The sequence below is a fragment of the Bos indicus genome, chromosome 10, assembly GCF_029378745.1.
Source record: "Bos indicus isolate NIAB-ARS_2022 breed Sahiwal x Tharparkar chromosome 10, NIAB-ARS_B.indTharparkar_mat_pri_1.0, whole genome shotgun sequence".
In the NCBI taxonomy this organism is placed as follows: Eukaryota; Metazoa; Chordata; class Mammalia; order Artiodactyla; family Bovidae; genus Bos; species Bos indicus.
In genome coordinates, this window is record NC_091769.1 from 27,004,536 (window position 1) to 27,148,714 (window position 144,179).

A 144,179-nucleotide genomic window follows, 5' to 3' on the forward strand; every position below is an offset into this window, starting at 1 on the left:
ACTTCTTGGCTGAATGCTGAGAAGAGGTTCAGGGATGGAAGATTAAATATTACTCCATGGAGCAAAAGGCATGTGAGGGACTTCCAAGAAACTGGATGATCCAGTTTGTAGTCTTTTAAGGGTTGCAAAGGGTGAATCCTATAAGATATTTCTTCTTGAGTTTCAAGGCACATGTTTGTGCTTAAGACAAATGCATGGATGAAGGAAATATATATGCATACTTCCTTGCATCATAATCTTTGGGGATTTGGGGTTTTCTCTCTCAATGATCTATTAGATTTGTTTAAAAGAGGAGATAATTTTGAATTTTCACTTGTATATAATCAAACATCAAGTCCTAGTATTCTCCAAAGAATAGTGAAGATTTGGAAATAGATTTTATTTATTTATTTTTATTCTCTAGTATCCATGTATAGTTGAAGTTTCCTGGGGAATAATTAAGTAATAATTGGAACTGTCATAATAGCTACAATAGGAAGCTTTACCACTGGGTTCCTGATACCAACTTTGAAGAAGAAGAAACCATTCTTCTTGTCCATCAAATATCTGTTCTTGCATAGCTTGTTAGAGACATTTAAGCTGCATTTTTTTACAGTAAAAAGAGTTGACAACTCAAACTCACAGAAGTATTGGATTGGCCAAAAATTTTTTTTCAGGTTTTTCTGTAAGGTGTTATGGAAAAATTCGATGAACTTCTTGGCCAAAGCGAGAGAATGGTGATTGCTGGGAACTCTGGAGGATGAAGGAAATGGGTAAAGGTTGGTCAAAGGGTGCAAACTTCCAGCTTTAACATGAATAAATTCAAGTGTACAGCATGGTGGCTATAGTTAAACTATATTACATACTTGAAAGTTGCTAAGGAAGTAGATCTTACATCTACTAATGTAGTATATTAATTAATTTTCATAAGTTGAACTCTCCTTGCATTCATGGGATAAATTCTGCTTAGTCATGTGTATAAGCCTTTTAATATGTTACTGAATTCAGTTTTCCAGTATTTGTTGAGAATTTTGTGTCTATATTCATGAGGATATTGGTCTGTAGTTTTCTTATCTTGTCATATCTTTTACTGGCTTTGGTATTTGGATATGACTAGACTTTTGAATAAATTAAAAAAATGTTTATTCCAATGTCAGCATTAAAAGTTTGGCAATTCTGTTGATATTTTCTATATTTTTTCTTTATAAATCACTTATGATTCTTAACACTTTTTTCTCCTTTTTCTTTAAAGCCAAATGAAATGCTCTAAACAATTTATAATTATTAATTCACATTAATCCTATAAACTATTGTTAGTAGTTTCAGAATCAATAATATCATTTATTTGAATCTGTTAAAGACAATCTCAGGCACATTGTGGTATGGCTTGAAATTCAAGAGGAAAATTAGGAAAAATTCCTGGATATAGATAGAGAGGCCTGGAAGAATATGGGAAAAGCCAGACACAACTATTAAGGAAGCTAAGCTTGTTGAAATACACAAATCCTGCCACTACCCCATACACAGGGCTGATACAACTCTGAGAAAATTGCCTTAGGAAGACAGTTTCAAAAGCCTGAGACTCACGGGACTAAATCTCTCTGAAAATACCTTTTCTAGTGCACTCTCATCCCAGAAATAATATCATTGGCATTTTTTGCACATAAAAATTTTAATTATTTTACTTTTCATACCAATTGTAGGTATTTGCTCTTTGACTTGTTACTAGACATTTACACTATGTCAGAAAATTATGTGACTAATTTATAAAATAAAAGTAAGAAAAATAGTCTAATGTGAAAATATAAAGCAGAGCGACTGAACTAAACTGAATACTGGTAAAATATTCTATCACATATACATACTAGGAACTTCCCAAGTGATGCTAGCGGTAAAGAACCTGACTGCCAAAGCAGGAGACATAAGAGATTTGTGTTTGATCCCTTGGTGGGGAAGGTCCCCTTGAGGAGGACGTGACAATCCACTCCAGTATTCTGGCCTGGAGAATCCCCATGGACAGAGGAACTTGGCAGGCTATAGTCCACAGGGTCACAAAGAGTAGGACATGACTGAAGCAACTCAGCATGCATGTGTACATACTATAGTGGTCTTAATTTATTTATTGGTGCATATGTAATTTATTGACAGTTTCAGATATTCTCCAGGGATGACTTCGTATGAGAAAGCTTGAGGAACTGAGATACATAAGAGAAAATGTAGATGATAGAAAAGAGAACTGGTTTGAGGAAAGAGCACAAAACCAAGAAGAGGAAATTTTGGTAATAGTTGGGGTACTTATGTGATTAGTCTATAACACTGATGTTATTAAGGGGACACCGATGATGTCCCCAAGACTACACATGCAGCAATTGTGTCTTAAGTGAGCTCTAGGTAGCAAGTAAAATTTCTAAGAACAGTTATAGGAAATATAAGACATAACAAGTTGTGTATTTGTGTGTTTTACATAGGTTTTATTTTGTTCTTGAAGTATCAGGTATGCATTTAGCACACTGGTTTTGAACCAGTTTTAGTTTTGGAGATAGAGTCTATTATAGAAATTCTTTCCAGATTTTGCTGCAAAAGGTTTATCAGTGGCTACTTCAGTCAGCAATGTATAAACTCTGGATCAAAGCCCTAGTTTGTTGGCTCGGCTTCAGTTCCAGAAATTTCCCCCATTTCATTCTGAGGGAAGAATTCAGTTCAGTTCAGTTCAGTCACTCAGTCATGCCTGACTCTTTGTGACCTCTTAGATTGCAGAATGCCAGGCTTTCCTGTTCATCACAAACTCTTGGAGCTTGCTTAAACTCATATCCACTGATTCAGTGATGCCATCCAACCATCTCATCCTCTGTCGTCCCTTCTCCTCCTGCCTTCAATCTCTCCCAGCATCAGGGTCTTTTCCAATGAGTTGACTCTTCATACCAGGTAGCCAAAGTACTGGAGCTTCAGCTTCAACATCAATCCTTCCAATGAATATTCAGGACTGATTTCCTTTAGAATGGACTTGTTTGATCTCCTTGCAGTCCAAGGGATTCTCAAGAATCTTCTCCAACACCACAGTTCAAAAGCATCAATTCTTCTGCACTCAGCTTTCTTTATAGTCCAACTCTCACATCCATACATGACTGCTGGAAAAACCGTAGCTTAGACTAGACAGGCCTTTGTTAGCAAAGTCATGTCTTTGCTTTTTAATATGTTGTCTAGGACTGCAAGGAGATCCAACCAGTCCATTCTAAAGGAGATCAGCCCTGGGTGTTCTTTGGAAGGAATGATGCTAAAGCTGAAACTCCAGTACTTTGGCCACCTCATGTGAAGAGTTGACTCACTGGAAAAGACTCTGATGCTGGGAGGGATTGGGAGCAGGAGGAGAAGGGGACGACAGAGGATGAGATGGCTGGATGGCATCACTGACTCGATGGACGTGAGTCTGAGTGAACTCTGGGAGTTGGTGATGGACAGGGAGGCCTGGCGTGCTGCGTTTCATGGGGTCGCAAAGAGTTGGACACGATTGAGCGACTGAACTGAACTGAACTGAGGTTTGTCATAGTTTTTCTTCCAAGGAGCAAGCGTCTTTTGATTTCATGGCTACAGTTACCTTCTGCAGTGATTTTGGAGCCCAAGAAAACAAAGTCTGTCACTGTTTCCATTGTTTCTCTATTTATTTGCCGTGAAGTGATGGGACTGGATGCCATGATCTTAGTTTTTTGAATGTTGAATTTCAAGCCAGCCTTTTTCACTCTCCTCTTTCACTTTCATGAAGAGGCTCTTTAGTTCCTCTTCACTTTCTGCCAGAAGAGTGGTGTCATCTGCATATCTGAGGTTATTGATATTTCTTCAGGCAATCTCGATTTCAACTTATGCTTCATCCATCCCAATATTTCATATGATGTACTCTGGTTATACATTAAATAAGCAGGGTGAGAATATACCATCTTGACATACTCCTTTCCCAATTTTGAATCAGTCCTTTGTTCCATGTTCGGTTCTAATTGTTGCTTCTTGACCTGCATACAGGTTTCTCAGGAAGCAGGTAAGGTGGTCTGGTATTTCTATCTCTTGAAGAATTTTCCATAGTTTGCTGTGATCCACACAGTCAAAGGCTTTTGAGTAGTCAGTGAAGCAGAAGTAGACATTGTTCTGGAATTCTCTTGCTTTTTCTATGATCCAATGGATGTTGTCAATTTAGACATAAAGAATAAGCCTTTTTTAACATTGTCAAGTTGAGATTTTTGAATTAACTTTAAAAAGACTTTGGTAAGAAAATTTAACAGCAAGCTTATCATAATAAATTTGTAAAACACTTCAGGAAGCAGAACAAAATCTCCTATAATTTTGCTAAAAGATGGCAGCTATAAAATGTTCTATAAAATTCCTTCTTTTAATTTCTTAATTAAAAAATATGTTTGGAAACAATTATGTAAGTCCACTCTATTTTGGAATAAAAGTTTAGATTTAGCATTATATTGTTAACATATTTAAATGATATCCTATAATTTAACTGTGTTATAATTCACTTTTTCTGTAATTACTAAACATTTGGATATGTATGACTTTGATGTTATTATCATTATTTTATTTTCATTAAACTAATAAAATTATTTGTATTGAAACAACAGATTTACAACATTTACTTGTTACATCCAGAAAAATGGTAGATATCTCTGCCTATTCATTGTTTTTCCTGTTTAGAGCCAAGTATTTGCAGTTTTCTTTTTATACACTTTACTGATTTTTGATGTATTTATTTAGAGTTGTACTGCATTTTTGTTGATATTATCAATGACATTTTCTTTTATTGTATTTTCCTCCTGATTATTATCTTTTCTATACTTACTTTGCAGGAGGCCACCATTTAAAGTTTTTTTTTTCTTGATTTTAATCATTTTTGAAATTATTTTTATGAAAATTCACATCAAATATCTGCTAGTGTTTGATAAAGAAAAATAGGCAGAAAAATAAGTTTTTGGATGAGAGTAAATTTCTGAGTTTTAATTCAAGAGCTAATTGATGAGTATGATGTGCTATATTTTAATCCCTATCTTCTCCTTCTTTCTTTTGGGAGAATTGGAGGGTTAAACACTTGCCTTCCCTTTTTCCAGTACTTTTAATGAGAGAAGGTGGGGAAGGCTCCATGTGGCTTACTTCTTCCCTCCACTACCAAGGGATATTGTAAGGCTCTGCAGGTTGTTCCTGACATAAGGGAGCCTGTCCGAGAGAGGGAGTGGGGGCTGTCACTCAGCCTGTGCCCAGGGAGTAGAAGTGTGCACCCTGATGTGCATGGGAGTCCCCCCTGAGGAAGGGGTGCATGAAACCACCTCTGGTCAAGACTTGTAGCTAAGGGGCTGCTGCTTTGTGATTTGATAATTTATGCAAAGGGCTTCAGAGACTAACCTGAGGCCCTGCACCCAAACTTTAAATTAAGTCATACTATCACCTCACTTAGATCCTGATTTTACCTCCTTTGCATAGCTAAAATGAAGATATATTAGTGAATCTGGTCTTTTTGTGCTTCTATGGAACTGGCTACAATTTCACTAGTAGACAAGATTATGTCACTCAGAATGAAATTTATTTACTAAGATGCAATATGCTGATTCCAGGCTTCTTTGAAAATTAACTGCAGAGTAATGTATCTCATTTCAGACATTGGCTAAACTATCTTATTTCTGTCTTCAGACTTTTACACACTGTCCTTGCTGCATGATTAATATCCATTATTATATACACAGGGGGAAAAGCACTTTAAAAAATCTTAAAGTACTTAAAATATGAATTATAGTGGCCTTAGTAATTTTTTCCAGGGAATCTTGTTTCCAGGTATCACTTGTATTCTGTTTAAGTACATTTATTCTTTTGTATTGCATGCTCCCAGGTGGTACTAAAATAAAGATGTAATATATCAAGTTATATGATTTTAAAACAATCCCCAAACTAAGGAGTTGGAGAAAACTATTTTCACCAGCAAAAATTGACTTTGCTAAGAAGAAGTTTTTTGACAAACTTATCTGGGGGAGAAGCTCAAACTCCAAAGAGCCTACATATAGACAAAATTATTCTGAATATTAAAGGGAAAGACGTTCTGGTCACTCTTGTGGGTGATGGGGAGAGGGTGAGAAAGAAAGAGATAGAGATAGCACCAGGTATAATATGAGAACTTGATGGTGTGTTCAGCACAAAGATCCTTCCTCTTACTTCCTAACTCCATCCTGTAGTCAGGTATATTAAACCAAAAAAAGCTGGAATCAGTTTGATTTTGGATAAAATGTTGCTGGGGATTAGTCTCACACTCAGACTGATGTGATCAAAACAAGATAGCAGGCAGACTAGGAGTGAGAGGAGAGAAGCACACATGAACCTCTTGTGTAGTGTATATCTAGGAAAATAGTGGTTGTATGGTGCATATGTAGGAAAACAGTGCTTATATGGCACATGTATAGGGAGATAGTGGTTGTATGGTGCGTGTGTAGGGAGATAGTGATTGTATGGTGAGTGTGTAGGGAGATAGTGGTTGTATGCTGAGTGTGTAGGGAGATAGTGGTTGTATGGCACCTCATGTGTTGGGCACATGTGTAGGGAGACAGTGGTTGTATGGTGTGTGTGTAGGGAAATAGTGATGGGGACTCTAGACATCTAATCACTATAGAGTTAGGGGTCAGAGACAAGTCTACTTAAATTTGCAAAAGAGAGAAACTGAGCAGTTGACATCTGGGTTCAGTTCAGTCACTCAGTCATGTCTGACTCTTGGCAACCCCATGGACTGCAGCATGCCAGGCTTCTCTGTTCATCACCAACTCCCAGAGCTTACTCAAACTCATGTCCATTGAATTGGTAATGCCATCCAATTATCCCATCCTCTGCTGTCCCTTTCTCCTCCTGCCTTCAATCTTTCCCAGCAATGGCATTGTCTTTTCCAATGAGTCAGTTCTTTGCATCAGGTGGCCAAAGGATTGGAATTTCAGCTTTAGTGTCCATCCTTCCAATGAATATTCAGGACTGATTTCCTTTAGGATTGACTGGTTTGATCTCCTTGCAGTCCAAGGGACTCTCAACAGTCTTTTCCAACACCACAATTCAAAACCATCAGTTCTTTGGTCCTCAGCTTTCTTTATGGTCCAACACTCAAATTCATACATCAGATCAGATCAGATCAGTCGCTTAGTCATGTCCGACTCTTTGCGACCCCATGAATCACAGCATGCCAGGCCTCCCTGTCCATCACCAACTCCCGGAGTTCACTCAGACTCACATCCATCGAGTCAGTGATGCCATCCAGCCATCTCATCCTCTGTCTTTCCCTTCTCCTCTTGCCCCCAGTCCCTCCCAGCATCAGAGTCTTTTCCAATGAGTCAACTCTTCGCATAAGGTGGCCAAACTACTGGAGTTTCAGCTTTAGCATCATTCCTTCCAAAGAAATCCCAGGGCTGATCTCCTTCAGAATGGACTGGTTGGATCTCCTTGCAGTCCAAGGGGCTCTCAAGAGTCTCCTCCAACACCACAGTTCAAAAGCATCAATTCTTCGGCACTCAGCTTTCTTCTCAGTCCAACTCTCACATCCATACATGACCACTGGAAAAACCATAGCCTTGACTAGATGGACCTTTGTTGGCAAAGTACTGTCTCTGCTTTTGAATATGCTATCTAGGTTGGTCATAACTTTCCTTCCAAGGAGTAAGCGTCTTTTAATTTCATGGCTGCAGTCACCATCTGCAGTGATTTTGGAGCCCAGAAAAATAAAGTCTGTCACTGTTTCCATTGTCTCCCCATCAATTGCCATGAAGTGATAGGACTGGATGCCATGATCTTAGTTTATGGAAGCTTGTTTTAAGCCAGCTTTTTCACTCTCCTCTTTCACTTTCATCAAGAGGCTCTTTAGTTCCTCTTCACTTTCTGCTTAAGGGTGGTGTCATCTGCATATCAGAGGTTATTGGTATTTCTCCTGGCAATCTAGATTTTGGCTTGTGATTCATCCAGCCTGGCATTTTGCATGATGTACTCTGCATATAAGTTTAATAAACAGGGTGACAATATATGCCTTGACATACTCCTTTTCCAATTTGGAGCCAGTCTGTTGTTCCATGTCCGGTTCCAACTGTTGCTTAAACTTAAATTTGCAAACTGAGAAGTTGACTTAGAAACTTAGAAACTGAGCAGTTGACATCTGGGTTATATATGTTTTTTTCCTGGAAAAATATAAGAGAGTGGCATTTTCCAGTTTCCATACAGTACACACAGGAACACTAATACAATAAAGCCTAGTACAAATGATTTATGTAAATTCTAATGCCATCTTACTTGTTATTTGCTTCATTGAAATGCAACCTAAAATATTTTAGGGAATATAGGAAACATTTCTCTCAAATTTATTAAAACTATTAATGTCTGGAACTTTTATATTCCTATATGTCCTACATATATATAGATTCTAGTTCTTGAGAGGCTTTCTTTGACCAAATATCGCGTTCCTGAACAGTTTTCTCAGAGCCTCCTTCATTTCCTTATTCCGGAGGCTGTAGATCAAGGGATTGAAAAGTGGAGTCATCACAGAATAAAATAAGGTCACAATTTTCTGAATTCCTGCTGGATTGCCTGCAGTTGGGCTCACATACATCACCATGATGGAGCCATAGAACAGAGACACTACAGCCAGATGGGAACCACATGTAGAGAAAGCCTTATGCCGGCCTTCTGCTGAGGGGACCCTAAGCACAGCTCTGATCACCAGGGTGTAGGAGCTGGTAATGAACAGGAAAGTGGAAAAAATTAGGACTGAGTTAAAGGTGGCACAGATAATCTCAGTGGCAGGAGCTGGCACGCAAGACAACTTCATAAGGGGTCCTGGGTCACATAGGAAGTGATCAATAATATTGGGGCCACAAAAAGGAAGCTGGGAGATGAGATAAACTGGGAGGAGAAAACAGGAGAAGCCACACACCCAGCAGCAGGCTCCCATCTTGATGCAGCGTTGCACTGGCATGACAGTGGGGTAGTGAAGGGGCCTGCAGATAGCAAGGTACCTGTCGAAGGCCATGGCAGACAGGAAGAAGGTCTCAGTGGTGCCCATGGAGAAGAAGAAGTAGAACTGCAGAAAGCAGCCAGAGAAGGAGATGGTCTTGGTCTCAGAGAGAAAGTTGGCCAGCATACTGGGGACAGTAGAAGTGACATACCACACCTCCAGGAAGGAAAAATTGGCCAGCAGGATGTACATGGGGGTGTGGAGATGGTGGTCCCACCACACTGCACAGATAATGCACAAATTTCCAGTTAGTGTCAACACATAGATCACAGAGAAGAGTGAGAAGAGGAAGATCTGAACCTCCCAGGTACAAGGGAATCCAAGGAGAATGAATTCACTCACAGGGTCTGAGTGATTATTTCCTTCCAGGTTTTTCATTTTTTTTTTTCTCCAGAAAACTGCAACAACAAGACATTATCATGTTACAAATGATTTTACAGAAGTTTTCTCATTAAGATGTTCTCTGAATGTCTTTACAATTCAATAAGCAGCATAATTTTAGATTGCTTAAAGATTTCCAGCATTCTTTGCCCCAGTGTGATACTGGGAAGAAATGGAATTTGGAGGTCGTTTGCTTATTGTTGCTTTATCTTCATGATCATCATGCCCATCATGGTCCATTGAATACCTGCCTCTGTGTAATGTCCTCAGCACTACATAAACCAAAATAGGTAGTCCTTGCCATTTAGAGGCTTTCAACCTGGTTCAGAAACAACCATCTGGGCCAAACCTATATAAGGAGACATGGAGTTTTCATTGTTGTTCAGTCAGTAGGTCACGTACAACTCTTTGTGACCCCATGAACTGCAGCACATCAGGCTGCCCTGTGTGTGCAAATACACTATCTCTGTGTTTGCTCAAACTCATGTCCATTGAGTCAGGTGGTTCTAGTGGTAAAGAACCCGGCTGCCAATGCAGGAGATGTAAGATGTCAGGAAGATCCCCTGGAAGAGGGCATGGCAATCCACTCCAGTGTTCTTGCCTGGAGAATTCCACAGACAGAGGAGCCTGGTGGGTTACAGTCCATAGGGTCACAAAGAGTCAGATGTGACTGAAGTGACTTAGCATGCACAAACATGGAGTTTTAAATAATAATAATAATAATAATAATAATAGTTCATGATGTGTGTAAATGGAAGAAAACATTGCAAGAATTCATAGTTGTAAATTAAGAGTTTATTACTATAAATTTAATAATAATATGTATATCATTTTAGATGGGGATTCTGTACTATTGGAAATTTTGGATACAGAAGTAAGGAAAATGATGTTTTATCAATGATTGCTTACAGCAAGTCCAATTGTATTTGCATTCTCTCTTCTTTTTAAAAATCTCCCTGAAAAAAATTCCACAATTTGCATTGTTAATTTCTCTCAGGGTTTAGTGACATATGCACAATTCTCAAAATACTCTTTACTTTTAACTTGGTCCTCTTTGTAATAAAAAAGTTTGCAGAAGAAGAGTAAGCTTCATATATTTTCAACTAGAATAAGCATTTAAAAATGAAATTGGTATGCATGAAGGAGGGTCACACTGCAAACTAATATAATTCTCTTTTAACTGAAATTTACCTTAAGTAGAGGACACAAGCTTCAGTGCCCAGTTGAAATTTATCATATGCTGGGAAAGTACCTTATGATGGTACTCTCAATATATATTTTGCCACATAGAACAGAAATAACTACAGTGGTATGAGTCATTAAAGCACTTTTGAGTTTTGAATTACATTAATTGGAGATCTGTTCATGGACTATTCGTTCTCATTATTCTCTATCTCTTTTACTCGAGACTTCTATGTTAGAGTTCCTTCTGGTTGCCTTGACCTATAAATGTTGTTTTAGGACCTAGTCCTTGATATTTTTCCTTTTCTAATTATGCTCTCTCTGTAAGTGATGTGACAGCTAGCCCTTTGACATAAAAACTACTCATGTAAAATGAAGCCACATTTTCTCTAACTGTGAAGTCTATCTTCTGTAACCTGGATTTATCTACCCAATTTCTTACTCAGCATCTCCATTTTCTATTGAAGGTAACTAAAACAAGAAGCCCATGACAAAACTCTTGATTTTTCTCACCACAAACTGGCTGATCCTTACTTCTTTGCCATATCACCCAACAGCACCTCCATTTACTCAGTTGCTCAGGTCACAGACTTTGGCCACATCCTTACCACTCCTCTTAATACTCCACATCCAAACCATCAACAAATGCTCTAGGCCTCCTGTTCAAAATATAATTAAAAAAAAATCTGATCATGTCAACTACTTGCTCTCAATCTTTCAAACATACTTACAAGAGAGTCTAAAGCTCTTCCCTCAGTCTGTAAGGCCAAGGAGACCTAACTCCAGGCCCTCATTTCCTAGCACCTTTCCCTCTACTGACCCCACTCCAGACACACTGATACTTGCCCATACCAAGTGTGGCCAGTATCAAGGTCTGGAATGTCCTTTATTCCTCTTTGCAATATTCATAGGCTTTAACTTGTTCCTTTGTTCAGGTATCTGGAAAAATCAGAGACTCAGAGAGGCCTTTCTTAAACTTACACGTGTGAAGGCTCAATCGCATCTGACTCTTTGTGACGCCATGGACCGTAGCCCACCAGGCTCCTCTGTCTGTGGAATTTTCCAGGCAAGAATACTGGAGTGGGTTGCCATGTCTTACTTCAGGAGATAAGAATATCTCCTGAAGTAAGGGATCAAACCGTGTCTCTTGTGTCTCCTGCCTTGGCAGATTCTTTACCGCCTGGAAAACCTTCCTTGATTTAGCCCATCTTTACTATTCCATTTCCCAATTCTGCTTTGGTTTTCTACAAAACACATATCACCACCTGGCATTGTATTATATACTTAGCATGTATTTTCTATCTCAATTGCTTGAATATAAGAGGACATCATTTTGCTCACTGATGTATTCCCAGAATCTCAGATAGTGTTCAAGACATATTTTTTGTTGTTTAGTCTCTCAGTCATGTCCGACTGTTTGCAACCCCATGGACAATAGCCCACCAGGCAAGGCATATTAGGGATGCTCATTAAATATTTGTCATCTCAATCAGTGCCTTGCCCTAATAGTAACTAAACAGGAAAACCATTCCTTTAGACAGGGAAAAACGTTTAAGAAAATGTAAAGACTGGTTTCTCCAGTTTGTTAAAAACACAAAAGCAAGGCAACACCTTTTGTATGGGGAAACAACCTCAGCCTTCATAAGCAGGAGATCCATGAGAGGACCCCACTCAAGACAGTCCTACCAAAGCCACCTCTCTCTGTGAATCACACTGTCTCTATGTTCCTTTCATCCACTCTGCTTTGTGCTCTGTGCTTTCTTCTTGTTGCTAAGTGAAAATCATGCTCCAAGGGGTGTGTGTGTGTGTGCATGCACAGTTTTCTTTATCTATTCTCTCAATCTATTTCTATATCTGATTGTCCATATTTTAAAAGAATGATTTTTATAATTCTTTTTTTTTCTTATTTTTAAATAGGTAAGTGAACTGTTTTTGATTTCTCCTGCCTAAAATCAAAAGAACAGCTTAAAGAAAATGTGGCTGTTCAAGTTACTTTAACAGAAAAATGCTCTTACTCCCTGATTTTTCTTCCGTATCATATTCAGGGTCAGGAAATCTGGTACATCTGACTTGAATATGTAATAAGATATAAAATAAACTTGTCATCCACAGTTTATTCTTGGCCCATGTGGTTTTGTGATATAGATAACATATTCATTTAATAAAAATATTATTTTGTTCAAATATGTTTACCTATAATTTATAAATGAAACACACAAAATCTAGCATTTAATCAGACCAGTTCTAATACCAGAGGCAATGTTGTATAATTGAGAATCTAATCACTTTCCATTATGAGGAAGCTATTCTAATTTACATTTTCATATGGAGAAACTACAACATAGGGTTAGAGGAAAGTGAAAAAGTCACTACAAAGAAATTTGAGCTGTATATTACCTGAAGATCTTGTGTGAGAATTACAGAATCTGGCAGAGAGCAGAGTTCAAATTTAGGTTTTTCTCTCCTGGAATATGCAGTCAGCCTCAGTCTCCTTGTTCTCTCATTTCAGCAGAAGAAATGTGCAGCAGAGCCAGACAGTGGGGCTGGCATCCGAGTATCTGATGGCTTCTAAAAGGGGGTGAGTATTGGAAGGTAATATTATCAAACATAGCAATTATTTGAAGGCCATACAATGACTATATTGCTTAAGCAACTTGAAAAGGTGGTTATATGCAGTTGTAAAGGACACTGGTCTTTTCTGGTTTGGGAAGAACCAATTCCATTCCTGCCTCTAAAGGAGAGTATGTTAACAAACACATTCTGAGTTATGGCTGATCTGTTCCAGGCAGTCCATCTTGGAGGGAAGGTGATCCAGGGCACTCTGTGTAGTCAGCTCTTAACCATGAGCTCCTGTTCCCCACAGAGTTTTTAATAATATGCGAAGATTGTCTCTGACCATCCTGGATTACTGAACTTCTCCCTGTGGCCTCATCTGGGGATAACAATGAGAAAGTTTTGGCCAGACCTCAGAAAGTATTTCAAGTGTGGTCTAAATTGGTCCAACCTCTAGAGGAAAAGGGAAGGATGATGAAGCCTGGGTCTAAGGTGAAAAATAATTTGGCCTTAAGCCTTGGATGAGAATATTAACTATAACCAGAAGCGTCTATATGCATTTTTTATAGTAATGCAGCTTTATTTTCCCATGTTAGAGATGATACTGGGTTTAGGAAAGAAAATGTAAGAGCAAAGACTCCTATGAAGCCAAAAGATATGCAGACAAGTTAGTTGTTACAAATAATTAAAATAAACCTTCAAAGCCTTTCTTTTCCACAATATTCCTTTCTTTCCACAATTCTGCATATGTACCAGCCCCACATATACTATGGTAATGTTGAGATTTTTGGATCTGTAACAACTGCTCCATTCATTCTTGACTATAAACTATAGCTCCACTTGTTTTGTGAATTTGTCCTTTCAATCTCACTTCAGCCAGAGAAAGGTAAACATTTAAATCAAAGTAACAACTCCAATGTCTGAAATTATGGCAAAATAATTTATAAAAATCTTTTCTTTCTCAACAAAGACTGACTTTACAACTGTTCTTTGAATGACAAAATTCAAATGATCTAGGGAACTAGTTCACAGGAGTGTGTCATAACAATTGTGCAAATTGAAAATGTGCAAAGTCACTAATTTATTTTCTTAAATATTATATTTTCTTAGTCATATAAGTAGATAGAAACCAGGATTAATAATGTAAAGTGATATGAAATGCAAAATACAAGTAATATAAACTTGGAGAAGAACTGGAAAATATCTCTATGTTAATCAAGTAAGAGGTTATTACTAACCTTTGAGACTTCAGAGTCAGAATAGCACCAGTGAAAACCAGTGTATGAACTGGCCAAATGAATAGTGCATGATGACAAAGGGAGGCAACTGGTATTTCACAATTTCTTTTTTTTAAAGAAAAAAATGTGGCAAATAATTTGCAAGATTCTTAGAGTTAAGGAATGTCTTCAAGTTTGGATGTGATCTAAACAGCTTTCCTCTCTGAGATGAAATAGCATATGAAAAAGAAAATATTGAAATTTCAAAAGGAAGTGCTTGGTCAAAAGAACACATGGCATCAGGGTACAGAAAGAGAGGTTGGCAGAAGGGCAGGATCATTCTAATTTAAAGATTTTTTTTTTGGTGTGGACCATTTTTAAAGTCTAATTGAATTTGCTACAATATTGCTTCTGTTTTTTTTTCGTTGTTGTTGTTAATATTTTTTGGCTGCAAGGAATGTGGGATCTTAGCTCCTAGATCAGGGACTGAGCCCACAACCCCTGCATTGGAGGCAAAGTCTCAACCACTGAACCACAAGGGAAGTCCCAGGGCAGGATCATTCTGGATAAGAGAAAGTCCACAGCTTTTGACAGAAAATAAGGAAAGCAAAAAAAGTAAAGAAAGATTTTTCAGTTTGTTAATCTCTTTATTTTCATCCAGTTTTCACTATGACACAACCAATTAGATAAATATTAAGGATGTATGACTTTTAAAAATACTTCAAAAGAACTATGATTAGTACAGGCCTTTTTAAGCTGCAGTCCACTTTATCGCTATTTCTAGCCCTCAGTCTTTAAAAACTAATACAAATACAACTTAAAAAATAAATTAACATTATGATTGCCATAATTACTAATGTGACTAGATATTTAAATGAAGGTAAAGATCTAATTCTGTTTGATTCTATCTGTAGATATCAGAGATAGAACCCTTCATAAGTCCTGGATCTCACAGTTTAAGAAGAACATGGGCAAAGATCAGTGAATTTGGAAAGGGGCTTACAAGTATCTAAAAGAAGTAACAGTGGAAGGAATTAGAATTTTAAATTGGAGTAAAAAGAACAAAAGAACCTCAGAACAAAGGAAGGATCATTGTTTAACAGAGCAATTGCTTTTGTCTCATTTAATACCCCCAATATAGAATTTAAAATAATAGTTTTTAATAGAAGTTATCCCCACTCCAGTACTCTTGCCTGGAAAATCCCATGGACGGAGGAGCCTGGTGGGCTGCAGTCCATGGGGCCGCTAAGAGTCGGACACGACTGAACGACTTCGTTTCACTTTTCACTTTGATGCACTGGAGAAGGAAATGGCAACCCACTCCAGTGTTCTTGCCTGGAGAATCTCAGGGACGGGGGAGCCTGGTGGGCTGCCGTCTCTGGGGTTGCACAGAGTCGGACACGACTGAAGCGACTTAGCAGCAGTAGCAGCATAGGGAGATACAGGCTTTCCTGGTAGCCCAGCTAGTAAAGAATCCACCTGCAATGTAGGAGACCCTGGTTTGATTCCTGGGTTGGGAAGAGTCCCTGGAGAAAGGATAGGCTACCCAGTCCAGTATTCTCAGGCTTCCTTGGTGGCTCAGCTGGTAAAGAATCCGCCTGCAATGCGGAAGATCTGGGTTAGATCCCTGGGTTGGGAAGATCCCCTGGAGGAGGGCATGGCAAACCACTCCAGTATTTTTGCCTGGAGAATCCCATGGGCAGAGGAGCCTGGTGGGCTACAGTCCATGGGGTCAGAAAGAGTCGGACATGACTGAGCCACTAAGCACAACACATAGGGAGACACACTGTAATTAAATGTGGAGAATAACTTTGAAAAGGATTCCTAGCCAGTGATGAATAAGCTGTTTCAGAAGACTACTTTCTATCATGGATTTCACCAGATAAAGGCTGAGAAAATGGTAGAGCAGGTTTAAACATCAGATGCAAATTTCTCTTACAACTGAAATTTGGTTATATGCATTTAAAATGTATCAAAAAAAGAAAAAAGGAATAATGTGAAATATTAAGTTTAATGAGAACTTGAGCTTTTCACATTAACGTTGATAAAAAGGAATAGTATATTCTAATGGTCAGCTAATGACATTAGCTGATAGCAGACAACGGGGGCAAAAAGGGAATTCTGGACTGCAGCTTGGTCAGCAAAGTCCTGGAGTTATATACTGGGACTACAAATAGTCTAATCCTATTAACTGAAGAAATTGGCATTTTTTTACAATGCCAATTTTTCATGCACACACTGAAAAAGTGTGTGTGGAACTCTTTCACTCTTTGAGCCTAAAATTCAGTGGCTCCTTGGTTTGGCCAAAGATAGTTCTGCAAGGTGGGTGTAAGTGCTCAAGGGACTTCAGGGCTGGACAAGGAAAAAGATATGGCCTCAAGGTGGCCGTGGTACACATAATTTTGTCTGGTGACACTGCTTTTACAGATCAGCTTGCAGGAAATCCCTCAGAGCAGGAGACCTTCCAGAGGCTTATAGACTTGGGGGCCACTAAGAAGGGAAGGAGAGCTAAGGAACTTCTAGGAGAAAGAGGGAGAACAGAGAGAAGGCTTACTTGTCTAAGTGATGTCAGTCTGGTGAGGGTGAGGACTCTGTGCCAAAGACTTCTGAAAGGCAATAATTTGGAACATTTACCCGTGGCCAGCAGGTGTTGGGCACAGTTTTCTGGAATGTGCAAAGTAGGCAGGCTCTAAATGGCTAAAAACTTGCACATCTGGGCCACGAATGAAACTGCTGGATGAGTAACAATTTTGTCCTGTGTGAGTCTTTGAGCTAGTAAAATACAGTTTGCTGTGAAGAAGTAAATAACCTCTGGGCCAATAAGTGGAAGCCATCTTTGGCTCCTTTATATGACAAATGGTCTTTGAAATCGGTGGTTTGTAATGGCTTTTCACTCTGTTTCCTCCATTTACCCAGATTTCAGCATTCATGCTTTCTCTAAAGCTCCCATTGTGTCACCATAAGGTAGAGATTACTTAATTCAGTTTGTATTAAATGGTTTCACTTTTGAAAGAGATTTTATTTTATTTTTATTATTAGGAAGTAATACCTGTTTATTTTTAAGAAAAAATGAATAAAAAAGAAATATATAAGAAGTTTAAATTATCCACAATTCCATTTCTGGGGCCATTTCTAATTTACATTTCTAATCTTCTCTCTTCTGGTGGTGGTTTAGTCACTGAATCGTATCTGACTCTAGTGACCCCTTGTAGCCAGCAGGCTCCTCTGTCCATGGGATTTTCCAGCCAAGAATACCGGAGTGAGCTGCTATTTCCTTCTCCAGGGGATCTTTCTGACTCAGGGATTGAACCTGGGTCTCCTGCATTGTAGGGGGATTCTTTACCAATTGAGCCACCTGGGAAGTCCAGTCTTCTCTCTTCCACATATTTCCTATCTTAGGTACATATGCAACTTTTTCAAAATTGGATTATAGTATAGGCAGTTGGTAAATTTTTAAAACATTTTAAAATTGAGTAGAATGTTGGTTTCAGGTGTACAGCAACATGAATCAGTTATATATATACATATATCCACTATTTTTTAGATTCTTTTCTCATATAGGTTAATGCAGAATATTGAGTAGAGTTCCCTGTGCTATATGCTGTGCTATGCTCAGCTGTTTCAGTCGTGTCCAATTCTGAGGCCCCATGGACTGTAAACCCCCAGGCTCCTTTGTCCATGGGATTTTCCAGGCAAGGATACTGGACTGGTTTGCCATGCCCTCCTCCAGGGGATCTTCCTGACCCAGGGATCAAACCCGCATCTCCTGTGTTTCCTGCATTTCAGGCAGATTCTTTACTGCTGAACCATTGGTGAAGCCCCCTATGCTATATAGTAGATCTTTATTAATTATCTATTTTGTATAGAGTAGTGCATATAATGGAGAGGGCAATGGCAACCCACTCCAGTACTCTTGCCTGGAAACTCCCATGGAGGATGGAGGAGCCTGGTAGGCTGCAGTCCAAGGGGTCGAGAAGAGTTGGACATGACCGAGCAACTTCACTTTCACTTTCATGCACTGGAGAGAGAAATGGCAACCCACTCCAGTGTTCTTGCCTGGAGAATCCCAGGGACAGGGGAGCCTGGTGGACTGCCGTCTATGGAGTCACACAGAGTTGGACATGACTGAAGCGACTTAGCAGCAGCAGCAGCAGCAGCAGTGCATATATGTTAATGTTATGTTACAAGTCTTCCCCATAAAAGTACGTATCCTTTAAGCATGATTTTTAATGGGTGCATGATATTCCATTTTAATCAATGTGGTTAAACTATCTTCCTCTTTGGGAACACTTATAACATTATATAATCTGGTGATTTTTAAAATTTTTATTTCTTTAAAACATTTTGGGGAATTGATCCTATATTTGCATATTTTTAAGATGTTATCCATGTTTGCCTATTTTAACTTTGTAGGAGGCCAAGTGGTCGTAGGTTAGAGATCACGGAAGGCAGTAGAGTGGAGCTAAGGAGCAGCCTCTAAGAGAGGCCCAAGTCTCTGAAGCGGGAGATGGAGTGTTCCTGAGGTTCAGATTTCTCAGTGCCAGCACCTGGAACTTTAGAGGCAACTCCTCCAGTAGCATCTCCAGCTTCACTGAACTTGGTGCATAGCACATCCAGGTCCCCCAGCTCCAACACTTGCGGCCTGGGCATCACAAATAGACATAGACCTTCTGTACCTTCATGATCAGACCAGAAGTGCAACTGCTCCAGAAGCGGAAGCTATGGGAGGAATCTCTAGATTAATGGCTAGAGAAGATGGAGGGGATGCAGCCTCTCAAAGTGAGGTGACGCAGGGTGGACAGTGTCATCTGGATGCAGCAACATATGTGAAGGTTGCAATGTGAGATTCTCCAAGAACAAGAAGGGGTCTTTATAAACTCACTGCAAACTTCTGACCAGACCTCCAAACAGTGCTATGATGCTAAGGAGACCTCAGTCCCTCCAGGTTCTTGTTGGGTAAGTTGGAATTATTGTTACCACTCAGCCAGAGCTCCTGGAGTTGAGGGAGAAAGGAGAGGACCCAAGAGTTTGTTGTGGGACAGATCTACCACCCTCAGGTGCAGCTGAACTGGCACACTGGAAGCCTTCTGGGCCCAGTTTATTCTTTGACAGAGTGAGCCTCTGAAGCTGGGCCAGGGCACTCAGGAGCCTGGAAGGAAGTGACTGCAAGCCATTGGCATGAAGGCTGAGGTGTTTCAGGGAGCAATAGCTCAAGAAATTCCTGTCCTTTACAATTTGAATTTGGTCCTTCCCAAGGTCAAGTATACAAAGCTGGAAGCAGTAGAAATAAGTGGTAATCGCACATCGCTCATCCCAGCCCAAGAAAGATAGAAAGAGACAGGCGACCAGACTGGTGCCCTGAGAGACCAGATGTCAGTTACAACAGTGAAGACACCCTCCTGAGAGGGATTTAGCTTTTTCAGTAACTCATGACTTTGGGCAAAGGAGGATTTGGTATTGAAAGAAATAGACTTTTCCTCCTTCCCTTCGGTTGCCCATGAAGACAACATGTCTGGGTGATCACAAAAGGGCTGACTCTGAAAGCACTAAACTACCTTTCCTCGAGCAACACAGTTGTATGTGTCTCGGACTTCAGTGAAAAGTTCAGAGGAGGCATGAGGAGAAGGGCCTGGGCATATTCATCTAGGTAACTTGACTTTGCAAAACCACCAGCCTCATATGTCACTCAACATACTTCATGCCGAGTGCTTCTGTCTCCGTGGCTATTCCTTGCATTTTAGAAAGACTGCTTCTTGAGCTCACCCCCATAGTCCTCTAAATGTCAAGTTGCATGCCAGAGCCTAGGATAGATCTCAGACTAGGAACACACAGTGACCTTAGAATAGAGATCCAAGGAATACAGAAGAGTTCTGGGCTGTGGAATGTCCTTTTGTCCTTAGGAAATCAGCCTTGTTGGCATCACTTAGATTGTCCACAAATGATGGTTCCTCATTTGGCCAGTTAAATGTTGCTAGTTTTAACCCAAATGGTCCCCTTAAGCTCTGCCCATCCCCTGCCTAACTTGAGGCTTCTGGCCTCCCTTGGAGAAGTCCAGGATCTCTATGTAGGAGAGAGTCTCCATTTTTGCTTTCATCCTTGTTTGTTTTCACTACTTGCTCTTCCACACTGTCCACAAAACTTACCTGGCACTGGAGCAATTTTTTACATTTGAACAGAGGAAATGAAGATCAGTGGAGACAGAGTTGACATTTCTGAGGAAGGATTTTTTTCTCATCTTCTTTTCTATTTTTTTGGGCCTCATTGGATCTTTGTTATGGTGCGTGTGCTAGTTGTAGAGTGCAGGCTTCTCTAGTTGTGGTGTGCGGGCTCCTCTAGTTGTGGTGCGCGGGCGTCTCTGGTTGTGGTGCGCGGGCGTCTCTGGTTGTGGTGTGCGGGCTTCTCTGGTTGTAGAGTGCGGGCGTCTCTGGTTGTGGTGTGCGGGCGTCTCTGGTTGTGGTGTGCGGGCATCTCTGGTTGTGGTGTGTGGGCTTCTCTGGTTGTGGTGTGCTGGCGTCTCTGGTTGTAGAGTGCGGGCGTCTCTGGTTGTGGTGTGCGGGTGTCTCTGGTTGTGGTGTGCGGGCGTCTCTGGTTGTGGTGTGCGGGCGTCTCTGGTTGTAGAGTGCGGGCTTCTCTGGTTGTGGTGTGCGGGCGTCTCTGGTTGTGGTGTGCGAGCTCCTCTGGTTGTGGTGTGCGGGCTCCTCTGGTTGTGGTGTGTGGGCTTCTCTGGTTGTGGTGTGCGGGCATCTCTGGTTGTGGTGTGCGGGCGTCTCTGGTTGTGGTGTGCGGGCATCTCTGGTTGTGGTGTGTGGGCTTCTCTGGTTGTGGTGTGCGGGCGTCTCTGGTTGTGGTGTGCGGGCTCCTCTGGTTGTGGTTGTGGTGTGCGGGCTCCTCTGGTTGTGGTGTGCGGGCTCCTCTGGTTGTGGTGTGCGGGCTCCTCTGGTTGTGGTTGTGGTGTGCGGGCTCCTCTGGTTGTGGTGTGCAGGCTCCTCTGGTTGTGGTGTGCGGGCTCCTCTGGTTGTGGTGTGTGGGCGTCTCTGGTTGTGGTGTGTGGGCTTCTCTGGTTGTGGTGTGCGGGCGTCTCTGGTTGTAGAGTGCGGGCGTCTCTGGTTGTGGTGTGCGGGCGTCTCTGGTTGTGGTGTGCGGGCGTCTCTGGTTGTGGTGTGCGGGCGTCTCTGGTTGTAGAGTGCGGGCTTCTCTGGTTGTGTGTGGGCGTCTCTGGTTGTGGTGTGTGGGTGTCTCTGGTTGTGGTGTGCGGGCTTCTCTGGTTGTGGTGCGCGGGTGGTCTGGTTGTGGTGTGCGGGCGTCTCTAGTTGTGGTGTGCGGGCTTCTCTAGTTGTGGTGTGCGGGCGTCTCTGGTTGTGGTGTGCGGGCGTCTCTGGTTGTGGTGTGTGGGCTTCTCTGGTTGTGGTGTGCGGGCGTCTCTGGTTGTAGAGTGCGGGCGTCTCTGGTTGTGGTGTGCGGGCGTCTCTGGTTGTAGAGTGCGGGCGTCTCTGGTTGTGGTGTGCGGGCGTCTCTGGTTGTGGTGTGTGGGTGTCTCTGGTTGTGGTGTGTGGGCGTCTCTGGTTGTAGAGTACGGGCGTCTCTGGTTGTGGTGTGCGGGCTTCTCTGGTTGTGGTGTGCGGGCGTCTCTGGTTGTGGTGTGCGGGCTTCTCTGGTTGTGGTGTGTGGGCTTCTCTAGTTGTTGCGTTCTGGCGTCTCTAGTTGTAGAGTGCGGGCTTCTCTAGTTGTTGTGTTCTGGCATCTCTAGTTGTAGAGTGCGGGCTTCTCTAGTTGTGGTGTGCGGGCGTCTCTGGTTGTGGTGTGCGGGCTCCTCTAGTTGTGGTGTGTGGGCTCCTCTGGTTGTGGTGTGCGGGCTCCTCTGGTTGTGGTGTGCGGACATCTCTGGTTGTGGTGTGCGGGCTCCTCTGGTTGTGGTGTGCGGGCTCCTCTGGTTGTGGTGTGCGGGCTCCTCTGGTTGTGGTGTGCGGGCTTCTCTGGTTGTGGTGTGTGGGCTTCTCTGGTTGTGGTGTGCGGGCGTCTGTAGTTGTGGTGTGCGGGCTTCTCTAGTTGTGGTGTGTGGCACTCTCTTACTGTGGTACCCAGGCTCTGGGGCATGCAGACTCAGTAGCTGCAGACCAGGAGCTTAGTTGCCCCGTGGCATATGGGATCTTAGTTCCCTGACCAGGGATAGAACCTGCATCCCCTGCCTTGGAAGGTGGATTCATAACCACTGGACCACCTGGGAAGTCCCTCTTTCTCATCTTCATTTCCTCTGTGATCTTTTCTTCCTCTCATCCACAAGTGTGACACCCTTTTCAACTGAAGGTGGGAAGTTGTCAGGGCAAAGAGTAGAGTGCTTTGTTAACCTCTTTGTTAACTTCTCCAACTTACAAGGTTTTCTTTCTCTTTTCCCTCTTAATAGCTTTTTCTATTTCATGATTTCTCTTTGCCAATCTGGTTTGGGGGTTTCAGTTCTCACTACTTTTGTGTCATACCTCCTGATGTCTGAAATAATGAGATGCTTCTCTGTTTTCCAGGAGAGTTTATGTTCTTCCTTATTGTAAGTACAATCCACTATCTTTACCATTTCTATCTCTTTCCATTTAGTCCTTCCACTAGTCTTAATATTGAGTCCCTTTGTATTAGGAAGATTAAAGATGGGCCCATGATTTTTCTGGAGAGAACTTGACCATCAAACTGTAGATTGGGAGTGTAGAGGAGGAAGGAAGAAGAAATAGAATGGTAGATTTCTACTTGAATGGTATTATCTCCTTATCCAGAGGATGTAGGCTATTGAGATAGTTCTGTGAGGAAGTCATGAAATCAGAACCAGGGTTGGGTTTTGGTAACTTCATGTCCCAAAGAGAAGGCTCCCTCAATTCATATCATGCTTGACTTGACTGAAATTCTTTTGGGATTTTTTTTTTTTTTTGCCTGTTTTTGGAGTAACAATTTCATAAATTTGAATATGGATATCTTGAAATATTTCTTTTACCACTTGTATCAATAATTCATTTTTTTTAAAGTACTGTATGAGGTGATTTTGTTTGTTGAGGGTCAGGGAAATAAAAGTTTATTTTTTCCACATACATTCATGACTTTTTACTGCTCTACAACCCTTGCACAGTATAACATTATAATTTGTATATGACATTTTTTCAAGGCCAAACTGTATCCCAAAGACAGAGCAAAAGAGAGAGATGGAGGGAGAAAGAGCACTAGGAATAACAGTAAGAAGATAGTGTTCTTTTTGTTTGTCTGTTTCTGAGTACTTAAGCTTTCAAAAGAACACAGAAATGTGATGTTTAAAAATAACTGTGTTGGGAGAATGGCATTGAAATATGTATAATATCATATATGAAATGAGTCGCCAGTCCAGGTTCGATGCATGATACTGGATGCTTGGGGTGGTGCACTGGGACGACCCAGAGGGATGGTATGGGGAGGGAGGAGGGAGGAGGGTTCAGGATGGGGAACACATGTATACCTGTGGCAGATTCATTTTGATGTATGGCAAAACCAATACAATATTTTAAAGTTAAATAAAATAAAATTAAAAAAATAAAAATAACTGTGATGGTTAGTGGTTTCCTCAGGGGAAATAAAAAGAAAAAGTCAGTATTTTTTTTACCTTTAATTTGAGTCATCATATTTATTAGCTGCCTTTAAACCCTTGTTAAGCTGACCAAACATTGACTCTCCTTCAATGCTGCTAACTCCTTTGCAAAGTTAAATTTATTTATAAAATCATACATTATTAATGTTCCAGATTCCAGGAAAAATAAGGGCATGTAGGACATGGGAAAATAACATTGCAAGAAAAAAGAAAGTGAATTTATGAGTTTAACAAGTTTTGCATGTGCAAATTCACCACTACAGGGCTTGTTGTTGTTGACTACTTTGAAAAGAAGAATAATTAACATTTTGAGCCACTTGTTTTGTGTCAGGCACAATCTTAAGTTCTTTACATATATTAATGAATAAATGAAGCCAATCAAAATAGCATATTATACATGATATTATAGAATTGATGTCACTTTGTTGTTCAGTCACTCTGTTGTGTCCAGCTCTTTGTGACCCCGTGGACTGCAGCACGCCAGGCTTCACTGTCCTTCACTATTTCCTGGAGTTTGCTCAAACTCATGTCCATTGAGTCAGTGATGTGCTGCCATCCAGACATCTTGTCCTCTGTTGCCTGCTTCTCCTCCTGCCTTCAATCTTTCCCAGCATCAGAGTCTTCTCCAATAAGTTGGCTCTCTGCATCAGGTGGTCAAAGTATTGGAGCTTCAGCTTCAGCATCAGTGTTTCCAATGAATACTCAGGATTGATTTCCTTTAGGATTGACTGGTTTGATCTCCTTGCTGTCACTTAATTTTATGAAACTCTTCCATTAGCAAAGCTCTTTAACATTTACAAAACACTTTGACACAGTGACTGCAAGCTTTTGCAAATTATTTGACCTTTCTTTTTTACTTTTTAATCTATAAAATTGAGCTAATGAGAATACTTTCATTATGTTTGGGGTTATAAGAAGAGGTCATTGAAAACCAGTGGCTGCAGAAACATATTAACTTATTAATATAATTTTAATGTGTTAAATCAGTTAGCATATTAACCAGGGCAGGGTGGAAATATTTCCTGCCTCAATTACTTCTTCTTGAACCCATTTCTTACTTGATTTCAGAAAACTTAAAAGTCATGTAGCCTGGAAAAAGGCATAGAGTTAGAAAGCATCTCAATGGACTAGAGAAGCCAGAGATTATATGGCAGAGTTGTGATAAGTAAGAATGAGTTAGGAGCTTGAGCACCCCTCACATCAAAAACAAATAGTTTTCTTCCCTGGAATGTCCACTTCAAAACTCACAAATGCATTCCTATGTTTTGAACTGAGTCATCGTCTCTTTCCCAGGAATAAAACAGGGAAAATTGTTACATAAACAAAATATTCTTACATCCTGGATTTTCTGGGGCAGTTTTTTTGAGGTTAAGTAATGAGTCCTAAATTAGGTTTGCAATGTATCTCCACTGCAAATCTTTATAAAGGTTTTATTAAGGTACTATTTTTTACAATAAAATAATGAAAATAATATTCAAGAAAAGGATTGATAGTGGATGGAACAGGAGTCTGATTCCCTGACTACTAATTCTGTAAGCAGTCATTATTATTTAGTGGTAACATATATTTTTCTCTTAATCTACGTTCTGAAAATTCCTTTAGATCCTTCACAAGTCAGCTACAAGGGACTTGGAGGAACAATTTTCCTTCTGGAGAATAGTCACTTCACTACGTAAAAACTTACAATCCATGACACATATTTGAATGGAATATTATAGTTTCTAAAAATAATTATAGACTCATCATAATATGGAACAAATTTGACATTATATTAAATGAAGCATATATACAAATGAAAATAGCTTTATTGCAGGGATTGAATTCTGGATGCTTTTCTTTAAAGTTGTCCCTCAATGTTATTTTAACACTGTTTTAGTAACAAATAACCTTGAAATGTCACTCATTTCTTTGATCTTAAGTAGTATATTCCCAAGACCATTTCTCTCTCCAGTTTCTAGGTGGAGATGTTATGTTACCTAAAACCCCATTATAGGAACAATCAAATTTTTGGCGACACTTTGATGAAGATATTAGTATTCAGAATACTACATTTCTGAATACTTTGATTGATGCTGCTATGTAGGCATTAGAACCTGCCCTTTAAGGCTTCAGAAAGGGGTAATATGTAAAGGAAACAACATATGTCTGGATGTCATTAGGCTAGCATTGACCATTACTATTCAACAGAGTGAAAAAAAAAACTTCTTTTTTAAAATTTGTACTGGCGTATATTGCTAGTGGTAAGGAAACCACCTGCCAATACAACGGATGGATCATCTACTATGTCTTACATTATGTTGAAACTCCCAAGAAGTTTCCTCAAGGCTGCTTTTATCTCCTTATTCCGGAAGCTATAGATAAAGGGATTGAAGAGTGGGGTCACCATAGCATAGAACAAAGTTGCAACTTTCTGCATCCTAGCAGAATGTCCAAGTCCTGGGCTCACATACATTACCATGAGAGAGCCATAGAACAGGGATACCACAGCCAAATGAGACCCACAGGTGGAGAAGGCTTTCTGTCTCCCAGTAGCTGAAGGCATATGCAACACAGCTGTTAGGACAAGAGTATAGGACCCAAGGATGAAGAGGAAGTTACCAAAGATAACTATTGAGCTTAAACTGTAGCAAAGCAGTTGGGTTTGGGGGGCAGAGACACATGCCAATGCAAACAGTGGCCCTGGGTCACACACAACATGGTCAATGATGTTTGGTCCACAGAAAGGCATCTGAGAAATGAGAACAATGGGGATCATGAACCACAGAAATCCACAGACCCAGCAGATAAGGACCAGTTTGATACAGAGATGCCCATTCATGATATTAGGATAGTGCAAGGGACGGCAGATAGCAAGGTACCGATCAAAAGCCATGACAGCCAAAAGTAAGCATTCAGTCGTTCCCAAGGAAAAAAAGAAATAAAATTGTAGGAAACATCCAACAAAGGAGATGGTCTTTTTATGTGAGAGGAAGTTGACCAACATCTTGGGGACTGTAGAAGAGACATACCAGATCTCTAGGAAGGAGAAATTCCCCAGGAATATGTACATGGGGATGTGGAGTCGCTGGTCACACCATAAAGCACAAATAATGGCCCCATTTCCTGTTATGGTCAGAGCATATATTGTAAGGAAGAGTGAGAAGAGGAGGCTCTGAATCTTCCATTCATAAGAAAAACCTAGGAGTATAAATTCTCTTACGAAAGCAAAGCTGGAATCTGGCTCAGAGATGTTCATTGGATCAGTAACCTGAAAGTTCAAAAGAGATGTATTTATTATTTAGAATTAGTTTCAAATGTGTTCTTGTTTGAGAATGAGGAGAAGATATTTTTCCAAAATTCATCATTTGGGAAGAGAATATAGTCTGCTTGTTCTTGGCTATATACTCTGAGTTCTGGGCATAATAGGTAACTGGTGGCACAGAAACAAACTTTTGCCTGCTTCTGAATCTCTCCCTTACTTTGATAGAACTTGAGAATTTTAAACATATTTTGTAAGCTTGTTATTTTGGGGACAGAGATGATCTGTGACAGTTTCTGTATAGCATGTAACACAAAGTTAACACCATAAATATACTAGTTTTTTTTTTTTTTTTTTTACTAAACCCATCTTATGGTCAAATAGCAGAGAAGATTTTACAATTTACATCTCAGTTGAATATATTCCTTATCATATCACTAAAATGTGAAAAATAAATGGACATATTTTACAGTAAGTTGGCAGTAACCATTTTAAGGGCAATACCTCTGTTTTTCTGCAACATAAAAATATAAGAGCATAATGTTACTTACCGACATTGGCTTTTGTGATGTTACAGTGATTCGTTAGAAATCAGTGGCTTTCAGTTTGCACTTAGTCTTTTACTTAAAATTGTGTAGAAAAAAGCAGCTAGGTATGGGACTGTATTTTGTAGTATTTTTTTTCTGGGATTTTTGGGATTGATTTTACTTATAAGCTAGTTAAAAGTAAAACATTTCCAGGATTCAAGAGAAGGCAAATGCTTTCTTTTGTTGTAAGCAAATTTCTTTTTACTCTACATTCTCATGGAAAGGATGCCAGATATCTGAGTTTCTTAAAAATTTTTTTTGTGGCAATATGCAGGCATGTGAGTCCTAAAAGTTATGAAGGCTTATATTTTCAGCACAAACACAAAATTTTCAAAAGTAATTTTCTTCCACTTATTTTCCACATCAGTGTTCTGAGAAGTCTTTCATAATGATTTGGTAAAAGTGTGTGCATCTTTTAGTAATCTAAATCCTTTTAAAATCACTCCAAGTCCAAGAGCATTAGGAAATCATAAGGAGATGGGGATAAAAGGGGATTGGCGTAATGGTGTCAAGACTCTCTGCTATGCTTGAAAGAAAGACCTGTGGTTTTAATGTTGACCAGATCTCTAAGACCTGTTTAAAAAATCATATCCTTCTGTCTCTAGCCGGATAAAGAGTTTATTGCTTCACAAAATTAAGATTTCACTTTCTTTATCACAGGTTCTCCTGAGACGTGGCCTCTGTAGCTTTAGAGAAGTTCTCTTCCAAGCCAAAGTTTCTTTATAAAGTTAAATTAGTGCACATTCTCTGAGGGATCAGTAAAGAGAAGTAGCAACTTCTCTGAGGGCCCATTATTTACAAATAACTTGCCCATCTGAAATATAGATTCCAAAAGTTTCCAGAAAACACTGTTTGTGGAACAAAAAAGACACACCATGTCAGCCAAAGTTCTGATAGGAATATTTCAAATATCATTGTGCATATTTTGGAGAATAGAGAGGGGATGTTCAGAGACCCCAGTGAGGCAAATGTTGAGATATAGAAACTGTAGGACACTGATGACAAAAATTTGGAGAATTTGGAAGTATCGTTTAGAAAGGCAGTATGGTAGAAGTCTTTAGATTTGAGAGAAAAGAGCGAGAAATATCAATATTTAAGCTTATTGACTAAAATACTTCAGAGGAATGTGTGACTTCCCAATTAACATATAAAAGCAAACTCTTTACACTGAAAGACTAAAGAGGAAAAAGATTACTTAGATGTTATTACCTCTTGGTGATACTAGATCAGATCAGATCAGATTAGTCGCTCAGTTGTGTCCGACTCTTTGTGACCCCATGAATCGCAGCACGCCAGGCCTCCCTGTCCATCACCAACTCCCAGAGTTCACTCAGACTCACGTCCATTGAGTCAGTGATGCCATCCAGCCATCTCATCCTCTATTGTCCCCTTCTCCTCTTGCCCCCAATCCCTCCCAGCATCAGAGTCTTTTCCAATGAGTCAACTCTTCGCACGAGGTGGCCAAAGTACTGGAGTTTCAGCTTTAGCATCAGTCCTTCCAAAGAAATCCCAGGGCTGATCTCCTTCAGAATGGACTGGTTGGATCTCCTTGCAGTCCAAGGGACTCTCAAGAGTCTTCTCCAACACCACAGTTCAAAAGAATCAATTCTTCGGCGCTCAGCCTTCTTCACAGTCCAACTCTCACATCCAAACATGACCACAGGTAAAAAACCATAGCCTTGACTAGACGAACCTTTGTTGGCAAAGTCATGTCTCTGCTTTTGAATATGCTATCTAGGTTGGTCATAACTTTCTTTCCAAGGAGTAAGCGTCTTTCAATTTCACGGCTGCAGTCACCATCTGCAGTGATTTTGGAGCCCAGAAAAATAAAGTCTGACCCTGTTTCCACTGTTTCCCCATCTACTTCCCATGAAGTGATGGGACCGGAACCGTACTGGCTTCCCTGGTGGCTCAGTAGTAAAGAATCTGCCTGCCAATGCAGGCGACACAGATTTGATCCCTGGGTCAGGAAGATCCCTTGGAGAAGGAAACCCACTCCAGTATTGTTGTCTGGGAAATCCCACAGACAGAGGAGCCTGGCAGGCTACAGTAGGACACGACTTAGCGACTAAACAACAACCACAATTATTTGTAAAATCAACACCTGGGACACCAAAGTAAAAAAAGACAACACCAAGGTGCCTGACAATATTACATTATATGCACAGATGGGAAAGAAATTCAGAGGGAAGGAGAGATGTATGTAGGTTACAACTCATTATGAGAGACTTCTTAGGAAGCTCATTGAAGAAATGGCTTGAGATCACATATAAGTGATAACACACAGTATTTGCCTTTCTCTGTATGACTTATTTCATTACATGTAATACATTTCAGTTCATCCATGTTGTTGCAAGAGGCAGAATTTAATTATTTCATTGACTTATATTCCATTGTGTATATATTTATATCTATGTTACATCTTCTTCATCCATTCATATATTGATGCATACTTAAATTTTTCTGTATCTTGGCCACTGAAATAATTGGGCAATGAACATCAGGATGCATGTATCTTTTCTATTAAAGAGGGGTTATCAAGGAACATAAAGGCTGATGGATATGTTCACTATCTTGATTGTGATGATGTTCATTGTTGAACACATGTCAAATTTTATCAAATTGCACACTTTATGTGCTGTTTGTTATATATTAATTACACCACAATAAAATTATTTTAAAGACCCAAAAGATCAAATTAAATGTATTTTATGCTAATATCAGTGTTCTTTTGAAGATATTTTAATAGTTTGACATCCAGTGCATAACTATCAGGACCTGAAGTAATCATAGATAATGTTGAAACAAATTAGTCAGGCAACCAACATTACCTGTCTATTTAGAAAACATTAGGCATTCATTAGAGCATGCCATCCACATCAAGGTTTTCTGTTGGTGGCCACATATCATAGTGGCCAAGATATGATTTCTCTTGGAACTGGAACTATTAATGAAACCTTAACTGTATCTGATGATTTAGATTTAGTTAGAGACTAAGATTGCAGAAGACATCTGCCTAGTACTTACACGTTAAACGAAAAATAATCTAAAACTTCACTTATGGTTAATGCTTAGCTGCTTTATATGTGGATTTTCTTGTCTCTCTAATTTGATTATCAGAATATGCAAAATTTATTGCTCTTAACAAATAAGTTCCCAAGAGATGTCCAATGCAAATTATTTTCATGATTCTTGTTCTGTCCAAAATAGAGAATAGGAAAATTTCACTCAAGGGATTCCTTCCAGTGGTAAATATGTGTCAGGCTGAGGGAAAGTTCTTGCATGGATACTGTCTCTATCCAACAATGGATATTATCTCAAGCATATATTAGAAGAGAAGAGTAAAAAGTAATCTGGTCTTAGAGAAAATTGTGTATGGTAAGTTATCTCATATTCTCTGGGACTCTGTTCTTTAAAAGAATTTTTTTTCAATTTATGTATTTATTTATTTTTTACTTTACAATATTGTATTGGTTTTGCCATACATCAACATGAATCTGCCACAGGTGTACATGTGTTCCTATATCTGTTTCTGTCTCACACATGCCTGTTATGCTTGGAACTGAGTATGGCTCATTTAACTTCTGAACTTTAAAGAGATCATTCATGGGTTTTCTCCTCATATTCTATTCCTACTGGATTTTCTGCAGTTTCTTTAACAAATGTACATATCATCACGATGCTGTGTCTCAGAGATGCTCTCAAGTCTGCTTTGGGAGATCAGAGGGCTTTGACAGCTACTTGATTATGAAGAACTTCCAGCTATCCTGACTAAATGGCTCTTAACATTTAAGAAAATAAATGTTTTATATCAGAGAGAGTATTGCATGCTAAGACAAGTTTTAGCATAGAGATAGAAGTGAAAAGAGTTATGTACCCAGTGAGAAGTGATATAAAACTCTATTATGGGACTAACAGGATTAAAATTCGTAACTTGAGAAAAAAGGAAGGCAACATTAGGTAGAAGAAGGAACTTGGAGTATCTCCCTGTGTACCTCAACCAGTGTTTATATCAGGCAATCTATTAAATTCTCTGAGTCCAAGTTTCTGTTTGTAATATTATAAGTGTTGAGAATCTCACAGCTTTAGGATTACTATCATGAAAAAATTAATGGAAGGACATTGCATCCAGACTAGGATGAAAAATATGTTGCTATATTTTTTTTTTGTTGCTATATTTTAATACTCAAAAAGAGTAACTCAGTTTATTTCCTTTCCCTAATTTTTCAATTTCACTAATCCCAACTGAAAAATTCAAATCTTTCAATTTTACTACCTCCTTTTGTGAAAATCCACCCTAGGTTACAGAATTCCAAAGGTGCTTTAAAAGAACGTGTAACTACCTCTTGTCAGTCTTTTTAAAATATTAAATGCCTCCTGGATAAAAGCAGAATTGAAAGGTAAAAAGGTTATTAAGCTCGTGGAAAGCAAGAAGCAAGTCTGATAATTCAGTTGCCTCTACATCCTATAGGGTTGCTAAGCATCTACTTATTATTTTAGAGAAAATATAAGCAGTAGGTATTTTAGGGTCAAACTGGGGTCTCCTGCATTGCAAGCAGATTCTTTACCAGCTGAACTATCAGGGAAGCCCACAGAGAAAGGTTATCGCATGTATTTTGGTTACAGAAGGTGGTTGGCCATTCACTAAGATTTTTGCCAGTAAGTTTTGGAAACTGTAGAGCTTTAGGTTGCATTTTAATGAATGAAGAAGGGAAATAACTAATATTTATTAAACATGCACTATCAAAATTTTAATTGCTTTCGGTATATTTTCTGACTTGATTACAAGTCTATTAGATTGAGTGTTGTCTTTTTTACAGATGAGGACATGGAAACAGAAATAAATTTAGGTAAAAGGCATAAGGTCAACAAGTAACAGGGTTCAGACTAGATCTGACTATTTTAAAAAGTCCATGGTTATTCTATGGATTATCCCAAATGTTGGACTGATATTGATTGAATAATATCTCTACTAACATTGTGAAATATTAGCAATTTCAAAACTGATGAAACAATATGATTTCTTATTGATAAATTGTTCCCTTGCATTATACATATTCATCTTTTAGCAAATTTCTCTCTCAAACACAGTTGAAATTCTACTTTTGCTATTATTTATCTTCCATGTCTCTTATTCCAATCGGTACAAAACTAATTATTGAAAACTAGCTTTGGAAAGATTTACCTTGACAAAAGTTAAGTTCAAGGTAAAGGTCAAATTATTCAAATTTCTAAGGAGACATAGGCCATTTGAATGCAGAGTTCCAAAGAATATCAAGGAGAGATGAGAAAGCCTTCCTCAGTGATCAATGCAAAGATATAGAGAAAAACAATAGAATGGGAAAGACTAGAGATCTCTTCAAGAAAACTAGAGATACCAAGGGAACATTTCATGCAAAGATGGGCTCAATAAAGGACAGACATGGTAGGGACCTAACAGAAGCAGAAGATGCTAAGAAGAGGTGGCAAGAATACACAGAACTGTACAAAAAAGATTTTCACGACCCAGGTAATCACGATGGTGTGATCACTCACCTAGAGTCAGACATTCTGAAATGTGAAGTCAAGTGGGCCTTAGGAAGCATCACTACGAACAAAGCTAGTGGAGGTGATGGAATTCCAGTTGAGCTATTTCAAATCCTGAAAGATGATGCTGTGAAAGTGCTGCACTCAACATGCCAGCAAATTTGGAAAACTCAGCAGTGGCCACAGGACTGGAAAAGGTCAGTTTTCATTCCAATCCCAAAGAAAGGCAATGCCAAAGAATGCTCAAACTACCACAAAATTCCACTCATCTCACACACTAGTAAAGTAATGCTCAAAATTCTCCAAGCCAGGCTTCAGCAATATGTGAACTGTGAACTTCCAGATGTTCAAGCTGGTTTTAGAAAAGGCAGAGGAACCAGAGATCAAATTGCCAACATCTGCTGGATCATGGAAAAAGCAAGAGAGTTCCAGAAAAACATCTATTTCTGCTTTATTGACTATGCCAAAGCCTTTGACTGTGTGGATCACAATAAACTGTGGAAAATTCTTCAAGAGATGGGAATACCAGACCACCTGACCTGCCTCTTGAGAAACCTGTATGCAGGCCACGAAGCAACAGTTAGAACTGGACATGAAACAACAGACTGGTTCTAAGTAGGAAAAGGAGTACGTCAAGGCTGTATATTGTCACCCTGCTTATTTAACTTATATACAGAGTACATCATGCAAAATTCTGGGCTGGAAGAAGCACAAGCTGGAATCAAGATTGCCGGGAGAAATATCAATAACCTCAGATACACAGATGACATGACCCTGATGGCAGAAAATGAAGAGCTAAAGAGCCTCTTGATGAAAGTGAAAGAGAAGAGTGAAAAAGTTGGCTTAAAGCTCAACATTCAGAAAACTAAGATCATGGCATCTGGTCCCATCACATCATGGCAAATAGATGGGGAAACAGTGGCTGACTTTATTTTTCTGGGCTCCAAAATCACTGCAGATGGTGATTGCAGCCATGAAATTAAAAGATGCTTACTCCTTGGAAGGAAAGTTATGACCAACCTGCTGCTAAGTCGCTTCAGTCGTGTCTGACTCTGTGTGACCCCATAGACGGCAGCCCACCAGGCTCTGCCGTCCCTGGGATTCTCCAGGCAAGAACACTGGAGTGGGTTGCCATTTCCTTCTCCAATGCATGAAAGTGAAAAGTGAAAGTGAAGTCGCTCAGTCGTATCCAACTCTTAGCGACCCCATGGACTGCAGCCTACCAGGCTCCTCTGTCCATAGGATTTTCCAGGCAAGAGTACTGGAGTGGGGTGCCATTGCCTTCTCCATATGACTGACCTAGACAGCATATTAAAAAGCAGAGACATTACTTTGTCAACAAAGGTCCATCTAGTCAAGTCTATGGTTTTCTAGTGGTCATGTATGGATGTGAGAGTTGGACTGTGAAGAAAGCTGAGCACCGAAGAATTGATGCTTTTGAACTGTGGTGTTGGAGCAGACTCTTGAGAGTCCCTTGGACTGCAAGGAGATCCAACTAGTCCATTCTGAAGGAGGTCAGTCCTGGGTATTCATTGGTAGGACTGATATTGAAGCTGAATCTCCAATACTTTGGCCATCTGATGCAAAGAGCTGACTCATTTGAAAAGACCCTGATGCTGGGAAAGATTGAGGGCAGGAGGAGAAGAGGATGAGATGGCTGGATGGCATCACCAACTCGATGGACATGGGTTTGGATGGACTCTGGAGTTGGTGATGGACAGGGAGGCCTGGTGTGCTGCGGTTCATGGGGTTGCAAAGAGTCGGACAAGACTGAGTGGCTGAAATACGGTCTTTTGCATATAATATCAGAATATTTTTTCTTAGAAATTAAATAAATATAATGGAGGTTATGTTTATTTGTTAGTTGTGAAACTATTGTCACATGTTCCCATTCTCACAGCAAATATGTGACTTACCTAATTCCTTTAAAAAATCTTCTTGCTTTCCATCCTTTATCTATACTTCTTAGTTCTCAGTATGAGAGAAGGGAAAACCAGTGCTCATGATGAGGTAATGATTTTCATTTTTGCTCACCTGCTCTCCTTGGTACCACCCTTGAGATTTCAAAGGATAAAAGAAGATGCAACATATGTGCATATGAACTTACATACAAAACAGAAATAGACCCACAGACATAGAAAACAAATTTACGGTTATAAAAGGGGAAAGGGGCGGGATGGGATAAATTAAGAGTTTTGGATCAACATATATGCACTATTATATATAAATAGATAGCTAATAAAGACCTACTGTATAGCACAGGGAGCTATACTCCATATTTGTAATTATCTATAAGGGAAAGAATCTGAAAAATATGTGTGTGTATGTGTGTATGTGTGTATGTGTGTGTACAACTGAATACTTGGCTGTACACCTAAAACTAACACAACGTTGTAAATCAACTATATGTCAATAAAAAAATAAAATTAAAAAAAGGAGATTCAACAGCCTAAAAGTAAAATGAGGACAAGGGAAATAGATAAAATGGAAAGAGAAAGATATAACTACCTTTCCACCAGCCAGCTGGAAAGGAATTCTTAATTTACTTCAGGATGAATATTAGCAATATAAGCAATTCCATTTAAAGGTGATCTCTAAAGTTTTAACTTCACATCAGTTGGTACTAACATGTCTATAGCTTATTTTCACTTTAGAAAAGATACATTTAAAATTTTTATGGCAATATTTCAAAAAATCCATTGGCATAGTTGAAGGTAAATATTTTCTATTGATAAACTTGAGTTATAAAAAACCTTTGTTCAGAGGTCATTAAATCAGAATGTGAGTCTGGGTTGCCACCAAAGTAGAAACTTTGGTCAATCCCTTTCTCACATAACACTCCCCTGACATTTTTTTCCTAATAGATTCAGTTTACTAAATGAATTGTATTAATTGTAATCCTAACTAATGGTAAATTATGTGCTTATTTTGCATTTGAATGATCATGCCATGGTATTTTTTATATGGCCTTCTGTATAGCTTCTCTCCTAAAAAATCTTGTTCCAATACATACTTGAAAAGTGAAGTGGAAGTGTTAGTTGTTCAGGCACATCTCACACTGTGCGACCCCGTGGACTGTAGCCCGCTAGGCTTCTCTGTCCATGGAATTCTCCAGGCAAGAACGCCAGAATGGGTTTCCATTCCCTTCTCCAGTGGATCTTCCCAACTCGGGGATGGAAGCTGGGTCTCCTGCATTTTCAGGTAGATTCTTTACTGAGCCACCTGGGAAGCCCATATTTTAGAGTAATAAACTAAAAAGTTAGTTTAGTTTATTTTTAAGTTCAACTGACGCTTGAAGAAATCATTATGCTTAACACAGAGAAACTGTAATTTTGTGCCATGTCATTTGTTCTGGATTTCAGTATCTGTTCACCATCATCTTCCTAGGTAGACTACTTTTTTGGTTATTAACTTATAACAGATGTTGTTGGTCACCCATCCAGATTCTTTTCACTGGAGAAGCAGACTAAAGCTAGATTCTAGGTGGCCCAACAATCTTTTCTCAGCCTTTCATTTTGCTGTCTACCTTTCTCACTTGCTCATTGTGAAAGAACCCTCTCAGTCATTCATAAGAATCTGATCTTGGAAAGACAGTTTTGGGCATTTTACTTCTTTTTGGGCACACTACCCTGAATATTTTACCAAAATTTATCTTCCCAATTATACTTTTCACTTTCAGATGTAGATGCTAAATTTCAATGAAATTTAAATTTCAGTGAGATAAATTTTAACCAAAGTCTAGAAAATAAGTAGCCTTTCCCATCCTACTAACTGACAATCTATTTTTCTCTCTAGGTTATTTTAGAGGACATGCTGAGTAAAATGGATAAAAGAAATCTGTCTGTAGTGTCAGAATTCATGCTTCTGGGACTTTGCCAGTCATGGAATAAGCAAGTCTTACTCTTACTGATATTTTGTATGCTATATTTGATCATTGTATCTGGAAATATTGTCATCATGATCTTAATCATCACTGACCCCCGTCTGCATTCCCCCATGTACTTTTTGTTGGCCAACCTGTCCTTTGTTGATATGTGGCTTTCTTCAGTAACTACTCCTAAGATGATTACAGACTTTGTCAGAGAGAACAAGACTATTTCCTTTGGAGGCTGCATGTGCCAGATCCTCTTTGTGCATTTTGTTGGAGGGGGTGAGATGGTGCTATTGGTGGTAATGGCCTATGACCGCTATGTGGCCATCTGCAAGCCACTCCACTATTCAACCATAATGAACCTGCAAAAGTGCATTGGGCTTGTGGTGACTTCCTGGACCATTGGCTTTGTGCATGCCATGAGTCAAATGGCTGTGATTGTGCAATTGCCTTTCTGTGGCCCCAGGGAAATCGACAGCTTTTTCTGTGATATACCACTGGTAATCAAGCTTGCCTGCATAGATTCCTATAACTTGGGAATATTAATGAATGCTGACAGTGGGGTTCTGGCCATGACCTGCTTTATTCTGCTGCTGATATCCTACACATATATTCTTCTTACTGTTCACCAAAGCTCTAAAGCTGGTACATCTAGGGCACTCTCTACCTGCACTGCCCACATCACAGTGGTGGTGCTCTTCTTTGGGCCCTGCATCTTCATCTATGTGTGGCCACTCAGCATCACCTGGGTGGACAAATTTCTTGCTGTGTTTTACTCTGTTATTACACCTCTTCTAAATCCAGCCATTTATACCCTGAGAAATAAAGAGATAAAGAATGCTCTGAAGAGATTCAGAGGCTACTACCTACATTCCAAGAAGAATATTAATGCCTAAAATCTCACTGGAAGCACTTCAAATTGACAACATATAGACCTTATAAACGGAGAAGGCAGTGGCAGCCCACTCCAGTACTCTTGCCTGGAAAATCCCATGGACGGAGAAGCCTGGTAGGCTGCAGTCCATGGGGTCGCTAAGAGTCGGGCAGGACTGAGCGACTTCGCTTTCAATTCACTTTTCACTTTCATGGATTGGAGAAGGAAATGGCAACCCACTCCAGTATTCTTGCCTGAAGAATCCCAGGGACAGAGGAGCCTGGTGGGCTGCCGTCTATGGGGTTGCACAGAGTCGGACATGACTGAAGCGACTTAGCATCAGCAGCAGCAGCAGACCTTATACAAGAGGTTGAAAATTCTAGGCATTCAATTTATATCTACATGTTATGTCTGTCTCCAAGTCCAGAAATAGGATTAATTTAATTTATGGAATTTCAACAACTTATTAGTCAACCAGTAGAACACCATGAAATATTTATCTAAAATTTAAACACTAATAATCCCTTTTTGTGAGGGGATTATCTAATCAGTCTTCTTATGCCTTTAACTGAGCTTTAACTCTTTTAATGAGAGTTTAAACTCTCATTTGAAGTTTAACTCTGAAATGAGAAGCTTAAATTTATTCAGCCAAGTCATACCTCCCTCCTGATAGATAGCATCTGAATAAACTTCTCTTGATTTTTCTCCTAACTCCATTTGGAAAATGTTTCTGTAATATTCACTCTTTTCCTCAAGCTTTTCATTTAACCTCTGGTCAAGAGGCAACTGAATTATTGTTTAATGGAGTTTTTTACCCAAATACTAAAGAAAAGCTCTATGGGAGAGAATAGAAAGAGAATGAAATAACGGTGATACAATACATAAGGAATAGCAGTGGAGGTTAGAATAACAATGGAGGTTATTCTGTGTTTGGCTTCCATTAACTTGATAAAAGTGAAAAATAAATATAAAGCCTAATGATTTTTTTTTGATTATCTTAGTTGCAAGGACTAATATTTATGCTTTAAATTATTAACCATTTGTGTAAAACTTCTCAATTGTAAGCTCCTTAAGGGCAGGGGCTATGCCTTACCTGGTTAGTTCTTGAAATTTAGTACATAAGTTCATATGTAATCAGCATTTAACAAATATATTTTAATGTAAATATACAGGCCAGTTTTTCCATTCAAACACCCATAAACATGTATGGATCATGGTATATTTAAAACACTCTTCAGTCCTTAAAAACAAATTCCTAAAAATTTCAAATTATAAACAAAATCTACCCTCTTTCTTGCAGAATTATAAATTAAATGAATTGAAATTCAGTTGTAAGAATCAACAATATAAGCTCTAGAATAAAAATATGACACATATGCAGTTTTTATTTTTCTTAATATGGGACCAAAATACAAAAAAATAAGGCAGAATAAAAATAATGTACTGATCATTCTTGAATGCTTACTCTATGCCATTATATGTATTATTTTAAATGCATTAATTAGTCCCAAATTGCAAGTAAAAAATTAGACTCAGAAACATGAGTTAAAGTTCCTCAAGATAACACAGCTTTATTTTTCTTCACTTAAGGATTCAAAGATTAATTTGATTTCCAAGATTGTTCACTTATTAAATGACACTACGCAGTACAATAGAAAACTACTTACTGCAAAGAAAACGGAATGATTTTTTAAGAGTCTTGCCCATTTTTCTACTTGGAATTTATCACTTTAAAGATTTTAAAAACACATTTTATGAGTTATATGCATTCCTAGTATTTTCTCCTAATTATGTGATTTATGTTTCCAGTCTCATTTTTTTACTGAACAGAATTTAAAATTTTAATGTGTCTAATTTTTTTAGAGTTAATTTTTTTTTGCTTATTTCAAAGTTATGAAAACATTCTACTTAATTTTTATAAGCTTTTCTATCTTAACTTTCACATTTAAGATCTACAATCATCTTGAGCTTAACTTCTCTGTAAGAAATAGAAGTCAAATTTCATTTTTCAACATGAAAATCCATTTGACCTAGATTTTTTCATTTTGGTAGAAAAACAAACAAACAAAAAAACCCTTTAAGTCCATCCCTGTTATGTATGCAGTCTTATCCCTGTATGTAGTCTTATTTTTATCATCTCCATAGGAAAGTGATCCTTCCCTCCTTTAGGATTAACGCAGAGTTTACAATAGCACTACTAAATATTTAAACACTGTTTTCATAGTGTATATATTTTTGTTATTTTAAGTGTTAGTATATGCATGGATTGCTTTATGGATTCTCTATTTAATGCCATCTGCTTTTTGTACCTATTGACCAGTTCCGCATTCTCTAATTATCATAGCTACTTAATAAGTCTTGATATCTGGTAAGATAAGTCTTCTCAATTTATTTCTCTTTCAACTTTTTTTGGCAGTCTTGGCTTAATACATTTCCACATAAATTTGTGATCCACTTTTCAATTCGCACAAAAATTTATTGCTGGAATTTTGATTGGGATTACTTTGAATGGGTAGATTTATTGTCAGTTATATAATGATTAATTTTACAATCAATGATCTTGGCATATTTCTCTGTTAATTTATGTCTTCTTGAATTTCTCTCAGTAAATTTTTATAGTTTTCTATATAGCTTGCTAATATATATATTTTCCTTTTTCTCCACCAAGCCTCTTTGCCATTGTTTGCCAATGTTATAATATGGAGGGACAAGGAGAAGCAGGTTGTAATGTGAAAACATGGAAATCTGTAGCCAGTTGCATGGACGTTTGTAAGTTTGCGAACTGGCTTGTGGACCTCATTCCAACCTTACCCAGTATAAAGTCAATTTCTCATCACCTTCAGTTTTCTTCCAATTGAGGATACTTTTAACAGATGAACCAGTAAATCAGAGCAATGGGCAGGCCTAAGCTTCTTTCAAGGATAGTCTTGATATCCTAGCCTTGGAAAAAAGTTCCCAATTTTTCTAGGTCCTTTAACCCACTCTTAGGGTAACTTTCTGTCTGGTTGGAGTCCCCTCAATCCATTAAAATATTTTTCTGGTTTTATTGAGAAATAATTGACATATATCACTGCAGAAGTTTAGGTTGTACAGCATGATGGTTTGATTTACATATACAATGAAGTGAGTATCACAATAAGTTTAATTAGCATTCATCATGTCAGATGAATCAAAACAGATACAATCAAAAGAAAAGGAAGAAAATATCTCCTTGTGATGAGAACACTTAGGATTTACTCTTTTAACAATTTTCCTATGTATTATACAACCATTGTAATGGCAAATCACTCCAGTATTCTTGCCTGGAAAATCCCATGGATGGAGGAACCTGGTAGGCTGCAGTCCATGGGACTGCATAGTCAGACACGACTGAGCAACTTCATTTTCTTTTTCTTTCTATTGTTTACTATAGCCATCATGTTTTACATTACATCCCTAGTACTTGTTGTTCAGTCACTCAGTCATGTCCAACTCTTTGCGACCCCATGGACTGCAGCATGTCAGGCTTCCCTGTCCATTACCAACTCCTACAGCTTGCTGAAACTCATGTCCATCGAGTCAGTGATGTCCTCCAACCATCTCATCCTGTCGTCCCCTTCTCCTCCTGCCTTCTGCCTTTCCTAGCATCAGAATCTTTTCCAATGAATTGGCTCTTCATATCAGGTGGTCAAAGTATTGGAGCTTAAGCTTCAATATCAGTCCTTCCAAGGAATATTCAGGACTGATTTCCTTTAGGACTGACTGGTTTGATCTCCTTGCAGTCCAAGGGACTCTCAAGAGTTTTCTCCAACACTACAATTCAAAAGCATCAATTATTCGGTGCTCAGCCTTCTTTATGGTCCAACTCTCACATACATACATGACTACTGGAAAAAACATAGCTTTGACTATCCAGACCTTTGTTGGTAAAGCAGTGTTTCTGTGTTTTTTTTTTTTTTTTTAGCATTCTGTCTATATTTATCATAGTTTTTCTTCCAAGAAGTGAGTGTCTTTTAATTTCATGGCTGCAGTCACTATCTGCAGTGATTTTGAAGCCCAAGAAAATAGTCTGTCACTGTTTCCAATCTTTCCCAGCATCAGGGTCTTTTCTAATGAGTCAATTCTTCGAATCAGGTGGCCAAAGGATTGGAGTTTCAGCTTCAGCATCAGTCCTTCCAATGAATATTCAGGACTGATTTCCTTTAGCATTTACTGGTTTGATGTCCTTGCAGTCCAAAGGACTCTCAAGAGTCTTCTCCAGCACCACAGTTCAAAAGAATCAATTCTTCGGCACTCAGCTTACTTTATGGTCCAACTCTCACATCCATACATGACTACTGGAAAAACCATAGCTTTGACTAGATGGAATTTTGTTGGTAAAGTAATGTCCCTGTTTTTTAATGTGCTGTCTAGGTTTGTCATAGCTTTTCTTCCAAGGGTAAGCATCTTTTGCTTTCGTAGCTAGTCACCATCTGCAGTGATTTTGGAGCCAAAGAAAATAAAGTCTGTCACTGTTTCCATTCTTTCTCCATCTATTTGCCATGAGGTGATGGAACCAGATGCCATGATCTTCATTTACTGAATGCTGAGTTTTAAACCAACTTTTTCACTCTCCTCTTTCACCCTCATCAAGAGACTCACCCTAGTACTTATTTATCTTTAACTGGAACTTTGTATCTTTTGACCACCTACCTCCAAATCCCCCTCCTGCTAACACTCTATTTATGGCAACCACAAGTCTGATCCCTTTTTAAATGAGTTTTGTGCTTTTTGTTTTTTTAAGATTCCACATATAGATAGACTGGTAAATCTGGTTTTTTGTGTTCCTATGGAACTGGGTACAGTTTCACTAGCAGATAAGATTGTCCATTTCAAAGTAATATTTATTTGTCATTGTTCTGTTGCTAAGTCCTGTCTGACTCTTGGTGACCCCATGGACTGTAGCGTGCCAGTCTCCTGTCCTCCACTATCTCCCAGAATTTGCTCAAATTCATGTCCATTGAGTTGGTGATGTCATCCAACCATCTCATCTTCTGCTGCCCTCCTTTCCTTTTGCCTCCAATCTTTCTCCTGCATCAGGGTCTTTTCCAGTGAGTTGGCTCTTTGCATCAAGTGTTCAAAATACGGAACTTCAGCTTCAGCATCAGTCCTTCCAAGGAATATTCAGGGTTGATTTCCTTTAGGATTGACTAGTTTGATCTTCTTGCTGTCCAAGAGACTCTCAAGAGTTTTCTCCAGCACCACAATTCAAAAGCATCAGTTCTTTGGTACTCAGCCTTCTTTATGGTCCAACTCTCACATCCACACATGACTACTGGAAAAAACCATGGCTTTGACTATATTGGCATTTGTTGGCAAAATGATGTCTCTGCTTTTTAATATGCTGTCTAGTTTTGTGATAGCTCTCCTTCCAAGGAGTAAGGGTCTTTTAATTTGATGGCTGCAGTCACTGTCTGCAGTGATTTTGGAGCCCAAGAAAATAAAATCTATCACTGCTTCCACATTTCCCCTTCTATTTGTTATGAAGTGATGGGACTGGATGCCATGATCTTAGGTTTTGAATGTTGAGTTTCAAGCCAGCTTTTTCACTCTCCTCTTTCACTCTCATGAAGAGCCTTTTAGTTCCTCTAGACTTCCTGCCATTAGACTGGTATCATCTGCATATCTGAGGTTGTTGATATTTTTCCTGGCAATCTTGAATCCGGCTTGTGATTCACCCAGGCTGGCACTTACTGTGATATACTCTGATGATCCCCTGGAGAAGGAAATGGCAACCCACTCCAGTATTCCTGCCTGGGAAATCTCATGGACAGAGGAGACTGGCAGGCTACAGTCCATGGGGTCGCAAAGAGTTAGACGTGACTGAATGACTTAGCTCGCACTCTGCATATAAGTTAAATAAGCAAGGTGGCATTATTTATTTACTAAAATGTAATCTGATGAGTTCAGGTCACTTGGAAAATTTCCTTTTTACATTCCTAAGAGCTGTATAACTTACATAATATTTACTAGAGAGCCATGCCTCTAGATGGATATTGGATTTGTATTATAGTAGGTGATCCTTTATCAGTAACATTTTGATAAGGGAATTTAAGAGATTAAAGTCTGTTTTTTTTTTTTTTTTTTTCTAGAAAATACCTTTAGTTTATTTACTTGGAGTCTAGCTGATAAGGAATTTAGTGTGGCTCCCCTGTCTTCTTTCCTTTACTCAGGAATTTCCTCATGGTGAAGGGAGTGAATGGATAACACACCAGCTGCTTTAATTCCTTCCTCTCATACATTTATAAACATATTACTTGCTACCATTTGGCCACCATCAAAATTGCCCCTATTATGACATTTTAACTGGACCAACAAATATATTCCACATTCAAAAAAAAAAAAAAAATCTGTAAGTATAGTAATGTGAAAAAATGGCCACTTAAGACAATTGACTAAAATGATGTTCACATAGTGATATTTGACAATATGGAAATTGTTCAACCTATAAAAACAGAAACAAAGAAAAGATTGTGAACAAAAGTTTTGACAATACCAATAGTTTAGACATACTAAGTCTTTTTCAATACATTTGCTTTCTTTATAATGTATTTAAAGAAAAGAACTTTATTATTATGTATTATTTACTACAATCATTATAGTAATTTCATTAATTACGTTTTTCCACTTACCCCATATTCTGCAATTTGCCTATTCTATTGTTTCCTTTTATCAGAAATTTATTTCTCATTCTTTTTTTCCCTATCCTAAATCAATGTTTTAAATATCTCTGTAAAGTCCCATTTAATTATAAATTATGTCAAAAATTTCTTTTTAAAAGTTAGATGAAGAAATGATAGATTCAGGGACATAATCAAATGGATTCCTCTTGAAAATATGTGGTATGAGATAGTCTATTCAGTAATATCAAGATAGTGTGCTGTGCTGGGCTAAGTCACTTCAGTCGTGTCCAGCTCTTTGCGACTATATGGACCATAGCCCACCAGGCTCCTCTGTCCATGGACTTCTTCAGGCAAGAACACTGGAGTGGGTTGCCATGCCCTCCTCCAGGGATCTTCCTGACCCAGGGATGGAACTCACGTCTCTCCAGTCTGCTGCATTAGCAGGTGGGTTCTTTACCACTAACACCACCTGGGAAGCCCATGGAAATAACAGGTGACCCAGAAATTCCTCTCCCAAGGATATACTCTAAAAAAGTGAAAATATGTATTCACAAAATAAACTTGTCTATGTATAACTCATATAGACCAATAATGCAAGCAAATGCCATCAACAGTTAACTAGATAAACAAAATATGGTATATCCATACTGTGGAATTTTATTCAACCACAAATGTAATAAACTACTTTTCCAGTGGTCATGTATGGATGTGAGAGTTGGACTATAAAGAAAGCTGAGCGCTGAAGATTTGATGCTTTTGAACTGTGGTGTTGGAGAAGACTCTTGAGAGTCCCTTGGACTGCAAGGAGATCCAACCAGTCCATCCTAAAGGAAATCAGTCCTGAATATTCATTGGAAGAATTGATGCTGAAACTGAAACTCCAATCCTTTGGCCATCTGATTTGAAGAACTGACTCATTTGAAAAGACTGTGATGCTAGGAAAGTTTGAAGGTGGGAGGAGAAGGGGACAACGGAGGATGAGATGGTTGGATGGCATTACCAACTCAATGGACATCAGTTTGAGCAAGCTCCAGGAATTGGTGATGGACAGGAGACCTTGCATGCTGCAGTCCATGGGGTTGTGAAGAGTCGGACATGATTGAGCGACTGAACTGAACTAAACTGAACACATGCTACAACATAAATGAACCTTGTAAACATTATGTTAAGTGAAAGAAACCAGTCACAAAATGTCACATATTGTATGACTCCATTTATATGAAATTTACAGAATAAGAAAATCCATAGAAACAGAAAGTAGATTAACTGTTTCCAGGGAATGGAGAGAGAGTAAATTAGGGAGTGATAGCTAACGGGTCCAGGTTCTCTTTGTGGTATGAGGAAAATTCTGGTTGATAGCATGAGGTACTAGTGTTCTTGAGATAGTTGGAAGAGGCAAACCTAACAATTTTGTAATTTGAAATATACCTAAGAGTCACTAGTCATTATCTTCTAACCTTAACCTACAGAAGACACAAATGATGTATTAAGAAAAGGTTTGGCTTTTTTTTAAAGAGAGCTCTTTCCAAAAATAATTATTAAAAGTACATATAAATGGCCAAATAGTAAAATTATTTTAACTAAATTTTGATGAGAAAATGTAAAGAAATAAAATTATGATAAATCAATTTTTCATAAGAAGGTGAATGCATTTTGCTATATTTTTAATATTGAGATAGTAAAATTTAAATGTTGTTTTATAAGTTTAGCATACAAAACTTTTGACTCACCAGAGAAATATTGGTAATAAATTTAAAATGGACAGATTGCATGTACCAGTATGTATGTATGTATGTGATATTGGCAGCAAATATTAACTAGCTTCAATCTGAATGCCAGCAAGATGACTGATCATCTGGCTTTTGATTATTTTTATTTGAATTTGAAAAGTTTTACTATTAATATAAAATTTTCTCTAACAATAAAAATGGATACAGTTAAAAAAACGGATACAGTTAATTTAATGAACATCTAATTACACTTGAGTATGTTCCTCCTCCTCCAAAATACATTTTCCTAATTTAATTAGTACAATTGAATACCAATCTTTTAATTATTTATTTCCCATACATTGTTTCAGTTATGAACACAGTTCTTCAGAGATTTCTTTCATGCCTTTGACTAAATCTCACCATCTTAATTAATTTTCTCAGTGCCTCTTTCATCTCCTTATTTCAGAGACTATAGATCAAAGGATTGAATAACGGAGTTAACACAATATAGGGCAAAGTCACATATTTTTGCATCTCTGCTGAATTGCCTGCTGTTGGACTCACATATATAATCATGATGGAGCCATAAAACAGGGACATCACAGCCAGATGGGATCCACATGTAGAGAAGGCCTTACGTCAGCCTTCTGCTGAGGGCACCCTAAACACAGCTCTGATAACCAGGGTGTAGGAGCTGGTAATGAAGACTAAGGTAGAGAAAATGATGACTGAGTTAAAAGTGGCACAAATGATTTCAGTGGCAGGGGCTGGCACACAAGGCAGCTTTATAAGGGGTCCTGGGTCACATAGGAAGTGATCAATAGTATTGGGGCCACAAAAAGGAAGCTGGGAGATGAGATAAACTGGGAGGAGAAAACAGGAAAAGCCACAGACCCAGCATCAGGCTCCCATTCTGATGCAACGTTGCACTGGCATGATAGTGGGGTAGTGAAGGGGCCTGCAGATGGCAAGGTACCTGTCAGAGGCCATGGCAGACAGGAAGAAGGTCTTGGCACCACCTGTGGAGAAGAAGTAGAACTGGAGGAAGCAGCCAGAGAAGGAGATGGTCTTGGTCTCAGAGACAAAGTTGGCTAGCATACTGGGGACAGTAGAAGTGACATACCACACCTCCAGGAAGGAAAAAATTGGCCAGCAGGATGTACATGGGGGTGTGGAGATGGTGGTCCCACCACACTGCACAGATAATGCACAAATTTCCAGTTAGTGTCAACACATAGATCACAGAGAAAGAGTGAGAAGAGGAAGATCTGAACCTTCCAGGTACAAGGGAATCCAAGGAGAATGAATTCACTCACAGGGTCAGAGTGATTATTTCCTCCTGGACTTTTCATTTTTTTCTCCTAAAATTGCAATAGGAAGACATTATTATCTTTCAAATGACTCTACAGAAGTTTTCTCGTTAAGATATTTCTGAACTGCTTTACATCAATTCAGCGAGCAGCAAGATTTTAGATTACTTAAAGATTTTTAGCATTCTTTGACCTAGTGTGACACTGGGAAGAAACAAGGAACTTGGAGTGTGGGGGCTAATTATGGCCTCATCTTCATGATCATCATGCCTGTCATGGTCCATTTAATGTCTTCCTTTGTCTGTGTCCTCAGCAATACATAAACCAAGGTAGATACTCCTTGCCATTCAGAGGCTTTTTTTTTTTTTTTTCTTTTTCCCCAGAGAATGGGAAGCAAAGTTTAATAAGAATAATTTTTTTTCTACTTTCGATTATGGAGGATATACAAAAGCAAACAGAAGAGTATAGTGAATCCCTACACATTTATCACATAGCTTTAACAATTATTCATGGGCAAACTTGCTGTAACTCCACCTACTTCTACATCTCCCATATTATTTCAAAGCAGATACCAAACGTATGATTTCATTACAAAATATTTCAGCATGTAACCCTGGAAAATTTTTAAAACTATAATCAAAATATCTCTATATAATCCAAAAATTAATAATTCCTTAATTTTATCAGATCAGATCAGATCAGTCGCTCAGTCGTGTCTGACTCTTTGCAACCCCGTGAATCGCAGCACGCCAGCCCTCCCTGTCCATCAGACTTGTTTTGTTTTACAATTTATTTGTTTGTTTGTTTGCTTTTTGGTCATGCCCACTCAGCTTGTGGGATCTTAGTTCCCCAACCATGGAGTCCTAACAACTGGAAAGAAATGAGTTCTTCAGTTTGTTTGAAAGTGAAAGTGAAAGAAGTAGGAGCCAAATAAAGTTCACATTTTGTTACTGGTTCCTATGTCTGACACATCTTTCAATCAATAGTTTCCTTATTCATTCCTTTTAAAAATTTCTATTATTTTTAGAATTAATTTTAATTTGAGTATAGTTGCTTTACGATGGGTAAGTGAACTGTTTTATATTTCTCCCTCTTAAAGAAAATGTATATAGTCTAACTGATTTTTTTTCCCCATGTGGTTAGCCAAAGCACTTTAATAGAAAAATGTACTTTTCTTACTGTCTGATATTTTCTTCTGTCTCATATTCAAGGTCAAGAAATCTGGTACATGTGACTTGAATAAGTACTAAAGTATAGAATAAAGTGGTCATTCTACAATTTATTCCTGGCCTATGTGGTTCTGTGGTTCAGTTAACATCTCAACTTAAGTGAGATATTATTTTTCTTAAATATATTTACTTATAAATAACACACATATAACCTAACATTTAATTAAATCAGTTTTGATACTAGATGCTATGTTATACAGTTGAGAATCTAACCAATCATATGCAAGCTATTCTAGTTTACATTTTTATATGAAGAAACTACAATACAGGATTAGAGAAAAGTGAAAAAGACATTATGAAAAATTTTGAATTGTATCTTATCTGAAGTTTTTGTGTGAGAATTATAGTATCTGGTAGAGGCAGACTCCAATATTTCTCTATCCTGGAGTATGCAGTCAGCCTCAGTCTCCTTGTTCTCTCATTTCAGCAGAAGGAAATGCACAACAAATTCAAACTGGCATCTGAGTATCTTCTTAATGGAGTGGGGTGGGGGAGGTGAGTGTTGGAATGTAATATTATTAAATGTAGTAATTATTCGAAGCCCACAGAATAACCATACTATTTAAACAATTTGAAAAGGTGATTCCATGTGGTTATAAATGGCAATGTGGTCTTTCCTGATTTAAGAAGAAACAATCACACCCTTTTCTCTACTAATACAGCCTTTGGGTATTAGTAGCAAACACATCCTGAGACATGGCTATTTTGTTCAAAACACTCTGCCTTGGGAGGAGATGATCCAATGTACTCCAGGTGTGCAGTCAGGCCTTACTACTGAAATCCTGCTCATAGCATGCTTTTCAATAAATATATGAAGATTGTGTCTGACTCTCCGAGATCACCAAACTTCTCCCAGTGGCTTCATCTAGGGACAACAATGAGAACATTTTGGACAGATCTAAGAAACTGCTGGTTTAGCCTTTAGGGGAAAAGGGAAAGATGATGAGGCAGGCCTGAGGTCCAAGTTGAAGAATAAGTTGGCTTTAAGCCTTGAATCAGAGCATTAAATACAACCAGCAGCATCTGTATATATTTTTATAGTAGTATAGCTATGCTTCTGCACCATAGAGGTGATACTGGCTTTAGGAATGAGAATGTAAAGGCAAGAGTTCTACAAAGTCAAAGGATATAAGGACAGAAGTTAATTATTGCAAAGAATTTACAAAACACTTCAAAATTTTGCTCCATCTGTTCCCTTCTTTCCACAATTCTACAACTGAACCAACCCCAAGTATGCTATGGTAATGTTTAGATTTTGGGATCAGTAACAAGTGTCCCAGGCTTCCCAAGTGGCACTAGTGGTAAAGAACATACCTGCCAATGCAGGAGACATAGGAGACATGGGTTTGACCCCTGGGTGGGAAAGATCCCCTGGAGGAGGGCATGGCAACCCACTCCAGTATTCTTGCCTGGAGAATCCCATGGACAGAGGAACCTGGCAGACTATAGTCCATAGGATCACAAAGAATTGGACTGTAGCTACTTAGCATGTGCACAACAAGTGTCCCCTCTTTCAGTTCAGTTCAGTCGCTCATCTGTGTCCAACTCTTTGTGACCCCATGAACCACAGCATGCCAGGCCTCCCTGTCCATCACCAACTCCCAGAGTCCACCGAAACCTATGTCCATTGAGTCCGTGATGCCATTCAACCATCTCATCCTCTGTCGTCCCCTTCTCCTCCTGCCCTCAATCTTTCCCAGCATCAGGGTCTTTTCCAATGAGTCAGCTCTTCCCATCAGGTGGCCAAAATATTGGAGTTTCAGCCTAATACTCAGGACTGATTTCCTTTAGGATTGACTGGTTTGATCTCCTTGCAGTTCAAGGGACTCTCAAGAGTCTTTTCCAACACCACAGTTCAAAAGCATCAATTCTTCGGTGTTCAGCTTTCTTCACGTCCAACTCTCACATTCATACATGACCACTGGAAAAACCATAGCCTCTACTAGACGGACCTTTGTTGGCAAAGTAATGTCTCTGCTTTTGAATATGCTATCTAAGTTGGTCATAACTTTCCTTCCAAGGAGTAAGCATCTTTTAATTTCATGGCTGCAATCACTATCTGCAGTGATTTTGGAGCCCAAAAAAATAAAGTCAGCCACTGTTTCCCCATCTATTTGCCATGAAGTGATATTTGACTGTAAATATTACTCCACTTGTTTTGTGATCTGTCCTTTCAATATTACTTCAGCCAGAGAAAAGTAGACATTGAAATCAGCACTATGGTCACCACAACTAATAACATCATATTGAAATATTCAAATGAAGGTAAAGATCTAATCCTGTTTGATTTTATCTGTAGATATCAGATATAGAGCTCTTCACAAGTTCTGGGTCTCATAATTTAAGAAGACCATGGGCAAACTGCAGTAAATTTGTAGCAAACAACTTAAAGATCCTTAGAAGTATGACGTATGAGTAACAGTGGAAGGAATTGGAATTTTAAATTGGAGAACAAAAGATTCCATTCAGACAGAGGAAAAATGACCATTTAATAGAACAATCCAATCTATCCCATCTATCCCTCAAAGTAGAAAATTAAAAATAAATAGTTAAATCTATAGTGAGACACATTGTAATCCAATGTGGAGAATAATTTTGTAACAGAATCCTACCTAGTGGTGTTTTCTATCAGAAGACTACTTTCTAGCATGGATTTCATCAGATAAAAGCAGGGAAAGTGGTAGAGGGGGTTTAAGCTTCAGCAGCAAATGTCTTTCAATATTGAAATTTGGTTATATGCATTTAAGATGTATCAAAAACAAAAAGAAAAGAAAAGAAAACCTATCCAGGCAACATCAATGACATTTAAAAAAATGTAATGGGAAATATTAAGGTTAATGAGAACTTGAGGCTTTCATTTATATTGATAAAAATGAATGGTGTATTTTAATGGTCATTAGTTGACAGCAGACAAAGGGAGGAGAAAAGAGAATTCTGGACAGTGGTTTGCCCAGCAAAGTCCTTGGGTTATGCCTTGGGAATACAGATAGTCTAATTCTATTAATTGAAGAAACTGGCATTTTTGTTTCCTGAAAAAATGTGTGTGGAACTTGCTCTCTGAGCCAAAAACTGACTGGCTCCTCAGTTTTGGTCAAAGACGATTCTACTAGGACTGAGTAGGGGGATCAGAAGAACTTCAGGTCTGAACAAGGAAAGAGGTGGCAGTAGCACACACAAGTTTTATTTGGGGACACTGCTTTGACAGATTTGCATGCAGGAAATCCCTCACAGCAGGAGACCTTCCAGAGGCTGTAGACTTGGGAGCTAGTAAGAAGGGGAGGAGGGATAAAGGAACGCCTAGGAGAAAGGAGAAGAGAGAGAAAGTTTACTTGTTGAGGTGATGTCAGCCTGATGAGGCTGAGGACTCCGTGCCAAAAACTCCGAAGGGCAGGAGTAACTCGGGATCTTTATCTTATCTGCAGTTGGCAGAGGTGGGCACAGTTTCCTGGTATATGCAAAGCAGACAGGCCTTAAATAGCTAAAAATCTGCACGCTGTGCCATGCTTGGTCTCTTCAGTCATGTCCAACTCTTTGCAATTCCATGGACTGTAGCCTGCCAGGTTCCTCTGTTCATGGGATTTTTCAGGCAAGAATATTGAGTAGGTTCCCATGTCCTCCTCCAGGGGATCTTTCTAACCCAGGGATCCAAGCTGTCTCCTGCATCTCCTGCATTGCAAATGGATTCTTTACTGCTGAGCCATGGGGGAAGCCCAAAAATCTGCATATTTCGGCTACATATGAAACAACTGGACATGTTCAATTTTTGGCCCTGGTGGGTATTTGAGTTAACAGAATTCAACTTGCTGTGAAGTAAACAACCAAGTCAATATATAGAAGGCATCTTTGGTTCATTTATATGACAGATGGTCTTTGACATAGATTGTTTTGGGTGACTTTTCACTCTGTTTTCTCCATTTATCCAAATTTCAGCATTCATGCTTTCTCTAAAGCTCCCATTGTGCCACCACAAAGTAAAGAACTACTTAAACCGGTCTACACTAAAGGCTGTTACTTTTGAAATAGAATTATTTTATTTTTATTATTTTGAAAGTAACATGCTTATTTCAGAAGAAGATGAACAAAACTGAAATATATAAAAAGTTTAAATCATCCATGAAGGGCCATTTCTAGTCTTTTTTCTCTTTCTACATATTTCATATTAGGTACATATGCAACTTTTAAAAAATTGGATTTATAGCACATGTGGTTTGTCAATATTTTTGTTTAGTATCATGTCTTGAGTTTTTTTTCTTTTTCCATAGAACTAAATATTCCTTAAGCATGATTTTCAATGGGTGCATGATATTCCATTTTAAGCAATGTATTTTATCCTTCTCTTTGGGAAGACTTATTTTATGTAATTTTCTGGGACTCTACTTTCTTTTTCTTTAGAAAATATTTTTGGGATTAGATCATATGCCTATGTATTTTTAAGATGTTTAACTCTTTTAACTTTGTAGCAAGCTAAGTCAGAGAAGGCAATGGCAACCCACTCCAGTATTCTTCCCTGGAAAATCCCATGGATGGAAGAGCCTGGTAGGCTGTAGCCCATGGGGTCATGAAGAGTCGGACACGACTGAGCCACTTCACTTTCCTTTTCACTTTCATGCTTTGGTGAAGGATATGGCAACCCACTCCAGTGTTCTTGCCTGGAGAATCCCAGGGACGGGGGAGCCTTGTGGGCTGCTGTCTATGGGATCGCACAGAGTCGGACATGACTGAAGCGACCTAGCAGCAGCGGCAAGCTAAGTTGTCATAGGTTAGCAATCACTGGAAGACAGTTGTGTAGAGAACTTAGGATACTGGAGTGTGACTTAAGGAATTGGGGCCTGATCTAAACTTTAATGATACACTGGCTGTGCCTGGATGATAAATCCCTAAACTTTATGTACTTAGATTTTGCATTTGTAATATAACATTGAAGATATTCTGACTCATGTAATATTGATATTGTGAGAGTCTCATGAGTTAGGGAAACTATGAATTTTTTGAGTTTTGGTGAATTGCAAACATGATTTCAATCTAGCTGTAGAACACTGACAAATAGCTCATTGATTCTTGCTCCATTCTGCTAGAATATGTATATTTTTATGTGTATATATATATTTTTTTTTTCTTTTTAACCAGACAAGTAAATACATTCCTTTCATTAGGCAGAATGAATTTATTATGAAAAATGTAGATTTTATAACAGTTTTATATATTCTCCCCGTCAAACAACAGAATGACTTGTGTTGAGAGGACTAGCAGTTATCAGAACTGTTTTTTTTTGTTTCCAAGTGCTTTCTAATATGTTATTCCATTGGGATTTGGTTTCTTCATCTGTAATTTTTAGTGTGGAAAATGAGCATGAACTAAGCATTGCTTATAGATTGTCTTTCTGATCATGTCCTCCAGTGATGTGATAGCATACAGGCCCTAATTGAGAGTTATTACTCTCAGCATGGCTGAATCTCTCTTTCACGTCCCCTAATCCCCTCTCTCGCCCAGCTTTCCTTAGCCTCTCCCAGAGCTGCTCACAGAAACATCCCACTCCACCCACCCTTCCTTAGGACAAATTGAAGTAGTCCTTCTTCTGCAACCACAGGGTAAGGTGGTGGTACCTGTGCAGCTGCCACCGACAATAGGTTACAGAAATAGCAGCAGGAGGTGAGCAGCCTTAGGCTTGGCCACCAAGTGGTAGGTGGTGAGTCTTAACCTCAGATTGTACCAGGAACTTTCCAGGGCCTGGCAGTTGAGCACACAGAGGGTGGTCTGCTACTCTCCATGCTCATGGCCATAGCATCCATCCTCTCCCACTCAACACCAAATTCCCTCTCAGGCAGGCATTGCCTTAGACCCTCGCCAACTGGAAAAGGTTTCTCCAGGGTGGGAACCAGATTTTCTGGCACTCAGGCCTGGTTTGATTCTTAGCCACGTAATATACATGATCCCATATTACTCTCCTTATTCTACTGATGAGGCAGCTGGGTGTTAAAGACTCTTAGTGAGGTAAAAGTGACAGAGTTTTAACTATGGTCCAGGTTTTCTACCTCTAAATTTGGTGGTCTTTCCACAACAGAAGTCCTCAGGCAACACTAAGGGAATATTTCAAGTGAGTTCTCCTTTTGAGTTTTTTTTTTTTTTTTGAGTTTATAAAGAGAATCACAAAAGTTATTTCAGGTAAAATATAAAGTATAGAAAGTAATAAGGTGAATGGAAAAATCTAAAGGGCAGTTGAAGGAAAATGAAACTTTGATACTTTTGTGCTCAGAATACAGTACGGAGGTAGGAGCTCCCACTGACTCTTTCTCATTGCTTACTTATCCTCCTCCATAGGAAGAACTCCATTTCCTCACTAAGAAATGGGCCATAATCACGTGTCCCTCATCTAGGTGCCAGAGAAGATAGAAAAAGGCAGGAGATCAGATGGCTGCTCTGGGAGAACAGATGTCAGTTAACTGCAATGAAGGGTGCCACTCTCCTGAGAGGGCTTGAGATTGACTGGGCAAGGAGGCTTTGATAGGAAAAGATACAGACTTTTCTGTCTTTTCCTTGAGTTCCCCATGAGGATAACATGCTTGGATGATCACAAAAGTGCTGGCTCTGGAAGCTTTGAAGCTACCTTTCCTCAAGCACACTGTTGTATATTTCTCACACTTGAATAAAAAGTTTAGAGGAGGCACGAGGAGAAAGGCCTGGGGAATATGCACCCAGGTAACTTGACCTTGTAAAACCATCAGCTTCATTGTGAACATTCCTCAACACATTTCATGTTGAGTCATTCTATTTCCATGGCTATTCCCTGGTGTATTACCCCACAGGGGTGTCACCTGGAGTTCAACTGGAGATGGGAAATGTCAGGGCAAAGAGGAGGGTACTCCATTAACCTCTCATTTTCCCCAAATCTACACGAATTTTTCTCTTTTTCTTCTTAACAATTTTTTCTATTTCATGATGTTCTCTTTTCCAGTCTGATTTGGGGATTTCCGTTTTCACTGCTTTTGCACCGTGTCCAAAGAACAAGATGCTTCTCCATTTTCCTGGACAGTTTTGTTTCTTCTATTCATAGCAACACACCATCTTCTCCATTTTTATCCCTATACTCTGAGTCCTCCCAATGTCTTAATATTAAGCCCCTTTGTATGAGGCAGCTTGAAGATGGGCCCATAATTTTGCTGGAGAGAACTTTATCTTCAAAGTGAGGTTTGCAGTGCAGAGAAGAAGAAGAAGAAAGGAATGGTACATTTCTATATGAATGGTACTCCTTTTCCAGAGGATATGGGCTATTGAGATACTTCTGGGAGGAGGTCATGAAATCAGAACTAGGGCTGAGTTTTGGTAACTTAGCATCCAAAGAGAGATGGCCCCTCCTCCCCTTCTTCCTTTCATTTACATCATGCTTGACTTGATTGAGGGGCTTCCCTGATAGCTCAGTTGGTAGAGAATCTGTCTATAATGTAGGAGACCCAGGTTTGATTTCTGGGTCAGGAAGATCCACTGGAGAAAGGGAGAGGCTACCCACTCCAGTATTCTCTGGCTTCCCTTGTGGCTCAGTTGGTAAAGAATCTGCCTGCAATGTGGGAGACCTGGGTTTGATCCCTGGATTGGGAAGATTCCCTGGAGAAGGGAAAGGCTACCCACTCCAATATTCTGGCCTAGAGAATTCCATGGATCCATGGGGTTGCAAAGAATCAGACATGACTGAGTGACTTTCACTGACTTGATTGAAATTTTTTGACTGAAACTCTTTTTTGATTTTTTTTTGTCTGTTTTTAGACTAATGATTTCATAACTTTGATTATGGATATACTAAAATATTTCTCTCATGTATTGTACCAAGCATTAGCTTTTTGAAGTGCTTTTGCTGGTTGAGGACCAGGAACACAAAGCTATGTATATTTTTTTCCACACAGCTTCATGAATTTTGGTTAAAATCATAGGTTCTATAGTGCCTCATTTTTTTGTTTTAATTAAAATTTTTATCCTTCAAAACTTTTCTGGCCACTAGCTCTTCTAGCCACTGTCTTTCTTGCTGTTCCTTTTATATGAAGATTTGCTTGACTATTGACTTTCATAAGTGGCAGCATTGAGAAAATAGGCTATTTCCACCCCTATATTCATTTTTTAATTTTATGTTCAGTACATGTGTGGTTGAGTGTGTTAATGCATACTTACTACCCATTTTTCTTATATTCCTGCCTAACACAATCTCCATTCTCTTATGGAGGCAATGTGCCCAGGTTAAAAAATCAAATGTTACAGCCTCGCTGGTATACAGGGGCCATTATGTGGCACAATCTGGTCCATCAAAAATAATGTGGAATATGGGTGGCCTCTTTCCTGTTGCAAAACTCAGCTGCCATTTTCAGATATATATATATATATATATATATATCTTCAAAATCACCTTATTATCTAAAGATATATATATACACACATACATACCTGCATGTATATAGCAAAAACAAGAAAACAAGACTGGGAGCTGACTGTGGCTCAGATCATAAACTTCTTATTGCCAAATTCAGACTTAAACTGAAGAAAGTAGGGAAAACCACTAGATCATTCAGGTATGGCCTAAATCAAATCCCTTATGATTATACAGTGGAAGTGACAAATAAATTAAAGCAATTAGATCTGATAGAGTGCCTGAAGAACAATGGACAAAGATTTGTGACATTGTACAAGAGGCAGTGATCAAGACCATCTCTAAGAAAAAGAAATGCAAAAAGGCAAATAATTGTCTGAGGAGGCCTTACAAATAGCTGAGAAAAGAAGAGAAGCAAATGGCAAAGGAGAAAAGGAAAGATATAAGCATCTGAATGCAGAGTTCCAAAGAATAGCAAGAAGAGATAAGAAAGCCTTCCTCAGTGATCAATGCAAAGAAATAGAGGAAAACAATAGAATGGGAAAGACTAGAGATCTCTTCAAGAAAATTAGAGATACCAAGGGAACATTTCACGCAAAGATGGGCATAATAAAGGACAGACATGGTATGGTCCTAACAGAAGCAGAAGATGCTAATGCTAAGAAGAGGTGGCAAAAATACACAGAAGAACTATACAAAAAAGATCTTTATGACCAGATAAACAATGGTGTGATCATTCACCTAGAGACAGACATCCTGGAGTGCAAAGTCAAGTGAGCCTTAAGAAGCATCACTATAAACAAAGCTAGTGGGAGTGATGGAATTCCAGGTGAGCTATTTCAAATCCTAAAAGATGATGCTGTGAAAGTGCTGCACTCAATATGCCAGCAAATTTGGAAAACTCAATAGTGGTCACAGGACTGGAAAAGATCAGCTTTCATTCTATTCCCAAAGAAAGGCAATGCCAAAGAATGCTCAAACTACTGCACAATTGCTTTCATCTTACAGGCTAGCAAAGCAATGCTCAAAATTCTCCAAGCAGGACTTCAACAGTACATGAACCAAGAACCTCCAGATGTTCAAGCTGGACTTAGAAAAGGCAGAGGAACCAGAGATCAAATTGTCAACATCCTTTGGATCATAGAAAAAGCAAGAGAATTCCAGAACAATGTCTAGTTCTGCTTTATTGATTATGCCAAAGCCTTTGATTGGATGGGTCACAAGAAACTGTGGAAAATGCTTAAAGAGATGGGAATACCAGACTACATTACCTGAGTCCTGAAAAATCTGTAAGCAAATCAAGATGCAATAGTTAGAGCCAGACATGCAACAATGAACTGTTTCCAAATTGGGAAAGGAGTGCATCAAGGCTGTGTATTGTCACCCTGTTTATTTAACTTATATGAAGAGTACATCATGCGAAATGCTGGGCTGGATGAAGCACAAGCTGGAATCAAGATTGCTGGGAGAAATATCAATATTTCAGATAGGCAGAACACCACCCTTGTGGCAGAAAGTGAAGAGGAACTAAAGAGCCTCTTGGTGAAAGTGAAAGAGGAGAGTGAAAAGATGGCTTAAAACTCAACGTTCAAAAAACGAAGATCATGGCATCTGGTCCCATTACTTCATGGCAATTAGATGGGGAAAAAATGGAAACAATCACAGACTTTATTTTTTTTTAGCTCCAAAATCACTGCAAATTGTGACTGCAGCCATGAAATTAAAACACACTTACTCCTTGGAGGAAAAGCTATGACAAACCTATACAGCATATTAAGGAACAGAGACATTACTTTGCCAACAAAGGTCTGGATAGTCAAAGATATGGTTTTTCCAGTAGTCATGTATGGATGTGAAAGTTGTACCACAAAGAAGGCTGAGAACCAAAGAATTGATGCTTTTGAACTATGGTGTTGGAGAAGACTCCAACATGATTATATTGCTCTATTTTCAGTTTATAAAGGAATCTCCATACTATTCTCCAGAATGGCTGCACCAATCCACATTTCCACCAACAGTGTAAGAAGGTTCCCTTTTCTCCATACCCCATCCCACATTTATTGTTTGTATATTTTTAATGGCCCTTCTGACTGGTGTGAAGTGATACTTCATTGTAGTTTTGATTTGCCTTTCTCTAATAGTTAGTGATGTTGAGCATCTTTTCATGTGCCTCTTGGCCACCTGGATGTCTTAAATACCACCTTTCTGTGTTCTTTTGAAAGATTAACTACCAAGAGACAAACAAACAAACAGAACACTATCTTCTTACTGCTATTCCTTGTGCTTTTTCTCTCTTCACCTCTTTCTTTGGGAATGCATTTAGGCCTTTAAAACATATCCTATACAAGTTGTAATGTTATGCTATGGAATTGGTTGTGAAAGTATAATAGTATTTTGGGTTTTAAGAAGGGATCACTGAAAACCAGAGGATGCACAACGTATTAATTTACTAACCCAAGGCAGAGAGTCTGACAATATGGTTGAAGCATTTCTTGCCTAGTCAACAGGTCATCAATCCCTTCTTCTTGAGCCCCGTGCTTATCTAATCTCAGAATATTTAAATGTTGTGTACCCTGGAAAGGGGTATAGAATTAGAAAAATTCTTCCATGGACTAAGATAAGTGAGAGATATATGGCAGAGGTTTGAAAGTAAGATTGACTAAGGAGCTTAGCAAGTTCTTAAATCAAAAGAAAAAATAATTGTCTTACCCAGGATATCTGTTTCAAAACTCACAGTTTCTTCCTATCTTTTGAACCAAGTGCTTCCCTGGTGGCTCAGACGGTAAAGTGTCTGCCTGCAAAGCTGGAGACCCGGGTTTGATCCCTGGGTTGGGAAGACACCCTGAAGAAGGAAATGGCAACCCATTCCACTACTCTTGCCTGGAAAATCCCATGTACAGAAGAGCCTGATAGGTTACCATCCATGGGGTCGCAAAGAGTCTGACACGACTGAGCAACTTTACTTTACTTTGAACCAAGTCATTCATCTCTTTCCCAGAAAACTGTTCTAAGAGAAAAACTCTACAAGAGAAATTGCTACATGCACAAAACATTCTTATATCCTAGATTTTCTGGAGCAGGTTTGTTGTTGGACTAAATGAATCCTAATACAGATTTGCAATTTTTCATCATGACAAATATTTTAAAGATTTTATTGTGATAATTTAAAAAATATATATATTTATTTATTTATTTTATTTTTGTCTGTGCTGTGTCTTTGTTGCTGCATGTGGGCTTTATCTCGTTGCAGCAAGTGAGGCTTATTACAGTGGGCGGGCTTCTCATAGTGGTGGCTTCTCTTGTTGCAGAACATGGGCTTCAGGCAAGTGGGCTTCGGTGGTTAAGGTGAGTGCATTCAGTAGCTGTGGTTCCTGGGCTCCAGAGTGCAGGCCCAGTAGTTGTGGCACACAGGCTTAGTTGTTTTGTGGCATGTGGGATCTTCCCAGACCAGAGATCAAACCAGTGTCCCTTGCATTGCAAGGTGGATTCTTAACCACTAGATTGCCAGGGAAGCCCCTGAGGTACTATTTTTAACATTAAAAGAGTGGAAAGACTGTTCAAGGAAAGGACTGGTAATGAATGGAAGGAGAGTCTGATTCTCTGAGCACTAATTCTGTAAGCAGTCATTAATATATATTGGTAACATTCATTTTTTTCCTAATCTCTTTTCTTATACCCTTCACTGCTGAGTGCCAAAGAATTGATGCTTTTGAACTGTGGTGTTGGAGAAGACTCTTGAGAGTCCCTTGGAATGCAAGGAGATCCAACCAGTCCATCCTAAAGGAAATCAGTCCTGAATATTCACTGGAAGGACTGATGTTGAAGCTGAAACTCCAATCCTTTGGCTACCTGATGCAAAGAACTGACTCACTGGAAAAGACCCTGATGCTGGGAAAGATTGAAGGCGGGAGGAGAAAGGGATGATAGAGGATGAGATGGGAGGATGGCATCACCGACTCAATGGACATGAGTTTGAGTAAACTCTGGGAGTTGGTGATGGACAGGGAAGCCTGGAGTGCTGCAGTTCATGGGGTCACAAAGAATCAAACACAACTGGGTGACTGAACTGCGCTGATACGCTTCACAAGTTAACATCAAGCTACTTGGAAGGACAATCCTCTTTCTAGGAAAATTTCACTTCACCACATAAAAATCTGAAACCCATACCACATTACTTGAATGGAATATTATAGTTCCTAAAAAATAATTATAAAGGCTTGCTATAATAAAGGAACAACTGAGACTTTATATTAAATAAAACATACATATAAATGAAAATAAAAATATTGTTGTTGTATTATATGAATTGAATTCTGGATGCTTTTCTTCTTTAAAATTTTTCCTTAATGTTATTTTAACACTGTTTCAGCAACAAGTAACAATGAACTGTCATTTTTCTTTTAAATAAAAGTGATTTTTCCACAAGATCATTTCCCTCTCCAGTTTTTAAGAGGAGAGGTTCTATTTCCTAAAACCCCATTATTGAACCAATCAAATTTTTAGTGACACTTCATTTTGGTGAAAATATTATTACTGATAACACTCCCTTTCTGAATACTTTGATAGATACTGTTATATATGGAATTAGAACCACCCTTTAAAGGTTTAGAAAAGGGTAGTGTGTAGAGGAAGCAAATTATGTCTGGATGTCATTAGGCTAGCTTGACTTTTATTGTCCAACAGAATTTTTGGATGATTGCTTTTAAGGGCTTATTTACTATGAATGGCTATCACAAAATAATAAAGTAAAAAATGATAGGAACCACAATCAGAAAAGAATATATTTCCTTCTTTTATTTACAACTAGCTGAATAAAGATAAAAATGACATAATTATAATTTTGTTGACCCTAGAATTAATAATCTAAAATTCCAAAAAGAGTATAAAAATTTTTATCCCAGATGAATCACACGAACTATCAAGAAAACACCCATATGTGTACATTTCTCATTTAATATGCAGTCCACATAATAACCCAACACTTCTACTTATCTGAATAATGTTAGCACTTTATGATTATAATGTATAAATGATTAATTTCATAGGCTAATATAAATTATTATCACTAGACCCATTTTTAAAAATTAGATAACAATATAATTCTGGTTGTTTTATGTTAGACTATACTGACCTGATAATGGACAGATCATCTAGAATGTCTTACATTATGTTGAAACTCCCCAGAACCTTTCTCAGGGCAGTCTTTATTTCCTTATTCCGGAGGCTATAAATGAGGGGGTTGAAGAATGGGGTCACCATAGCATAGAATAAAGTTGTGACTTTCTGCATCCTAGCAGAATGTCCAAGTCCTGGGCTCACATACATTACCATGAGAGAGCCATAGAACAGGGATACCACAGCCAAATGAGACCCACAAGTGGAGAAGGCTTTCTGTCTCCCAGTAGCTGAAGGCATAGGCAACACAGCTGTTAGGACAAGAGTATAGGACCCAAGGATGAAGAGGAAGTTACCAAAGATAACTATTGAGCTTAGACTGTAGCAAAGCAGTTGGGTTTTGGGGGCAGAGACACATGCCAATGCAAACAGTGGCCCTGGGTCACACACAACATGGTCAATGATGTTTGGTCCACAGAAAGGCATCTGAGAAATGAGAACAATGGGGACCAGGAACCACAGAAATCCACAGACCCAGCAGATAAGGACCAGTTTGGTACAGAGATGCCCAGTCATGATATTAGGGTAGTGCAAGGGACGGCAGATAGCAAGGTACCGATCAAAAGCCATAACGGTCAAATGCAAGCATTCAGTTGCTCCCAAGGAAGAAAAGAAATAAAATTGTAGGAAACATCCAACAAAGGAGATGGTCTTTTTATGTGAGAGGAAGTTGACCAACATCTCGGGGACTGTAGAAGAGACATACCAGATCTCTAGGAAGGAGAAATTCCCCAGGAATATGTACATGGGGATGTGGAGTCGCTGGTCACACCATAAAGCACAAATAATGGCCCCATTCCCTGTTATGGTCAGAGCATATATTGTAAGGAAGAGTGAGAAGAGGAGGCTCTGAATCTTCCACTCATAAGAAAAACCTAGGAGTATAAATTCTCTTACAAAGACAAAGTGGGAATCTGGCTCAGAGATGTTCATGTTCACTGGATCAGTAACCTGCAACATCAACAGACACATATTAGTTAGGACTACCTTCAAATGTGTTCCTATTTAAGAATTAAGAGAAGACAAATACAAATTGGGGCACAGTAGATAGCTGGCTTCACAGAAAAAAGCTTTTGCTTGCCTCTAAATTTTTCCTTACTATGATATCACTAAAAAACTTTAAACTCATTTTGTAAGCTTATTATTCTTTGGGGAAAGCATGATCTATAATAGTTTCTCATAGATTTGATAGCATATATCAGAAAGTGTTAGTTGCTTAGTAGTGTCCAACTCTTTGCAACCCCATGGACTGTAGCCCTCCAGGCTCCTCTGTCCATGGGATTCTCCAGGCAAGAATACTGGAGTGGGTTACCATTCCCTTCTTCAGGGGATCTTCCTGACCCAGGGATTGAACCTGGGTCTCCTGAATTGCAGGTAGATTCTTCACTGTCTGCCACCAGGGAAGCCCCATATTTGCTCTTAATAAATGTACTAGTTTCTTTCCCTAAACCCATTTCGTGGGGCAACAGACTCAGTAAAGGCTTTAATTTTACTATTTTTCTTTCAGTTAAATGTGCTACTTAACATACCATTCAACAGTGAAACAAGTGACTATGTTTTACCAACTTGTTAGAAATCATTTTAAAGTCAATACTTTTGCATTTCTGCTTAAGCACCATAAAAATTTAAGACCATGATATTACTTACTGACATTGACTTTTAATATTGTAATGTTGCAATGTCTTCTGTAGAAAGCAGTGGCTTGACATTTTCGCTTAATCTTTCACCTAGATGGAAGTTTGTAAAATAAACCTAGGTATGAGACTTTATATTTTTAAGTATTTTTTTTCCACAAAATTCTGGGATTAGGTTTCTTTATTATTTTGACCATGGGGTCACAAAGAGTCAGACACGACTGAGTGACTGAACTGATTCTTTATATACTCATTTGAAGTAAACAATTTCCACTATATGAGAGAAATCAAAAGCTTTCTTGGTCACAAGTAAACGTCTTTCATCCTACATTCTCATGAAAACTATGACAAGAATATAAATTCCCTGAAATATTTTGTGTGTGGCAATATGCAGGGATGTGAGTCCTAAAAATTGTGAGGGTTTATATTATGAGCACAAACACACAATTTTCAGAAGGAATTTTTCCCCACCTATTCTCCACACCAGTGCTCTACGAAGTCTTCTATAATGATGGGTGGAAGGAACTAAAATTCCTTCATTTAATAATATGAATCTTTTCAAAACTACTCCAAATCAGAAACATTAATAAATCAACAATAAAGAAATCATAGAATAAAAGGGACTGACAAAGAGGTGTCAGGACTCTCTGCTGTGCTCAAAAGATAAAGGTGTTGATATACATTGAATCTCTAGGGACCTGTCTAAATAATTATATCTTCTTGTCTTCAGATGGATAAAGAATTTATTGCTGCACAAAAATTAAGATTGCACTTTCTTTCCCACAGATTCTTCTGGGATTTGGCCTCTGTAGCATTAGGGAAGTTCTCCTCCAAGCCAATGGTTCATTAAAAGTTAACCTATTGCATATTCTCTGAGGAATCAGTAAAGAGAAGTGACTATTACTCTGAGGCCCTATTGTTTACAAATCACTAGCCCATCTGAAATATGGATTCCAAAAGTTTCCAGAAGGCACAGTTTGAGGAGAAATAAGATACGATGTGTCACAAAAGATTCTTCAGTTCAGTTCAGTTCAGTCGCTCAGTCGTGTCTGACTCTTTGCGACCCCACAAATCGCAGCACGCCAGGCCTCCCTGTCCATCACCAACTCCCGGAGTTCACTGACTCATGTCCTTCGAATCAGTGATGCCATCCAGCCACCTCATCCTCTGTTGTCCCCTTCTCCTCTTGCCCCCAATCCCTCCCAGCATCAAAGTCTTTTCCAATGAGTCAACTCTTCGCATGAGGTGGCCAAATACTGGAGTTTCAGCTTCAGCATCATTCCCTCCAAAGAAATTCCAGGGCTGATCTCCTTCAGAATGGACTGGTTGGATCTCCTTGCAGTCCAAGGGACTCTCAAGAGTCTTCTCCAACACCACAGCTCGAAAGCATCAATTCTTCAGCGCTCAGCCTTCTTCATAGTCCAACTCTCACATCCATACATGACCACAGGAAAAACCATAGCCTTGACTAGATGGACCTTTGTTGGCAAAGTAATGTCTCTGCTTTTGAATATGCTATCTAGGTTGGTCATAACTTTCCTTCCAAGGAGTAAATGTCTTTTCTTACAGGAACATTTCAAAGGTCATTGGGCATATTTTGGAGGATAAGGAAGTGATGGGCAGAGAACCCAATGAGGCAAATGTTGAGGTGAATAAACTGTAGGACATTGAGGATAAAAATTTGGAGAATTTAGAAATAGCTTACAGCATAGTATTCTTTAGATATGAGAGAAGTATTTAAGTTAATTGACTGAAATACTTCAGAGGCACATGTGACTTCCTGATTAATATGAGACATCAAATTTTTTATCCTTCAATTTTTACCTTAAGTCATTTAGGGTTTACCAAGTATACTAAAACACCCAGGTGTGAATGAATGCTCTTATCATGTAGCATAAAATGATTGCAGACATCAGGAATAGATGCCTTGGAACACTGGTCTGTGAACCACAAGCTGTTTGAGCATGCACATGTGCTCAGTCATTAAGTCATGTCCGATTCTTTGCTACACCATGTACCACAGCCTGCCAGGATCCTCTATGCACAGGATTTTCTAGGCAAGAATACTGGAGTGGGAATATTTAAATGTAAATTGCTCACACTAAAAGTGTCATTCCCTTGTGGCTCAGACACTAACGAATCTACCTGCAACTCAGAAAATCCGTGTTCAATCCCTGGATCTGGAAGATACACTGGAGAAGGAAATGGCTATTCACACCAGTATTCTTGCTTGGGAAATCCCATGCACAAAGGAACATGGGGGGCTATAGTTCATAGTGTCACAAAGAGTCAGATAGAACTGAGCAACTAACACTTTCAAACCGAGAGACTAAAGGGGAAATAGATTACTTAGACTTTTATTACCTTTTAGTGATACTACGTCAATCCTTAGAAACTCTTAAAACATTGCTTTGATCTTGTTATTTGCCTGCTTAAAAACCACCACTGGTTTCCTTATGCAAAATTTCCCCAGTTCTCCACAAATAGACTTCAAATGCCTTTCTCATTTTACCTTTTCCTACTCCCCCTTTCAGATATATTGAATAACATTTAATTCTCCAAGTACTTTTCAGTTTTTCATATTTGCATCTTTGTGGTCATTTTGCTTATTGGAAATCCTCATTACCTCCCTCTGCACCTGCAAAACCCCATCTATCCTTCAATCTCTAGTTCAAATGACATTTTCCCATAATACTTCTCCTTATTCCCCTAATGGAACACCTTTTTCACCTCTGAAATTTTATTTAACTGTCTTTGTATTTTTCTTATGATACTCATCAGAAACTTCTTTGTTTTGTCCTTAGTTATATACTTATTTTTCCTCCCTTCCCAGATTATAAAGTGTCTGGAGGCAGACAACTATTATTGTTCAGCTTTGAACTAGCAAATAGATAAAAATACATTGCATTTATTGGCCCTCATGAAATATTTGATTAAATGGCATTTTTTATGAGTTTTGTTGTTTATAAAATTAGCACCTTTGAACCAAAGTTATGGCAGAAAGTGAAGAACTAAAAAGCCTCTTAATGAAAGTGAAAAAGGAGAGTGAAAAAGTTGGCTGAAAGCTCAACATTCAGAAAACAAAGATCATGGCTCTGGTCCCATCACTTTATGGCAAATAGATGGAGAAACAGTGGAAACAGTGGCTGACTTTATTTTGGGGGGCTCCAAAATCAGTGCAGATGGTGATTGCAGCCATGAAATTAAAAGAAGCTTACTCCTTAGAAAGAAAGTTATGACCAACCTAGATAGCATATTAAAAAGCAGAGACATTACTTTGCCAACAAAGGTCTGTCTAGTCAAGGCTATGGTTTTTCCAGTAGTCGTGTATTGATATGAGAGTTGGACTATAAAGAAAGCTGAGCACTGAAGAATTGATGCTTTTGAACTGTGGTGTTGGAGAAGACTCTTGAGAGTCCCTTGAACTGCACGGAGATCCAACCAGTCCATCCTAAAGGAGATCAGTCCTGGGTGTTCATTGGAAGGACTGATGTTGAAGGTGAGACTCCAATACTTTGGCCACCTGATGCAAAGGACTGACTCATTGGAAAAGACCCTGATGTGGGGCAAGATTGAAGGCAGGAGGAGAAGGGGATGACAGAGGATGAGATGGTTGGATGGCATCACTGACTCGATGGACATGAGTTCGAGTAAACTCTGGGAATTGGTGATGGACAGGGAAACCTGGTGTGCTGCAGTCCATGGGGTTATGAAGAGTCGGACACGACTAAGCAACTGAACTGAACTGAACTTGAACCAAAGTAAAAAAAAAAAAATTCAAGGTACATTACAGTATTACTCTACATCTGCAGATAATAAAGAGATTGAGCCAGGGAGAGCTCTATATAGGTTAAAATCATTATGAGAGACTTAGAAAATTCATTCAAGAAATGGTTTGAAATGTGACATAGAATAGTCCTACTCCAAGTGCAGTTAATGGATTAGCATAGTCCTCAAATTGTTAGCTGGAGAAGGCAATGGCACCCCACTCGAGTACTCTCGGCTGGAAAATCCCATGGACGGAGGAGCCTGATGGGCTGCAGTCCATGGGGTCGCTAAGAGTGGGACACGACTGAGTGACTACACTTTCACTTTTCACTTCACGCATTGGAGAAGGAAATGGCAACCCACTCCAGTGTTCTTGCCTGGAGAATCCCAGGGATAGAAGAGCCTGGTGGGCTGCCATCTATGGGGTCGCACAGAGTCGGCATGACTGAAGTGACTTAGCAGCAGCAGCAAATTGTTAGCTGTCTGTGATAAATTCAGATACTAAGATGAAGCATTTAGAAACTTTCATAGTTGACTAGTTTGTGATGCGTTGAATCTAATAATATAAAAGTTAGCTATATATTTTTTTATATTTCATTTTCTAGTTATTATCTTTTTATTTTATGAAACTATTAATCTTAACTGCAATGAATTGGGTTCTTTCACTTCAGTTAAAGGCACTGACTCACAGGACAGGTAGAATTCAAACTGAATGAGGAGGGCATTCTAAATAGGAGACCTGTGTGTGGGGTACATGGGTCGTTAGGCTGTGATGTGCATCTTTGAAGTTGATAGGAGAGAAGAAAAAGAAGACAGTGGTGGGTGGGAAGAAAGCCTTAGTTAGGGTAAGGAAAATGCTTTGGTTAAGCCAGAGAATTAAAGAGGAAGAGGCAGAGTAGAGACCAATCAAATTAACAAAATGCTCCCCTAAAGTAGTGCCTTTGAAAGATCATGGTACAGAAAGACTACTTTCTGAAGTGTCTTTTCTGTTTGGGCTGCTTCAACAGAAATACTATAAACTATATGTGCCATATAAACAGACTTTTATTTCTCACAGATCTGGAGGCTAGGAAATCCAAGATCAAGGCATCAGCAGTTAGAGTATCTGGTGAAAGCATGCTTCTTGTTTAGACAGCCTTGTTAACAGTGCAACCTTACATGGTGGGAGGGATGAAGGAGCTCTCTGGGGTCTTTTTCCAAAGGGCACGAATCCCATTTATGATGGCTCCACTCTCATGACCTCTTCACCTAAAGGCCCCAAATCCTAAGAGCATACCATCACGCTGAGGGTGTGGATTTCAACATTGGAATTTCGGAGGGACACAAACATTCAGGTTATAGTGTAAAGGTTATAAAGATTCCAAGGAAGAGGAGTAAAGCCATCCCTCCATATCTATGGGGGGATTGTTTCCAGGATGCCCTAAGGTAAAAGTCCAGGGAATGTCAAGTCCCTTACATAAAAATGGCACAGTACAGTCGATACTGCAGATTCCCAGTGCACCAGACACAGAGGGCTGGCAGTATTTTCAGATTTAGCAGTGGAAGCGATTCTGATTCCCAACTAACAAATTGTTTTGTTTTGAAATGTGAGAGCATCTATCTAGAGATATATAGAGAGCATTTATATTATAAGATAGAACACCAGGTTGCTAGATTTCCATTGTGCAGCAACAGAAATATTACATGATATTGAATGATATCTGTGCAGTGGAGAAGAGTATTTTCAGGATCTGGCAGATTTGAAGACAAATTCTTTTCCTATCAAAAGTCAGAGAGGTCTATGATCCCTGAGAAGCAGAACAGTGTATGTGTAGAGAGAGAGAAAGAGAGAGAGGGGCATAAGAAGAAAGGAAGAAGGGTGAGGAGAGAGAGGGAAAAAGAGACTGAGACCATTCTCAGATTATAGGTAACTGCAATCTATAATTCTGCATGTCCTATGTTCTTTCATACAAGGACGTCGGTTTTTTAAATTGGTAATTCAGCGTTTGCATGTTCATTTGCTCATAACTCATGTTAAGATAGTCTTTGTCAGTCATATTACTGAGAAAACCATCTTGTGCTTCAACACACTAACATCTCTGCTTTGTGATTCAGCAACATCTATGTTATTGATACACTCTATATTTCTATATTGATATACTCTTTATTTCTCTGTAATCTGAGTATCCAATGTTTGACTTGTTAACTCTTTATTATACTGCCCACATTTTTAGCTACATTCTAGTAATTGGGAATTTGGGATAGAAAATTAACTTCCAAATTAGAACTTGTAATGAGAGTAAATTCCCTGTGAACATAAGCATGAAGTATTACAATGATGGAGATATTTTAAGGTTTACTCTTTGCTACACTCTCTGATAAGCAGATTGATTCATTTCACCCTCACAATGGCACTAGGAGGAAAGCTCTATCATCATTGCTTCTTTAAATATGAGTTAATGGAGGCATATACGAAGTCATGCAGTTAGTGCAGACAGAATTTGAATTCAGGCAGTCTAGTTCTGACCATTACCACATATTGCCTGTTAACTGCAAATTATTTGTAACGTGTTATGGATAGGTAAGTAGCCTGTGTAGGGAATATTTGTGAGCTTCCTGACCTACCTTTGATGTTAGTTTCAGAGGTGGTGGGCAGTCCCTTGGGAGCTTAGAATCAGTCTGATGGCATCCCTCCCATCTCAAGCCCTATCCATGAGTCTTCCTGCTTTCTTCCCAGGGCCTTTTCTGAAGACACAATGGCTCATTTGGTGCACCAGTCAATGTGTTTTTGGAAACACGAGTAGTCAATATCTCCCTGTGTAACCATGGTTAGTCAATAAATATCTTAGACCTGTGCCATTTGAATGGACAATTCTCAGAGGTTCTAGTGGAATCAAATTTTCATTGGTCATAGTAGCTTCTTCTCATTCCTCATTCCTATTACCTGAAACCACCTTCTATTAATAATAAACTACCTGCATGGTTCTTCTTTTATGACAATCCAAAACAAGACACCCTTTTTTAGTTGTGTTGGAAAGAAAAACTTGTAAACCATTTGTTACCAAAGGATGTATTATCTGTCAAATCCATTCACTTTCACAGTAGAGTGATCATTATTTCAAATTATTTGTTCAGTGTCCCAACTAGAAGCTTATACACCCAAACAATGCAAAATATTAAGGTCAGAATTGGTGAATGGCAGGCTTTATATCTGAAGTGGGAGAAAAGCACTTGTGAAAGAGGATGTGTGCAATAAGTCCATTTGAAACTTCAATAAGAGATGTGTTCTTAGGCCCGACAGCTTTAGGAAAATGTGCATATGTAAGTTGAAGATCTAGAAATTGAACTATGTATGCTTGTGTGCCTTTTGGAAAGTCTTCATGTATCCCAGGGGTAAACAAATCCCAGTTTCAAAGACTTAATTCTCCAGAACACTGTAAACACACACACACACACACACTCACAAACCAAAATTAACTTAACACGTGGTATTTTGGCTATAAATGGAGAAAACATAATCTAGTTATGTCTCAAGGAAAGTTGAGAAGGAGAGCTGTTGTAAAAGGGCTTTGCCAAAAGTTATAGGAGGTGACTTTCATGGAGGACCTGAGATTTTGATTCTGATAAAGAACATGAGAACAAAGAATTCATTAACATTCATATTTAATTAATATTTATTGTGTATTTTCTATGTACTGTTTTAGGAACTTTGGGACTCATGATTTGTTAAAACATCACACGAATTGTTCTCTGTTCAACTGTCATTTCAATTTTAGTTGAAATGAAGTTACCTGCCAAATTCACAGTGGATTAATGGAAGAATTGAGTTCCCACCTAGATCTTTTGATTTTAAGTCTCATATCCTTTCAAAGACATCATAGTAGGATTGAAAAAGCAATCTATTTTTAGCTTTTAAGGAGCATCCATACTGTTCCCCATGGTGGCTGTATCAGTTTAGGTTCCTATCAACTGTGTAGGAGGGTTCCCTTTCTCCACACCCTCTCACATTTACTGCTTGTAGATTTTCTGATGATAGCCATTCTGAGTTGTGTGAGATGATACCTCCTTGTAGTTTTGATTTGCATTTCTGTAGTAATTAGTGATACTGAGTGTCTTTTCATGTGCTTTCTAGCAATCTGCATGCCTTCTTTGGAGAAATGTCTCTATACATACTCCGCCCATTTTTTGATTGTTTTTTTTCTCCATGTTGAGATGCATAAGCTGTTTGTATATTTTGGAGATTAATCCCTTGTCAGTTGTTTTATTCACAAAAACTAAAAACAGAACTACCATATGATGCAAAAATTCCATTCTTGGCATATACCTGGAGAAAATCATAAACTGAAAAGATACATGCACCCCAATGTTCACTGCAGCACTATTTATAATAGCCAAGACATGGAAACAATCATAAATGTCCATCAATAGGGTACAAGATAAAGAAGGTGTAGTACATATATACAATGGAATATTACTCAGCCATAAAAAGGTCAAATAATGCCATTTGCAGTAACATGTATGGACATAGAGATTGTCATATTCAGTAAAGTAAGTTGGATACAGAAAAACAAATATCATATGATATTGCTTATATGTGGAATCTAAAAAAACAAGAGTATAAATGAACTTATTTATGAAACAGAAGTACAGTCACAAATGTAGAAAGCAAACTTATGGTTGCCAGGGCATAATGGGGGGAGGGATAAATTGGGAGACTGGGACTTACATATACACACTGCTGCTGCTGCTGCGTTGCTTCAGTCGTGTCCGACTCTGTGCGACCACATAGACCGCAGCCCACCAGGCTCCCCCGTCCCTGGGATTCTCCAGGCAAGAACACTGGAGTGGGTTGCCATTTCCCTCTCCAATGCATGAAAGTGAAAAGTGAAAGTGAAGTCGCTCAGTCATGCCTGACTCTTAGCGACCCCATGGACTGCAGCCCACCAGGTTCCTCCGTCCACGGGATTTGCCAGGCAAGAGTACTGGAGTGGGGTGCCATTGCCTTCTCCATATACACACTACTATATATAAAACATAACTAATAAGAACTTGCTGTATAGCACAGGGAACTCTACTCTGTAATAGCTTATATAAGAAAAGAATAAAAAAAAAGAGTGGATATATGTATATGTATAACTGTTTCACTTTGCTGTACACCTGAAACTAACACAACATTGTGAGTCAACTATTTTTTATGAAAATTTTAAAAGTATTAATAAAAAAAGAAATCTAGTTAGAAGTTAAACAGAATACAAGGCTTTCCCCAAACTCATCACAAAATATACATGTCTGCCATGATGTTGACTTAAGTTTTCCCTAACACTAATCCTGACTGCCCACGACCCCAGGCAAAATTAGTTGTTTTTTCCTTGTGTTTCATATATTGTACATATATCGGTTAGAATATTTATTGCATTTTATATTAATTATTTTCTTACCTGTTTGCACCATTAGAGTTCAATTTGAGGAAGAGATTGTGTCTGATTTATCTTCATAATTATATTCACAATACAGTGCCAAGTGCAGTGTCCAACATGAAGGAGGCGTTCGGTTACTATTTACTGAATGGATGATGGGACAAATGTGTGAAAGTTCAAGGATGGCCATTTTATCCACATCACACTAAACCAGATTATCCCACATTCCTCCTGCGCCTGCTGCCAAAGACTTTAAAAGAAATTTTAAACTTTTCCAGAACTTTCCAGAGAGCTTTTTTCATATCCTTATTCCTGAGACTGTAAATCAAAGGGTTGATGAGTGGAGTCACCATGGCATAGAACAAAGTCATGATTTTCGGCAATAAGGTGGAGTGGCTGGATCCAGGGCTCACATGCATCACCATAATGGTCCCGTAGAATAGCAGCACCGCAGCCAAATGGGACCCACAGGTGGAAAAGGCCTTTTGTCGACTGGATGCTGAGGGCAATCGAAGAACAGCAAGTAGAACCAGGGCATAGGAGATGAGGATGAAAAGGAAGCTAAGGAGGATGATGAGGGCACTTAGAGTATAGCTGGTGAGCTTGGACATGGGAGCAGGAACACATAAAAGGGTCAGCAGTGGGCCTGAGTCACATACAAAGTGATCAATTGCATTAGGACCACAGAAAGGCAGTTGGGAAATGAGAATAACAGGCACCAGATACCAGAGAAATCCACATACCCAACAAGCAATCACTAGGTTGAAACAACGTCTACCAGTCATAATTGTGGCATAATTTAGAGGGCGGCAGATGGCAAAGTATCGATCAAACGACATTGCTGAGAGAAAGAAGCACTCAGTGGAGCCCATGGAAAAGAAAAAATATAATTGAAGGAAGCAACCAGTGAAAGAGATGGCCTTGCTCTCTGAGAGGAAGTTGATCAGTGTGTTTGGAACAGTGGAGTTGACATACCAGATCTCCAGGAATGCAAAATTCCCCAGCAGGATGTACATGGGGGTGTGGAGATGCTGGTCCCAACACACAGCACAGATAATGGCTCCATTTCCTATGAGAGTCAGGAGGTAGACCATGGAGAAGAACATAAACAGAATGACCTGAATCTCCCTGCTGCAGGGAAAACCCAGAAGGATGAATTCACGCACTGATTCAGAATGGGATGCTGATTCGGAGATGTTCATTTAGTCTGTAAGCTGTGCTGCAATGAAACATTATTATTGTGAAGCCAAATCCAAACAACTGAGTATAACACACAAGGCCCTTCACAATCTGATCTTTATCTACTTGTTTAACCTCACCTCTTGAGTTCTATGTCCCAGATAAGAAAAGAATAGTCACATTTCTGTCAAATGACATGCTCTTCTTCTTAAGATAGCTGTTGCTCCTCCTTTTGGGCTTCCCGCAGGTGGCGCTAGTGGTAAAGAACCTGCCTGCTAACGCCGGAGACGTGAGACAGGGGTTGATCCCTCTGTAAGAAAGATCCCCTGAAGGAAGGCATGGCAACCCACCCTGGTAATTTTGCCTGGAGAATCCCATGGACAGAGGAGCTTGGCAGACTACAGTCCATAGGGTGGAAAAGAGTCGGACACAACTGAAGGAGCTTAGCACGCACACACGTGACACCCACACACACCCTTTCTACCTCCCTCTTTCTCCCCTCCCTTTCTTCCCTACACCCCTCCCTCCCTCCCTCTTTCCTTCCTTTCTTATTTCTTGCCCATCCCTTCTGGATCCCTTCCTTTCTCTTTCTCCATCTTTTTACTATTTATTTACTTTTTTTCCTTTGATCGAATAACTGGTACTTGCAATCTACACCGTTTGTTGATTACCAACTTCATGAAATATTGCTGGACTTCACCATCATATAGTAATTCTTTGTTTTTTCCATAGCATCTGACATATGTGTATGTAAACTTATATTATGCCTTCTTGTAACTGTCACTTTTCTCTTTACCAGTCTGAGCTTCTGAAGGCAGAGATGTATTTTTCATCTCCATATTATGAATTCCTAGCACAGTTCAGTTCACTTCATAGGCATGCTAACATATTTCCTGAATCAACATTAAAGAAATGAATCATTATTTTTTAAGGATTGAAAAAACATTCTAAAATGTTTTCCAGAAGCAATAAGAAAACACTCTAAAAGCTACAGCATTTTTCTACACCAAAGACTTTGCACTTTGTACTTTGCATTATTTATTTATTTATTTTTCATGTCTTAATATAACTACTAGACTGTAAACCTCTGAGGACAGAGGCCAAGTGTTAATCATCTTTGATCTTTTTTGGTATCTAATACATCAGCTGGTAAAGAATCTGCCTGTAATGCGGGAGACCTGTGTTCAATCCCTGGGTTGGGAAGATCCCCTGGAGAAGGGAAAGGCTACCCATTCCAGTATTCTGGCCTGGAGAATACCATGGACTGGGGTCACAAAGAGTTGGACACGACTGAGCAACTTTCACATTATTTTTTAGGTAATATGTACATTGTAATTGCTTGCTAAGTGAATAAATCATCATTTCTGCCCCCATTTGAATTTTAATTCAGATAACTTTCCACTTGGAAGCCTTAATCATTTCACATATGCAAGGAAAGAACCATACCATTGGACCTTGAAGAAGAAAGTGGGGGCAGATGAGAGCAAGGATATGGCAAAAAGAGGAGATGGTGGATCAATATGGTGTGAGACTAGAGTAACCAAACGTGCCAGTTTGCCTGGAACTGAACTCATTTTAACCCTGAAAGTCTTGTAACTCAGGGAACCCTCAGCCCCAGAGAAGCAGGGATAGCCTGTCCCTTTGGGACCAAATGAGGTCCCAAAGTTGACCCAGCTACATCAAAAATGCATGTGCACTGGTCCCCTTGGATCTTACTGAAGTCCCTCCTTTCTCTTATTTGTCCACAGAGAAAAAGGAAAGGGCTTCACTATGACCATGAGAGTATTAAGAGGACATACACAAGTACTGAGAAGACACTTGGCAACAACAGCAGGGGCTGTCCAAATGGACTTCCAAGAAGGCTGGATGTCCTGTGCAGCCAAGTACACTCATATCAACTGATGTCACACTCCAGAAATACAGGCTGTGTGGAAATACATGGCCAAGGTCCTTGGGTGGGTAGATGCAGCCCTGATACTCTTTCCATTCTAAACTAAATTACTCAGTAATGCTGCATTTTTTTGACCCATATTTCCTTTGACTAAGTCTGCTTTTTTCTCTTCTTATGGTTACCTGAAGGTAGTTGATTCTTTCAATCAAATTTCTCTGAAGGTATTATTAGAAGAAAAAGACTCCATGAAGACCTTGGAAATGGGGAAATATAATTGGAAGAAGCAGCAGCCAGTGAGACAGATTGAATTGGCATTGTATTTAAGAAGAAATTGGGGCTGGTATTCTGATCTAGATTGAGTTGATGATTTTTCAAAACATTTAATGATCTGCTTTCCGATGATCAATATACTAAAGAAAACATATAGCAACCTTGGAAAAAGAAAGACCTAAAATAGTTTAATTTGGTTTCCTTACTTAAGGGAAAGAAATACTTTATTATTCCTGGTATCGGTATGAACCACATTGATGTCTGACACTTCCTTCAGAAGAACTTTGGATGTCTCCCTGACAGTCATTAGTCCTGGTTTGGCCAGGATCTGTGTCTCTGTCTCTTCTTTCTAAATGCAGTGATATGGAATCTATTTTATCAGATAAAACCATTGTTATGAAAAAAAAAGCATTGTTATGGTTTCCCAAGACTTGATTACCCAGTAGATAGACAATTATATATACATATAAGTAAAAACAAAACAGGGTTAATATTTTTTTAGTTTTAAAAAGAATTTATGAAACATTCCCAAACTGATTTGCTTTTCCTAATTCCTTAACCTACCTGGACTTCCAAGTGGATGGTAAGTATTGTAGTTTGTCATTGGTTCTGTCTCTCTGAAACAATGTAAGGATATGTAGATACAGCTCCTATAAGTGGAACCAGGGAAGCGATACTTTTAATCCTGTTTGACATCATCTCCTATGAATTGCTAGTCATAACTCAACTCTTCTCTTGCTTTCAAAAGAGAGCATACTGTCACTTAGAGTTGTGAAAAAGCTAGAAAAAGGATTCATTGATACTTCCTTTAATGACAAACACCACAGATTTGCCTGGGAATTGAAGCTATTTGGATTTTTGGCCCTCAGATCTTTCATCAAGGATACCACCACCAGCATCACCACAAAGAAACAAATTCAGGATTATTTCTTGGGGAAAAAAGAAAAGATAAGGGCATGATGTGATTTCTGCATACCTGTGAGCTATGCTCAGGAGGAACTGAATCAGTTGTGTCCTTGTTTCTCAGCTCCTGTCTCAAAAGTGTGATTCCCAGGACTTTCACTGAAAAACAAACCTCCTTTTGTACAATTAACTTGGCAGTGACTGCCAAGATTCTCGTCAGGGGAGATGTCTGGAGGATGGTGAAGGTTAGACTTTGGGAGTGGTTTTTAGTTTTTAATTTGGAAGAAAGGATTCAAGTACCATCTATGTAAAGTTTTTAATCAAAAAAAAGGAGTTCTGAACCAACACAACATTGTAAAGCAACAGTTCTCTAATTAAAAACAAATTAAAAAAATGGCGTTCTGGAGAGCATCCTAAAGGTTTGGTTCTTTGTATATTTTAAAAAGTTGTCCTTTGGGAAGGCTAGTCTCTCAGGCCAGTATCTGCCTTTACCATCTGTGATTAAATACCTTTTAGAGAGCAACTAGGAAAAATAAGTAGTTGTGTGAACTGAGCATATGATTGTGTCTTCTGAAGTCAAAGTTAATTATGAAATATCTTTTTATTCTGTAAGACCACGCCTCTAGGGAAAGGTGACAGCCATATAATCGATCACCAGAGAAATGTAGAAGATTGAAAATGTTTTCTTATGAGGAAAAAAAAGGGAAAAACTTAAGGAATATGAGATTTTTGTTGCTAGTGGTGCCATTATGGTTTATTTTTTGTTTCCTTCAGAATCAGTGGTTTAACTGTATTAGCTCTGTACTATCATAGTATGAGGCCTTCCCAGGTGGCGCTAGTGGTAAAGAACCCGCCTACCAGTGAAGGAGATTTAAGAGACATGGGTTTGATCCCTGGGTCAGGAAGATCCCCTGGAGAGTGCATGGCAATCCATTCCAGCATTCTCGCCTGGAGAATCCTATGGACAGAGAAGCCTGGCAGGCTATAGTCCATAGATTCACAGAGTTGAACATGACTAAAGCAACTTAGCATACATCATAGTATGATGAATTTTCTCTTAAGATTCTCGAAATTATTCCCAATGTTATTCTAACTTTTTTTGTGTACAAAAAAATAATTATCTTTTTTGATCAATATAATAGGCCCAATAATGCTATTTCAAAAATATCTTCCAATTGAGGTGTTACCTACATATTTTTTTCAGAGTCACTATGTGAATGACCATTTATTTTTTCAAACAAAATTCACATTTCATTTAGGTTGAAATAAACTTTACAAAATTTTTTTTCACCAAAAATATAACAGGAATATTTTCTGTATTATTCATGGATAAACCACAAAACACTTATTTTTGTAGTTTTGCTTGTAAATCAAGACGAGGCAGTACGTACAGTCATGGAAAAACACAGAAGAAAACAGAAAAATCAGTTATGAATGACCATTTTTTTATACTTTAATTAAAAAAAAATCTTTGGTCATGCTGTGTACCATGTGGGGTTTTAGTTCCCCAACCAGAGATTGAACCCAAGCCTTTGCAGTGAGAATGTGAAGTCCTAACCACTGGACCACCAGGGAATTCCCCGAATGACCTTTTAGAGGATCTCTGGAGTCAGGTATAGTAAGACAGATTGATATAATCTGTCTGTTAGTGTCTATTTCTATGTGGTAGTGAAAGGTTGAGCAAACAATATTAGAAGTTTATATAGGTCATTATAGTGCAAGGTGGGGAACCACGAGCATCAAGAGCCAGTTTGAGGTGTTAGAACTACAGCATGTGTATGATTAATAATGGAGGACCCAACGTAGAGTGAACATGGACCAAGACACACTTTCCCTACTTAACAATTTTGTCTAGGATCAGTTCTATCTTAATTTCATCTGTGCTAGGCTTGCCATAGGTTGCCAACTGTTGGTTTTTACCCTGTCCCAAATACAACTCTTTCTGTGTTGTGATGAAATAAGACCAGTGTTTCAAACTTCATGTGCATTGTGGTGGGAGGTTTTCTACTGTGATGGAAATATTTTTATTAGTATCAAGTGTGCAAAGATATCCATTCTATTTCACAAATTGGGAATTCATTGGAGGTATCTTCTGCTTAGTGGACAGAAATATTTGACATGTATATTTGTTTTCTATGATATTTAGAGTCATTTTAGCTGACAAAGTCCCTCTTCTTGCTGCTGGGGGAAGCCACCGTTCCCTAGCATTGGGTTTAGCAACCAGTAGGCATCTTTTTCTCTTCTCCATAAAAGCTAAGGCTCAATGGTAAAGAATTCACCTGCCAGTGCAGGAGATATGGGTTTGATCCCTGGGTCAGGAAGATCCCTTGGAGCAGGAAATGGCAACCCACTCCAGTAGTCTTGCCTGAGAAATCCCATGGATGGAGGAGCCTGGAGGGTTACAGTTCATGGGGTGGCAAACAGTCAGAAACGACTGAGCGACTGAGCACACACAGACATATTTTTCTCTTCTCCATAAAAGCTAATGCTCAACATTTTTTTTTAAACTTCCACCTCTTTCAGTCCTAAAAAGGCAGAAAAAGAGAGATAAGAAAGTTAACATAGGGAAATTCCCTGAAGCCCAGGGGTTAGCACTCTCTGCTTTCACTGCCGAGGGCATGTGTTCAATTCGTGGTCAGGGAACTAAGATCCCTCAAGCCAAGCTGCCAAACAAACAAGCCAAAAAAGAACGTCAACATATTTTTTAAAAGGCCAGACATCTGCTTTCCTAATAACTTTTCCTTGTAAGGGGACAGAGACCTTCTTGCATTCTATCATGGCAATTGATTTAAACTTCTAGTTTAAAAAGTCTAAAAGTCTAAAAGCTAGTGGGTAAAGATGTCATTTAACATCTTTACCCACTAGCTTCAGGTAGATGTGTCAACATGCTGATTAACAGATGTGGAATATTCTTTGGAGAAAAGTTAATGACCATCCAGAAATTAAAAAAAAGAAATTTAATGGACTAGTTTAACAGCAGATCAGAGAGCAGATAAAAAATATATTAACTCGAGACTACATCAGAAGAAAAAGGAATGCGTTCTGAATGGATAAAAAAGAGAAAAATGAAAGAGAAGTTAAAGTGGAAGTCCAATATTAGTTTGACAAATGAAAAAGATGAGAGAAGCAGACAGAAGCAAATATTTAAAGACAAAATGTTTGAAACTTTGTATAGATTTGGTCAAGCACAAAAATCTACAGTCTCAAAGAGCAAGCCCAACACATTACAAACAGTATAAATAAGAATAGATTCATAGTTATATGAGTTGTATGTAAGCAACAGAAAACTAAAGACAAAAATATTGCTTGAAAAGAAACAAGAGAAAAAAAATTGATTGATTACATCTCCAGAAGTAGGACTTATGCAGAAAGTTGATTGCTCAATATCTACAGTGAAAACCGTATGTGGAATTATATCTTGAATATTCTGGGAGAGAAACTGCCAAATCAGAACTGCATCAGCAGGAACAACATCCATGGAGGATCAGTGTTAAACAAAGACACATTAAATAAAAGCAGTGTGGAGAAACATGTGAGGTGTGCCCTTCCTAACTCTAATAAATATCCAGACTTTGTGTTTTACTTCTTTAGACATAATTTTTAAACAATCTATATCTGAGAGTTCTTTTATAAACCATGTGTGATAAGCCCAGTGTCTGAAGTCTGGGTGTCTGTCTCTTGTGTCTGAGCTTTTTGTTGGCTCTAATTTGTGACACTTTGCTATATTGTATTTTGTGGTAAGAAAAATAACAGCACCAAAGATGTCAGGGGCCTAATCCTCAGACTAACATATTCCAAACCTGTGAATCTGCTACTTCACCTGGTGAAATGGACTTTGATGTACTAAGATAAGGAGTTTCAGCTGGGAAAACTTTCAGTTTCCAGGTGGCCCCATTCAAGGTGTATCCTTGTGTCCTTAAGAGCCTTGAACCTTTCCTGGTTTCAGGAACCAGAAAGATGGTAGGTGTGAGACAAGGCTTGATTTAGTGTTACAGGCTTTGAAGATTCTTGCCAAAGCCCCCAGAAAGAACTATAGCCCTGCCAACACTGATTTTTATCACAGCAAGACTTTGTTAGACTTCTGACCTATAGAATTATAAAGATAATAAATTTATTTGTTAAGCCACTGAGTTGGTGGTCATTTGTTGCATTACTGTAGCAGTACAAAAGTATTACAACCAAAAAAAATTTTTTAAGTAATACAGTTGTCTTTGGCATTGTCTGCTCATTGTCCTTGAAAAAGATGTTTGTGTGGATTCTGTGAGACCCAGGAGGAAAATCCCTTCCTCATCCAGGGTTTGGGCTTGTGGCTATCAGGCACCAGAGGACACTATTTGTTAAGGATATCCCTAAATGAAAGCAAAGTCTGAGATTCCAGATATGTAAACTAAGGCTGCCACATTCTTGAGGGCCTCTCTGTAACCCCAGCTTCTCAAGGGCTTTTTTTTTTTCTTTCCATCTACTTATTACCAAGGCAACCTTCCCTACATACAGTTCCCTAGAATTGGAGTGAGAAGCATGTTTAGTTCTGATTTTTCTATTTTTATACATTATATATATTATAGAATGGCTATTTGATAACAGTTTGATAGGGTGTTTAACTACCCTTAGACGATGTTAAGGCATATTTTTATTTTCACCTCTTTAAGAAACAAAAAGGAATTTTTGTGACTATAGGAATTCATAAAATGTGTGCTTATTCCTATCTGCTGAGATGTTTGTGTATGACAAAAATCCTCAAGTACAAGTAATATAGGTTGTTGAGACTCTACTAGATACATAGGTGGCAAGGAAATACAAATGTATATGCAAGACAATAGATATGTTTTTACTTATTAAGAGCAAAGAAGAGTAATTTGTTTGAAAACATAAATGGCTAGTTCAGTTCAGTTCAGTTCAGTTGCTCAGTCATGTCCAACTCTTTGCAACCCCATGAACCACAGCACACCAGGCCTCGTGTCCATCACCAACTCCCGGAGTCCACCCAAACCCATGTCCATTGAGTTGGTGATGCCATCCAACCATCTCATCCTCTGTTGTCCCCTTCTCTTCCTGCCCTCAATCTTTCCCAGCGTCGGGGTCTTTTCCAATGAGTCAGCTCTTCTCATCAGGTGGCCAAAGTATTGGAGTTTCAGCTTCAACATCAGTCCTTCCAATGAACACCCAGGACTGATCTCCTTATGCTGGATATATATAAAATAAAAATGATAAAACATAAAATTTGAGATGAGACAGAACAATTTAGAAGTTTGAAGGGAAGTATATTACTCACTTTAGTTCAAAGTAACTGCAATAATTTTTTCTAAATAAATATTATTTTGGGTTAATTTTCTATCTCTGTTCATTGCAAACCTAAAAATGGTGGAATGTCAACTATGCTTATGGGAAATAATTCTTAGGATAAAACTGACTTAGAAATTTTTATCTAGATTAAGAAGATAATGAATGGCCTATTAAAAAGCCATAGATGAGGCTGATGAGAAGACATAGATTTGGGCATTCTGGAGAGCAATGACTCTAATGACTGGGTATGTTTCTTTCAGGGACCCTGGAGCTATGCTGATGCAGTTGGATGGGTGATATTGACCTCAACAATGCCTGAATAATCTAACTCAGTGTGGGTCCTACTCTCACCTGCGTATATCTCTTCTTTTCCCTTGAACTGTCACTTTGCAGTGGGAGGGAAAAAAAATCTAAAAACCTGTCTGCCATGAGAACTCCTTCTGCAAGAGAGAAATGTCTGATATTATCCTGCTGGTATGCTTTATTTCTTATTCTTATCCTAAAGTGAAATCCAAGTATAAGTGTTACCTTTTAATGTCATGTTAAAATGTTATTTAACAAGCCTACTTAAGGCTCATCTAACTCTAGAAGGATGTAATTTTAACCTAGTATTTGCTATTTATGGGATTTCAGATGTGTACAATTATATAGTTAGATATAATAGAAAACTGCTAAACTGTGTCAATTTTCTTGTTAGTGTGGGGGAAAAAAATCCCAAATGTTAAGGTTGTGTTTTCCTTTAGGGCATTAACTGGTTTATATATTTAGAAATTTTATTTTAGTGTTCTTTTTTATACTGTGATTATACAAAGTCATTATTTATATTGTTTTTTGAATTGGCTTTGTCATCCTACCATCCCTCATTAAAGAATTAAATACAATTTTGACATGTATTCATCATCTATTTCAGAATTCTGTTTTTTTAATTTATTTTTTATTGAAGGATAATTGTTTTACAGAATTTTGTTGTTTTCTTTCAAACTTCAACATGAATCAGCCATATCAGAATTATGTTTTATAACATAAAAAATTTTACTTTGACAGCAACACAAGTCAGTTACTAAAGATAGCATCTTTGTTTTCTGGATAAGATCCATACATAGGCACCAGTTAGAGAAGATGCTTGAAGTATCATCAAGAGACTTGTGTTGTATTAAGACTCTGTAACACCCTGAAGGAAGTGTTCCTGCTTGTACAGCTTCCTATGGTAACTTGGCATTTATCATTCAGCCTAACCCACTCCAGGAAGCATGGTTGGGAAACCATTGAGTATTGTTTTACTCAGATAACAGACTGACATATGGAAAATTGGTAGCACACGTAGTGTCAAATTAATCAATACGAAATAGGTAAATGGGAGGGCTGTGTTGTACAATAAGGTCTGACTGTTTCAGAACCTTCAGAGCCCAAGGTCAGCTTTCCAGCAAGAACTGACATGCAGACAACTAACAACAGCAGCCCAGGGAATCCCAGGACTCATTAGGCTGAATGGTGGCATAAGGACCATAAAAGCGTCAGATACAGACAAAGCCCTAGGGAGAGGGGATCTCTCCAGTCCTTACAGCCAGCCCTCAATTAAGGCTTGACTCATAAGAACACCATGAGGGCACAGACAGGGCAACTTTGATGGTCATCTGAGAATTTCTCATTTTGCTAGCCTGAGACTATGAAGAAGGAGCTGGTGGAATGAAGAGCAGGGTAAAATGTTCTTTCTTTGAAACTGCATAGTTCCTGATATTCAATGATGTAAGTTTCTCAGATCTCCAGTCTCCTCCCTTATACCTCTTTCTGACTCTGAAATCCTTTTTATACCTCCTGTTGTTCATACTCTTTTTTTCTATATACTGACATTTATAAATCTTAAATTTAAGAAATAATTTGAGTCTTGTTCTTGTTTTATGCACTTAGAAGCATTTACAGAACAATGAAATTCCCACAGCATCAGGGAATTCTAGGGATGGTAGTATTTTGGAAGGTGGCTACAAGATTTGGATAAGACAGGATCAAATTTACATAACAGAAGGCACTGGATTCATGGGGGCTTCCCTGGAAGCTCAACAGTAAAGAATTCATTTGCCAATGTAGGAGATGCAGGTTCAATCCCTGGGGTGGGAAGATGCCCTGAAGAAGGAAATGGTAACCCACTACAGTGGGTTCGTCAACTGGGAAATCCCATGGATGGAGGAAGCTGGCAGGCAACAGTCCATGGGGTCACAAAAGAGTCGGACACTACTTAGTGGTAATACAACGATAGCTGGATTCATGGCAATACTGTCCTGAGCCTACCTAATTCTAATATAACCCATCTGGATCCTAATTCCCGTTTCTTCCATTATTTCAGTTTCCTCTTTCTTTCTTTTTTTTTTTTTTTGCCTTTTGTCTAGCTTAAATCTCTCTTGTTCTAATTTAATTCATCTTTCTTAGGTCACTTGGTATTCTTGACCTGATGAAAAAAGAAAATGATTCTAAGGTGACAGAATTTGTTCTTCTGGGTCTATCATCATCCTTGGAGCTGCAGCTATTTCTCTTCTTAATATTTCTGTTGTTTTACATGGCCATTGTCCTGGGAAACCTCTTGATAGTGGTAACGGTGCGAGCTGATACTCACCTGCTCCAGTCACCTATGTACTATTTTTTGGGCCACCTGTCCTTCATTGACCTATGCCTGAGCTGTGTTACTGTGCCCAAGATGTTAGGAGATTTCCTACAGGAGGACAAGATCATCTCTTTTTCCGGATGCCTGGCCCAGATCTGCTTCCTGCACTTTCTGGGAGCCAGTGAGATGTTTCTGCTGACAGCCATGGCCTATGATAGGTATGTTGCCATATGTAATCCTTTGCAGTACCTGACAGTCATGAACCGCCAGCACTGCTTTCAGATGGTTTTTGCCTGTTGGTGTGGGGGTTTTGTCCATTCTATCACACAGGTCACACTGGTCATTCAGCTGCCCTTCTGTGGGCCCAATAAACTGGACAACTTCTACTGTGACGTCCCACAGGTCATCAAGCTAGCCTGCACAGACACATATGTAGTAGAAGTGCTGATGGTCTCGAACAATGGTCTGTTGTCTCTTGTCTGTTTCTTGGTTTTGCTCTTCTCTTATGCTGTCATCCTGGTCACCCTGAGAACTCGCTTCCGCCAGGGCCAGAGCAGGGCACTCTCTACCTGTGCCTCCCACCTAACAGTGGTCAGTCTGATCTTTGTGCCGTGTGTATTCATCTACCTGAGACCTTTCTGCAGCTTCTCTGTGGACAAAGTTTTATCTGTCTTCTACACAGTGATCACACCTATGTTGAACCCCCTCATTTATACTCTCAGAAACACTGATATGAAGACAGCTATGAAGAAGCTGAGAAAAAAACATGTGACATCCTGCTGCCATGTCCAAGAATGAACAGGAAGAGGTGATTTAGAAAATATATTCTATCTAACACTCTTAACTCATCCTATACCTGAGTACATGCATGAGAAGAAATTTGGTGACTTTGGTATAAAAGAGAAGGCAGTATAAAAATTATAATGCATTGTTCTTGATTATAGCTGGGAGGCATAGGTGACTGTATCAGGTGTCAAATATTAAGCAAGGACCTCAGTAGTGTTTACTGGCCCACAAATGATAATAAGAATTGAGTACTAAGGTCAAAGGGACACATTGAAAGATCGGCTCTTCTAGCCTTTTGCCTATAAGTGGTCTTCCTTTATTCATTTCCTTTTTAAGCTCTTTTCAAATGAAAGAAGATTGTATAGCTCCTTTTGTGTCTTACTCCTCTAGGGTATAACATTTCCTGGTGTCCAGAAGTTCCTTCTGAGGTCTCATCAGAGAATCTTCTGAGGCAATGTGAATCCCTTTTGTCTTGTCTGCAACAAAGCTTGAAAACATCACAAACTAGCCTGCATATTAGTGGTCACCCAGGAACTATGTTGTGCATTGTGCCAATTTTTGGAAATGCAGTTGAACAACTCATTTGATTGAACATAAGCTCTTAATGAAGTTTATGTGTAAAGGAAAGGAAGTCTAAGGGTGCTGGAGTGAGGGAAGCTCTCAGCATTCTGCTATAGAGAATTCTTTAGAAGAGGCATTCCATTTCACCTAGAGTTTTTCTTTTAGCTGAATTGTTGGGAGAGAATTGATAAGACTGTTCTTTAATTGTTCACAATGTTTAAGAGCTCTGAACTCTAAAGGAAAAAGAGAAAGAAATGAGCTGTGGTTTAAAGCACCCACCTACCTGGTTCCTGCCCTTGAAGAACTATTGCTCTGCCCAGAAGTGCTTTGAAAAGTAAGTAATATTATTCAACTGTGTTTTTACCAACTCCATTTTGATAAATAATATCTTGCCGAAGATCATGTAGAAAAAGTGTAATTAACCAAGAAAGCTAGAAACTTTAATTAAGTCTAAGCTAATATTTTTTTCTCCCCAGGAAGAGTATTAATACGATCATATGAACTAACTACTTTGTTTCAATTATACCTGCATAGGATCTTGCGACCTAGGAGATCCTTAAAAAAAGATTGACCAGAACATTTATATTTAAGATTATCTAGGTGACTCAGTGGTAAAAATCTGCCTGCCAAGCAGGAGATGTGGGTTCGATCCCTGGGTCAGGAAGATCCCCTGAAGAAGGAAATGGCAACCCACACCAGTATTCTTGCCTCGGAAATCCCATAGATAGCGGATTCTGGAGGGCTACAGGGTCGCAAAGGGTAGGACATGACAGTGATTAAACAACTACAACAAACCTATGACTTAAGGCTCTTTGCAACTTTTTATGCCTATGAAGGAATTCATTCTATTTACTAAATAATAATAGAATGATGGACTTTGAAGAATATTTTTATATTTGATCTCTGTATTTCCTAATCAATTGCTATAGGGAGGCTTTTCTGATTACTTAGTTAAAAAGCATACTTCAGAAAAAAAAGTCTGAAATTCTACCTAGTACTATGATTTACTAGATAATTTGCAATACTTATTATGTAAGAGTTTTCTTTACATTGGAATAAAGAGTGGATTTTCAGTTTTATGCTGGGAGTTAGTGACTTTATGCTTAAGAAACTGTTTGTGTGTGTGTGTGTGTGTGTGTGTGTGTGTGTGTATGTATATGTGGCTACAGAAGGAATTCTCAAAGACCGGGAACAAAGCTACCACTTGGGTGATTTCTTAACAGGATGAATGAGGGTGCATGGCCTCCTGGTACTGATTACATCCTCCTCTTTTCCTTTCACTCCATGATATTTCCACAGAGAATTATTGTCTACCATAGATATCCAGAAGGGCTGACATGAGGAAACTGCCAGTCAGAGTAGTGTATGAGTTGACAGGAGGGATTAAGTGGTGCTGAGAGTCAGCCAGGCACATTGTAGGAACATTGCAGGAACATGAAGCTCCAGGCTTTCTTATTGCATCAGCTGACTGCAACATCCCCTTTTTCTAATGTCTCTTTCATAGGAAAATTGAAGGCCTTAGGAAATCACACTTATTAGAGGGTAACAAGTGTTATTTTGTTTAACTTTCCTGAGAACCCTGTGGGGCAGATACTATTATTTTATTGTCCTCATCAAACAAAGAGATAATCGAGAGGTTAAGTCTCTTGTCCTCTGGTAAATAGCGGAGCTGGACCATGATGAGGATGTCAAACTTCCTCCAAAGTCCACACTTCTCACCTCTCTGTTCTACTCCCCCAGGCATTTGCGCTCACATTCTGTCTTCGAATACTATTCACCTTCCCCAGGTGGATAGTGAGAGCCTTTACAATTAGATATCTGGGTGACCTGTTGATGCCTGGGGGAACTCCCAAATGCCAAAATGTCTACCACATTTCCAAGCACCTAATAAGCTTTCAGCAAATAGCTGCTCACTCAATGAATGGATAATAGATTAATAATGAATTCACAAAGGAATAATGAATGAATGAGTATAAAAGGATCCAAAAATAGGATCTATTTATTAAAGGAACATCTTTCTGGAAATGTTTTTACTAGATGAGGAGTAAACACTGTGATAGCACACTGACTTCTTTTCCATAACACTTCATAATTTCTAGGGCTCTGAGAGAGGATAATTTGACAATCAGAAAGTTTCTGTTATCTTACATATTGTATATGTGTATACACACACACACACATATGACCCAACATGTAATTTCCTGTGTTCTGACCACCACATTTTAAAAGTCCTTTTGATATCTGGAACTGGTAGCATAATATTCAGAAAAGCAAGATACTGCCTTTTGCATTATCAGTTCTCTGCTGAGTGCTAAGTCGCTTCAGTTGTGTCCAACTCTTTGTGACCTTATGGACTGTAGCTTGCCAGTCTTTGTCCATGAGATTCTCTAGGCAAGAATACTGGGGTGGGTTGTCATGACCCCTTCCAGGGGATCTTTCTGACCCAGGGATTGAACCCACCCATGTCTTTTATGTCTCCTGCATGGCAGACAGGTTCTTTACCATTAGCACCACCAAAAAGTTTTAGTAATAACTGCTGGGGTCCAGCCCCAGCGGGATCCAGGGGTACCCTCAGGATGACAGCCTAGGCGATTAGGGATAGATAGAAGAGAAAGAGGCTTAATCTTCCTTGATTAACACAGAAAGCCAATAAAGCTCCCGTATTCCAAGGAGTCATCCCGAAAGAAGAACAGAGACAGAAAAGGAGGGAAAAGGAAAAAAAAGAACGACATGGGGAGACCAAGCTTCGGTGAGCGAGGCCCATAACTTTATTTTCAAAAGGAACTTTTATACCTTGAATTGTACATAGAGGGAAATGAAAGATGCAAAGTCATACAGAGTCAGCCCAAACATTACATCTGTTTTGTCTTTATTGAAACCAGGATTTTTTCTGCCTAATTTTCCCATAAACAATGTTGTGTACATTATCTTCTGGCCTTGGAGGCCTGTGGACATTTTATGACCCTTTTCGGACACGACTGAACGACTTCACCTTCACTTTTTCACTTTTGTGCATTGGAGAAGGAAATGGCAACCCACTCCAGTGTTCTTGCCTGGAGAATTCCAGGGGCAGGAGAGCCTGGTGGGCTGACATCATTGGGGTCACACAGAGTTAGACAGGACTGAAGTGACTTAGCAGCAGCAGCAGCAGCTCAGCCAGAAAACTTGTTTTCTCTTAAAGTGTTTCTTTTTTATTTCTCCCAACCTCAGAAAGTACTAAACAGAGTTACATTCTCATGGAACAAAGGTGCAGTGGGTCACAACAAAAAAAGAACCAATTAGCTCAAAGGTCTGATGTGGTCAATTCCAAGGCTGCTACTTGTTTTTCCTACATTCCAACTATGTTAACCAATGCACTCCCAGGTGCACATGGATAAGGGATATGGGCACTTGGCAGCAAGCATTGGCCCAATAATGAAGCCCTTTACCAGTACTATCTATTCTAATAATTTTTCATCCCTTAAAGGACTCTATGCTCATTAGGACTTTTAGAATGTTTTGGCTTCCCGTGCCTTTCAAGGTTGGGGAGTTGTGAACAATCATGTGTGTTAATTGCAAGAGTATGGATAAACCTGTCAGGCAAGCTAGAATGCCAACAGAGGGGTTTGGATTGAAACACTCTTATCATGTCCATTAACTACAGCCCTAAGTTGATTTTTTCCAGAGAAAGGTGGTCGGGGATAGACCCCTGTTAATGTCAGAAGAGTTGGTGAAAGGCACAAAATAGTAAGACAGACAGATTCTGGTTTTGGGGTAGATGCTCGAGCAAATCCAGGTAATCTCTCGAGCCATGATCTGCCTTGCTTGTCATGGCTCTTCCACATGACCTTGTCATGGGTGGGATCTCCCGTGGTGGCTTCTGGCAAATAACCTTATAAAATTTCTGTTTTTCAGACCATACATGGTTGATATTATGTACAGAATTCACAGGACCTCTCAGGTGACGCTAGTGGTAAGAACCCACTTCCCAAAGCAGGAGACATAAAAGATAACAGGTTTGATCCCTGGGTCGGGAAAATCCCCTGGAGAAATAGTAACCCACTCCACTATTCTTTCCTGGAGAATCCCATGGACAGAGGAACCTGTGGGCTACAGTGCATAGGGTCACAAAGAGTCAGACAAAACTGAAGTGACTGACTTAGCAAGCATGCATACACAGAGTTCAGAATTCAGATGCCCCGAGCGTGCTTCCGTGGCTTGCCTGAGCTGCTTCAGGGCTGCCTCCCTGAGGCTGGATCATAGCTCTGTGTTTGTGTGCACCTTCGGACTGAGGGCACTGAGTGCGAAGTGCATGGCTAGAGCCTGGCTGGGCTGCAGAATCCACACTCATACATGAGAGATCTCTTGTACTGGGATTTGGAACCAGAAAATGCGGGCTGGGGACGGAGCACCCAAACTTGCTATATCCATACCGCCATGTCTGATGGGTTTTAAGTTTGAACCTGGCCTTCCAGTAGTTAGTTATGAGTATGAGAACATTATTTTCTATGATAAAATTAAAATTTATTTAAATTTTGTTACCTTGATTCATAGCTTTTTTAAAAAATTTTTTGTTGGATTATATTTGATTTACAATGCTGTGTTAGTTTCTGCTGTACAACAAAGTGAATCAGTTATACATATACATATACACACTCTTCTTTTATTTATTTTTTTTAAATTTATTTTATTTTTAAACTTTACATAATTGTATTAGTTTTGCCAAACATCAAAACGAATCCACCACAGGTATACATGTGCTCCCCATCCTGAACCCTCCTCCCTCCTCCCTCCCCATACCATCCCTCTGGGTCGTCCCAGTGCACCAGCCCCAAGCATCCAGTATCATGCATAGAACCTGGACTGGCATCTCATTTCATACATGATATTTTACATGTTTCAATGCTATTCTCCCAAATCTTCCCACCCTCTCCCTCTCCCCCAGAGTCCACAAGAATGTTCCATACATCACTGTCTCTTTTGCTGTCACGTACACAGGGTCATTGTTACCATCTTTCTAAATTCCATATATATGTGTTAGTATACTGTATTGGTGTTTTTCCTTCTGGCTTACTTCACTCTGTATAATAGGCTCCAGTTTCATCCACCTCATTAGAACTGATTCGAATGTATTCTTTTTAATGGCTGAGTAATACTCCATTGTGTATATGTACCACTGCTTTCTTATCCATTCATCTGCTGATGGACATTTACGTTGCTTCCATGTCCTGGCTATTATAAACAGTGCTGCGATGAACATTGGGGTACACGTGTCTCTTTCCCTTCTGGTTTCCTCAGTGTGTATGCCCAGCAGTGGGATTGCTGGATCATAAGGCAGTTCTATTTCCAGTTTTTTAAGGAATCTCCACACTGTTCTCCATAGTGGCTGTACTAGTTTGCATTCCCACCAACAGTGTAAGAGGGTTCCCTTTTCTCCACACCCTCTCCAGCATTTATTATTTGTAGACTTTTGGATCGCAGCCATTCTGACTGGTGTGAGATGGTACCTCATAGTGGTTTTGATTTACATTTCTCTGATAATGAGTGATGTTGAGCATCTTTTCATGTGTTTGTTAGCCATCTGTATGTCTTTGGAGAAATGTCTATTTAGTTCTTTGGCCCATTTTTTGATTGGGTGATTTATTTTTCTGGAGTTGAGCTGTAGGAGTTGCTTGTATATTTTTGAGATTAGTTGTTTGTCAGTTGCTTCATTTGCTATTATTTTCTCCCATTCTGAAGGCTGTCTTTTCACCTTGCTAATAGTTTCCTTTGATGTGCAGAAGCTTTTAAGGTTAATTAGGTCCCATTTGTTTATTTTTGCTTTTAGATTCTTTTCCCACATAGGTCATTACAGAGTAGAGTTCCCTGTGTTATACATTAGGTCCTTATTAGTCATATATTTTGTATATAGTAGTTTATATGTCAATCCCTACCTTCCAATTCAATCTCCCCTCTCTCCCAGTCTGCTGCTGCTGCTAAGTCGCTTTAGTCGTGTCCGACTCTGTGCGACCCCATAGACGGCAGTCCACCAGGCTCCCCCGTCCCTGGGATTCTCAAGGCAAGGACACTGGAGTGGGTTGCCATTGCCTTCTCCAATGCATGAAAGTGAAAAGTGAAAGTGAAGTCATGTCCAACTCTTAGCGACCCCATGGACTATAGCCCACCAGGCTCCTTCATCATGGGATTCTCCAGGCAACAGTACTGGAGTGGGTTGCCATTGCCTTATCTGCTCTCCCAGTCTATCCCCTCCTTTATTCCCTTGAAATGATATTTAATTTCTGTAACTCTTTTTCTATTTTGTAGATAAGTTCACCTGTACCCGTTGTTTTAGCTTTCACAAATAACCAATAAATATGATATTTGTCTTTCTCTGTCTAACTTACTTCACTCAGTATAGCTTTTAGACATGGTACATGGGTTCTATTTGTACTCTTGCTTTGAGTCCCACAGATATTCAAGGTGGGTCTGCCTCTTCTCACAAGCTCTTGGAGTCCTTTGGGGTACTGAAAGAAGTGAAAGGAGACAAAGACAAGTCTGATTCGTGAAGTCACAGGAAGGTTATTGACTTCACATTTCCAGAACTCGTGGGAGCTAAGACTGCACATTTATGGCCTAGCTCTAAACACCTTGTGACTGAGTCAAGAATAGTAAGAACAAAGTAGGAAGCCAATAGTAAGAAAAGCAAGTTTTATTTGTTGTTGTAGGGTTAGTGGTCCCAAATAGTAATACTGAGTACCATCCTTCACTTTACCTTGTGCCAACTTTGAGCAAATTGTACACAAATATATGGGAATGATTTGAATTTTAACTAGCTATTTACCAAGTCATCTTCAATATAGTTTTACAGAGTCATTTATTTGGGATTTTTAGAAACAGAAGCTTTCTTATGGTTAAATTATCCCCTCTTGGAGCCCTGGAAATTATTCAGTGTTATGGAAAAGAAGTCAGTGTGCTATCACAGTGTTTACTCCTCATCTAGAGGAAACATTTCCAGGCAGATGTTCCTTTAATAAATAAATCCTATTTTTGGATCCTTTTATACTCATTCATTCATTATTCCTTTGTGAATTCATTATTAATTTATTATCCATTCATTGAGTGAGTAGCTATTTGCTGAAAGCCTATTATGTGCTTGGAAATGTGGTAGACATTTTGCCATTTGGGGTTCCCCCAGGCATCAACAGGTCACCCAGATATCTAATTATAAAGGCTCTCAATATCCACCAGGAGGAGGTGAATAGTATTTGAAGACAATGTGTGAGCCCAGATGGCTAGGGGAGTAGAGCAGAGATGTGAGAAGTGTGGACGCTGGAGTTTGACATTCTCGTCATGGTCTACCTCCACCACTTACCAGAGGACAAGCGACTTAACCTCAATATCTCTTTGTTCAGTGAGGAAAATAATAGTATCTGCCCCACAGGGTTCTCAGGAAACTTAAACAAAATAATAACAAAAAATAAGACTTGTAAAGCTCTAAAAAGTGTGTCTACAGGTGGTCAGAACTCACTAAATACTGTCTGGTTATATTAAAATGATTGCTAACTGTTCTGTTCAATGCAAAATAAAAGCTGAAAGAAGATTGTACAATTTTTTGATCCTGGAGAATCAGAGGAAACAAAGAGGAACTAGAGATTTTAATCCTAGGCCCCTGCCACATGACAATAAAACTCCTGATAACTCCTTCATTCATATTGCAACTAGCTTTGACACAGGAAATTTCATGTTAGGTGATATATGTTTCCTCAAAATCAGGTTAAAATAATCCCATTTGGAATATAAAAAAGTGTTCTCTACTTTCAAGGCTTTTATACCATCTTTTAAAAATCTAAGTATTTTGTTAAAATTTCACAACAGTTTCAAATTTACAGAATAGTTGCAAAGACAGTGCAGACAGTTTCTGTATAGGTCACATCATTTCCTCTATTGTTAATTTCTTACATTACTATGGTACATTTGTCACAACTAATCAACCAATACTGCTACATTAACTAAACACCCCTTTACTGATACTCTAGCCCCATCATAGAACAAGCAACTGTTGCCAGCAACAACAAAAGACACTTTTTTTATGCTGCAACCAATGTAAGTCCTTTTTGCCTCAGAAAGATCACTAGCCAAGGTGCATTTTCATCTTAATTGGGTTGTTATATCTTTCATGGTATATGGTGGTACCATTCAAACACACAGAACTTTAGCCTCGACCTGAAAGTTCACACTGTAATTCACTGAGTAAATTTTATACTCGATTTTAGAGGTGTAATCCTCAACTCGAGTCAAACCTCCCTGACCCAAATCCCTAAGAAACTGGTTCATGTACTAATAGGACTGAGGCACTGTCTTCACAGTGCTGTTAAATTAAACATTTTGCTTATCTTCTAGAACTTCAACAAATTTTAAAATGAAGTAAAATATTGTCAGTTGTCTAAGCAAATATTTATTGTTGATAAAGGGTCCAATACATTGATACCAAGAATCACCTTCTCCTTTCTCTTGCCCCGATTTTGAATAAATTGTGTAAAACTGTGGAAATGGCCTGAGTACTTATTACCTAGTTTTTTTATCAAGTAGCCTTCAATATAGTTTTATAAGGAGTGGTTTAGAGGTTATTACACTTGTACTTTTCCTGTCCAGCTGCTACCCAATCACTGGCCCCACAATTCCCTCAGGGTTGTGATGAGGCATAAAGATTGCTGATGGTTTCTTTCTTCTGGCAGACAGGAATATAGAAGAAGTTCTTGCAGACCAAGATCAGAAGCTATGGCATGGTTTTAACCTCATGAAGTTCTATCTTTGAGAAAGAAAGGGAGAAAGGTAGAGATAGAGAAAGAGAGTGAGAAGAAAAAAAAACAGATGATCAAACTCAGGACTTTATCTTAGGCTGTAGGGCAGTCCTTTCTGTGAAATGTGGCATGTACATAAGAGAAGCATCGCTATACAGATCTCAATTTTTTAGTGTGAATTTCTGGATATATGTCTCATTTCTAGCTCAGAACATTTTATTGATCCAAGAAGATCTCAGGTTGTCCAAATCCATGTCGTGGGACCACACTCAGGAAGACAGCCAGAGTAAGTATGTACCTGGAATGCCAGGTTAACAACTGGTGAAAGAGACAGAGGTAATGTTATTGATGTAAATCATATTCATTCATAAAGGGAAATCTTAAATTCTTCATCCACTTTGCAATTTTTGTTCTTGTACTACTGTTAATTAAGGAAGAAGTTTATTACAGTTTAAAGTATCTATCCTATTATCCAATTGGAGTTTCGTCCTAGTTTTACCACTAACAGTGGAACCTCGATAATTCAGTTTCCTCTCTGCGTTTCATTTGTTTCACCAGTGGTTAAAGAAGTGGAATAAAGCAAGTCAAGCGGTCTCTCATATTCTTTTTACTTATTGTTGTTTAGTCACACAGTCGTGTCTCCCTCTTTGCAACCCCATGGACTGCAGCACTCCAGGCTTCCCTGTCCTTCACCATCTTTATATTTAGATTTCAAATTTTACATAAATTTACAAGGCTTTGAGAAAGTCTTTTAAAGGTATTACTCTAAAATGAATGGTTTTATGTCAAGAATAGGTTTTTATTCATCTTTTTGTGTTCACAACACAGTACCAGACACAGAGAAAATGCTCAATAAATAATTACTAAGTGATGGTTTAGTTGCTAATTCGTGTCCGACTTTTGCAACCCCATAGACTGTAGCCTGTCAGGCTCCTCTGTCCATGGGATTCTCCAGGCAAGAATACTAGAGTGGGTTGTCATTTCCTTTTCCAGGGGATCTTCCTGACCCAGGAATTGAACCCAGGTCTCCTGCATTACAGGCAGATTCTTTACCATCTGAGATTGAGCAATTACTAAGTGAAAGGACAAATAAATATTTGTGCTGCATGAAATATAGAAATATGTGTATAGTCTATATTGTGTTACATTAACTCATTTGCAGATTTTTCAACTCTATTTGTTTAGACACTATTGTATAAAGAAAGTTTGCTGTGGGATGGAGCTTACTGTTAGGAAAAAGGTCCAGAATGTTTGGTCTCTGTCATTTGTAAATTGCTCACAGGAGAAACTAAGGCTGAGCCTTTTCTCTCAGAAAATTTTAGGGAGCTGCAATCTTGCTATTTGTGCTATTTGAAATAATTTAGGTAGGTCAGTGGAATAGTAGCAATGCTGTTTCTTTAGCAGCATAGATTCCATTATACCTATACCTAGTATATATTCTTTAGCATCTTTGAGGAGAGGCCGAATTCAACCTAGTCTGATACTAATGCTCCTGAAAAGGTTGGCTTTGCACCAGTCTCATACTGATGCTCCTGAAAGTCTATCACAAAAATGATCTTGACTTAGATTTGCAAATCACATTGTTTCTATATCTGTTAACTGACTTGATCCTCAGCATTGGTGGCATTATTCCTTCACAGAGGAGGACTGAAGTTAATAGAAGTGAGGAAAATCTTAAATCACACAGCCTGTAAGAAGCAGAGCTATGAGTAAAGCCCAGTTTTTTGATCTCTGTGCTCTTTCCCCTAACGAAGATAGTAGAAAGGCTCTTGAGCCTTAGGCTTGGATTAATTTCATGGGCTACCGAGGTAGATTCAAAATAAAGTTGAGATAGTCGCTATTTAGGAAAAATAAAACAGCTGTGTAAGTATCTTTGGGTATCCTTGCTTGACTCTTAAAGAAAACCTTACAGGGACATAAACTACATTGTTCTTTTTTGTTCAGTTGCTCAGTAGTGTCCAGCTCTTTGCCACCCCATGGACTGCAGCACACCAGGCTTCCCTGTCCTTCACCATCTCCCGGAGTTTGTTCAAACTCACATCCATTGAGTCAGTGATGCCATCAAACCATTTTATTCTCTGTCATTTTCTCCTCCTGACTTCAATCTTTCCCAGCATCAGGGACTTTTCTAAGGATTTGGCTATTCGTATCAGGTAGCCAAAGTATTGGAGTTTCAGCTTCAGCATCAGTCCTCCCAATGAATATTCAGGATTGATTTCCTTTAGGATTGACCAGCATGGTCTCCTTGCTCTCCAAGGGACTCTCCAAGAGATCTCCAAGGCACTCTCAAGAGTCTTCTCCAACACTACAGTTCAAAAACTTCTATTTTCTTCAGCACTCAGCCTTCTTTATGGTCCAAGTCTCACATCCATATACATGACTACTGGAAAAACGTTGTTCTTATTTCAGTTAAAAATGTATTTGAAAGGTTTGTTGTCAAAAGTAGATGTATTTTTCTAAGATTTTGACAAGTTTGGAAATACATATAAATGGGAATTAGGATATGGACATGATAAGAAGGCTAGTGTCCTAAGTCGGCTGCTATACAGGCTTCCCTTTCTCCAGTCACAGGTAATTCTAATCATATATTCACTTAACACTGTGCCATGTACATAAGTACTTTATATGGAACACATATGTAATCTTTACAATACTTATGAGGTATACTTTAGCCTTATCCACCTTTTGCATTTGAAAAAACAGGCAAAGGGAGTTAAGTAGCTTTCCTAAAGTCATAGTGCTAGCAAGAATTGTAGTAGAGGTAGAATTTGAATCTAGGAAAACTGAGTTTCAGACCTCTTTTAACAAGTGGTCTTTACCACCTCCTGTTCCTGCTTTCCTCCTATCCTGGGAAACCTTATTTATAATCCCCCAAGTCATCCAAAATAAATTCCAACACTTCAACTTAACTCACAGGGCTCTTTTATGACATGAGAAACTCTTCCTTTTCATCTTCATTTCCTGACACTTCCATCCATGGATTCTGTGCTGAATCACATCAAACTTGTTGACATTTCCCATAGAGGATGCTATGATTATTTACATCCTATATTTACATCATATATTCTATTCACTATTCACTTCCTGCCTTGTTCACTTTTCTGTGCCCACACCCTGCAGGGTCATCTTCAGGTTAGCTCTAATTCACATTCCAAAATTCCACTCACTGATAACCTTGTGTGGAAAGGTGTTCCTGATTCTCCTGGACTTCTTTACCCTTATCTCAGAGAACTGTGATTGTAAGTTTTCGAGTGGACCTCCTCTATTTGATTGTCAGTTATGACAAATAAAATGATATCTAGATTAATGATCAATACCACATCACTTGCTATTGCATTCTTATTGTAAATTAAATTTGAGCAAAGTTGGACAGAAACTGTGTATGTTGCGATGATCTTGCCCATTGCAACAGTAGTCCTTCTCTCCAAATACTATACGTAATTAAAAAGTAAATAAACCCTTCATGATTAGCAGAAAAGGGATACAGTATTTTGACTATACAGAAGGTTTAAGACTTTCCAATGAGAAAGAAGATATGGTGATTTTGATGCCATCAGCCCCAGAAATATGAATATTGGTTTAAAAAATTGAGATCCCATTTCCTATGTTCAAGTTGTAATGCCAGTCACAAGCTCCATGATCTTGGGCAAGTTATTTCCTCTCTTTGTTCTTCAGTTTCCTCATCTCTGAAGTGGGGATAATGATGATAGCCTATCTCATAAGATTTGTATGAGAACTAAATGTGAGCAATAACTGGCACATAGTAAGTACAAGATAAGTGTTTTCTCTTATTATCTAAATATTTTTCAATCCTTATGATCTTACCAGCTGGTGATAACTGAGTACAGGTTGGCTTTACTGTTACAGTGTCACAGAGTATTTGAAGATTTAAGGACACAGAGCATATCTTCCTACCAAAGGGCTTTACACCATAACAGAGCAATTGTTTTTTAAATGCAATTGTTTTTTCATGAGCAGTTTATCTTTCTCTGATCTATTTATCATCTATCTGTCCATCTATATCTATAATCATCAATCTATCATTATCAATTATCTATCATTTTTTATTATTCTGTCTTTCATCATTTATTTAAGAGCTTGTGTATTTTGTGGGTTCTAGGATCAGAATAAAACAATTCAAATGTCAGCCCCTTCTGCTCAGTGGTAAAGAATACACCTGCAATGCTGGAGACTTGGGCTCGATCCCTGGGCCAGGAAGATCCCTTGGAGGAGTGCATGGCAACCCACTCCAGTATTCTTGCCTGGAAAACTCCATGGACAGAGGAGCTTGGTGGGCTACAATTCATGGGGTCACAAAGAGCTGGACACAACTGAGCACACACACATTGTGAGGATAAAATGAGGTAACATAAGATAATCGTTTAGCATACAATCCTGCACACAGAAAAGTGCTTAATAGTTCATAATAACCATTACTAATAGTATTTCTACAATGAAAATAAACAGACATTATGGTTTATTGTCTCAGGAATAAAGTTAGATATGAATTTTAGTATTGTCTCTTAGTTGTCTATATAGCTTTAATATAATTACTGACTACATCAAATTACAAATCTACCTACTAGAGAGATTTCACTTCATAGAATCAAATTATAAGGTAAAGCACTTCATAAATACAAAAATGTTATATAGATGATCTCATTTTATTTCTATAACAGCTTTGTGAGGCCAAAACTTTATCATCCATCTTTTATAGATGAGAAAACAAATATTCAGAGAAAGTAAGTAGATTTACCCAAAGTTAACAGTTGGTGAGGGTACTCAAATCACTCAGCTATGGGCAGTGCTCTTTCCACTATCCATGAAGAAAGAGGTTTGATTCAGAGAAAACATTTGCATAATTCAGAGGAGCCATTTTCATTCTGAGGATCTTTAAATTTTGTCTCTTGATTCATCTCTTTCAAGAATTCATCTCTGATTATTTTATCCAGTACTTTTTCTGTATGCCTTAAGCACTTCTGTATGTAACCTGTAAAACAATTTATACAATTGTAAAATACACTTACTACCATTATCTGTATGGGACATTTTATTCCTAATTCTTAACTATAATTGCAAGGGCAAAGAGGTATCTGGGGCTTTTTAAGGCAAAAGTATTAAGGATGATAAAAGTTTTAGTAATTTAAAAATTTTTCAACTCTTTAGCACAAAATGTGTATGCTAGTCATTCGTGTCTGATTCTTTTCACCCCATAAACTGTAGCCCACCAGGCTCCTCTGTCTATGGAATTCTCCAAGCAAGAATACTGAAGTGGATAGCCATTCCCTTCTCCAGGGGATCTTCCTGATCCAGGAATTGAATCCAGGTCTCCTGCACTGTAGGTGGATTCTTTACCATCTGAGCCATCACATAGGACAAAGTATTTTCCTATGTAAAATACTTTGGATTGTATTGTATTCTATCCAATACATAGGACAAAGTATTTCTCTGTATAGTTTGATGTATTCCTTACTGGCAAGTGAAGCTGAACTTCTTTATGCAGGTCAAAGATTAGGATTCAAACTCTTCCAAAGTAAATTTACAAGCGTAGGTTGTTGGTGAGCCAGGGAGTCAATGTATATGTTGTTCTCAGTCACTAAAAGTAATTTCATTTTTAATTGCACTGAAACTTCCAACCTAATTTAGAAACTAGAAACTGAGTCATTCTTACTTGACTAAATAGAATGTTATTCTTGTAAAGTTGGTCTGTATATATTATATTAAAAGGCTCATAGGAATTTTAGACGTCAAATCTAAAATGCTAACTCCTTGCTTGTATCTTTAGCCTCAAAAATTAATTTATCCATTTAATAAAGTGTTTTCATACCAAAGAGAATTTCTGATGTGGGAGTGGGCAGTGTGAGATCAGAGAGAGAGAGACTGAGAGAGAGGGACAGGATGATTATGAAGGAAAACAATTGGGAGAAAGGAACTGTAGGTCTAAGCATAATAGAAAATCAAATGGGAGTCAATAATGTGGTAAGAAAAAATATCCATGAACTATACTCAAGAAATATTAATATTTTCCTCTGCTATATTTAACATCACTTGGTGGCTCAGATGGTAAAGCATCCGTCTACAATGAGGGAGATCCAGGTTCGATCCCTGGGTCGAGAAGATCCCCTGGAGAAGGAAATGGCAATCCACTCCAGTACTATTGCCTGGAAAATCCCATGGACAGAGGAGCCTGGTAGGCTATAGTCCATGGGGTCGCAAAGAGTCGGACACGACTGAGGGACTTCAATTTCACTTTCACTTTCTTTCACTTTCAAATGTTTTCAGAAGGCTGTTCCTGTTAGGCTTTACTCGCTTACAGTGGTTTATAACATTTATTTTTGTAGAGAACCAGAGCCACTCAACCAGTTCTGCCTGGATCTCCATGGAAGTAGTCAACAATGTTTCCGAGTTTATATTTTTAGGACTTTCCCAAGATCCTGGAATGCAGCTGATACTCTTTGCTCTATTCCTCCTCTTCTATATGGTGATCCTGGGGGGAAACCTGCTCATTTTGCTCATGGTTTTTTCTGATCCCCGGCTTCATACACCCATGTATTTCTTCCTCAGTAACTTGTCCTTTGTGGACATTGCCTATTCCTCAGCCACAGCACCCAAGATGATTGCAGACTTTGTTTCTGAGAAAAAGATTATTTCCTACTGGGGCTGTGTAACTCAGATGTTTACCTTCCACTTTTTTGGTTGTACTGAGATTTTTGTTTTGACTGTCATGGCTTTTGACCGTTATGCTGCCATCTGCCAACCGCTCCGTTATGCCAACATCATGAGTACCACTGCTTGCACCCTGCTGGCATCACTGTCCTGGCTGGGAGCCCTGGCTCACTCCTTTGTTCAGACCCTCCTGACCTTTCAGTTACCCTTCTGCAGCTCTCAGATCATTGACCACTACTTTTGCGATGTCCACCCAGTTCTAAAACTTGCCTGCGCTGACACAACCCTAGCAAACATGTTGGTGATTGCCAATAGTGGTCTCATCTCCCTGGGGTGTTTCCTCATTCTTCTGGCCTCCTACACAGTCATTTTAGTCAGTCTTCGGAAGCAGTCTGCTGAGGGCCGGCGCAAGGCTCTCTCTACCTGTGGATCTCACTTCACTGTAGTAACTTCCTTCTTTGTCCCTTGTATCTTTATTTACCTCCGTCCATCCACCACTTTCCCACTGGATAAGGCTGTGTCTGTGTTCTATACTACCATCACCCCGATGCTAAACCCACTCATCTACACTCTGAGGAATAAGGATGTAAAGAATGCCATGAATCGGGTGTGGAATCACAAAGTCTCCTTGAAGGAAAAGCAGAAGGCATAGTTTGTTAGAATTACAAAATCAGAATTAGTTGATACCTTCCAAGGCCCTTAACTTATTAATAATTTTAAGGAATAGTCTCTAACATTCAACTATGTCATAGTTCTCTTTTAAAAGGGAATAATTTGAGGCTATTTTATCTTTCTGCTTCTAGGTGAGCAAAACAAACCTTTCCATACTGGCTAGGCTTATCCTCGCTTATTTCTAGAGTGGAAGAGTAAACACTTCTGCTCATATCTCATTTAATACGTTAGATCCCTTCAGTTCAAATCCAACAGTCTTAAGATATAATTCAATAGTTTAGAATGGAGTTACAAGAAAAAGTTATCTCTGAGGAACTGGATAATTTCTCTTTAAAAAAGTCCATCTTCCTAGGAGCTGCCTTCCTATCCCCTTCTCTCTCTCCCTCCTCCTTCCCTGCTGTTTTCCCTTCCCTCCTGCCTTCCTTTATCTGATCCTCCTTTGTTTCCCCAAATCAGGCAGTAAACCTCTCATGTGGAGGTAGGACAACCTTACTGCCAGAGATGGGAATCCAGGTGAGAAACCTGTGTAAACAAACCTGATTACTATAATTGAGTATCCCAAGTCCAGACTAGATTTAGATATTTCACTAATTAAACACCCAGAGCCTATATATATATACATGTATTTGTCCTGTTAATTCCTCATGAATGTGTTTCTTTGTTCAAAAAGTATAAAAGATGCTGGCCTTGGCCACTTTTTTCGGTCCCATTTCTATGAGACCTCCATGTGCATGAATTAAAATGTTTCTTTTTCTCCTGTTAATCTGTCTTGTGTCAATTTTATTATTAGTCCAGCCACAAGAATTTAAGACGGTAGAAGGGTAAAGGGGGAAATATCCCCCTTTCTGACAATTTGTCATTGAGTTGCTAAGTCATGTCTGACTCTTTGCAACCCCATGGGCTGTCCCTCACAATATTTAGGATTAAATTTAACCATGAAAGATCTGTACACTGCAAAGTGTATGACATTAGTGAAAGATATTGAAGAAGATACAATTAAATGGAAAAATAATTCCATATTCATAGATCAGAAGACTAAAATGTCTTAACCATATTGTTAAGATGTCCATATTACCCAAAGTAATCTACAGATTCAACACAATCCCTATCAAAATTCCAGTGGCATTTTTTTTTTTTTTTTACAGAAATACAAAACACAAGTCTAAAATGCTTTTGGAATCTTGAGAGAGAGTAAATAGTTAAAAAACCTCCAGAAAGAAGAAACTGGCAGCCTCATACTTCCTGATTGCAAACTATATACCAAACTATGGTAATCAAAATTATATGATATTGATACAGAAACAGATCAATGGAATAGAACAGAAAGCCCAGAAACAAACCTGTGTATATATGATTAATGGATTTTTGAAAAAGCACCAAGAATATGCAATGAAAAAAGAATAGTGTCTTCAGTTAATGGTGCTGGGAAAAGCTGGATAATCCACATTCAAAAGAATGAAATTGGGCCCCTATTTTATAAAACTTAGAGTTTAGTATTTAAGCTCTTAGGTGAAACTACCAATGGTGCACTGTATTGTCAGTATTAGGGGTTCTGGAGTCAAGGGGAATTACACTTTTAGTTGTGAAATTGTGGTTTATAATGGAAAATATATATTTGGTCTTTGTCTTCACTTCTGACACAGAGCTCCTAAAACCCTTGGAATTTCCTGGTAATGAAAGCTATAAAAGTATTTTTGTTATGCTAATGAAATGTGATGATATAATATTTAATGAGCTGACTTTTGGAAAGCACCCATGGACAGGATGGGGCTGATTGGCAGGAGAACTAACCTTATGATGAAAGAGCTGGAACTTTCATGTCTTACTCCTTGGCCTCGGATAGGGGAGAGGTCTGGAGGCTGACTCAATCAACAATGGTCAATTATTTAATAAATCATGACTATGTAATGAAGCCTCCATAAAAGCCCAAAAGGATTAGGTTCAGAGAGCTTATAGGTTGGTGAACATGCAGCGGTGCTGGTAGAGGGGCTCTCTGTAGAGGGCATGAAAACTCTGCTTCCTTTCCCCCTAGCCTATCATATGTATCTCTCCTATCTGGTTGCTCCTAAGTTATAACTTTTATAATAAACCATAAACCAGTGTCAGTAAAGTCAGTGTTTTTGAGTACTGTGGGTCACTCCAGCAAATTAACTGAAACCAGGGAGGGGGTCAAGGGAACCTTTAATTTCTTGCTGGTTGGTAGAAGCACAGGTTACACTCAATTGACATCTGAGCTGTGTGTGTGTGGGAAGATCAGCCTTGTTAAGACAAAACCCTTAACCTGTGGGATATGCCTTCTCAGGGTAAATAGTGTCTGAACTGAGTTAAATTGTAGGGACACTCAGCTGGTTTTCAGAGCACTGTGTGTTGAATGTGTAGGGGTGAACCTCCTCCACACACAAATATCAGAATTTGGTGGTCAGGACACCAAAAGAATAATGCTGTATGTTGTCACCTTCCTTCCAATTAGATTTTATGTCCTTGAATAATAAAATCAGGTGTGTGTGCATGCTCAGTTGTGTCCAACTCTTTGTGACCCCATAGACTGCAGCTGGCCACTCTCCTCTGTCCTTGGAATTTTTCAGGCAAGAATACTGAGTGGGTTGCCATTTCTTACTCCAGGGGATTTTCCTGACCCAGGAATAGAACCCTCAGTCTCCTGAGTCTCCAACTTTGAGGGCAGATTCTTTTACAGCTGAGCCACCAGGGAAGCCTAATAAAATTAGAAGCATAAGCTAAACCTCAGTGTATGTATGTATGGTGCTGCTGCTAAGTCGCTTCAGTCGTGTCCGACTCTGTGCGACCCCATGGACTGCAGCCCACCAGGCCCCTCCGTCCATGAGATTTTCCAGGCAAGAGTACTGGAGTGGGGTGCCATTGCCTCATGTATGGTATGTTTACTTAAACTTTAGCCCACCTGAAATGTTTGTAGTTTCTCAACACATTTTTAAAAATTTTGAGCTTGTCTTTTCTTTAGTGTTTTAAAGTGCTTCTTTAACTTAATATAACTCTTTTTAAATTTATGTAGGTATAAGGTATAAAGGGCTTCCCGTGTGACACAGCAGTAGAGAATTTGCCTGCAATGCAGGAGGCTCAGGTTCCATCCCCGGGTGGGGAAGATCCCCTGGAGCGGGGCATGGCAGCCTACTGCAGTATTCTTGCCTGGAGAATTCCATGGACAGAGAAACCTGGTGGGCTACAATCCATAGGGTCACAGAGTTGGACACGACTAAATCGACTGAGCAGGGACACATAAGGCACAAAATCTAATTTTACTTTTTCAAAAGTGGTCAGAAAGTTGTTTCAACACAACTTATTAAATTATTTGTCATCTCCAACTTAATTTGAGACCAAAATCTATGGTGCTGACTACTGAATTTTATTATTTCTCAGATAGATTACTGTATTTATTCTTTTAATAGTTCTTTCTACTTGGATGACAATGCCCCATGATAGTTTATTTTTGGCATTACAAAACATCTTGATTTTTTTTTAGCATATTTCTTTTCAGATTTGAAATAATTCTTTTAGTATCCCCAAAATATGTTCAGTATGCTTTGTACTAAGTTTATTAAGGAAAATTATTGTTTTTCAGTATTACTTTTGTCTACTCAAGACTATGTTATTTCTTTCTATTTATTCAAATTATTCATGTATTCCAGCAGAAATTGTCATTTAGTCATATAAGTCCTTTGTGCTTTTTAAATTGGGCGTTAATTTTGTTCATTAATTTTCATGCTAAAGTTGGCTAAAATATTGCAAATTTTAGAGTCTGCAAATATAATTAGAAATGAAAATGGATATCTACTCTCATGTTTGTCAGTCAAATTTGTATGAATATTTAGCCAAAGCAATAACATAAAAGATACTATTTGTAAAAGCGGGAATTAAATTATTTGTATAATGATGTAAACCTAAAGCTTTCTTTTTAATAAAAAAATTGTTTAGAGCATTTTTCTACATGTGTTGTCTTTTGTTTAAACTTTCACACTTTTCCTTTCCATTGTTTCTAATTGCTTTTCTATTAATCTCATACTACTTATTTTATTTTAATTCAATCTCAAATAAGGACTTAAGTACTTAGACTCTATATCCTGCTTGGATGTCTCTATAATCTTCGCAAAAATATACCTGAAGAACAAATTTTAGCAACTAGTCCAGTTTCCAGGGACTGACATGATTTAAATTTGCACACTCCTACTTTGTTATTGATCTGTCTTTCTCTTACTTTAACTGCTGAACTCATTGCTAAGCAAATCTGACACAAGAAAGATGAATCTTCCAGCCTGCCTTCCTGTCACAATCCTTCCTCCCTCAACTTGCATTTATGGCACCATACCTGTACAGACTAGGTATGATCGACCTCTGCTGCTGCTGCTGCTAATCGCTTCAGTCGTATCCTACTCTGTGCGACTCCATAGATGGCAGCCCACCTGGCTCCCCCGTCCCTGGGATTCTCCAGGCAAGAACACTGGAATAGGTTGCCATTTCCTTCTCCAGTGCATGAAAGTGAAAAGTGACAGTGAAGTCACTCAGTCGAGTCCGACTCTTAGCGACCCCATGGACTGCAGCCTACCACGCTCCTCTGCCTATGGGATTTTCCAGGCAAGAGTACTGGAGTGGGGTGCCATTGCCTTCTCCAGATCTACCTCGAACTTTTCCTAATTTGTCACTAGAATTACATCGTTGTGACTGTTTTTCCTTCAAAGAACATTTGGAAGGGAAAGAGGATGGTGATTCAGGTTCTCTGGTCTAGGGCAACTGCCATGAACTCTTCAACTGGTCTCTATTTCATGAAGCAGTCCTAGGGCATGCCACATGCTAAAATTTAGGTAGATTTTTAATACAGTCAATTTGGCAGTGTTTTCTTGTTAACCAATGTTTATTCTCACTTGAATTTGGAATACATTATCTATTAGTCTTATTGACACTCTCATTATTTCTTTTGTTTTTTCATTGTCATGGTTACAATTTATGCCTCTAATATGCACCAGACTCTGTGCTGGACTGGTCACATATGGCTTTTCAATTTTACTTCATAGCAATTTTATACGTTCTTAGCATCTCTAGTTCCCAGATAAGAAAAATTAAGTTCTAAGAGATAGTAACTTGCCCAATGAAATGGAGTTAGGAAGTCTTCCAAAAAAAAAAAAAAAGATGGTAAGAAGCATGTTATTTTTTCTACTATTTTAGTGGTCATTTATTTTTGTCAAAATTTATAGGTAACCTGACACTTGTATTATTTCGTATCTTCATGTACCTTTACTAAAAACTTGGAAGAAAGTGAAGTGGTTTTCAACTATTTAAAACAAAGTTTTTGAAAATTTCTGTGTTTAACCTCGGACATGACTGAGCGACTTCACTTTCACTTTTCACTTTCATGCACTGGAGAAGGAAATGGCAACCCACTCCAGTGTTCTTGCCTGGAGAATCCCAGGGATGGGGGAGCCTGGTGGGCTGCCCTCTACCGGGTCGCACAGAGTCGGACACGACTGAAGTGGGACTTAACAGCAATAATGGTTTGGACAGGTCCCTGTTTTCCTAATGATCCAGTATCTCTAAGTGATATAGTTCTATAGGATAGGAAAATTAGAAATGAATGTCATGCTCTAGAAGGCATATCACACATTTTCCACCTCTGATCCTTAGCCATTTCACTTGGTATGGGCAATTCAGAAGTTGTGTTTCCATGCTCTTTGGGTGAAATACACATTAACTTTTAAATTATTCCCTCAGGGTTTTGATTCCTAGCTGGCTGGCCCTGGCCTCCTGAGAATCAGTTTTCTTAGTCACAAGCTGCAGTGATAGTTAGCTCATTGATACATCAGGGAAGGAACTGACATACACCAAAATATAGAAGACAAAGCTTTCTGTTGTGGATGGGGAAAGAGGCACCTTCTCCCCCGTCTGTAGTTCCTGACTACACCAAGACTGGCACCTCTGATTGGTAGGTAGAAAAATGGTGCTGGAATAATTGCATAAACCACTATATTTTTGAGACACTGGGGTGAATATATTGGCGGGGATGATTAAGTAAAATACTCAGAGAACAGTGGTAAGAAGCAGAAAGCCTCAGGTAATGAAATATCTTAGGGAAAACATGGTGGTCATATAGACCAGATCTTAAGCATGGACTTGGACAAACAATGTCTTTTGCTTGATTTCCATAACTAAAGGCTCAGTGGGGCACTGAGAAGACACTTTGGTCATCTCCGACCTACAGGATCAACCATTCTTACTCTCAGAGAAGATTCTCGGAGATGAATTCTTTTGAGATTCTTAATCTCAAAAGAAGACTCCAGGAAACAAAGCCAGGAATCATGAAGCAGAATCAAAAAAACACCAAATGAGTTAATAAAACAATTAGATTTGGAAGTATTTGACAATTTTTCTTAATAAGTCATTGATGTATTCACTTAAAATTGATTTAATCATTCATTTATTTATTCAATAAACATTTATTAAAGACCTTAGTGTGCTAGGAGTAATCTAAAGTACTAGAGAGATGTATAATGAGACATGCTTCATGACCTTAAGAGATCAGAGTTTCTGTTTACTTTGGCCAAAATACAAGTTGAAAATTACAATGCAATGGATAAATTGTTATTGGAGATGTGAACAGAGTACTCCTATAGAAGCCCAAATTTCTATGGCGCTTGTTAGAAATTATTCATGCAAACTTCCAGGTGTTTTGGAAAGAAGGCCTTCTGAGAATAGCTGGCAGATTTAGTAGTAGTGATGTATCAACAGTCACATAGGACTGTAGTCTCGGGGAAAGCAGGAGGAGATGGTAGCATCTAGAAATCAGATGTTCTTGTCCTCCTCTCTAAGCTATTTCCTAGACTTGATCTTAGTCTTCCAGGCCCAAGGATGGTAGCTGGGAATAGAGAGGTATAAACAGATATTAAGGATAATACTTTGGGAATCATATATTAGGAGGATAATTTCTCTATTGAACTTGATATTTTGCTAGGGAAATATAACAATGACAGCAACAGCAATAATGATAATAATTTAAGAAAGTGTGAGCTATTTGCCTGACATTTTTCTGAGTTTTGTATACATTAGCTCATTAATCCCTACAATAATACCTATGCACAAGATATGTTTATTATCTCCATTGCACCATTGGGCATTTCAGGCAGAGTGAAGTGAGTCATTCAGGATCACAGGAGCTACAGGAGCTAGTAAGTGGTCAGCTGTGTTTCAAACCAGGGCACTGATGCTCCGTATCTAAATCCATTATACGAGAAATGCTCAAGCAGCAAATAATCCTCAAAACACTCATACTGAGATCAGCCATTCACTGATTCTAAGGCTTTTTTCTTCCCTAGTTTACTGTGGGCAACAGAGTATATAGGAAATTGAGAGAAGTACATCTTGGTATTTTCTGCTACTGGTTTAAGTATGAGACTCAGGGCGCTTGGTCTCCACATACCCATCTATATGGGGAAAATTTTTCATATACTACCTCTTCACTATCTTATAGAAGAGGATAGTTGAGCTTGATATCTGGGAAGTAGGAGAAATCAATTCAAATTTCTTTTATATGTGGACATGTGCAGAAAGATTACATTACTGTCCCTCCAAAGTGCCAACCACAAAAAGTTGTTAATTAACTTTTCTGGGACCTTTACTTTCAATCTACTTTTATTTTCAGAGAATCTTACGATTATAGAGCTAGAAGATTTCTTAAAATTCTACTGTTAAAATCCATTATGTTGTTAGGAAGAATCTGGCATAGTGGGAAGTCAATGACCTTTCCAACATCACACAGATTTTGGTGGCTGATCTCTAATGAGAAGCCAAGTCTCTCAATTATTGCTCAGTGCTCTTTACAGCTGCTTTTCAAACTGGAGTGAGTGTTAAGAGATCCTCTTTTACACTTTTGTATAAGAGGCTCTAGGTTATGGCAAAAACCAACACAATATTGTAAAGCAATTTTCCTCCGATTAAAAAAAAATAAATTAAAAAAAGATCCCACACTTTCTAAAATGTGATTCTTTGTGAAGATTTTGGAGAATTAAAAAAAAATATTGAGCTTGTATGCAGCATTAGAAGAGTTATAAAGATAAAAGCCTTTAAATAATGACTTGATTCCTCATTCCATTGTTATAAAAATGTATTTTTTGAATGTTGTGCTCTAACACATATCTTACTCAGGTGGAATACTCTCTAAAAATAAACATCCTATATCTTTAAAGTTTCTAAATATCTAGTACCTTCCTGCTGTACCTACCTTCAGGCCCTCCGCAAACCCTAGTCTCCATTTCTGTGTTTTCTTTGCTCTTCTTGCCCATGGCTCAGTAAAGTGAAAGCTCTGTTCCACAACCTGTACCATATTCCCCTAATTAGCAAGTTTGAGAGGCTTTAAAGTACCTTTTTTCTCTATAAAATGGTTTTCAATTAATCATAACTTGAAATTTTATAAATAGTTTTCTTTTTTAAAATTGTTTTGTTTCCTTTAAATTAACATTCCACTGGTGGCAATGTAAGCCATAAAGATGAGCTATTTTCATCTGCAGAAGAAATACAGGATAATAACTTCCTCTTTCTTTTACAGCTTCCTTTCTTCTCATCAATATAACCTTTCCTTCTCTTCCATTTCACCCATTTCTCAGTGACAGCATAATCCTTCTACTCAATGCTATTGAAGTACAATCTGAAAGCATTTCTTTCAGTTGTGAGTTTTTTGCTTTTGGTTATCAAGATGGGCTAGGATAGGTGACTTTTACTCACAGAGATACTACTTTCTTCATTAATATCCTCATTTAAGCAAAGAGAATGGACAATAGTTGTAGATGATAGCTAATTTCTTTTAAGCCTCTAGTATGAGTGTAACTTAGTTATTTAATCTTTTGCTATTTCAAGATCTATGTGAAAGCCTCCCTAAGTTACTTAAATTGACAAGACAGCTATTCTCCATGTGGCCATAGAGAGCTTGGCTAGGTACATGAATGAACATTATATTGTTAGTAACAAAGAAATTCTTCACAGATTATTGTTTTTCCCCAAAGCATTTGCTCCCTTGAGGAGAGTTCACAGTTCACCCACTGATAGGGAGGGCCTCTGTACCCCTAGGTATCTCCAAAGTTATCCTCCAGATACTTCATCCCTGCAGAGTAAACACAGAATGGAAATTCAAAAGATACTGTTAAAGGAGCAGCAGACTTTTTAAAGATTCTACAGATAAGATTATGCAATATTTTTTTTTGTCTTTGTCTGGCCTATGTTCTTTAGCATAACATCCTCTAGTTTCATCCTTTTTTTTTTTTTTTGCAAAATAAATGGTAGGATCTCCTTTTTTAACACTGAATAATAAGTGTGTATAGATGTATATGCATAAATCATAATCTCTTTATCCATTTAAAAATAGTATGGTAGTTATCAGAGGTAGGGAGATGGGGGAAATAGGGAGATACTGGTCAAAATGTACAAAGTTGCAGTTATGTAGAATGAATAAACAAGTCTAAAGATCCAATGTACAAGATGATTATAGTTAATACTGCTATATTGGGGTATTGGAAATTTGCTAACATAATAGATTTCAGGTGCTCCCATCATAGGAAAAAATGCTAACTATGTGGAAGTGATTATGTATTTAATAGCTTGAAAGTAGTTATCATTTCACAGTGTATATGTATATCAAATCATCATGTAGGACACCTTAATGTATCAAATTTTTATCTTTAAAAAAAGCCCCTCCCCCCACCCAAACCCCCCAGAAAAAACAAGCAGGCTTGCATCCAGAAGCTTAGGAGGTATAGGTGGGTGAACGCAGAATGAAATAAAACCCTCTTGATCAACTGCTCTGAGTAAGAACTTATCGGCTTGGAATCATTAACCCCTCTTAAATGGTGGCTTTAGGAAGAAATGTCCTGACTCAATCTCCATGGATTACCCTAAGAATTTCCCTTCAAGAATTCCCCACAAACATAATTCCTTGTTCTGGATTTTATTGGCACAATCCCAAGATTTTTTAGAGCGTGACACAACACTTCTAAGTATTTTTGGCAGACAGTCAAATTTTATTAAGAACCTAGAATGTGCTAGATGAATCTCATTTCAGACATAAAAGACATAAAGATACATTTTTTTAAAAAAAGTTTGTCATTATGGTGCTCACATTCCAGCTGACTTTGGTGGTGTGGCAATAACATACAATTGAACATTAAATCCTGCCAGTTGCCTATCCTAAATATTTTCTGAAGAGGCAATTCATTTCTCTAAATAGCTGTTGAAGATTAAAGTTAAAGATTAAATCACAACGTTTTTCCTGTATGTAATTCCACTTCAATTTACTCACATAGCAATCAGCCATTCTCTAGATTTTACTCTAAAATATACTGGAAGCTGCTCAAATCCAATTCCTTAACAAGGACCCAAATGCTTGGTCTTTGTCTAGTCTATTCTGTTTGTTCTTCGATCAGTCACAGGTCTTCTAGAGTCCATAGAAACTCTCTTTTTTGCCACATTCTTTATATGTGTTGTTCTATATTCCTAAAATACTTTTCTCCTGAATATCAAATTTAATTGAAATGCCACCAATTCAAAGAATCTTTCCTAAAGAAAGCCACCACTACACCTTACCACATGCCACCATCATTTATTTAACCACAATTCCCCTTTTTATTTACTTTTTCTATCAATAGTGATATTTATTTTATTTCTTTCATTTACTCATTGTTCACTAATTTATCTGTATATATTTCTAAAATGGAAGCTCAATGAGGCAGAAAGTCTCCTTTGTTCACTGTTGTCTTCTCATTTGTTAACAAGTAGTCAGATCAGATCAGTCGCTCAGTCGTGTCCGACTCTTTGCGACCCCATGAATCGCAGCACGCCAGGTCTCTCTGTCCACCACCAACTCCCAGAGTTCACTGAGACTCACGTCCATCTAGTCAGTGATGCCACCCAGCCATCTCATCCTCTGTCGTCCCCTTCTCCTCCTGCCCCCAATCCCTCCCAGCATCAGAGTCTTTTCCAATGAGTCAACTCTTCGCATGAGGTGGCCAAAGTACTGGAGTTGCAGCCTCAGCATCATTCAGTATTCCCTAAATATTTGTTGGGTAAACAAGTGAACACTTTATAGAAATGACAGAAGTTACACATTTTGAGACAGAGCTTTCAATGTCATGTGTGAAGTTTTGCTTTGATACACATTAAATCACAAATGTGGGCTTCCCTGATGGCTCAGGAGGTAAAGAATCCACTAGTAATGCAGGAGATGCAGGAGATGCAGGAGACATGGGTTTGATCCCTGAGTTGGGATGCTCCCCTGCAGGAGGGCACGGAAACCCACTCCAGTATTCTTGCCTGGAGAATCCCATGGACAGAGGAGCCTGGCGGGTACAGTCCATAGGGTCACAAAGCGGGACACAACAGTACCGACTGAGCACACAGCACAAATCACAAATACAGACCAGGGTCAGAATTGTTGTGGGTTTTATAATATTCAGGCCATGGCCATGTTCATGTAGGGTATATATATATATATATATATATACACACACACATATATATATATGTTGGTTTGTCCTTGATAGAGTGCTGCATTTGTGTATGTGTTTTATGAGTAGCAGCTGAGTGCTGGCTTGGGGAGTAGGGAGTTTGGTAACTTGCTGGTTGTAAGTAGTGGAGGAGATAGGCATTCACCAAGGATGAAGGAAGGATGAAATGTTTTGTTATTTTTTTTTCCCCAAGGAATAAGTCAGGTAAGTTATCTTCATGAGGTGTATATTATTAGTTTCTAATTTTATGTCATATATCCGACATTGAGGTACAAAAATAAATCTCTTTAACATTATTTTTTTCTGGTGAAATAATCCTTTCTATTTCATAACACCTGACGTATGTTTGCCTTTCCAGTACGTCAACACACATTCACCCAGATTCTTTCTAGATTAGTGCCATTTTCTCTTCTTTTTGATGGGATAGGTACAGAATATGACAGAGGAGGAAAGTGTGACCTGTGTGACAATAATCAGAATTATCATATCAGTGTCCCCTTGAAGACTAAAAATACTTAGTGTCTTGTAATAGTATTTACTGCATTGAAATATTCATTTACTTTTAGTAACAAGAAGGCAGTTATTTTATGAAGAGCAAACAATCATTCCACATGTTTGAAAATGGTGTAACATAATAGCAAAATATCCAAGTAAACTAAGTAATCATAAGGTTCTGGATGCTTTTGATAGAGACACTTTTGATTGTTGGAAACTCATAGCTGACTTATCAGTGAGTGCAAATGAATAGCATGCTGTGAATTTACAATTATTTATTTTTTCTCTGCTTTTAGTATGGAGGCTATGGGGCACCTTTTCCAAGTAAGTACAGTAACACTGTAACACTGTGGCTTTCAAAAATCCTAGGAAATATGTCTTTCTGAATAACCATTCTTTTAAGAAAGTTGAGGATTGAAAACTGGCAGCAGCATCTATCTTTCTTTTGATTAAAATATTTCTAAACTGAATTTTAAATGTTCCTATCTTATTTAACATGATTACTTAACTCACTGAGGACCCGTACTGCGCTATTCATGAATGTCAGAATATTTCCCCTTTGCTAAATACTGAATAATTCCACTGACCTTCCTTGGCGTTTTTGTTTTTCTGCCTCTTGTGTCAAATTCCTTGCAAACACTGTTTTTTGAGGGAATGTGGGGAGAGAGGTGTTCACTTGTAATGAACCATCCCTTCATTATAATAAAATGCTTTTATAACGCATTTGGAAGTCTGTGTTTGTTAAAATTATGCACGAGTTGAGATTGTAGGTTCCATGGTAGAAACATTGAATTTCTTTGGTTAATATTATACACAAGCTTTAGTGCACAGACACTGTGGTATCTATTTGGTTTTCTAGAACCCTAACCTTTGTGTGTATGTATTTCCTGAGGACAGGCAATACTATAAAACAGCACATCAGTAGAATAGAAGCAACTCTTTGGCATTGGTTGTTGTTCACAAGAAATTGTTACTTTGGTGTGGCAGTTTTTACATTACTTAAAAGAGGAAGCATATTTGGTAAAGTAAATGATTGTCTTAGTTTTATTTGGTGGTTTTGTTAGATCTAATAGAAACAGGTTCAACATTAGGCCTTAAGAAAAATTTTATCAATAATCTTATTCCCACTGCCAGCTTGAAATGACAGAATGGGTCGGCTTGGGTGGCAAGCATATCCATTGCTTAATTACTTCATCTTCTTCTTAACTACCTGAAATGGGGTAAAATGCATGGCCAATGGAGTAATCTGCATAAAGAATTTTTATATAGGGCCCTGTATCATTGTATTTTGTGGTTGTTTATATATAACCAAGGGTTAAGTTCTCTAAGTTTTGGTTAAAGGAAAAAAATATCCATTCATTAAACTTGAAGCTCTGGCATCTCTTTGATGGTTTATAACTAAAATATCATCAGATCAGCACACCCAATATTAGACTATAAGCCCAAGTTTTCAAATTGATTGGATTTCACATCATCATTAACAGCAACAACAACCACAAAAATCTAGAAAGAACAGGTTGCATCTTTTATTACCAGTCTAAAATTTGGCTAAACTTGGAAGCAGCTGCACATATCACTTACTATAGTAGATGTTTAGGGGAAGGATTAGTGCATTTCTGAGTTTCATAAAAAATAGAAATAATACTAAGAAGTTGATATTTTGGTGTCAGATATATGACATATTTCGTATGGTTTCAATGTTTCCAATTTTCAGATCATCACTTACTCTTTCCTTATCTTGGTATATACAATACAAAATCAGGCAACCAAACTTATGCTAGTACAATCTCTTAATGGCAGACCAGATTTGATGATTTTGAAAGTGTTGATGTAACTCCAGCTAAATGCTATTTGGAGTAATAACAATTTCTTTATTTTTCATAGCCATATTATGAAAAAAAGTGAAGAAATGGAAACTGCAAATTACACCAGGGTGACAGAATTTGTTCTCACTGGCCTATCCCAGGCTCGGGAGGTGCAACTTGTACTATTTGTTATATTTCTGTCCTTCTACTTGTTCATTATTCCAGTAAATATTCTTATTATTTGCACCATCAGGCTTGACCCACATCTGACTTCACCTATGTATTTCCTGTTGGCTAATCTGGCTTTCCTTGACATTTGGTACTCTTCCATCACAGCCCCTAAAATGCTTGTAGACTTCTTTGTGGAAAGGAAGGTCATTTCCTTTGGTGGGTGCATTGCTCAGCTCTTCTTCTTGCACTTTGTTGGGGCCTCAGAGATGTTCCTGCTCACGGTGATGGCCTTTGACCGATATGCTGCTATCTGCCGCCCCCTCCACTATGCTACCATCATGAACCGACGTCTCTGCTGTATTCTGGTGGCTTTCTCCTGGATGGGGGGCTTCATTCACTCTACAATACAGGTAGCTCTCATTGTTCGACTTCCCTTCTGTGGGCCTAATGAGTTAGACAGTTACTTCTGTGACATCACACAGGTTGTCCGGATTGCCTGTGCCAACACCTTCCCGGAGGAGTTAGTGATGATCTTTAGCAGTGGTCTGATCTCTGTAGTGTGTTTCATTGCTCTTCTCACATCCTATGCCTTCCTTCTGGTGATGCTCAAGAAACACTCAGGTTCAGGGGAGAGTACCAGTCGGGCCATGTCCACCTGCTACTCCCACATCACTATTGTGGTACTAATGTTTGGGCCATCCATCTACATTTATGCTCGCCCATTTGACTCTTTTTCCCTAGATAAAGTGGTGTCTGTGTTCCATACTGTGATATTCCCTCTACTTAATCCCATCATCTACACACTGCGAAACAAGGAAGTAAAAATGGCCATGAGGAAGCTAGTCAACCGATACATTTTATGCAAAGAGAAGTGAAAGATAAATGGCATTTTCTATAGTCCTTCTGAGGGTTTTTGTCCTAAAGAAAGAAGTATTTATAGTAGTATTGCTGCTTTCGCTACCTCCTTTTGTCTGAGGTCTTAAATCCCACTAGGTTTTCCCTCTAATTGGTGAAAAAACAAAGAAATTATGATGGAAATAAATTTACTCACACTCTCCCTGAAATTTCTGGCAGATCACTATCAGAATTTAAGATATAATAATGATCTGCTAAAACACACATTTTCACTAATTGTTGATTGAGGCTTTTCTGGAGAGGGTTTGGCTCTGAGGAGAATGTATGTTGAGAAATAATAAAACTAATAAGACCTGGGAGATGTGTCCACTATGAATACAAAGAAGTAAGTGGCTAGTATATGAATATGAGTAGTTTCAAGAGACTATGTTTTTATTTAGTTGCTAAGTCGTGTCCCACTCTTTTGTGACCCCAGGGACTGTATCCCGCCAGGCTCCTCTATCTATGGGATTTTCCAAGCAAGAATACTGGAGTGGGTTGCCATTTTCTTCTCCAAGTGACCTAATTAAATATTATTATCATGTTTCAGTCTTAGTCCAGTGGGATGATGTTTGGTAAACCATCTTCCTGGGATTGGAAAAATAGATTATTTACTCCTTTATTGTCTTCCTCTTTCCAGAATGGAAAGCGAGGATTTATTCATATAAGCCATTTCAACTCATGCCAGGTGGTAACCACTCAACAGTATTGGTGACAGGAATCAAGATTTTGTCACACGTTGGAAACAAATTTTATAAATTCATAGCTGAGTGTAGTTTGATTACTGTGTGAGACTCCTCTCTCAGAGGAAGTTGCTAGTCAGCTAGTAGTTTTTAAAGTCAGTCTCCTTACACCCTCCAATGTGAAAACAGACTTGGAGGAAAGGGATTCTAGGTTGATTGGAATTGGTAGACAACCAGCTGTGTGATTTTTTAAAAATCACCTCTTTTGTCAGTCTTCATGTCTTCTGTATTTGCTTATTTTGCCATTTATGTTAAAGTTAAATTAGTAGTGTGTTGCTTTTGTTAGCACTATAATTAAGAGTTCTTTACTATTAAATCACATTTTATGTTTCTTTTTAAGATATAAATGGAAGAGACCTATAATTTCTGTAATTTTCTTTAACTCTCTAGTGAGAATTCTTTAGTGAATTATTTGTTAGTGACCAATTAATTCCCTAATACTCAGAACCCAATTACTGACCATGCTACAGAATGTAAAAGATTGTAATGTTTGCATTTATGCAACTTTTAAAATTTAAATGAATTTTTCAATTTCAAAACTATGGATCATTTCATCCAAGGGCAAGAGCATTTTGGGAGCTTTGAGCTTTAGTCATATGCTTTTGATAACGTACTATGATTAGATTTTGAGGGAAGTAGGTTCTTGTCAGTATCAGGAATGAATGTGTGTAAATAAATGATTAAAATAATCCCAGGGTTATTCTTTATCTGGATTCTATTTATTGAGGGGGTAATCTGTGCCAGATCCAGTGCACCTCAGGCACATAGAAAGGAATAATGGTACTTAACATCCGTTCTTTGCTTTGGGAAGCTTTCCCTATGATGTCACAGTGGGGTTCCCAGCCCTCACATTTGTGCGGAAGCTTTCGCACACTAATAAGCAATTCCTGGACTGCAGGAGGGTGTCCAAGAATTTAGCTCAAATCTGACACTGTCTCCTTGGAAACAGAATCGATTCCATAGGTCAACTGCTCAGTTCCACAGGAACAATCTCCACTTGAGACGCCAGGTGCAAGCCCAGGTTGTCATCTGTGCTTCTGCCTGATTGGCTATAAATCAGAGGTTCCCACAATCCCTTTCTCAGGTTCAATTTGTTAGAACAGCTCACAGAACATGGGGAAACCTATTTACTCACCATTAACAACTTGCTACAAAGGATTTCAAAGGATATGCATCAACAGCCAGATGAAGAGATATATGGGGTAAAGTTCTTAACAAAGGAGCTTGGAGCCTGGTACAGGAGCATGTGGAGGTAGTCTGTTTCTGGGATATGGAAATTCTCCAAACAGGACCAAAGATCTATCCTTCAGGGTTTTTATGGAGGCTTCATTAATAAGCATGATTGGTTCATTAAAAAGCTATACTAACCAAGAGAGTATGGTATTGATGTGAAGACAGACTGATGGCCCAAAATAGAGTAGGCAGAAGCAGACTCACACAAATTGTAAACTGATTTTTGTCAAAGAAACATATACAATTCACCAAGAAAGGAAAGTTTTAAACAAATAACGCTAGAGCAACTGAATACACGTATGGAAAACAATGAACTTGGACATCAAGCTCACTGCACACACAAAATTAATTTGGAGTTGGATCATAGATCTAAATGTAGCAGTTAGAACTATAAAGCTCCTAGGAGAAAACATAGATGAGTGCTTTCTGTTTTTCATATTTGGGACAAGCAATGATTTCTTAAATAGCACAAAAGAAGCTGTAATCACGCAATTGATAAATTAAACCTTAAGAAATAAAAAATTACTGTTCATCAAAATATACCATTATGAAATTAATAAGAAAATAATACTCTGGGAGGGAAATTTGGAATTTCATAATAACTCCTAATCACTTTCCTTGTGAAAAACAAGTAAAAAGATTTAAATGGGGATTTCCCTGGTAGTCCAGTGGTTAGGACTCCTACTGAAGGGGGCCCCAGTTGAATCCCTGGTTGGGGCACTAAGATCCTGTAAGCCGCTAAGCACAACCCCTCACCCCAAAAAGATTGGAACAGACACTTCAGAAAAGAAATACACAAATGATCGTTATGTTCGTGAGAAAATGCACATCATTAGTCATCTGGGAAATGGCTCAAGACATGTGACCATGTGTTCAGACAGAGCACACTCTCACCACTCTGCAGAACAGGCATAAATTTGCCTCAGTAAAACTCAGAAGGCAACAAAAATGTAGTTTATCAAGTGCCCCCAGGTGTATATAACATCCTAGATACCAGACACTTTCATGTAAGTGACTAGGTTGCCCAGTGGATCAGAACTGTGAGATCCTGACAAAGGAAGCAATTGAAATACTGCGTTCTAAATTGGTTGATTTGCATATGAAAGGTGGCTTTGCAGGTGGGTTATTCGTTATCTGTATGAATGGGAGAACTCTGGGAGGCACAGACTCTCTGGGGCTGGCAGGGCCCAAGGCGTCCAAGCATCAGAAATACAAAAAATAAAAAGGCACAATTAACACACTACAGCAAACGTTGGTCAACTGATGAAGGAACTTAAACTCTCTCATATGTTGCTAGTTTACATCTACCTTAGGATCCGGAGATCCTACCCGTAAGTGGTTAGCCAAGAGAAATGGAAACTTGTGGACAAAATGATTTACATTAGAATGTTCGTGGAAATGCCCATAAATGAAGAAAAGTAATAAAACCTTTGGATTCTATACACACAATGGAACATTATTTGGTAATTAAAAGGAACAGCTGCAGATAATGCAACATGCATGAACATTAAAATCTTAATGCTGAGTTAAAAGCCAGATAAAAAAGAATACATGTCATGTGATTCCATTTTGATAAAACCTAAGGTAAAGCAAAACTAGTCTATGATGTTAGAAATTAGAAAGTGGTTGCTAACTATGGTAGTATTTGCAGAGGAGAATGACAAAGATCATAAAGAGATTTTCTGGAATGAATGAAGGAAACACTCTACATCTTGTTTGGAATAGTGGTTCCTTAAGTGCTAACAATTGACACAAATATTCAAGTCCAACACTTACTCGTGCATTTTCATGCTTATAAATTACATCTAAAGAAATATAATCAAGAACTTATTTTCATGCTTTCTTGTAAATGTGTGCAATTTTTGAAGGACACACAGAAATGAATATTAATTTTCTGCTGTGAGATGTGAGGACAAATGGACACAGGAGATTAAGATGGGAAGGAGATCTCCTCACTGTACAGATTATTTTTAAATAATTAATTTTAAAATGAATGAATGTATTATTTATTAACATTTCATGCAAAGATGGGCACAATAGAGGACAGAAGTGGTATGGACCCAACAGAAGCAGAAGATATTAAAAAGAGGTGGCAAGAATACACAGAAGATCTAGACAAAAAACATCTTCATGACCCAGATAACCACAAGGGTGTGATCACTCACCTAGAGCCAGACATCCTGGAATGCAAAGTCAAGTGGTCCTTAGGAAGCATCACTACGAACAAAGCTAGTGGAGGTGATGGAATTCCAGTTGAGCTACTTCAAATCCTAAAAGATGATGCTATGAAAGTGCTGTACTCAATATGCCGGCAAATTTGGAAAACTCAGCACTGGCCACAGAACTGGAAAAGGTCAGTTTTCATTCTAATCCCAAAGAAAGGCAATGGCAAAGAATGTTCAAACTGTCGCACAATTGTACTCATCTCACATGCCAGCAAAGTAATGCTCAAAATTCCTCAAGTCAGGCTTCAACAGTGTGTGAACCATGAACTTCCAGTTCAAGCTGGATTTAGAAAAGGCAGAGGAACCAGAGACTAAATTGCCAACATCCGCTGGATCATTGAAAAAGCAAGAGAGTTTCAGAAAAACATCTACTTCTGCTTTACTGACTATGCCAAAGCCTTTGACTGTGTGGATCACAACAAACTGTGGAAAATTTTCAAAGAGATGAGAATAACAGACCACCTGATCTGACTCCTGATAGAGCAGGTCAAGAAGCAACAAGAACTGGACATGGAACAACAGGCTGGTGCCAAATTGGGAAAGGAGTACGTCAAGGCTATATATTGTCACCCTGCTTATTTAACTTATATGCAGAGTACATCAAGTGAAACGCTGGGCTGGATGAAGCACAAGCTGGAATCAAGACTGCCTGGAGAAATATCAATAACCTCAGATACACAGAAGACACTACCCTTATGGCAGAAAGCAAAAAGGAACTAAAGAGCCTCTTGACAAAAGTGAAAGAGGAGAGTGAAAAAGTTGGCTTAAAACTCAATATTCAAAAAACTGAGATCATGGCATCTGGTCCCATCACTTCATGGCAAACAGATGGAGAAACAGTGCAAACAGTGAGAGACTTTATTTTCTTGGGCTCCAAAATCACTGTAGATGGTGACTGCAGCCATGAAATTAAAAGATGCTTGCTCCTTGGAAGAAAAGCTATGACCAACTTAGCATCTTAAAAAGCAGAGGCATTGCATTGCAACAAAGGTCTGTCTAGTCGAGCTATGGTTTTCCAGTAGTCATGTATGGATGTGAGAAAATCACTGCAGATGGTGACTGCAGCCATGAAATTAAAAGACGCTTACTCCTTGGAAGAAAAGTTATGACCAACCTAGATAGCACATTGAAATGCAGAGATATTACTTTGCCAACAAAGGTCCGTCTAGTCAAGGCTATGGTTTTTCCAGTGGTCATGTATGGATGTGAGAGTTGGACTGTGAAGAAAGCTGAGCACCAAAGAATTGATGCTTTTGAACTGTGGTGTTGGAGAAGACTCTTGAGAGTCCCTTGGACTGCAAGGAGATCCAACCAGTCCATTCTGAAGGAGATCAGCCCTGGGATTTCTTTGGAAGGAATGATGCTAAAGCTGAAACTCCTGTATTTTGGCCACCTCATGCTAAGAGTTGACTCCTTGGAAAAGACTCTGATGCTGGGAGGGATTGTGGGCAGGAGGAGAAGGGGACGACAGAGGATGAGATGGCTGGATGGCATCACTGACTCAAGGGACGTGAGTTTGAGTGAACTCTGGGAGATGGTGATGGACAGGGAGGCCTGTTGTGCTGTGATTCATGGGGTCGCAAAGAGTTGGACACAACTGAGCGACTGAACTGAACACTAAAATATAGCATGGTTCATGACTTTAATTACTAAGATTGTCTAAAATTATCAATTTTTACCAGCAATAATATGAAGTCTCTGTTATGAGGGCTAGTTAGATCATCTAGTTAATTTTATTTTAAGTATTGTGGCAAACATTAGGAAGCAAGGTCCCTGATTATGTCTATAGCTATGAAAAAATAATATTTAAAAAAGTCTTTGATGGCAATAAAGATTGTAATGTACCCCAAGACAGGAATTTTTCTTCTCACGTGTTTTTGTGCATATTTTAATTTTTGTTTTTTTTTTTTTTAAAGAGAACTTTCTTTTATCTGTTGTCTACTTGAATATGTGATTTTCAGAATATACATTTTTATACCTCTTTATCCTTTCATATTCATTTATTTTCCTAATACAGTCTTTTCATGTATTTAGTTCAGTTAAGTCACTCAGTCGTGTCCGACTCTTTGCGACCCCATGAACCACAGCACGCCAGGCCTCCCTGTCCATCACCAACTCCTGGAGTCCATCCAAACCTATGTCCATCAAGTTGGTGATGCCATCCAACCATTTCATCCTCTGTTGTCCCCTTCTCTTCTGCCCTCAATCTTTCCCAGCATCAGGGTCTTTTCAAATGAATCAGCTCTTCGCATCAGGTGGCCAAAGTATTGGAGCTTCAGCTTCAATATCAGTCCTTCCAATGAACACCCAGGACTGATCTCCTTTAGAATGGACTGGTTGGATCTCCTTGCAGTCCAAGGGACTCTCAAGAGTCTTCTCTAACACCACAGTTCAAAAGCATCAGTTCTTCGGTGTTCAGCTTTCTTTATAGTCCAACTCTCACATCCATACATGACCACTGGAAAAACCATAACCTTGACTAGATGGACCTTTATTGGCAAAGTAATGTCTCTGCTTTTTAACATGCTTTCTAGGTTGGTCATAACTTTACTTCCAAGGAGTAAGCATCTTTTAATTTCATGGCTGCATTTGCATGTATTTGTATCCTTAATTTCCCCTTCTTCTTTATCTATTATTTTTATCTTCATAGCTTTGTATATCTCTTTATTACTTTACTTTTCCCTTTTGTCATTCCTCCTACCTCTTTTTTTCTGAACTGATTATAAATTAGAACGAAATATGTTTGATTATGCATTGTTTTTATTTTTAAAATATGTGGTTAGTATTTTAATTTTTTAAATAGAAAATCTGTGTCTTTAAAACAAAATCAAATCTACTAAAGTTTAAATTATGTTGTCTTCTGCATGATTCCTAATTATTTTTCTTCTGCTTAATAACATTAAATTGAAAAATAAATAGCTCTGCATCATTGATGTGCATGCTCAGTCACTCAGTTATGTCTGACTGTGTGGTCCCATGGGCTGTAGCCCACCAGGGTCCTCTGTCCATGGAATTTTCCAGGCAAGAATACTGGAGTGGGTTCCCATTTACTCCTCCAGGGCATCTTCCTGACCTAGGAATTGAACCCGTGTCTTCTGCATAGGCGGGGATTCTTTACCATTGTGCCACCTGGGAAACCCCATCATTGCTTTAGCAAAACTTAAAATGAAAAACAGCAAATATGAAGACCAAATAGGTTCTGTATGGAGGACATCTCCTCTGAGCTTTTAATCAGTCCTACAACATGCAGTTCTTTTTCTTTAGAAGAATTATTCTAAGGAGGCTTTGTGACCATCATTTATTTTCTCCTTGCATATCCCTTTGTCACCAGAAGTTATCTTGAATCTAACATAGTTACTATCTACTTGACCACATTATTTTCTTTCTTGATATACCTTGGATTTTCTGTCAGTTACACTACTTTTCTCTTTTTTGAATTACAGTATAAAATATAAACCTCCCTTGACTTTCTATTCATTCAGACCTAATAAATATTCTCATCATTCCATCATTTCTGTCACTGATGGAATGTTAATTTTAGATTCCAATAGAAAGGCCATGTCTCTTTAACTGATATTTGAGTATTTGCACCTAGCATATCTCTACTCTAATATTTCGATCTCATTGGCATTCTAAAAATTCCTTTTAAAAGAGTTCTACAGTTTGGTTAGCCTTAGAATTCCCAGAGTGCATTCGCTGTTGCATCACAAATTGGTTGTTTTCAAATGTTAAGAGGTCTGTTTTCAAGAGAAGAGATATTTAATAACAAAGATGGAAATAAACAGTTATTGTCCCTTCTGTTAAGAGGTGGAGCTTGCTGTGTGAGATCAATGTTGGATTGCTAGAGAGGTAAATATATTTGTCAATCTTCATATTATAAGGAACAGGAAGAAGGAATAAATGGAAACATGTTACAGCTTTTCTGGTGGGACATCTGCTGTCTCATAATGCAATGGTGAGCTGTTATAGCAAAAACAAACTTTTTTATTATTTGAAATCTGAATTCAATAATACAGTAACATCTTTTATCTGTTCTTAATGATATAACTCTTGTTCCTCTGAATATTTAGAATTACTTTATTGAGAATACATAAAACTTTTATTAAGATACCAGTTTTCTTGGTCTTAAATTTATATATCATATTACTAGAGAAAGAAGTGAGGGATATTAGATGGTAATCAATACGATCTGTTAAGGAGTCAATAGAAGAACATAAGTGCATGATAGGAAAGCCAAGCACAGTGGAAAAATCTGCAACCTTTAACCTTTAATACTTAAAGTTTTCTCTTATGTCCTAAAGACAGTCTTGATATCTGAAACAGTATGAAATAACCAATTGTGTAATAGAGTGCAAGGTGCACATAACTTAGGAATAAGTACAGAGAGATTCCTGACTTACTTTTCTAGCAGCAGGTTTTATTATACACAGAAAAAAATGATAAATATTTAAGCCAATGAATGCTAGGAAAAAAGGAAGGAAGGAACAAATGAAAGAAGGGAAAGAGGAAGGGAGAAAGAAAAAAAGAAAGGAAGGAAAGAACAGAACAGAAAGGTTAATTTAGATTGTGCCATTTGTAAATGTTTGTGCTTCAGTTTTGCTTAGGGAATCAATTCATGTGTTTGTGCATGTGTGCGTGTGCATATGTGCATTTGTATACATATCCATGTGTCTATGTGATGTAAACTGCCTCTTTAATAATTCCAGATTTTAGCTATATACAAAAACATCTGCTATTAGTTAATCTATTTGGGTTTAGACACACAAAATCAGATATTTTTACATTTCAAATAGATATATGTTACAGTGCAGTATTATCATCTAGTTCAAGTCTTCAAGTTCTGAAAATGTTCCATCCTAAAAATAAACAACTTTTTAGCATGTACAAAAAACATGTGTATTTTATTTGTACATTTTTATATTTATTTTCATTATGACACTTTCAAAAATAGAATTACAAAGAATGGGATATAATCATATATACATAGAAATTCTACTGTTATTGTTTTTGTGTAGGATGGGGAAATTTCTGCTCTACCCATCTTGAGTTCTTGTGGTTGGACTAATAATAAAATTTATGCAAGGCAATTTAATCACAAGCATAGAGGTCTTACAGAAATGAGATTTAAACAACTGGCCAAAGTAGGTGCTTTAATACTTTTTAGATGAAAAAACAGGAACTTTGTAACAGATAGGACAAAGAAATTTAGGCTTTAGATGGTCAATTAGTAAAGAACCTAAATGGAGTCTGGGTTTGGGGTAGAAAAATAAAAAATAACAAGATTTGTTTATATGAACTTCTCGCTTAAATTCCCTGTCTCTAGGGACAAGGGTGTCCTTTTACCCCAAGATGCAGGTGGTGCCATGAAGAGATTTTTTCCTGCTTTCAGGGAGACAGAAAGAAGGATCAGAGTGTCTCCCTTGCATTGACCATTTCTTAACTAACTTATTGAGGCACATTTGAGGTGGCCTACACTGGGTCTTCAAATTTTCATACCAAAAATTATCCTGTACAGTGGATAAGTACACTGCCAATTTAAAGACAACTGTACAGATAAGCCTCAGATCTCAATTTCTCCAGAACAACCAGGATTCTTTTTATTTAGACCAGGATGATGGGTTAATATTCAATAGAGAAAAAGGAAATATTTTAAGAAAGCAGGTTTTTAAAAACGTTTTAGGCAAACATTCCCTAAGGTATAATTTACATACAGTAAATGTATTAATTTTTGTCTAGTTTAATAGTTCAATAAATTTTGAAAAAAAAAAGATACTTTTAACCATTACAGACAAGATATGCAATGTTTCTTGCCTTAAAAAACTCTGCCATTCCTTTTTGCTATCAATTTCCATCTTACCACCTCCCCCCCATTCAAATAAAAATTTGAAGAATTTTAAAAAGTTCATATGCCTCATGTGAATCATAAACAAATGCAGGGCAGGACAGAGTGCTGCATGAGAGAGAAGTTAACAGGAGTGCAGGACAGAAGCAGAACAGTGTGGCTTCAAGATTTGGGTGTTGGCACTTAATGATTTATAGAAGAATAAAGGGTGGAAGTGGCTTCCCCAGTGCTCATGGGTAAAGAATCCACCTGCAGTGCAGGAGACGTGGGTTCAATCCCTGGTTGAGGGAAGATTCCCTGGAGTAGGGCATGGCAACCCACTCCAGCATTCTTGCCTGGAGAATCACACGGACAGAGGAGCCTGGCAGGCTACAGTCCATAGGTCACAAACAGTTAGACACAACTGAAGCAGTAGCAGGCACACAGGTAAAGAGTAGAAGAGATTTCTTCATGTATGGGACAGTAATGGTATAACATTGGAGAAGGCAATGGCACCCCACTCCAGTACTCTTGTCTGGAAAATCCCAGGGATGGAGAAGCCTGGAAGGCTGCAGTCCATGGGGTCGCTGAGGGTGGAACCCGACTGAGCGACTTCACTTTCACTTTTCACTTTCATGCACTGGAGAAGGAAATGGCAACCCATTCCAGTGTTCTTGCCTGGAGCATCCCAGGGATGGGGGAGCCTGGTGGGCTGCTGTCTATGGGGTCGCACAGAGTCGGACACGACTGAAATACTTAGCAGCAGCAATGGTATAACATGTAGAATTCACAGTTTTTAGTGGGAGAAAAACTGGAAATAAATTCTCTACTTTCCCATGCACTACAGGCACAGGAGATGAAGATAGAAAATAGCACAGCGGTGACAGAATTCATTCTCCTTGGTCTGACCCAGTCTCAAAATATTCAGCTCCTGGTCTTTGTCCTGATCTCAATTTTCTACCTCATCACCCTCCCTGGAAATTTCCTCATCATCCTCACCATCAGGTCAGACCCCAGTCTCACGGCCCCCCTCTACTTCTTCCTGGGCAACCTGGCCTTCCTGGATGCATCCTACTCCTTCATTGTGGCTCCCAGGATGCTGGTGGACTTCCTCTCTGAGAAGAAGGTGATCTCCTATACAGGCTGCATCACTCAGCTCTTCTTCTTGCACTTCCTTGGAGGAGGGGAGGGATTACTCCTTGTCGTGATGGCCTTTGACCGCTACATTGCCATCTGTCGTCCTTTACACTATTCGACTGTCATGAACCCTAGAGCCTGCTATGCTTTGCTGTTGGCTCTGTGGCTCGGCGGCTTTGTTCATTCCATTATCCAAGTGGCCCTCATCCTCCGCTTGCCCTTCTGTGGTCCAAACCGACTGGACAACTTCTTCTGTGATGTGCCACAGGTCATCAAGCTGGCCTGCACTGACACCTTTGTGGTGGAGCTCCTGATGGTCTTCAACAGTGGCCTGCTCACCCTGCTGTGCTTTCTGGGCCTGCTGGCCTCCTATGCAATCATCCTCTGCCGTATAAGTGGGTCTGCTTCTGAAGGGAAGAGCAAGGCGCTGTCCACATGCACCACTCATGTCATTATTATACTTCTCATGTTTGGGCCTGCCATCTTTATCTACACTCGTCCCTTCACAGCCTTATCAGCAGACAAGGTGGTTTCCTTTTTCCACACAGTGATCTTTCCTTTGATGAATCCTGTGATTTATACCCTTCGCAACCAGGAAGTTAAAGCTTCCATGAGGAGGATATTGAGCCGGCATGTGTTTTTCTGAATAGGTTTTATAATATGAAGTCATGAACGGGAAATCTGGCTGCAAATTTTTCATTCATTTAACAAATACTGCTTTTCATTGAGTGCCTTCCATTTTTCATATACTACTATAACTATTGGGACTTCCCTGGTGGCTCCGATGGTAAAAGTGTCTGCCTACAATGTGGGAGACCTGGGTTTGATCCCTCAGTCAGGAAGATCCCCTGGAGAAGGAAATAGCACCCCACTCCAGTACTCTTGCCTGGAAAATCCCATGGACAGAGGAGCCTGGTAGGCTACAGTCCATGGGGTCACAAAGAGTCGGACACAACTGAGAGACTTCACTTCACTTTATTGTAACTAGTGGGGGAAAGTTATGCATAACAAGAGAATACACTTTGTGTGTTTAAAGAACACAAAAGAAACACCAGAATGGTTGCAGTATAATGAATAAGTGTGAGAAATTTTAGGTGTTAATTTATATGTAAGGGTCAAATAACTAAGGTCTCTTGGGTTGAGATAAGAAGTTTTATTTTATTCTAATTGCAGTAACAATTCATATTTAGTACTTTAAGCAAGAGAGTTGACTTATCTGAAATTGTTTCTTCTATGATTTAGCGGAATATCAGGTTTCTAGGCAGAGATCAATAACCAGAAAAACATCATTAAAAGCCAAATGTTATGCGGCAGACTTGTTTTGAGCAGCTTAAAAAGTTTGAAAATTTTTGAAAACATATATCTTCTTCCTCCCTCAAAGTTGGTAGATATATGAAAGGAAAATAATTGGTTTTATAGAAAAAGTACCATGCAAATATTTCACTTGATTGTTTTTCAGAGCTTCATGATCATTATTACAAACCCTCCCTGGATATTAAAATCTGCTTTCAACTGATTTCAATCTGATTATGATAATGATTCTTATTGGTATTGTAGATTCTGTTGGAGGTTACATAAACCACTCTAGTTATTTTCAGTATAGTGGGGTTTAATGTGGGAAATTAGGTACTTATAAAATTTTTTATGGAGTGGGAGACCGTTATATGTGCTGGGCTATAGACGTTTAAACATATATTAATAAAGAAGTAGAGAATCCAACAGCTTATATTGAGATTAATTTTTAAAAAATTGACAGTATATGTGAGCTGCTGTCAGTAGAGATGGGCTTCCCTGGTGGCTCAGATGGCAAGGAATCTGCCTGCAATGCAGGAGACCCGGGTTTAATCCCTGGGTTGGAAAAATCCCTTGGAGGGGGGTATGGCAACCCATTCCAGTATTTTTGCCTGGAAAATCCCATGGACACCACCAGAGGAGCCTGGTGGGCTACAGTCTTTGGGGTCTCAAAGGGTTGGACACAAATGAGCAACTAAGGCTTACAGGATATTTGAACAATGCTATCTACAAATTTGACTTAGTTGCTATTTATAGACTACTGCACTCAACAATGACAAGCAAATGTTCTTCTCAAGTGCACCAGTCATTCTCAAAGATAGATCATAGGAGAGCCCATAAAAGTCTCACTGTATTTCATATAGAATACATGCTCTGACCACAATGAGCCTGAATTGGAAACGACTGAGAAGAGAAACATATTCCACAAATATGTGCAAATATATTCACATGCTTTTAATAACTTAATGTACACCAGAAATATTACAGGGGACATTAAAGATATTTTTCCTTTAATAATCTATCTTCTGAGAGTTTGATTATTTCTTATTTGATTGTTTCTTGAATAACTGTTTGGCAGATACAGCAGATGAGCAACTGGGTCTGAAGCTTCCTTTGTGGGAAGATTTTAAAGTACAAATTAAATTTCTTTAGTAAATATACAGCAATTCAAGTTATTTGTTTCTTCTTGAGTTAGTTTTGGTAATTAATGGTCTTAGGATTTTGTGCATTTGAGCTAAGTTATCAAATTTATTGGCATGAAATTGCTCGGGATGTTCCATTAGCATTCTTTAAATTTCTGTAATATTCATAATAATTGTTTTTTTAACTCCTGATATTATTAGTTTGTGTAATCTCTTTTTCCCCTTGAAAATGTGGCTAAATTTTTCTGAATTTTATTGTTCTTTACAAGGAACTAGCTTTTGGGTTCATTTATTTTTCTCAATTTAAGAAATTTATATATTTCTTCCTTTACCTATATTATTTAGTTTCTTCTTTCTTTGGATTTAATTTTATGTTTTTTTCCTAAATTTGGAGATTAAATTATTGATTTAAATTCTTTCTTACAAACCTTTTAAATAAAATCAGTTGCTGCTACAAATTTCCCTCTCAGCACTACTTTATCTACATATTGCATATTTTTTATGTTGTGTTCTCATTTGCATTCCATTAATAATATATTCTAATTTAAACTTTGATTTTCTTACTCATGGGTTATTCAGAGTGTGTTTTTTCCTAAAGTTTTGAGAATATGCCTAATACATTTCTAGTTTAATTCTATTGTAGTCTAAGAACATATTTGATATGATCTCAGTTTTTAAAAGTTTGAAATTTGTCCTATGTCCCAGAATAAATCTATCAGATTAATACCTGTCATGTTGAATGCCATCATAAGTTTTGAATTTAAAACATAAGAGTGTACTTTTGAAAAATATTGAAAAATTCTCACGATATATCTACAGGACACAGCAATAATAGCTCAACATTGCTGCTGCTGCTGCTGCTAAGTCGTTTCAGTCATGTCTGATTCTGTGCAACCCCATAGACGGCAGGCCACCAGGCTCCACCGTCCCTGGGATTCTCCAGGCAAGAACACTGGAGCGGGTTGCCATGTTCTTCTCCAATGCATGAAAGTGAAAAATGAAAGTGAAGTTGCCCAGTCATGTCCAACTCTTAGTGACCCCATGGACTGCAGCCTACTAGGCTCCTCCATCCATGGGATTTTCCAGGCAAGAGTACTGGAATGGGGTGCCATTGCCTTCTCCACAACATAGCTGAGAAATTGTCAATTTTATCATCAGTTAGATATATCCTTTATGTGTAGTGTAAAACAGCATCTCATGGATTATCTCCTGAATTTCTTCCAATGAATTGTAAACTTAATCAAATATAATCTGTTAGAAATTACCCACTTTTCCAGTCTTGCCTGTTACTGTTTCAGCACAGGAAGGGAGTTTGATTCTTCAATGACTTTGCACACTATTCTCCTTTACCTCTTGCTGATGAACGTTTCAGTGAAGACTGAACCATAGTGCTTCCTGCTTCTTGATATATTTCCAACGCCCATACCAGCGTTTACTCCTCTTTGCTCTCATGATACTCTAGCTGTTCTTTTACAAAGATTTTACCATTATTTTATATGTGTCTGTGTTTAAAATTTCTATCTTCTTTGAAATTAGAGTTTGTACTATTAAATTTGTGTTTCATCACAATGACTTGCTCTGATAGATTCTCAATAATGGCTAGTAAGAAGTGAATGAGTAATGCATGCATTATGATTTCTTATTGTACAAAGCTAACTTGAAAAATTTTAAATAGGAACCAATATAGAGTTTTACTTAATGTGATTATGTTAATAATAATTTTAAAAACTGACTTTGTGGTAGAAAGGAATTGATGAAACATATATAACACCTGATAAGAACAGCCAGCTCATTAGAAAAGACCCTGATGCTGGAAAGATTGAAGGCAAAAGAGGGTGTCAGAGGATGAGATGGTTAGATAGCATCATCAACTCAAAGGACATGAATCTGAGCAAATTCTGAGGATAGTGGAGATGGTGCTCCATTATCTCCCAGAGGACTATCTCTGGGAGATAGTGGAGGACAGGGAGGCCTGGTGTGTGGCAGTCTGTGGGTTCGCAGGGTCAGACATGACTTAGTGACTGAACAATAGCAATATATACAATAAAAATAAAGGTCGAGAATGTACATAAAGTATTTTCTCCACATTTTTGGTACATACTTAAACTTTTTTGTCTAAATATAAGGACATATTATATATGTTATTTTTTAAATTGCTTTTTTAAAAATATTCTGGAACCTATATTATGCATGAATGTATATGTTATACATACATATTATACTTTAAATGCCTGTATTAAGTTGTATGCAGCTATTAAAATTTATTTAAACAAACCCTACTTTTGCATATTTATCACTTTTTTAAATTAATATAGAGAAAAGACTGTATAATGACATTAGTTTTTATACGCATAATGCTTTGGGGAAGATGCACAAGAGTAATAGCTATTTCCTATTGTGAAGTTTGTGTTGGGGGATAAAAAATGGGAAGGAATTTTCTCTCTGTATAAATTTTTTCACTCTCTTGGCACTTTGACCCCTTTTCTATTCCTCAACACACCAGATCTTCCTTACTTTTTAAACTGGAAAAGAGAAGACTACTAGGCTTTTCAGAAAAAGGTGAATATTATTGCTTGATATACAGATCTTTCTTTTTGATGACCACTTACTGGAATGGCTTCTTTTAGACACTCAGCTTTTACTTTAATGAAACCTCCTCAGAAAGATCCTCTCTGACCATCCTTTCTAAAACACCAATCTCTTTCCCAAGCTCTCTCCAACTCACACTCTGCTATATTTCCTTTCTAACATTCATTACTATCTGATGTTTTCTTTCCTGCTTGCTTGCTTATTGTCTGTCTCCCTGAATTAGAATGTAAAATTCTAAAGGAAAGGACTTTTCTGTTGTCTGTACTGTACTGTTGACACAATACTTCCAGGCTCAGGGGAGACACCCAATAAGTTAATTGAGTTCAGTGCAAAAATCTAAGGATGTGTCAAAAAACTCAGTAATAGAGATAAATAATATCAACATTTTTTAAAATAAAAAGATCCCATTTTAAAAAGCCTCTAAGAACTAGCTTAGACCTTCATATTAATTTTGTCTTACATATTGGGATGAAGGTTAAGAAGCGAAACTCTCACTGTTTGCAGATGACATGATCCTCTACATAGAAAACCCTAAAGACTCCACCAGAAAATTACTAGAACTAATCAATGATTATAGTAAAGTTGCAGGATATAAAATCAACACACAGAAATCCCTTGCATTCCTATACACTAATAATGAGAAAACAGAAAGAGAAATGAAGGAAACAATTCCATTCACCATTGCAACAGAAAGAATAAAATACTTAGGAATATATCTACCTAAAGAAACAAAAGACCTATATATAGAAAACTATAAAACACTGGTGAAAGAAATCAAAGAGGACACTAATAGATGGAGAAATATACCATGTTCATGGATTGGAAGAATCAATATAGTGAAAATGAGTATACTACCCAAAGCAATCTCTAGATTCAATACAATCCCTATCAAGCTACCAACGGTATTCTTCACAGAGCTAGAACAAATAATTTCACAATTTGTATGGAAATACAAAAAACCTCGAATAGCCAAAGCAGTCTTGAGAAAGAAGAATGGAACGGGAGGAATCAACCTACCTGACTTCAGGCTCTACTACAAAGCCACAGTCATCAAGACAGTATGGTACTGGCACAAAGACAGAAATATAGATCAATGGAACAAAATAGAAAGCCCAGAGATAAATGCATGCACATATGGACACCTTATCTTTGACAAAGGAGGCAAGAATATACAATAGATTAAAGACCATCTCTTTAACAAGCGGTGCTGGGAAAACTGGTCAACCACTTGTAAAAGAATGAAACTAGAACACTTTCTAACACCATATACAAAAATAAACTCAAAATGGATTAAAGATCTCAACGTAAGACCAGAGACTATAAAACTCCTGAGGAGAACATAGGCAAAACACTCCCCGACATACATCACAGCAGGATCCTCTATGACCCATCTCCCAGAATATTGGAAATAAAAGCAAAAATAAACAAATGGGACCTAATTAAACTTAAAAGCTTCTGCACAACAAAGGAAACTAAGCAAGGTGAAAAGACAGCCTTCAGAATGGGAGAAAATAATAGTAAATGAAGCAACTGACAAACAACTAATCTCAAAAATATATAAGCAACTCCTACAGCTCAATTCCAGAAAAATAAATGACCCAATCAAAAAATGGGCCAAAGAACTAAATAGACATTTCTCCAAAGAAGACATACAGATGGCTAACAAACACATGAAAAGATGCTCAACATCACTCATTATCAGAGAAATGCAAATCAAAACCACTATGAGGTACCATTTCACGCCAGTCAGAATGGCTGCGATCCAAAAGTCTACAAGCAATAAATGCTGGAGAGAGTGTGGAGAAAAGGGAACCCTCTTACACTGTTGGTGGGAATGCAAACTAGTACAGCCACTATGGAGAACAGTGTGGAGATTTCTTAAAAAACTGGAAAGAGAACTGCCTTATGATCTGGCAATCCCACTGCTGGGCATACACAGTAAGGAAACCAGAAGGGAAAGAGACACGTGTACCCCAATGTTCATCGCAGCGCTGTTTATAATAGCCAGGACATGGAAGCAACCTAGATGTCCATCAGCAGATGAATGGATAAGAAAGCAGTGGTACATATACACAATGGAGTATTACTCAGCCATTAAAAAGAATACATTTGAATCAGTTCTAATGAGGTGGGTGAAACTGGAGCCTATTATACAGAATGAAGTAAGCCAGAAAGAAAAACACCAATACAGTTACTAACACATATATATGGAATTTAGAAAGATGGTAACAATAACCCTGTATATGAGACAGCAAGAGAGACACTGATGTACAGAACAGTCTTTTGGACTCTGTGGGAGAGGGAGAGGGTGGGATGATTTGGGAGAATGGCATTGAAATACGTATAATATCATATATGGAACGAGTCGCCAGTCCAGGTTCGATACACGATACTGGATGCTTGGGGCTGGTGCACTGGGACGACCCAGAGGGATGGTATGGGGAGGGAGGAGGGAGGAGGGTTCAGGATGGGGAACACATGTATACCTGTGGCGGGTTCATTTCGATATTTGGCAAAACTACTACAATAGTGTAAATTTTAAAAATAAAATAAAATTAAAAAAAAAAGAAGTGAGGAAAGCCTCAGATTATGTTTATAATTATGGAAAACATCACAATTTTCAAAGTCAAAGTCTTTCGGGAGGCAGAACTCTAACCTACTTCAAGGTGGGGCTCTTACTCCACTGAAGTGCATATCTAACCCTGTGTATTTTCTTTTTCCTATATACAGGCCTCTTTATCACTGGTTTCCTTTTGTAGTTTGTGGATTTGTGGAACGTGTATTACAGACCAGTGTCTCGCTGTCTCTTGACCTTCGAAAATTTTATAATTGTCTTTCCATTTATGTCTCCATGAGTCTTTCTTTTCCCTGTTTTCTTGTTCAGTTTTGGTCATTCTAACCTTGTACTTCTTTATCTTTTCTCTCTTCTCTTTTTTAATTTCTCACACTATGTCCTTGAGATGAAAACAGATTAGAACAAATACATATTTGATTATGAATTTTATTTAGTTTACAAAAATGTGTGTTTAGTGATTTGGTTTTGAAGTGACACACAAACTCAGATTTCCTTTTAAAGCAAAACAATGAATACAACAATGAGATATAACAAGACTAAATTACGTTGTATTTAATTACTCTGAATTTTAATTAATTTTTTATTTTAGTAATAGTCAATGAAAAAAAACAATACCTCTCCACTCCTTGTTTTCGCTGAGGAAAGAAAAAGTGAGTAAACAACAAATACCAAGATCAGGATACATTTTTTCATATCCTATTTAGGAGGTCACTCATCTTTGAGGAAGTGATACATTTTACACCACACAGTTCTTTTTTCCAAGAAGTACTAGGCTTTGAATATCTTCATGAGCATTGTTCATATTCTGTCTGCTATGTCTACATCCCCAGGAACCAGCAACATGCTGAATCTTACATACTCATTACTGACTTAACCACATTATTTGCTTTTAGGGTCAGACTGATGGTGAAGATACAGGAATGAGTAATGCATATGCCTTGAGGGCAAAATCTAAGGGAGTGACAAAAATTTAGTAATAAACAATATTCTAATCAACTTTTTGAAGTGGGGTCGATTGACAATATTTTATTAGTTTCAAGTGTATAGCATACTGATTCAGATACACACCATTAAAAGTTATTTCAAGATAATGGCTATAATTACCTGTGCTATACCATATATCCTGTTTCTAATTTATTTTATACATATGAGTTTGTATCTTCTAATCCCATACCCCTAATCTGCCCTGTCCCTATGATATCCACTAGTTTGTGCTCTATATTTGTGAGTCTGTTTCTGTTTAGCATAAACATTCATTAGTAGTTAACATTCTACATATAAATTATATGATACAGTATTTGTCTGACATTTCACTAAGCATAATATTCTCTAGGTCTACTTGATATTGTAAAAAAACAAAATTAATTTTACAAAACTATGATAAACAAAATAAACACTAAATTTTAAATAAATGCTGGGTTAGTAATATTGCCATTTTGAGCCATATTGGAACCTGAGATAAAAGGAAACATTTGTAATGTTAGAGTCTTTATTTTGAAAAGTTGATATTCATAATTTTTACATTAACTCTGACTTTTAAACATTGCACTAAATTTTTATTTACCTTGATTACTAGGGGTTTTGGTATCAGGGTAAATTTTGCATCTGAGGCAATAATTCACATGTCTCATCCTCAACCTGATTCTGCTTGCTTCCTTGGTATACATATCAACAATCTCTCATCATTTATTTACATTTTTTTCTCTTTTTGATTTTATTATAAGATGTAAATAAACTTTTCTCAATTTTCTGTTTACTTTTGATCTAATAGACTTCCAAACAAGGTTGTACTATTTCAGTCACTGATAGGATTTTGGTATCAGAATTCAGGATTAACTCCCTGGGGCAGTAGATGACATATTCTAAAATATTTGCCCTTTACAAAGCTCTGGTATTTTCCTTGCCAAATTCAGTTGACAATCTAATCACTCCCTTTGGAAATAGTCAGCAGGGTTGTGGCAGTCTCAAATCTCCAAAGCGCTTTCTCCATTGCATCATAAAGAGAGGAGATTTCAAAATCTAATGTTCTCTATGTGATGACAAATATTTATGAACAATGACAAGGATGGTCAGTTAATGTTTTATGGGAATGGGGAGGAAGGCAACATTATGAGAGTTATGTAAAACCTGGAGATTCAGATTTCTGAAGTTTGGGAGCTATTCATATTTTTGAGAAACAAGAAGGAGAGGACAATAGAAAAATACTGTAATTATTCTGCTGGTTCATTGGCTGCCTTGAAATGCAATGGACTAAATGTCAGAGTTTGAGCAGGAATATTCAGAGGTTTAGGTCTAAATTCATGACTGTGGCATTTTCTACCCTCTCCCCAATAGATTTCCATTTATTTTTGATAATTGAAGGAATTACTTTAATGGTGGACAAACACTTTCACTATTTCCATAATTATGTAAAATGATCAATAGCTTTCAGAGTTGACATTTCATTTAAAACCAAGAAGCATGTAAATGACTGATATATTTTCTTTTCTTTTTACAGTACAGATGAAGAAGATGCAAAGAGGGTAGGCCAAGGGTTTCAGAGAAAAGCTTCACAGATTTTATGTTTTGCATTCACAGATTTTATGTTTTGCAGAACATTAGCCCAGATCTTATTTTCCATACTTAACATATTTGAGAAATTCTTGTGTTGCCTGTGATTCTGTTATTTATCAAAACAGGGTTTTTGATGGTTAGATAGAAAGTTGTGAAACATAGAATAGTTTCCTGTAAAAACAGGAATTTTATATGAAGTCTTTTTCACCTCCACAGTTTCTTATCTCTATTTAATCACTCAGATTTGTGCAGCTACCATCACCCAGAGTTCATCTTAAAGACATTTACAGAGGCTCTAGTGGCAATGTGTCCATTCATTAGAGGTACCATTTAATGTCTAAATATTTTCCAGGTTTTTAGCTCTTCCTTAAACTTACTTAAATGAGCTATTACTACCATCATCAGCTCAATTTGATCCTGATATAACCCTTGTCAGAGTCAACTCATTATTCTATCTCTTGAATGAAAATTCAGATTTCTGAAATCTAAGTGACTTGTCCAGGGTCAAGAGTTAATGAATTGCTGAGCCAAGTCATCATAATCAGATAAAAAGATTCCAAATCAAATTCAGTTAGGACATTGTCTAGAAAGTTAGCATTTGAAGGATATTTATAGGTAATTTATAATCAATCTGTTCTATTGATGAGGGAATTCCTTATTGAAGGTGCATTCATTTGTTTTATGGTTTATATATTCATTATTAGCATAAGTATCATTTAAACATTTGATCATGTCGCCTAAGCGACATTTTTCAGAATATGTAAACTTGTTAATATATGTTTAAATAATTTACAAGCTTCAATTAATATGATGACAGACGTTCTACTCAAAGCTTTGGAAAAATTGTTAAATATATTCATTTCATTAGAGAGATAGTAATGAGATTTATTTTTCTTAAGAAAGATAATCAACTCATTTTATCAGGTTCATTTACATGCAGAAAAAAAATGAGGAAATGGATAGCAGTTAATGAATGGTTCAGGTTTTGTAAATTGAAAAGAAATGTCTTCATTCAAGAGAAAATGGTTAGTTCAGTTCAGTCACTCAGTCATGTCTGACTCTTTGCGACCCCATGGACTGCAGCATGCCAGTCTTCCCTGTTCATCACCAACTCTTGTGGTTTACTCAAACTCATGTCCGTTTAGTCGGTGATGCCCTCCAACCTTCTCATCCTCTGTCATCCCCTTCTCCTCCTGCCTTCAATCTTTCCCAGCATCAGGGTCTTTTCAAATGAGTCAGCTCTTCGCATCAGATGGTCAAAGTATTGGAGTTTCAGCTTCAGCATCAGTCCTTCCAATGAGTATTCAGGAATGATTTCCTTTAAGATGGACTAGTTGGATCTCCTTGCAGTCCAAGGGATTCTCAAGAGTCTTCTCCAACACCACAGATCAAAAGCATCAATTGTTTGGCGCTCAGCTCTCTTTATAGTCCAACTCTCACATCCATACATGACTACTGGAAAAACTATAGCCTTGACTAGACAGACCTTTGTTGGCAAAGTAATGTCTCTGCTTTTGAATATGCCATCTAGGTTGGTCATAACTTTTCTTTCAAGGAGTAAGAGTCCTTTAATTTTATGGCTGGAGTCACCACCTGCAGTGATCTTGGAGCTAAAAAAAAATAAAATCTGCCACTGTTTCCACTGTTTCCCCATCTATTTGCCATGAAGTGATGGGACTGGATTCCATGATCTTAGTTTTCTGAATGTTGAGCTTTAAGCCAACTTTTTCACTCTCCTTTTTCACTTTCATCAAGAGGCTTTTTAGTTCTTCACTTTCTGCCATAAGTGTGGTGCATATCTGAGGTTATTGATATTTCTCCCTGAAATCTGGGAAAATGGTTAGTACTCCATACTGAATTATTCTTTTGTAGACCAAATGTTTAGAATGGAAGATGATGGAAAGCATACACATTGCTCATTCTTGCTTGAAAGGAAACAACAGTGATGCTCTTTAAAATAAAATAGCAAGACAGGCATGACGCATAAAGGAGTAACAATGAACATGAGAAGTGGAGACAGTGAAAACCTTTCAGGGTGAAAGGATCTGAATAAAAGAATGGAAGAAAGAAGAGAAAATGATAAAGAGTGAGATTTAAAGAAAGCAAAATAAAAAGTCAAGAAAATTAGGAGCAAATGAGAGACAATAAATTAATAGGGGAAAAACAAACTGCAATTGGGCTCATAAAATAAATTAGGAAATGAAAGACTTCTTGATAAATAAAAAGGGAGAGAAAGAGAAAAGAGAGAAAATGAGAAAGGAAGCATGAAGAAATGTTCAGAGATGGGGAACGTCTAGCTCCAGAAGCTGGTCTGACCACAGTTTGCCCTCAAGGCAGGTACAGTGTTGCCTGATGATGTTTGTGTCTCTGCCCAAAGAGTGAAGGAGGCTGTCTTCCTGGCCTTCCTATTCCTCTACTGTATCATCACTGCCAGAGTCAGATGCATCTCTTAATTAGCTGAAGGGCTAAAGAAGATTAAGGATATAGTGGTGAGAATTTAGATTTCTCTTTCAGCCTCTTCCTTTTTTATTTTTTAAAATATATATTTATTTCAAGATTCTTGTGCTCTTTTTTCAAAATAACTTTATTTATTTATTTATTTTTGGCTGTGTTAAGTCTTCATTGCTATGTGGGCTTTTCTCTAGCTGCAACAAGCAGGGTCTACTCTGCTTGAATTGAGGGAGGTACATGGGCTTCTCACAATGGTGACTTTTCCTGTTGTGGAGTATAGGCTCTAGGGTATTTGGGCTTCAGTAGTCGTGGCGTGTAGGCTCAGTAGTTGTGGTACTCGGCTCTAGAGCACAGGCTCAGTACTTGTACATGGGCTTAGATACACAGCAGCATGTTGGGCCAGAGATCAAACTCATGTCTCCTGCATTGGTAGACAGATTCTTTACCACTGAGCCACCAGGGACATCCTCAGCCTGGCAACAGTTTTCCCACTAATATGGCTAACATATAATTTTTTATTCTGATGATGGTCATAATTTGTATGTATTTTTTTTTTGGAAGTGTATTTTATTTTACTTAGAGAAATGTTCACCTGATACATAGTCTTTGGATTGATGCGAAGCACCGTTTTGGAATCACAGTCAGGGAAATACATAGACAAGAACAGAATATGGGAAGAGAATGGATCAAGTATGTCAGGTAGCATGGAATCCTTTTGTTGGAAAACAGTGAAAAAGCAGAGATGACAAGAAATAGGCAGAGTGGGAGAGCCTATAACTCTCAATTATAAAAACATTCAGAAATCTTCTCATGTCTTAGGGATATCATCCAATGCTGACACATCATGAAATGACACATCACTCACATCAACTCTGAGTGAGCTTGTGGGATGCAGTGAACCTAAGAGGAAATAGAGGGAACTCTTCACCTACATTCCTGGGTTTCTTGGGTGGATTTTTACTTACAGATGATGGAATGAATATTGAGATAAGTGCCTGTGGAAGTAGAGACAAGTTAAGAAGTAAGCAGAGAGGCTAACTGGAGGCCCTACAAGATATTTTTTTATTACAATTTTGTGTAAGTCTCACTTTGCCTCTGAGCGTGTGTGTGTGTGTGTGCATGCATGCATACATGCAGTGTTTCTATACATATATACGCTGACATTTTAAAGGAAGATTTTCAAAAATTCCATCTGTGGATGGTAGTACCTGTATATTAGTCATTTCATTCAGTTCTGGAGACATGTAAAGCAGATATTTTTAATATTTCTTAAAATATGTACCATAACAAACCACTGTACATATTGTTTTGTTTTCTTGTTTTTTCCTTTCTATTACGTTCCTCTTATTTTTCATTCATACTTCTCTCTTTGTGTCTTTCTTTCCTAGTGACTAAGTCACTAGCATTTTGTCAATGTTTTTGTGTCTCTTTGTACATGTTCCAAAAAATTAAATAAGACATATTGTTTATAACTAACGTGGTAAGTTTGTCAGATATTTTTACCTAGAGAACAGTCCAAGTCTAGATGTAAGAAATTGTAATAACAATAAACTCTGCTTCTTTATGTACTTCAGGCAGAGACAATGGAGAGAGAGAACAGTACTGTGGTAACTGAATTTATCCTTGCTGGTCTGACCCAGTCTCAAGATGTTCAGCTCCTGGTCTTCACACTAGTCTTAATTTTCTACCTCATCATCCTCCCTGGAAATTTCCTCATCATCCTCACCATCAGGTCAGACCCCAGTCTCACGGCCCCCCTCTACTTCTTCCTGGGCAACCTGGCCTTCCTGGATGCATCCTACTCCTTCATTGTGGCTCCCAGGATGCTGGTGGACTTCCTCTCTGAGAAGAAGGTGATCTCCTATACAGGCTGCATCACTCAGCTCTTCTTCTTGCACTTCCTTGGAGGAGGGGAGATGCTACTCCTAATTGTGATGGCCTTTGACCGCTACATTGCCATCTGTCGTCCTTTACACTATTCGACTGTCATGAACCCTAGAGCCTGCTATGCCTTGCTGTTGGCTCAGTGGCTTGGAGGCTTTGTTCATTCCATTATCCAAGTGGCCTTCATCCTCCGCTTGCCCTTCTGTGGTCCAAACCGACTGGACAACTTCTTCTGTGATGTGCCGCAGGTCATCAAGCTGGCCTGCACTGACACCTTTGTGGTGGAGCTCCTGATGGTCTTCAACAGTGGCCTGCTCACCCTGCTGTGCTTCCTGGGCCTTCTGGCCTCCTATGCAGTCATCCTCTGCCGTGTACATGGCTCCTCCTCTGAGGGGAAGAGCAAGGCGCTGTCCACGTGCACCACTCATGTCATCATTATACTTCTCATGTTTGGGCCTGCCATCTTTATCTACACTCGTCCCTTCACAGCCTTATCAGCAGACAAGGTGGTTTCCTTTTTCCACACAGTGATCTTTCCTTTGATGAATCCTGTGATTTATACCCTTCGCAACCAGGAAGTAAAAGCTTCCATGAGGAAGATATTGAGTCAATACATGGTTTGTTGAATGGACTTTATAATAAGAAGTCTTGAAGGGGAAATTCTGGCTGAAAATCATTCACTTATTTAAAAAATATCCACGTGTATACCTGTGGCGGATTCATGTTGATGTATGGCAAAACCAATACAATATTGTAAAGTTAAAAAATAAAATAAAATATTAAAAAAAAGAAAAGTAAAAAAACATATTGTTTTTCATTGAGTGCTTCCCATTGCCAGGTACCATTGTTGTCAATATGGGA

General features: G+C 38.4%; 10 protein-coding genes and 1 pseudogene across 10 annotated transcripts; 6 read left to right on the plus strand and 5 right to left on the minus strand.

Annotated features, from left to right (window-relative positions):
- Positions 1-8,401: 8,401 nt before the first annotated feature.
- LOC109564286 (olfactory receptor 11H6-like) lies at positions 8,402-9,371 on the minus strand. Its single transcript, XM_070798050.1, has one exon. It carries the CDS (start codon positions 9,368-9,370, stop codon positions 8,402-8,404), a length of 969 nt encoding a protein of 322 aa, XP_070654151.1. The 5' UTR covers position 9,371.
- Positions 9,372-26,207: 16,836 nt separating this feature from the next.
- Positions 26,208-27,164, minus strand: LOC109564497 (olfactory receptor 11H12-like). Its single transcript, XM_019967928.2, has one exon. It carries the CDS (start codon positions 27,153-27,155, stop codon positions 26,208-26,210), a length of 948 nt encoding a protein of 315 aa, XP_019823487.2. The 5' UTR covers positions 27,156-27,164.
- A 9,926-nt stretch (positions 27,165-37,090) lies between these two features.
- On the plus strand, positions 37,091-38,038 carry LOC109564287 (olfactory receptor 4K14-like). Its single transcript, XM_019967779.2, has one exon. The coding sequence runs from the start codon at positions 37,094-37,096 to the stop codon at positions 38,036-38,038; it is 945 nt and encodes a 314-aa protein (XP_019823338.2). The 5' UTR covers positions 37,091-37,093.
- An 8,715-nt stretch (positions 38,039-46,753) lies between these two features.
- On the minus strand, positions 46,754-47,721 carry LOC109564288 (olfactory receptor 11H6-like; annotated as a pseudogene).
- Positions 47,722-62,418: 14,697 nt separating this feature from the next.
- On the minus strand, positions 62,419-63,405 carry LOC109564498 (olfactory receptor 11H12-like). Its single transcript, XM_019967929.2, has one exon. It carries the CDS (start codon positions 63,403-63,405, stop codon positions 62,419-62,421), a length of 987 nt encoding a protein of 328 aa, XP_019823488.2.
- Positions 63,406-73,446: 10,041 nt separating this feature from the next.
- Positions 73,447-74,433, minus strand: LOC109564289 (olfactory receptor 11G2-like). The gene has a single exon (XM_019967780.2). It carries the CDS (start codon positions 74,431-74,433, stop codon positions 73,447-73,449), a length of 987 nt encoding a protein of 328 aa, XP_019823339.2.
- Positions 74,434-85,188: 10,755 nt separating this feature from the next.
- LOC109564290 (olfactory receptor 4Q3-like) lies at positions 85,189-86,165 on the plus strand. The gene is given in 2 exon segments (XM_019967781.2): positions 85,189-86,110; positions 86,113-86,165. Coding segments are annotated over 2 exon segments (960 nt in total). The 5' UTR covers positions 85,189-85,203.
- A 15,673-nt stretch (positions 86,166-101,838) lies between these two features.
- LOC109564291 (olfactory receptor 4S2-like) lies at positions 101,839-102,777 on the plus strand. The gene has a single exon (XM_019967782.2). The coding sequence runs from the start codon at positions 101,839-101,841 to the stop codon at positions 102,775-102,777; it is 939 nt and encodes a 312-aa protein (XP_019823341.2).
- A 13,934-nt stretch (positions 102,778-116,711) lies between these two features.
- LOC109564499 (olfactory receptor 4M1) lies at positions 116,712-117,748 on the plus strand. Its single transcript, XM_019967930.2, has one exon. The coding sequence runs from the start codon at positions 116,712-116,714 to the stop codon at positions 117,651-117,653; it is 942 nt and encodes a 313-aa protein (XP_019823489.2). The 3' UTR covers positions 117,654-117,748.
- A 10,802-nt stretch (positions 117,749-128,550) lies between these two features.
- On the plus strand, positions 128,551-129,477 carry LOC109564500 (olfactory receptor 4N4C). Its single transcript, XM_019967931.2, has one exon. The coding sequence runs from the start codon at positions 128,551-128,553 to the stop codon at positions 129,475-129,477; it is 927 nt and encodes a 308-aa protein (XP_019823490.2).
- A 13,538-nt stretch (positions 129,478-143,015) lies between these two features.
- On the plus strand, positions 143,016-144,022 carry LOC109564501 (olfactory receptor 4N5). Its single transcript, XM_019967932.2, has one exon. The coding sequence runs from the start codon at positions 143,018-143,020 to the stop codon at positions 143,942-143,944; it is 927 nt and encodes a 308-aa protein (XP_019823491.2). The 5' UTR covers positions 143,016-143,017; the 3' UTR covers positions 143,945-144,022.
- Positions 144,023-144,179: the final 157 nt, after the last annotated feature.

Coding starts and splice junctions, on each gene's coding strand:
- LOC109564286 (XM_070798050.1), bottom strand. CDS start 9,370: ATGAAAAACCTGGAAGGAAATAATCACTCAGACCCTGTGAGTGAATTC.
- LOC109564497 (XM_019967928.2), bottom strand. CDS start 27,155: ATGAACATCTCTGAGCCAGATTCCAGCTTTGCTTTCGTAAGAGAATTT.
- LOC109564287 (XM_019967779.2), top strand. CDS start 37,094: ATGGATAAAAGAAATCTGTCTGTAGTGTCAGAATTCATGCTTCTGGGA.
- LOC109564498 (XM_019967929.2), bottom strand. CDS start 63,405: ATGTGTCTGTTGATGTTGCAGGTTACTGATCCAGTGAACATGAACATC.
- LOC109564289 (XM_019967780.2), bottom strand. CDS start 74,433: ATGAACATCTCCGAATCAGCATCCCATTCTGAATCAGTGCGTGAATTC.
- LOC109564291 (XM_019967782.2), top strand. CDS start 101,839: ATGGAAGTAGTCAACAATGTTTCCGAGTTTATATTTTTAGGACTTTCC.
- LOC109564499 (XM_019967930.2), top strand. CDS start 116,712: ATGGAAACTGCAAATTACACCAGGGTGACAGAATTTGTTCTCACTGGC.
- LOC109564500 (XM_019967931.2), top strand. CDS start 128,551: ATGAAGATAGAAAATAGCACAGCGGTGACAGAATTCATTCTCCTTGGT.
- LOC109564501 (XM_019967932.2), top strand. CDS start 143,018: ATGGAGAGAGAGAACAGTACTGTGGTAACTGAATTTATCCTTGCTGGT.